General features: G+C 37.7%; 8 protein-coding genes and 1 long non-coding RNA gene across 23 annotated transcripts in view; 6 read left to right on the forward strand and 3 right to left on the reverse strand.

Annotated features, from left to right (window-relative positions):
* Positions 1–13,114: 13,114 nt before the first annotated feature.
* LOC127429612 (gastrula zinc finger protein XlCGF7.1-like) lies at positions 13,115–21,545 on the reverse strand. Of its 5 annotated transcripts, none has more exons than XM_051678742.1 (5): positions 21,342–21,545; positions 20,234–20,536; positions 17,242–17,504; positions 16,914–16,997; positions 13,115–14,299 (listed from the first exon to the last, which is right to left on the reverse strand). In XM_051678742.1, exons 3-5 carry the CDS (start codon positions 17,333–17,335, stop codon positions 13,539–13,541), a joined length of 939 nt encoding a protein of 312 aa, XP_051534702.1. In that variant the 5' UTR covers positions 17,336–17,504; positions 20,234–20,536; positions 21,342–21,545; the 3' UTR covers positions 13,115–13,538. The 5 variants fall into 5 exon arrangements, with proteins under 5 accessions (XP_051534702.1, XP_051534700.1, XP_051534701.1 ...); XM_051678740.1 differs by having other exon boundaries at positions 20,234–21,116; XM_051678741.1 differs by lacking the exon at positions 20,234–20,536.
* Positions 21,546–30,326: 8,781 nt separating this feature from the next.
* On the reverse strand, positions 30,327–47,234 carry LOC127429607 (gastrula zinc finger protein XlCGF8.2DB-like). Of its 2 annotated transcripts, none has more exons than XM_051678730.1 (2): positions 46,985–47,234; positions 30,327–32,211 (listed from the first exon to the last, which is right to left on the reverse strand). In XM_051678730.1, exon 2 carries the CDS (start codon positions 32,204–32,206, stop codon positions 31,133–31,135), a length of 1,074 nt encoding a protein of 357 aa, XP_051534690.1. In that variant the 5' UTR covers positions 32,207–32,211; positions 46,985–47,234; the 3' UTR covers positions 30,327–31,132. The 2 variants fall into 2 exon arrangements, with proteins under 2 accessions (XP_051534690.1, XP_051534689.1); XM_051678729.1 differs by lacking the exon at positions 30,327–32,211 and adding an exon at positions 32,494–38,740.
* A 1,781-nt stretch (positions 47,235–49,015) lies between these two features.
* LOC127429608 (gastrula zinc finger protein XlCGF8.2DB-like) lies at positions 49,016–68,246 on the reverse strand. Of its 4 annotated transcripts, XM_051678733.1 has the most exons (5): positions 68,121–68,217; positions 67,360–67,509; positions 61,534–61,804; positions 60,150–61,274; positions 49,016–54,392 (listed from the first exon to the last, which is right to left on the reverse strand). In XM_051678733.1, exons 4-5 carry the CDS (start codon positions 60,211–60,213, stop codon positions 53,341–53,343), a joined length of 1,116 nt encoding a protein of 371 aa, XP_051534693.1. In that variant the 5' UTR covers positions 60,214–61,274; positions 61,534–61,804; positions 67,360–67,509; positions 68,121–68,217; the 3' UTR covers positions 49,016–53,340. The 4 variants fall into 4 exon arrangements, with proteins under 4 accessions (XP_051534693.1, XP_051534692.1, XP_051534694.1 ...); XM_051678732.1 differs by lacking the exon at positions 67,360–67,509 and having other exon boundaries at positions 68,121–68,246; XM_051678734.1 differs by lacking the exons at positions 60,150–61,274; positions 61,534–61,804; positions 67,360–67,509 and having other exon boundaries at positions 68,121–68,223.
* Positions 68,247–75,547: 7,301 nt separating this feature from the next.
* LOC127429610 (gastrula zinc finger protein XlCGF8.2DB-like) lies at positions 75,548–80,539 on the forward strand. Its single transcript, XM_051678735.1, has 3 exons — positions 75,548–75,650; positions 78,277–78,512; positions 78,679–80,539. The coding sequence occupies exons 2-3, from the start codon at positions 78,440–78,442 to the stop codon at positions 79,755–79,757; spliced, it is 1,152 nt and encodes a 383-aa protein (XP_051534695.1). The 5' UTR covers positions 75,548–75,650; positions 78,277–78,439; the 3' UTR covers positions 79,758–80,539.
* Positions 80,540–83,228: 2,689 nt separating this feature from the next.
* Positions 83,229–89,699, forward strand: LOC127429614 (gastrula zinc finger protein XlCGF8.2DB-like). 4 transcript variants are annotated; one of them, XM_051678747.1, is made up of 4 exons: positions 83,236–83,276; positions 84,569–84,755; positions 85,940–86,185; positions 86,388–89,699. In XM_051678747.1, the coding sequence occupies exons 3-4, from the start codon at positions 86,092–86,094 to the stop codon at positions 87,200–87,202; spliced, it is 909 nt and encodes a 302-aa protein (XP_051534707.1). In that variant the 5' UTR covers positions 83,236–83,276; positions 84,569–84,755; positions 85,940–86,091; the 3' UTR covers positions 87,203–89,699. The 4 variants fall into 4 exon arrangements, with proteins under 4 accessions (XP_051534708.1, XP_051534707.1, XP_051534705.1 ...); XM_051678745.1 differs by lacking the exon at positions 83,236–83,276 and adding an exon at positions 83,389–83,653; XM_051678748.1 differs by lacking the exon at positions 84,569–84,755 and having other exon boundaries at positions 83,229–83,276.
* A 5,467-nt stretch (positions 89,700–95,166) lies between these two features.
* LOC127429618 (uncharacterized) lies at positions 95,167–105,210 on the forward strand. The gene is made up of 3 exons (XR_007895324.1): positions 95,167–95,234; positions 99,554–99,686; positions 103,619–105,210. It is a non-coding gene; the product is annotated as an uncharacterized LOC127429618 (long non-coding RNA).
* A 9,568-nt stretch (positions 105,211–114,778) lies between these two features.
* LOC127429613 (gastrula zinc finger protein XlCGF8.2DB-like) lies at positions 114,779–116,373 on the forward strand. Its single transcript, XM_051678744.1, has one exon. It carries the CDS (start codon positions 114,840–114,842, stop codon positions 115,764–115,766), a length of 927 nt encoding a protein of 308 aa, XP_051534704.1. The 5' UTR covers positions 114,779–114,839; the 3' UTR covers positions 115,767–116,373.
* A 4,209-nt stretch (positions 116,374–120,582) lies between these two features.
* Positions 120,583–129,941, forward strand: LOC127429617 (ragulator complex protein LAMTOR1-like). Its single transcript, XM_051678750.1, has 5 exons — positions 120,583–120,767; positions 125,471–125,616; positions 125,723–125,800; positions 125,891–126,014; positions 126,702–129,941. Exons 1-5 carry the CDS (start codon positions 120,726–120,728, stop codon positions 126,792–126,794), a joined length of 483 nt encoding a protein of 160 aa, XP_051534710.1. The 5' UTR covers positions 120,583–120,725; the 3' UTR covers positions 126,795–129,941.
* A 6,054-nt stretch (positions 129,942–135,995) lies between these two features.
* The window catches only part of LOC127430120 (nuclear mitotic apparatus protein 1-like), a 24,941-nt gene continuing 16,757 nt past the window's right edge, over positions 135,996–144,179 (forward strand). For all 4 annotated transcript variants that reach the window (XM_051679619.1, XM_051679618.1, XM_051679620.1 and 1 more), the window contains exons 1-10: positions 135,996–136,064; positions 136,366–136,415; positions 136,495–136,580; positions 138,072–138,151; positions 141,862–141,947; positions 142,106–142,174; positions 142,304–142,394; positions 142,623–142,770; positions 143,471–143,607; positions 143,701–143,812. In XM_051679619.1, coding sequence (XP_051535579.1) covers positions 136,374–136,415; positions 136,495–136,580; positions 138,072–138,151; positions 141,862–141,947; positions 142,106–142,174; positions 142,304–142,394; positions 142,623–142,770; positions 143,471–143,607; positions 143,701–143,812 — 851 coding nt within the window. In that variant the 5' untranslated portion in view covers positions 135,996–136,064; positions 136,366–136,373. The remainder of the gene's footprint in view (positions 136,065–136,365; positions 136,416–136,494; positions 136,581–138,071; positions 138,152–141,861; positions 141,948–142,105; positions 142,175–142,303; positions 142,395–142,622; positions 142,771–143,470; positions 143,608–143,700; positions 143,813–144,179) is intronic.

Consider the following 144,179-nt stretch of genomic DNA (forward strand, 5'->3'; position numbering starts at 1 on the left):
TTAATCTCATTGCAAGTCATTCCAGTCGTCCATGTGTAACTTTTCAGTAGCTATAATTTATGTTGTCCCCTTTAACCTTCCCCTACACGTAACTTTAGAAATTTACTTCTTAGATTGAAGAAACTCAATATTATAAACTCGATGTGACAGGATTAGGCGATGCTTTTTTCATATGTGCCTGTGGATTTGGTGGGAGGGCAGTGGTATAGTTACTCTCCAGTATGAACTCTCTCATGTGTTTTCAGGGATCTTGAATGTCTGAAGCTTTGGTCACATTGTTTGCACTTGTATGGTTTCTCCCCAGTATGAATTCTCTCATGCAGTTTCAAGTTTGCAGCTTTATAAAAGGCCACACTCAGAGCATACATGAGCTTTCACGCCAGTATGTATTTTCAGATGCGCTTTAAAACAGTCCAGTCATGAATGTCGTGAAACTCTTTCCACAAAAAGAACACAAGTGAGACCTCTTATTTGCATGAACTTACAGATAGATTCTTAGAACTGATGCAGAAGGAAAATTTCCACCACACTGAACACAATTAAAAGGTTTTATCTGAGAGTGAGCGCGTAGATGATCTTTGAAATTCTGTGCCCATTTAAAACTCTTGCCACACTGATGACACATGTAAAGCTTTTCTCCGGTGTGAATTTGCGTGTGGTTCTGAAGAGCCTGTTTATGTGCAAAACTTTTCCCAAACTGGTGACAAGTGTAAGGTTTCTCTCCAGAGTGAATTTTTAGATGATTCTCAAGGCTGTCTTTACATGTGAAACATTTTCCACACAGATGGCAGGTGTTTTTGTCTTCTGTTCTTTGAGTTCTATTTTGTGAAAAATAATTTTTAGTCTGTGAGCAACTAAATGATTTCTCTCCAATTATGAGGTTCCTTTTGTTTCTCCTCCACTTCATTCAGCTCTTCATTTTCTTCTTTCACTTCCATCAGGCCTAAAATGAACATATTAATAAAAAATAAAATCCGTTCAAGATGAACAAATGTTTCAGCAAATCTGTAAAGAAAAAGTTTACAGTTTTATTTTTTCCCACCGTTTTTCAGTGCTGTCTATATTATTCTTGATTTATGGTAGGGTACAACGGGGCTAAAGGCTCCTTTAATTTTATTTTCTCCCAAAACATTAAATAGCATTGCTTGTCACTATACACTACAAAATTTTCCTCTTCCATTACATCATTGCGTGTAATGTCTAAAGATTGATTTTGAGGCAATTTGATCTAATATTTCATATTTTTTTCAATGTTGCAAATTTATGTAGCTAATGAATATCCTGGAAATTATCACATTTATTTTGAGACAAAATACTTACAGTTGAAGTCAGAAATTTACATATACTTAGGTTGAAGTCATTAAAACTCATTTTTTTAACCACTCCACAGATTTCAGATTAGCAAACTATAGTTTTGGCAAGTTGTTTAGGACATCTACTTTGTGCATGGCACATGTAATTCTTCCAGCAATTGTTTACAGACAGACTGTTTCACTTTTAATTGACTATATCACAATTCCAGTGGGTCAGAAGTTTACATACACTAAGTTAACTGTGCCTTTAAGCAGCTTGGAAAATTCCAGAAAATGATGTCAAGCAATTAGCTTCTGATAGGAGGTGTACTGAATTGGAGGTGTACCTGTGGATGTATTTTAAGGCCTACCTTCAAACTCAGTGCCACTTTGCTTGACATCATGGGAAAATCAAAAGAAATCAGCCAAGACCTCAGAAAAAAAATTGTGGACTTCCACAAGTCTGGTTCATCCTTGGGAGCAATTTCCAAATTCCTGAAGGTACCACGTTCATCTGTACAAACAATAGTACGCAAGTATAAATACCATGGGACCACGACGCCATCATACCGCTCAGGAAGTAGACGCATTCTGTCTCCTAGAGATAAACATAGGTTGGTGCGAAAAGTTTAAATCAATCCCAGAACAACAGCAAAGGACCTAGTGAAGATGCTGGAGGAAACAGGTAGACAAGTATCTATATCCACAGTAAAACAAGTCCTATATCGACATAACCTGAAAGGCTGCTCAGCAAGGAAGAAGCCACTGCTCCAAAACTGCCATAAAAAAAAGCCAGACTACAGTTTGCAAGTGCACATGGGGACAAAGATCCTACTTTATGGAGAAATGTCCTCTGGCCTGATGAAACAAAAATGGAACTGTTTGGCCACAATGACCATCGTTATGTTTGGAGGAAAAAGGGTGAGGCTTGTAAGCTGAAGAACACCATCCCAACCGTGAAGCATGGGGGTGGCAGCATCATGTTGTGGGGGTGCTTTGCTGCAGGAGGGACTGGTGCACTTCACAAAATAGATGGCATCATGAGGAAGGAAAATTATGTGGATATATTGAAGCAAAATCTCAAGATATCAGCCATGAAGTTAAAGCTCGGTCACAAATGGGTCTTCCAAATGGACAATGACCCCAAGCATACCTCCAAAGTTGTGGCAAAATGGCTTAAAGACAACAAAGTCAAGGTATTGGAGTGGCCATCACAAAGCCCTGACCTTAATCTGATAGAAAATTTGTGGGCAGAACTGAAAAAGTGTGTGTGAGCAAGGAGGCCAACAATCCTAACTCAGTTACACCATTTCTGTCTGGAGGAATGGGCCAAAATTCCAGCAACTTACCGTTGTATCCTACTGTTACATTTATTGTAGAACAAATTCTGGTTAAACGCCCCATATGAAAACAAAACAAAAAGACAAATAAAAACAAATGACAGATATATAATTAAAAGGAAGACAAATATGCGACAATAAATGCATTCCGATTTTGTTCCCAAAACCATAAAACAGTAAATAATGAAGACCGGAATGGGACACTCGAACAGCCTCTATTAAATTAAGTTCCTGCAGAATTCATCATTACATATAAGCTGAAGTGTTTGTTTACCTTTTTTAGTATTTGTTCTCTCCTCTTTTCCGATAGTTTTTGTGCTCTCATTCAAACGCTCTCTCCACTGTTGTGAACGCAATAAGCTTGTCATCCTCCAGGGGGCGCTGTATGGCTCAGACAGCTGAATTCTCTATTGAACACCATTAAAATCTCAGGATGCTTGGACATTTGTAAAGTATCATTTTTAAATCTATTAATTCCAAGTACTGGCAAATGAACACATTTTTTGGTTTTACAGGTAAACAGGTATGTTTTAATTAACAGCAAGTCTTATTTTAATCTTGTATTGTATAATAATAAAAAAAACGTCACATCTAATAATAAAAATTGCCAATAAAGGCCTTAATTAACAAATAAACGTTAAACCAATTCACATTATATACAGTCAAAAAATATTGTGCTTTGTCCCAGGAGCAATACTCTGTAAAAAAATAAAAAATAAATAAAAAAAATTGCATCATTCTAATGTAAGTTACAAATGAGGATCCACCCCTGGAGTTCGCTAGTTCGAATCCCAGGGCGTGCTGAGTGATTCCAGCCAGGTCTCCTAAGCAACCAAATTGGCCCGGTTGCTAGGGAGGGTAGAGTCACATGGGGTAACCTCCTTGTGGTCGCTATAATGTGGTTCGTTCTCGGTGGGGTGCGTGGTGAGTTGGGCGTGGTTGCCGCGGTGGATGGCGTGAAGCCTCCACACGCGCTATGTCTCCGTGGCAACGCGCTCAACAAGCCACATGATAAGATGTGCGGGTTCGCGGTCTCAGACGCGGAGGCAACTGGGATTCGTCCTCCGCCACCCAGACTGAGGCGAATCACTACGCGACCACGAGGACTTAAAAGCACTTTGGGAATTGGGCATTCCAAATTGGGAGCAAAAAAAAGTCATTTATCTTAGAAAAGCCAACGGTATCTCCAGAATTGCACCGAAAAGAGAAATGAAGAAAACTTTTGTTTAAAGCCTTAAGCCTGGTTTATACTTTAGAAGAAGCTGAACTTTTTTCTCTTGGGTGAACAAATGCACCCTCGGCGAACGAAGCTGGCATTTATACTTAAGCACAGCGTCGTTTTAAAATTAGTTCGTTTAGGGTGATGTCACGTGTTTATTGTACTGTTTCAGCCACAAGTTATGCCAATAATGCAGGTTTTTCTCTCTGTGGATCGCCGCTTTTAGCGATGTGTCGCATCTTTACTTTATTAAACTTGTCACGGCCCCTTTAACTTTTATAAACTCCAATCTTTCTCCACTCTTTTGTCGTGGCCACACTGTCTTTGTAAAGTTTGTGTTGCAAATCATGTAAAAAAATATCGCAAAAGCACAATCTCTGAGAGACGGGCTTCAAAGTTATTCATTTTAACGATAGTAACCTAGGTAACAACTTCTCAGCTGGCATGCGCGATTGTAAATAAAAAACGTCATGTCCAAACCACACCCACAATTCGTTTTAACCAATCATCAATGCTCTTTGACCAACCGAGTTCTTGGGTCAAGAATTTCAGTGACGTGTGTGAACAGGAGAAATATTACCAAACGAACACATTGACAGAACAAAAACTTCACTGCATTTCATCATCATTTGTAGGCGAAATAAGCGAAGCCTGTTCGCCCAGTAAGTATAAATTAGCCTTTAGTGTATTTCATGGGCTCTGTGCTTGTACTCTGACCAATGATAATCAGGTTGAATCTGATCGAATCGAATCTTATGATGTCAGAAAGTGTGATTTTAATGTATTTTAAATTTCATAACAATGTGGTTGAATACAAAGCAAAAATGTTGCATTTATAATTCATTGTTCTCATTCACACTGAAAAGTTGGGCTCGGTGTGGATAGGACTTAAGGCGCCCTCAGTCATTTTTTTAATATGACGTTTTGGATTGACACTAACCTCTAGTAGCATGGATGCAGTATCATTCAAACGCAATCATTTTCGGTTAATAATGATGCCATTGTAGAAATTTACGATTCACAGTCAGCCATGATTAATTTAATCCACAAGTGAAAGTGTCCAATAACAAGGTGGTCACTGAGATGAAGTGACTTCTGCTATTCAGCAGGTCATGTGATCCTAACATGGCAACCCCCATGAGGGGACCCTCTCCATGTAGAATGTGAGTGCTCATGATTTTATACATATGTTTCAAAATGATTATTCATTTCTTTCTCTTTTTCTACTGTGAATTCGCGTGTGGTTGTTAAGAGTGTCTTTACGTGTGAAACTTTTTCCACACTGATGGCACGTGTAAGGTTTCTCTCCGGTGTGGATTCTAATGTGACCACTGAGATGTTCTTGTTGTGTAAAACTTTTTCCACACTGAGGGCATGAGAAAGGCTTCTCTCCAGTGTGAATTCTTAGGTGCGTCCTAAAGCAGTCCTTCCGTGTGAAACTCTTCCCACACTGAGGGCAGGTAAACGGTTTCTCATCAAGGTGAACATTTATGTGGTTCTTAAGGCTGGATTTACGCATGAAACTTTTCCCACACTGGTGACAAGTGTAAGGTTTCTCTCCAGTGTGAATATTTAGGTGATCCTTTAGGCTTTTTTTATGTGTGAAACATTTTCCACACTGAAGGCAGGTGTGTTTGTCCTCTGTTCTTTGAGTTCTATTCTTTTTAGTCTGTGAGCAACTAAGTGATTTTATTTCTCCAATTATGAAATAACAAGGTTGCTGTTGTGTCACCTCCAATTCATTCAGTTCTTGAGTTTCCTCTTTCACTTCCATCAGACCTAAAATGTAAATAGTAAATAACCAAAAATTAGTTCAAGTAAGACAAATGTAAAAGGAAATCTGTCAAGATTTTTTAAACAGTTTTTATCTTATTCGTGTAAGCTATGTGCACACCATAGCTGAATGTGGACACCGATGCTCCTAAAATGACCCGTATGCATACAACAAACCCTGGCATGTTCATCATTTAAACGTATAAAGAATTAAGTTCTTAAAATTGTTATTAGCCATTATTTTTATTTTTAATGCAGAAAGAACACTTTAAAAGAACAAGTGCCAATCTAATAATGTATCAGCAAGTGATGGATAAAGTTTTTTATTTTTTTTATCCCCTTTTCTCCCAATTTAGAATGCCCAATTCTCACTACTTCAGTTGCCTCCGCTTCTGAGACCGTCAATCTGTGTATCTTATCACGTGGCTCGTTGTGCATGACACCGAGGAGACTCACAGCATGTGGAGGCTCATGCTACTCTCCGCGATCCACGCACAACTTACCACACGCCCCATTGAGAGCGAGAACCCCTAATCACGACCATGAGGAGGTTACCTCATGTGACTCTACCCTCCCTAGCAACCGGACCAATTTGGTTGCTTAGGAGACCTGGCTGGAGTCACTCAGCACACCCTGGATTCAAACCCGCGACTCCAGGGGTGGTAGTCAGCGTCAATACTCGCTGAGCTACCCAGACCCCCTTGGTTGAAGTATTTTTAAATAAAGTCATTTGCAGTCATATGGTGGAATTTAATTACCATCGATGCTTAAGAGTGTAATATGACTTAAGGAGCACTATAAAATCGAAGGATAGCAGGAAACACCATTACCAACGTGATCCCATGAGAATTCGTATGTATTCTAACATACAGTTTGGTTCTAGCAAACATACATTTGGTTAAGCTTCCATAGACACGAAACTTGTTGTTTTATGTATTACAGGAATATTCTGGGTTCAATACAAGTTAAGATCAATCGACAGCATTTGTGGCATAACGCTGATTACCACAAATATTTATTTTGACTTGCCCCTCCTTTCCTTTAAAAAAAATAATAATCTGGGTTACAGTGAGGCACTTACAATGGATGTGAATGGGGGCCAATTTTTCAATGTTAAAATACTCACTTTTTCTCTATTATTGCCACAAGGCAAACAATGTGTGTTTTAACATGATTTTAGTGTGATAAAATCACTTACTAACCTTTTCTACATAGTTATAGCCAATTTTGCAACTTTGTTGCCATGACGATATAATGTCAGCAAACCTAAAACCGGAAAAATTGTTACAACTGACAATTTAAACAACTTTACAGATCAAATAATAAATGAGTTTTAACAGAAGAATTAATGTAAGTGTTTTTAAAAATTATTAGCTTCACATTTCTGCCTTTAAACCCTCCAAACATTGGCCCCATTGACTTCCATTGTAAGTGCCTCACTGTAACCTCCATTTTTGCTTGTTTTAAAGAAAAGGAGGGACGAGTTGGAATAATTTTTCGTGGTGATCAACATTATGCCACAAAAGCGGTTTACTGAGCTTAACTTGTATTGAACCCAGAATATTTCTTTAACACCTTTAGAAACGTACTAATTTTTACGTATAACGACTGAATCGATGAATATTGAATTAATGGAATTAATCAGTTTATTTAATTGAGCTTATAATTAACGAGATTGATTAAATGGCAACACATTTAACGTATTTGATGCATTAACCTAATATGATATTAGAATTCTATTAGAATTAGATATTAGAATAATATGTCATTCTGTTCTGTGTAATTTCTGTTGCTCTATTCAACTCGTTTCAAAGACTGTAATGAAATGTTAAAATAAAATAAAAATAGCATTTGATTAATAATTTTTTAAGCATTTAATTTGTATTTTGTTTGCCATGGGACACAAAAGGAGTTTTCAGAATAAATAAATAAGTAAATAAAAACAAAAACTACAAAAGTATGATAAAACAATCACAAAATTAATGCATTTTATTAATTTACTATAAAGTCTTCAGATAGCTCTGTGTGAGGAATAGACCCAAATTCAAGCTTTTTATTCAACAATCTCCATCTCCATCCACCTAATTAAAAAATTGCGCCTCAAGAAGTGTTACGACATGGTTTGTATGGCAGTCATATCGAGTGCTCATTGGCTCTCCGGTGTCTCATGACCAATTGCGGCATGCAATATTCTGTATTGTATTCGTTTTCATGAAATATGACGGCGCCTTCACGAAGTGCATGAGGAGAAGATTTTCAGCTCTTAAAGTCATAGTTCACCCAAAAATGAAAATTCTCATCATTTACTCACCCTCATGCCATCCCAGATGTGTGTGACTTTCTTTCTTCTGCAGAACACAAATTAAGATTTATAGAAGAATATTTCAGCAAGTGAATGGTGACCAGAACTTTGAAGCTCCAAAAATCACATAAAGGAAACACAAAAGTAATCCATAAGACTCCAGTGGTTTAATCCATGTCTTCAGAAGAGATATGATAGGTGTGGGTGAAAAAAAGGTGAAAGTGGAGAATTTATAGTAAAAAAGGACTTAAATATTGATCTGTTTCTCACTCACACCTATTATATCACCTATGAAGATATAGATTAAACCACTGGAGTCTTATGGATTACTTCTATTTTTCCTTTGTGATTTTTTTGGAGCTACAAAGGTCTGGTCACCATTCACTTGCATTGTATGGACCTACAGAGCTGAAATATTCCTCTAAAAATCTTACAATCTAAAGTCATACACATGAAGGTGAGTAAATGATGAGAGAATTTTCATTTTTGGGAGAACTATCCCTTTAATAACTTAAATTCCACTCTTTACCTCACACAAAAGCCCTATTCGGACAGGACTAGTTTTCTATAGAACGTGTGAGTTACAACTGTTATCACCCCACGTCTGTGATTTCATGTACCGATTCAGAAGCGACTAAGACCTCCGTGTTTATTATAGAGGTGGAAGTGTCTGTTTTCTAAATGTGGGTGTTACACATACCCACATACACATATTGGATACATTTTTTTAACTTTTAAACATAAAACTTTATTTAAAATTACATATCATTTTCAAATTAAATTTAAATAATTGTTTAATTTATTGATTTCATTTTAATGTATTAATTATATACGATAAATTACTTAAAAAGTGTTCTAAAATAAACTTCATATGAGTTTATAGAAGTGGCTGCTTATAATAAACCCACTGAAATAAACAAGACTTACCTGTGAATTATATAATTATTTGACTGGAGAAATTAAGGTGAGTATCTTACCTGATGCTGATATTACAGTGGCCAGTTTTAGCTTTAGTTTCCACAAATTGGCTCAATTTGGTTGATTTTACTCTCTTATTTTTTTCGTCGGATGGCAAAAAATCTACATTCATATTGAAAGAGGCATGAAGCAATCGGAAGATTGGTATGCAGAAGTACGATCTTAACGGTAGTTCATGCAGGTCAAAATAAATTAAAAGCGTTGTGCAAACTCAATATCAGCAATCACAGATTTTCGCATTCGGATGGGATAAGATTTTTCAGAGGACCCTTGAGTTAGCCGACAAACAGTAGGTAATTTGCTCTAGACTTTTTACAGAGGTTGTGTGACAAAAACTCAGACTTGTCAGATTCAGACGGGATTAAAATCACAAAGTACATCCGTGAACTGCAAATTTCTTGACATCCTCTTTAGCCAAACAGGGCTAAAGATATTTTATGTCGTCAGGAAACACACTGAATGAAGCACAACATTGTTTGAACTTCTTTTGTACTGAAGTTTGCCATTTTTCAGATTAAATGCTATGTTTAGGTATAGCGGTAGGAGTGGGATTAGTGGCTTTAAAATGTATATACAGCTGTAGTATATTTTAGTATATAGTATACTTGAACAAAAATAATGAACTTTGAACATTAATCTGCTTACATTATTGTTGAAAAGTGGTTATGTATAGGGGTGGGGTTTAGAGATCGAAAATAGCTAGAAAATGGAAAACGTAGAAATATATTTATTTCTAATAAATATATAATTATTTATTTACACAAATACATTCATAATGTATTCGTGGATTGAAATATATTTATAACTGATTCGTAAATATTTTACGTTTCTTAAGCTGCAAATACCTTAAAAAAAAATTATGTTTTAGACGCTGTATTGTACGCTTCAACGTCCACTCAAACACAAATATGTACGTTTAAATGTTCAAATAAAACATATATTAGCAACGTATATTAATGAGATCAGGCTGGCATTACATAAATGTAAGGTAAGAGCAGTTTTTTATTTATTTACTTGCTTGCATTCATGTTTGATTCAGTTTGAGAAATATAAAAATGCCTTTCTGCGCGAGTGAAATGAGCAAAGAACGCTGTAAAATAAGTAAACCTCTGTATATCTTTTAATGCGCATATTTTGCTGTGTGTAATTTAGGAATGTCCTGATACCGACACTGGTATTGGAATCATGCCTGATACCGCTCTCATGTCCTACTTGTACTCGTAAAAATCCTCCCAAAATATGATACCATCTGACGTACGAATGTGATTCCGTAAACGTTCAGTGCACAAATTAAAACCATGTTATGTCATAATGTGCTTATTAAACTGCAAAGGCTGCGATTTAATGGATTAAATGTATAGTTTGCATGTGCTGCGCACTTCAAATGTGAGTGCTTGTGAAAGTGTGGAGCTGGTGTTGTGCTGACATAAAGACACAACGCCTTTTAGAGATCTTTAGCTTTCACACAGAAAGCACCATCATGAGCATCGCACACCTTGTTTGTAGCAGATGACAAAAACCATCCAGTGAGCGGCAGTTCTGTGGACGGAAACACCTTGTTGATGAGAGATGTCAACAGAGAATGGCCAGACTGGTTTGAACTGACAAAGTCTACAGTAACTCAGATAACCACTCTGTACAATTGTGGTGAGAAGAATAGCGTGTCAGAATGCTGTTCTGAGATGCAGGTTGGCGCTGTTTTGGCAACACAATATTAGGCAGGTGGCTTTAATGATGTGGCTGATCGGTGTATAATTTAGCAATACTATAAGTTTGACACTTGACAATGACTACAAAACAAAGCCACAGCATTGGCCGAAAGAATGCATGGATTGATGACACACACACACACACTAGAGATTTGCAACCTGACCCGGGCCTGACGGGTTTCGGGCCGGGTTCGGGTCAGTTTTTCATGTAGGACTTCGGGTTTGTAATTAATGAAAAAATAAACAAGCTTACGGAACTTGATTTGCACAAGCACTCACTCACAGACATGCAGAAAGAAACGAGTAAGGGGCCGTTCACCCTGAATGTGTTTTTGCACGCATCTGTTGTGTTTTCCCATTGTTTAAAAACATGCTGGACGAATGTCTTTGACATTTGCACCAGGTCTTGCTGTTTCTTCAGCGTCTCGCGCAGGACCGGCATATTTTAAATGGCATGTGTGGACCAGCGTGTGTGGAAACATTTAAGCACGTGTGTTACAACTAACACCTCATTAGTTTGTGCCCCTCTCTCCACTACTTGTGCTATCTGAGTTGAAGCAGGGGCGTGTTCAGGATTTTTTGCCTGGGGTGGCAAGAGTTGAGTAAGTGGTGGGATCCAGTAATTTCATCTGACGGGGGATGGGGGGGTATGTTGGCAGAGGAGGAAAGCTGTGTCCTGCCAGATGTCAGACTGCGGGGGAGGGCGGGGGGATGGTGCCGGAAAGTTGTTATGGACCATGCATGACAAGGACAGGTTAAGCCGTTGCGCACCGTCTCCAGGACGCGAGTGGGGTCTGACTTGGTGTGGCAAAGCTCATTTTTAGGGTGGCAGATGCCACCCCGTGCCACCGTTCTGGCCCCCCGCCCCTGGTTGAAGCCTATAATTTTATTTCCTTAAAAAAATCAACTGAACTTTTTAAATCATGCAAATCAAGCACGCAAATGACGAATTTTGAGTTTAAAAATCATGTTAAATCCGACCTGGCAGTTCAAACTAAAGGTATAATCACTTGTGGCTGTTCATATGTTCATAAAATTAACAGATCTTTCACATGTAAGAGATAAAATCAGATTTGGACCACATTCAGCTGCTGTGTGAACGTCTCACATTTACACACATTTTGGTTAAACGCCCTATATGGAAACAAAACAAAAACACTAACACAAAAAATAAATGAAATCTAATACAGTGGGAAATGCAACAATACATGCATAGCTATTTTATTCCCCAAAACCAACAGTGAATAATTAAGATTTGAATGGGACGCTCTAACAACCTATATTTAGTCAATTTAAGCCCCGCTCTGACTGAATTCACCATTAGATGTAGGTTTAAGTGTGTATTTACCTCCTCTCTTCGGATTGTTTTTGCGCTCTCGCTCAAACTGCTGCCGCAAACGCGCTCTCCACTGTCGTGAACACAATGAGGTTGTCATCCTCCAGGGGGCGCTGTATGGCTCAAACAGCTGAATTCCCATTGAGCCACGATAAAATGTCAAGACTTTTGTAAACCATAAAATACAATATTTAAACCCGTTAATTGCAATGACTGTTATCGAGAGTCAAAGCAAGATATTTAACTCTTGTGCGTCAATTTAAAAAAGTTACTCATAGGTCCTTTGAGGACAAAAATGTGCGCGGCAAAAAGCTGCCATAATAATATTATATATTACTATTATTTTCCACTTTCAATTAGTAAATTTTTTAACCAACATCAGTCCTACCAAATATTCATTCATTTTCAGGATTTTAACCCTTTAAATGCCGGTTTGTTTATATAATGCCACTGTTGTTTTTATTAAAAAACAAACAAACAATAAAACACACAAAATGAATTATTTTCCATATACTAAACGCTAAGGGGGGGGGGGGTATTATCATTATCAGTCTGGGATATGTCAGTGATTAGCAACAACACTGATTTTGATGCACTATTATTTTTTTGTGCAGTGTCTGATTTAAAATAAAAAACCGTACACTCAGGACCTTAGAGGACAAAAATGTCAGTGTCAAAAAACTGCCATAATAATATTATATATTAATATTATTTTCCGCTTTCACTGACATAGGAGATTTTTTTAACAAATATCAGTCCTGATTATAACTACCAAATATTCATTCATTTTCTGGATTTTAACCCTTTAAATGCCAGTTTGTTTATATAATGTCACTGTTATTTTTTTTACACACACAAATTTCTCAATACACACATACAAAACACACTCTGACATCCATACCAACACACACATACAATTTTAGCTGCATCATTTGTTCAACTGGCCTGCAGTGCTCTACAATACAGCAAACAGAAAATAGGGGAAAAGCTTGTATTTGCTCCATAGGCTAAACATTAGAAAAATCTGGTGAAAAATATTAAACATTTAAATTTTGATGCCAGGGATCCGTAATGAAAGCGTAATATCATAGAATTCCTGATTTTATGCTTTAATGGCACTGGGATCAAATATTACAGTTTTAATGGGTTTCAATGGGGACATTTTTGTCTTTAAGGTCCTGAGTGTAACTATTTTGTGTACACAGTGTATTATAGATGTATTATAGGAACTGAGGTTGAAATATCAAAATTCCACCAAAAACACACACCTTTGGCAAAATGTATGCTGTTGGTATTAACACAGCCAAATGAACAGCACACAACTGTTCCATAAAAACAACCTTTATTCAATTAATTTTAGCTTGTTTTGTTTTACATGCTTGTTTGCGAAAGGTCTATTAAAATTGAATTTCGAGTTCTAAAAATAGCATTTCACATCAACGCAGTAGCTATAATTTGTTTTAAATAATACTGTAATTTTTCTTACATTTTATGTGGTGAACAAGGTCAAACTACACCACTACCTGTAATTTATGCCAAGTAACTTCTCTAATCGAACAATCCACATCTTTAGTATACCTAAATTTACATTATTCATTTTGACCTTCGCTATATTGACAACGCTTTTTTATATGAACCACTAGATCACTGAATTGGTTGAAGCGCCTTCCACATAGAGGGCACTGGTTCACTTTTTCTCCAGTATGAACTCTCTCATGTCTTTTCAATTGTACTGACTGAGCAAAACTTTTGTCACAGTGTGAGCACTTGTAAGGTTTCTCTCCAGTATGAATTCTTTGGTGGGTTTTCAAGTGGCCAGCTGCAATGAAGCCCTTCCCACATTCACAGCACACATGATCTTTAATACCAGTGTGCGTTTTCTCATGACCTTTCAAAATGCCCTTAGATGAAAAACTCTTTCCACATGAACACATGTATGGTCTAGCATGAACATTCAGGTGTCTTCTTAGAACTGATGCAGAAAGAAATCTTTCACCACACTGATCACAGTGAAAAGGCTTTAGACCAGAGTGAGAGCGTACATGGTTTCTGAAAGTGTTTGCCCATTTAAAACTCTTGCCACACTCCGGGCATGTAAACGGCTTTTCTCCAGTGTGAGTTCTTGTGTGGTTCTTAAGACTTTGTTTACGTGCGAAACTTTTTCTACATTGAGAGCAGGTGAAAGAGTGTTTGTCCTCTGTTGTTTCAGTTCTGTTTTGTGAGAAATTGTTTTCAGTCTGTGCACAATTAAAAAAGGATTTTTCTCCACTTATGAAATGATGCGGCTTCTGATACTGATGTTCCTCCACCACTTCATTCAGTTCTTGTCTTTCCTCTTTCACTTTCATGTCTAAAAAATGAACATATTAAATCATTACAAATCAAATCAGGAGAGAATGTGAAACATGTCAAGTATCAATTTGTGTGGTAATTCTACAGTAAAAAGGTAAATAATTGATGTACAAAGTTATGTCCATTTAGATGCATTGTTCTTCAGTGCATTCAGAAAGTATTCAGACCCCTTAATTGTTTTTATGTTGCAGCCTTTTGCTAAAATGCTTTATTTATTTTTCATATCAATCTACACTCCATACCCCATAATGGCAAAGCAAAAAATAGATTTTTTGATAACTTTGCAAATTTATTAAAAAGAAACTGAAATATCACATTGACATAAGTATTCAGACCCTTTGCTATGACACTTGAAATTTAGCTCAGGTGCATCCCATTTCTCTGGATCATCTTTGAGATGTTTCTACACTTTGATTGGAGTCCACCTGTGGCAAATTCAATTGATTGGACATGATCTGGAAAGGCACACACCTGTCTATATAAGGTCATATAGCTGAAAATGCATATCAGAGCAAAAACTAAGCCATGAAGTTGGTCAGAGACAGGATTCTGTCGAGGCACAGATTTGTGAAAGGCTACATATTTTTTTTGGCTGCATTGAATGTTCCCAAGAACACAGTGGCCTCCATAATTCTTAAATGGAAGAAGTTTGGAACAACAAGGACTCTTCCTAGAGCTTGCCGCCAGGCAAATCTGAGCATTCGAGGGAGAAGGGCCTTGGTAAGAGAGGTGACCAAGAACCCGATTATCACTCTAGTTGAGCTCTAGAGATCATGTAAGTAGAAAAGACACGCAAAACAATCTAAACACCCAACACTAATTAAAAGCTTGTCTGACTAAAAAGGTATTCAGCTGCTTTTTTAAAGAGTCAACAGAATCAATACAACATAAGGACCATGGAAGTGCGTTCCATAGTCTAGGTGCCACTGCTTGAAAGGATCGATCCCCACAGGTTTTAAATCTGGTGTGCGAAACCACCAACAATCTCTGGCCAGATGATCTAAGGCTCCGAGTAGATAAATAAGACTTTAAAAGGTCTGAGGTATCCTGGGGAGCTTGTCCATGCAAAGCCCTGAAAGTTAACACCAAGACTTTGAACTGTATTGTAAAATTTACTGACAACCAATGAAGAGACGACAGAACAGGAGTAATATGTGCTCTTCTATTAGTTCCAGTTAAGAGCCTTGCAGCAGCATTCTGTACAGTCTAAAGATGATCAAGAGCTGTTTTGTTGAGACTAATAAAGAGCATTACAATAATCTAATCGAGAAGAAATAAAAGCATGGATAATCATCTCCAACTCAGCCTTTGACACCAGTCTTCTTAATTTTAAAATATTCCTCAAATGGAAAAAGCAGTTACGAACCAACTTTTTGGAATGACAATCTAAAGACATCGATTTGTCAAACATAACACCTAAGTTTCTGAGACTCGATTTAACAGAGGAGACTAAAGAATCAATTTGCTGTCTAATTAGAGGAATTACACTATCAGGGGCAATGATCAGAGTTTCCGTTTTATCAGTGTTCAACTGGAGGAAGTTGTCTGCTAAATGTGTGGAGATGGGAGAAACTTGCAGGAGGAACCATCACTGCAACACTCCACCGATTTGGGCTGTATGGCAGAGTGGCCAGATGGAAGTGTCTCCTCAGTGCAAGACACAAAAAAGCACCTAAAGGACTCTCAGACTGTGAGAAACAAGATTCTCTGGTCTGATGAAACGAAGATTGCACTGTCTGGCCTCAATTCCAAGAGTCATGGCTGGAGGAAACCAGGCACCGCTCATCACCTGCGCAATACCATCCCAACGGTGAAGCATGGTGGTGGTAGCATCATGCTGTGGGGGTGTTTTTCAGCGGCAGGGACTAGGGGACTGGTCAGGGTTGAAAGAAAGCTGAATGCCGCAAAATACAGAGATATCCTTAATGAAAACCTGGTCTAGGGTGCTCAAGACCTCAGACTGGGCCGAAGGTTCACCTTCCAACAGGACAATGACCCTAAGCACACAGTCAAGACAATGCAAGAGTGGCTTAAGGACAACTCTGTCCTTGAGTGGTGCAGCCAGAGCCTGGAATTGAACCCAATCTCTGGAGAGACCTGAAAATGGCTGACCACCAACGGTCCCCATCCAACCTGACAGAGCTTGAGAGGATCTGCAGAGAAGAATGGCAGAAAATCCCCAAATCCAGGTGTGCAAAGCTTGTCGCATCATACCCAAAAGACTTGAGGCTGTAATCACTGCTAAAGGTGCTTCAACTAAGTACTGAGTTAAGGGTCTGAATACTCATGTCAATGTGATATTTCAGTTTCATCTTTTTAATAAATGTGCAAAGTTATCAAAAATGTGGTTTTTTGCTTTGTTGTTATGGAGTATGGATTGTAGATTGATTTGAAAAAAAAAATAAAATAATTTGAAGCATTTTAGCATAAGGCTGCAACATAAAAAAGGGGTCTGAATACTTTATGAATGCACTGTATGTTGTTTGTATACTGTATTTTCTAACTACAGCTTCAAAATGGTGAACTACATGAAGTTTTGTTACATTAATGTTTGAGTTTATGTGATTAATTATTTTCAGTCAGTGCACAACTAAAACAGGATTTTTCTCCACTTATGAAATGATGCAGCTTCTGATACTGATGTTCCTCCACCACCTCATTCGGTTCTTGGCTTTCCTCTTTCACTTTCATGATGTCTAAAATAAACAAATTCATTGCAAATCAAGAGAGGCAAATGTGAAACAGACATTAAGTATCAATTTGTGAGGTAATTCTAAAAAAGTAAATAACTGATGTACAAAGTTAGTCCATTTAGATGCATTTCTCTATGTTATTTGGATTTTTTTTCTAACTACAGCTTCAAAATCTGTTGAACTGCATGAAGTGTTATTACATGAATGTTCCTCAGCAGTCAATAATGAATCAAGAATGGACACCAACCTATTTGTTCCTCAGTATCTTCATGTTTTATTTGGCATGACTCTGGATAGCTCGTGTCCTCTTTCTCCTCTTTAACGAACTCCATCTTCACCATCTTCAGTTGTTACACCTGGAGTTCTTCCTGCTGGTCTGGAGCACTTCTTCTCTTGTACGATGATGGCAATATTCACAGTATTTATTGGTGAATTGTTGAGGGAGTGGCTTCAATGAAGGTGTGAACTGTGATCGCTGTAAGGTTTGGAGGCCAAAAGAACCACATCTGCCTATATGAAAAATAAATAGTTTACTGAATTAAATTTTTTTATACTAAATAATGCATTTTAATATTCATATATTCTTAAAATGTATTTATAAATTTTTTGGGGGTATAGAATTGTACCCTAAGTATCTATTGTGTACCTTTCCGCTTTTAGGGTACAAATATGAACCCAAAACACCCCAGTGACGGTTTTGTACCTTAAACAGTACCTTTTTTCTTGGTATATATATATATATATATATATATATATATATTTCAACATAATACTCGACTACCTACAAAATAAAAACTTAAATTGATGAAATGTTGATTTACGCTGAAATTATGGAAGAAACAAATTAGGGAGTCTCTAGAAACATCTGAAATTCACCTCCGGTTTGCATCTGAGTTCTTTTGGTGTTTATTTTGTGAAAATAACCATCTGACTACTCAGTTTATCACTTGCCAAACAAATAAATTAATGAGAAAATATTGATTATTCATTTCAAGATATTTCATTAGCTCTCTGTACGTTTCCACTGGCACGGAAAAACTTCACTCAAAGCCACTCAACATGCTAGGCCGCTTTGGGCCGTGTTTGTAATATGCAAAGCTAGTGTGTTTTGTCTCTCATTGTTTTCAGAATACGAGCAATAATATAACCTTATATATCTGCGATTACAGTTGGAAATATGCCAGCTTAGTTTTCGAATGCCCACAATGTACAGTGTTGATTTATTACACTTTTGCTTACCCAGTCAAAGTATTGCCACAATGGATGAGTGCAATCATTGTCTGAAGTCAGAAATGAACATGATGATGTGATTAAAGCACTGAATCCAGCAGAAACTCCAGCATTAAAGACATATTTTAAACACTTATGACAGACGTCACTGCTTTCAGCTCACAGTGATTGGCTGGCGCCTGGTGTTCTTTGTTCCTCATTTGCATAAAGTACAGGAATTTAAACTTTTCCGATGCCCTCGATCGCCCTCAACGCTTTCTATGCACCGCTGTCAATCCCACAATCCACCTCGAGTGCGTCGCACTCGATTTGAAATGAACTGAAAACGCTCACTCATCTTTGCTCAAAACGCACCTGTAACTTCCAAGTCGGGCATTTGTTATTACAACATGGAGTCAAAGTAAATACACAATGGAAGACTGCTAAAGCTTGTTTTTCTATTGTACTGGTAAATAACCATGAGTGAATACACCTGCATCACTTTTACGTTGCGTGGTTTATTAATGCATAGTATGTAACAAATTATTAATTAATTTGCATATAACAAACCATTAAGAATTCACTAGTCTTACATTAGCTGTCTATAAACTCTGTCATTAAAAATATTGAAATAAAACAATACAATTTAAATACTTTTGCAATATCATCGCTTTCATCATCTTCATGTCGACACGTCCCTTCCAACATTGCAACGCGGTAACTCTGATATCATCAAGAATTCAACAAAAGAGTTTTCCATTGGTAAATACAACTTCACTTGGTCATTCATATGCTCAGGACTCGTAATTACGATATTTCAGACACGAAGGCCGCAAGTGAAAAGAAAGGTAGAAAAGATCATTCAAAATACCCAGATGACCGGTCTGATATCACTTAATACATGGAAGTTTACATTTATGAATCTGAAATATTGATCTTTTTTATAGAGATCGCAGATTAATAGGAGAAATGGAAAAGATGACCTAGCCTTGAAATATTGGATTATATTTCCACGGTCAAAGTGAACTAATGGGAGCAAATATTTATTATTAAGAATCCATAGAGGTTATAAGCTATTTATGTTGTAGCAAATAACTGTTTTATGTGATGTCACCATAAAGGTGATCTGTGTTTACTTTGGTCAAGTTTTGGTCAAATTAACTCTCAGTCCTTGTGCATGTGCAAATGAAGTACAGGTGTTTATGCCTTCTTGTGGAGAAACACATTTATATAATGATTGACCAAAACCAGTTAAAATCTGCATTATTTAAAGTGTGTTATTGTATGACTTAAATTTGAGCCAATTCAAATTATTCAGTTGAAATAACAAAATTTAAATAGCAAATCTGTGTTAAGTCTACTTGCATCTAATTCCCTTAACTTAATAGTTAAGTTCATTCTTTATGAAAATCAAGTTTTTGGAGATGCCATAACTCCATTCAATTGAGGGAACGAGTTTACTCAATCAGTTGAGTAGGATGAAATTATTAGGGTTTTTAGTGTGCGGCACTTTGGTTGGGTGTAATCTGATTACAAAGTACTGTAATCGAATTACTTTTTTATTTGTGTAACGCATTACAATTTAAACTCTTGTAACCAGATTACAATTACTGACTTTCAATTAACTACATTTGAGTATAACACTTCAGCTACATATACATCTATTAACGGGATAGTTCACCCAAAAATGAAAATCCTCTCATTATTTACTCACCCTCACGATATCCCAGGTGTGTATGACTTACTTTCTTCTGCAGAACACATTTGAAGAAAAATGGCTTGATTCATGCGTCCTTCACAAAGACGAATCTGCCCGATTCCAGCCTTGCTGAAGCACCCCAATCCTCATCACCGATCCTCCACTTGGTCGTCTAATGGTTAGACGGAGACCCAGAGAGGCCTTCAAGCCACAGTGTCTCGCACCCATTGTGAAATTTGGTGGAGGATTGGTGATGATCTGGGGGTGCTTCAGCAAGGCTGGAATCGGGCAAATTCGTCTTTGTGAAGGACGCATGAATCAAGCCACGTACCAGGTTATCCTGGGAGAAAACTTGCTTCCTTCTGCTCTGACAATGTTCCCCAACTCTGAGGATTGGTTTTTCCAGCAGGATAATGCTCCATGCCACACAGCCAGGTCAATCAAGGTGTGGATGGAGGACCACCGGATCAAGACCCTGTCATGGCCAGCCCAATCTCCAGACCTGAACCCCATTGAAAACCTCTGGAATGTGATCAAGAGGAAGATGGATGGCCACAAGCCATCAAACAAAGCCGAGCTGCTTGAATGTTTGTGCCAGGAGTGGCATAAAGTCACCCAACAGCAATGTGAAAGACTGAAAGAGAGCATGCCAAGATGCATGAAAGCTATATATATATTTGTTTGTGCTTCAGTGACAAGTAGAGGCACAACAACTGTGAACAAGGTGGAAATTTAGACATTACTTTGAATTTATTGAGTGGAAAAACAAATATCTTTCCATGAAAAGAGTTTTATACAGTAACGTAAGTACAGTTATAAGTGTGTTTATTTTTCCATGAAATAGTCAGTAAAACTTTTTTTTTTTTTTAAGATGTCTATCAGATGTTAATTTGATTGCAATGCTTTCCAGATGGACATCTATGTACATGTGCTATCAGGGTTGAAGCTAATGATGGTATTTCCTTTCCTTGAAAAGTAACTGAAAGTAAATCAAGCACGCAAATGACAAATTTTGAGTTAAACTGAATACAAAATAAAAATAAAATCACATTAAATCCGACCTGGCGGTTCACACTAAAGGTATAATCACTTGTGGCTGTTCACATGTTCATAAAATTAACAGATATTTCACATGTGAGAGATAAAATCAGATTTGGACCACATTCAGCTGCTGTGTGAACGTCTCACATTTACACACATTTTGGTTAAACGCCCTATATGGAAACAAACAAAAACACACAATAAATAAATAAATAAATGTAATACAATGTAAGACAAATTGGGACAATATTTGCATAGCTATTTTATTCCCACAAACCATAAAACAGTAAATAATTAAGAGTTAAACGGGAAAATCGAACAACCTCTATTCAATACATTTAAGCCCCACTCTGACTGAATTCATCATTAGATGTAGGTTTAAGTGTGTATTTGTTTACCTTTTGTAGTATTTGTTCTTTCCTCTCTTCGGATTGTTTTTACGCTCTCACTCAAACTGCTGCCGCAAACGCGCTCTCCACTGTCGTAAACACAATGAGCTTGTCATCCTCCAGGGGGCGCTGAATGGCTCAGACGGCTGAATTCTCTTCTTCTCTTCGTTTTTTGGCGGGTTGCAAACAACTTTTAAAGGTGCATATCCCTTCTTCCTCCCCTTCTGTTCCCAATACCCCTTTTAGATCCCACGCCCGTCCTGTTTCTCTTAATTTGTCATGCAAGTTCCTTCTATCAGATTAATATATGGTACAATGCATAATGACATGTTCTACATCTCCACAGTTAGCACACTTATTACTATTTATTTTCCCTTGAACAGCCAACGGCCTATTTAATCCTGTGTGATCTATTCTGAGTCTTGTTATTATTGTTTCCTCTGTTCTGTTCTTTTCTTTATATATCTTTATTTTAACTAATTTTTGAATTTTATAATATCTCCTTCCTTTCAGATCTGCCAAATCTCCATTCCTTTATTCTTAATCAGGGCTTTCCCTTCTCCTTTTCCTAATGTAATTGATACTGAGATTTCCTTTTGTAAAGCTTTTTTTGCAAGCAAGTCAGCACCCTCATTTCCTTTCAGGCACTCAACAAAACTGCACACCAATATCATCTCTATGGATCCTATACAAATTTTGAAATAGTTCTATGATGAGATCTTCTCTGTCACTTTTCCTCGATTGGATGCTTCCCATAACAGCAACTGAATCAGTGCATATAACCACCCTATCCGGTTTAACCTCTTCAACCCATTGTAACCCTATTATGACTGCCACTAATTCTGCTGTATACACTGATAAATAATCGGAAAGTCTTTTAGCTATTTTTATTTTAAATTCAGGGATGTATACACGAATTCCCACACTCCCTTGCTTATTCTTTGACCCATCTGTGTAAATGTTACGGTAGCTGAAATACTTATTTCTTAATATAAACTTACTGAATTACTGAGTGCACCTATAATTATTCACCCAAAAATTAAAACTGTAATTTACTCATTCTCATGCTGTTCCAATATGACATTATGATTTTTCTGCAAACATCCTAACGTCCGTTTCATGTTTATGAGCACAATGAAAGAAGCTTTTATTCATGTGAACTAGCTGCAAAACCTAAAACCTTTCAGTTTTTCAGAAAACTTGGAACATAACACACAAGCCTCATAGACTAACATTGTAATACTTTTGAGTCCTTTTTTAAGCTTTAAAGTGCAGCATTATCCACTGCCATTGTTTTGAAAAGACATGCAGTTATATTAATTAAAATATCAAATATTATAGTTCAGTTGTTTATAGCACTGATCTGGGAGTCAGCTAGTTCTACAGCTGCCCCATTCGCAAAATTGTTGAGTCTGCGATTGAAGAAATTCTATTTAATTATAAATGGTAAAAGATCTGCACAACACAAGATTTCGCTCCTTATGTATTTCTGATATTTTCATGTACAATCAGCATCTGTGGCCTAATGAGGCAAATTAATGACAGTAATGCACCACATTCAAGTAAGAACTCGCACACGCACACATGCAGCTTGACTGATTAATGCAAACAAATTACACAGCAGAAATACTGGTGTGACAAAAATTACATTTTTCCATTTACATATTTTCGTCCACATAGTAAGAGTTGTTGACTAGCTACATTTTGAACAGTACTCTGTCTCTTAGGGTGTGTTCACACTTGGCAGGTTTGGTTCGATTAAAACGAACTCTGGTGCGATCGCTCTGTTAGTGCGGTTCATTTGAACAAGTGTGAATGCTGCCATCCGAACCTTGGTGCGCACCTGAATAGTGGGTTTCGGTCTGCTTCCAAACTAACTCTGGTGCTGTTCGACTGATATATGAATGCAGCATGGACCAAAGACGTTTAAACGGACCAATAACAGGATGTGATGTCACAAGATGCGACCAATCACGTGATTTGATAACATAGAAAGAGCGGTAAGAGAGCTGTACGCAAAACAAAACGAGAAGAGGGCAAACATGGAGCAATGTGGAGGTAAAGTTCCTTATTAACAATTGGTCCGACGAGCATATTTCCAGTATATTGGAAAAACCGCACAAAAATGCATTTCTCGATGCCTTTCAGCTGCTATTATTAATAAAAAATAAAGTTGTTAAAGACATGGATGGAGATATAACAGACTGATATTGTAAATTGCCAAATACTATAAAACAAATAATAATTCATTTAAACCAAGTTACTTCCCATCATGAAAGAAAAACATCCTACAAAACTCAACAGTAACATTTTTATGAACTAACTGTATTATAGACCTTATTCACGCTAGCACCATCTTTGATTTTTAATGGGAATGGCAACAAGGCTGTGAGGGATAAACTTATTCTCTTCAATGGGCTGTACTGCAGTTTAAAGTGTTTTTGGATCATTCCGTGGACAAAACATTGATAAAACATCTGTCCAAGAACCTTCAATATACAAAGAACTCAAGACAACGTGAGTTGTGGAAAATCAGATGTGATCTAGAAGCTTTATACAGCTTTATACAATTCGTGCCATTGAAGAGACTGTAAGTCTGTCCCTCACAGCCTCGTTGTCATTCCCATTAAAAATCAAAAATGGCACTACCGTGAATAATGGATATGGCCATTCTTATATTTTGATGAACAAGGAGAAATTTCACAACTAAAGGTAATTTTAGAGAATTAATCTTTTAGATTATAAACCACTTTTGTGAGAGGCTTGTGCGTCATATACCAAGTCTTCTGAAGGCATGCAATCACGTCTATGATGAACAGTTCATAATTTAAGTCCTTATTCACTTTTAAAGTGATAGTTCACCCAAAAATGAAATGTCTCTCATCATTTACTCACCCTCATGCCATCCCAGATGTGTGACTATCTTTCTTCAGCAGAACACAAATTAAGATTTTAGGTCCATACAATGAAAGTGAATGGTGGGAAGAAATTTGAATCTCCAAAAATCACAAAGGCAGCATAAAAGTAGTCCACAAGACTCCAGTTAAATCCATGTCTTCTGAAGCGATATAAGTGTGGGCAAGAAACCGATCAATATTTCATTTTTGTTACTATAAATCTCAATATATCACATCAAATTACAGGTATTTTATTTTACACAGTAACTAACTACACAGTAATTTTCATTCACAACTGGTTCAGCTTCTAATACACCACTCTTTCAGTCTTTTTTTAGTATTTTCAACAGCTATGAGTAACATTTTTAAATGATCCCTACAGGCTTTGTTTTTTGAACTAATACTGTGATTTCCTAGAATTTTCATTGCATGAACAAAGTCCAACGTCACCACTGCAAATTATTTAGGCAAATTAACTTTAGATGATAATGTGTTTTTTTATAACTACATACAGTATTTGGTTTATCTATTTACTTGAAAGCATTAAACCTGCCAAAGAGCACCTTTGCTCACTGTCACAAGGACAATGTGTTTGTATGAGTGCAAAGACCCCTTAATTTGGTGCAGCTCCTCCTACATGGAGCGCAGTGGTCTGGTTTCTCTCCAGTACTCTTATCAAGTGCTTTTTGTTTTTCCAGTATGAATTCTCTGGTGCCGTTTCAAGCTGTTCAACCATGAAAAACTCCACAAAAAGAACATGAGTAAGGCTTCCAGATCTGATGCAGAAGTAAAACTTTTAATCGCACTTATCACAGTAAAATGACTTTATCCCAGAGTGAGAGCGCAGATGAAGGACGCTGGCCCATTTGAAACTCTCTCTGCAGAGTGAATCCTCATGTGACTATTAAGTTCTCCTTTACTTGTGAAACACTTTCCACACCGAGTGCATGTGAAAGACTTCTCTCCAGTGTGAATCCTTACATGACTTTTAAGGTTTTCTTTTTGTGCAAAACATTTTTCACAATGAGGGCAGGTGAACGGCTTCTCTCCATTGTGATTTCTCATGTGATTATTAAAGTAATCTTTCCACATTGAGGGCAGGTCAGTGAATTTTTGGATGTTGTTCTTCGAGTTATTTTTTGAGAGGAATTGTTTTTAGTCTGTGAGAATTTGTTACTGACATTTCTCCTCTACTTCATTCAGCTCTTTAATTTCCTCTTTCACTTCTTCCATCAGGCCTAAAATGAAAATTTTAAACAAAAAATAAATTATCATGTCTGTCAACCTACATGTTGGTTACACCACATTACTTTGATTTGGTGGGCAGCATATTTTTAGATATTACAGTTTAAAACAATTGTTTCATTACATATTTTTTAAGAAATATTAATAAAACATTATTTGACACTTCACATGCCAAGATGGGTTTTTTTTCCCAAGAGTTTCAGCTTTAAATGAGACTTAGATTTTTTTAAATTCTTATCTCCGAATGGTTAGACCAACGGAGATAATAATTGTAAAAAATCGAACGGTTGCATGGTATGTCTTGACGGGAAAGGAGGAATGTCGTAATGGGAAAGCAAAAACGACAAGCAATCGAAAGGATCCCGTGTCCAGCTGCGGGGGGTGGCAGGGAGATGTCTCTGACCGTTGCCCCACCACCAGGAGATTTTCCGGGATTAATGGGGCGAAACACCCGTAGCTTGACAACTGAAGGCACTGGTGGAGGTGCAGCAGGCAGTAATACCCAGCAGGTTTAGACATCTACTTGTACATCTGTTTAGTATTCTGGGAGATCAGTGAGTACTGTGAATAGCGCAGTTGGAGTACAGAGAAGACTGGAAGACTGTCAGGAAAGACTGAGTGACTGCAGGAAAGTAGAGGTGGGCAGGCTAGTTACCTTGCCACAGGTCCTCATACAGGAGACACCCTAACCAGCTATGAGCACAATACAAGGAAACTGCCCGGTGGTCCTCCGAGAGGTGGGATGGAAGATGGACCAATTAGGCCGGACTCTACGGAGACAACTGGAACGGCCATGGATAATGAGCAAAGGATCCTTAGGAAATGCATTTGTGAGTAGACGAGGGTAACGACTTACAAGGGGCTGCGGATTCATCAAGGAAGGATAAAATGTGGCGGAAACAGCCAGACACAACTGCAGTAGCAGGTCAGACAAGAAGGATTGCAACACAGGAGTGCAAGAGGCTGGAAGAGCTTTTGGCATGGGTCAAGATGAAGACCAAGCCAGCAAAGTTGCGTAGCCTTTTTATTCGTAAGGGAATTAGAAGCAACCAGATTTCGTTTGAGGTGGATGGTGAAAGAATCCTGGTGCTGACAGAGCAGCCCATTCGAAGTTTCTGGAGAGAATACACAGCAGATCTGTCAGATAAACACATGGCAGGGTTGGTTCTGAAGCAGCTGAAAGAGGGCTTGGATAAGATAGACAATTGCCATCTCCCAGGCAAATACAAGGTCTGGTGTTACCAGTTTAAAATGTATCATCACCTGATGTGGCCGCTATAAATGTGTGAGATCACTGGCAGTGGCAAGGATGGACACCAAGGCCAACAGTTACATCAGGAAGTGGCTGGGCTTGCCACGTTGTCTTTCAGATGTAGCATTGTTTGGAAGAAATGCCTTACAACAGCCACTAAAGTCAATCACCCTGGGTTACTAGTAGGAGAAGTCCAGGCTGTTCTTAGATCTAAGGGAATCATCAGACCAGTCTGTGAGAGCTTGTCAAGCCCAGGTCCAAACAGGCCATGCCAGAAAGGAAGAGGAGGTTGTTAATAGGGCGATTTCAAGACTGAAGCAATGGGGGATGGCTCCCAAACTGTGGTCATTAGCCTCCAAAAAAAGAGGAAAGTAATGGTAGTGACAGAATTATCTAGGATGGAAGAGGAAGGGTATATGATTTGAGCAGTCAGCCAGCAGCAGCAAGGGTGCTGGACAGTATGGGAGGGTACATCTAATAAAGTCCTGGGCAAAAACAAAAAAACAAGTGGGCCAAGCCCAAAATGGCAAAACATTAAGCTTTTAATGGTCTCCACAACAAATCATTGGTCAGGAAATTAGCAAGAATTCAAGAAATGCACTCCTGGTGCACTTCTGTGCCACCATTTGCTCATTAACTTTGACAGAGCCAAAGAACCAAAGCAACAAAATGCAAGTACACCTCCAGACATTTGCTAGAAAGTGCTGGTGTTTTATTTAAATACTTCGGGTAACCCAATTGCAAGTATCGATGGTTCTCAAGGCATTGTCTATAGACTCCATGAAGTACAATTTTCTCTGTTACAGATCACTCACCAAAATGTTTTTATGTTTGTCTATTTGTGTTAGTTTAGTCTGATGTAGTAGATTAGCAATAAAGTCTTGTTTGTTTTCAAAGAGACAGTGGTGTATTTTGATAAATAATCTCGTCAACTGATTCTTAAAAGATCTGCGCTCCATACTTGAAAAGTATTTCAACATATTTGTGATATTATTTTCAATGGCCATGAGAACAGTATTACTCTAAAGAGTTAACAAATGCATCATATCAACTCAGCGTGGCCGAGTGATCAGACGTATACCTTAATTCTTTCAATATTCCCTGAATTAATCATAATTCCCTCCTTGAGCTAAATCCCTTACATACAAATTGTGAGCAGATGCTACAATTATCTTTTTAATCTGTATTACTTGGTGAGAACTGAATTAGTTTTGATTGTTACACTGTGCTTGGAGTGTGGGATGTTAAAGAATTCTAAATCGTCTGCCTGTCGGGACATTAAAAAGCATTTACGGCTGCACACGTCTGACACCTCTCATGATAAAGATGGCGGGGGTCCGGTGGGGAATGACAGCGTGCCTCATGATGTAGGTCAAGATATTGCGAACATTTATGCAGCACTAATGAACATCTCGACCAAAATGGAGGGCCTCGTGGAAATATGTAGAGCGACCACATCTTTGGAGGCGAAACTTTCCACCCTGATCACAAGAATAGACAAGGTTGAAAAGCGAATTTAATTTCTGGAAGCGACCGAGAAAGAGCTGCAGACTAGAGGTCTTCACGGGTCCAAAAATTTTTGCTCGAACCCAAAGAGACACGGAAATGTCCTACCCGGACCCAAACTGGACCAGTCTACTATTTGAAAGCTTGGACTCGTACCCATGCAGAACCGAGAAATGCCGGACCTGAATCGGACCCGTCTATTATTTGAAAGCTGTAACCCGGACCCGGCTGGGAGACACAGACCCAATCAACACCGATTTCATAGCTGACTGCTATTAACAAGTTAATTTACAAATTGTGAAAACCAAACTTTGTGTCTTACCTAATGTAATGTTAGTAGCCTTCTCTCCTGTGCCTGGCCGTGACGCATATAATCCATCCTCCTTGCCAAGAAAGTTGGTAAAATACATCCAGGTTTTCTGTGATTCCTCTCTTGCTGATTGAAACAGCATAGCTAATCCACTCATTATTTCAGTTTCAAAAGTCCACTTACTGTTACGGTGACAGATGACAAACGCGACTTCGAATCAGCTTTGCAGTTTTTTTTGTATCTCGTATAAGATAACTTCGATTGTTTGCCCTTTTGAACTATAATAACGATTGCTCATTCATTGCCATGGCTGCTAACATTAATTTGCTATCGTGTGCATTAACTCCGCTCTGCCTCTGACATCACTCAACTCATTGTGGCTCTGCTCTGTTTTTCACCTTATTTCCCGCCCGCACTTTCTCATCCTAATTTTACAATGTTGCAAGTCACAAGACGCACGCACACACACACACACACACACACACACAGCACCATCATCATCCACGCTGTCTGATCAAGGCCAGGTCTTCTCGGATCAACTCGGGTATTACACATAATGTTAAACAGACCCGGCACCCGCAGCAATAGAATGGGACCCGGACACGGCTGACCGTATAAAACATGGATCCGAACCCATACGGGTCCAGGGTCTGGTTTCAGGTCAGGGTGGACCCGTGAAGACCTCTACTGTAGACTAACCCACCGGCCACCAAAACTGATTTGGATCAGGTGTGGGGAAAAATTAGAGGATATGGAAAATCGAAGCAGACGTAATGTTTGCTTTGTTGGAATCCCAGAGGGTATGGAAGGTCAAGATATGGTCAAATTCCTTGATGGGCTCATTCCGAATTTGTTCAACACAGCAGGCCATCATCTGGAAATAGAGAGCGCACACAGAGCTCTCAGTCAGCTTCCCAAAGCGGGTGACAGGCCGATCCATTCTGGCAAGATTGCTGCGTTCGGCAGACAGAGACTTTGATTTATGTGCAGTGACGAATAAAGGCAAGTTCTGCTGGGAGGATTACTACATTATGGTTTTTCCTGATTTCGCCAGAGCAACACGAACAGGTGAGCAGTGAGGTGAAATTTGCTTTGCTTTACCCAGCTAAGCTGAGAACTGTTGCCAAGCATGGACATAAGATTTTCACATGCCCATGAGAAGCTATGGCATTTATTAAATCAATGGAATCAGTGGGTGGCTTTCTCGTGCTGAATCAGCACATTGTGCTGATGCTGTCTGAGAGGGTTTGTTATTCGGTTGTCTCTCTCTCTTTTTTTTTTCTTTCCCTTTATTGCCTTATTGTTGAGTTTATTGGTTCATTTTATGGGTTCAATGTTGTTGTTTACTCTGGCATCTAAATCAATGCGTAACAAATGCAAGAACTGCACATGGCTGTAAAGTTTTCCATGTTGTCGTTCTTGTTGCTGTACGTCTCGCTGTTGAAAAGCTAGAATGCTGACATATTCTACGTGCTACAATGACAGAGTCAACTGGAAAATGTCTACATTACATCCTCATCTGATGTCCTTTCTTCAGCTAATCGGTTACGCATGCTGTCGTGTACTGTATACTTGGACAGAGAGATTAAGACTGTAGCTTGACAAGGCAAAAACCTACAGTAGCTCGATTATAACTACTCATATAAACGTACTCAGTATTTTTTCAGCGCTAAAAATAAGTTCTCACATGGATATGTGTGCCACTGTAAACCAGCTGTAAAGAGTTGTTGACTAGCTAAACTGCCAAACACAAAAGTACTTTTTAGTCTCATTGTGAGCAAGTCTTTTCATTTCTCAATGCATTTTAATGGTCATAATTGATCAAATCAAGCTGTTAAAGGTACAGTTGAAGATATTATAGACTGATTAATGTGTTAAATGCAACCATAGAAAATTACTGTCAGTAATTTAAACCATTGCTAATCCCCAATCTAAAAGAAAAACATCCTATAAAACTCAACAGCAATACATTAATATTCTAAATTAATACTGTGACCACCTATATCAGCCTTTTATATTTACATTGATGCATTTGACAGAGGCTTTTATCCAAAGCGACTTACAGTGCATTGAGGGTATACATTGTTTCAGTTTGTGTGTTTTTTGGGCATCAATCCCACAATCTTGGTGTTGCTAGCGCCATGCTGTACCAGTTGAGCTACAGGAACCCTAGACTCTTAGATGATAGTATGCTTTTGTGAGAAACTTGTGCATCATATGCCGAGTTTTCTGAGGGCATACAATCATACTCCACATCATACAAAAGTAAGATGAACAGTCCATAATTTAAGTCCTTATTCACTCTTAAATTAAAATGAAATCATTAAGTCCATAAACAGCACTGAAATCCAGTGGCAGCTCTGTTGACAACATCAAAGTTCACTGGTTCTGTCGACACAATGATTCTCTATGTACTGAAGTCAGCTGACAGGACATTTATTAAATAATTTCCTTTTGTGCTCCACAGAGGAAAGTAAGTCATTGGGATTTGGAATGACATGAGGATGAGTAAAGGATGACAGAATTTTTAATTTGGGTGAATTATCCCTTTAATCTCATGCTATTTACTGGAACGCGTTGAACGCGAAGATTAACTTTGCTCACTTTTACAATTTTGTGAGTATGATGACTCCTTAATCGGGTGGAACTTTGGAGGACAGTGGGATGGTTTCTCTCTAGTATGAATTCTCTCATGTGATTTCTGGTGTTCTGACAAAGTGAATCTCTTGTCACAATATGAGCACTTGTAAGGTTTCTCTCCAGTATGAATTCTCAGGTGCCTTTTCAAATGGCTGGCTGTAATGAAGCCCTTCCCACAATAAGAGCACACATGATCTTTTACACCAGTATGTATTTTCAGATGAACTTTCCAAGAGCTCAGTCGTAAAAAACTCTTTCCACAAAATGAACACAAGTGAGGCCTTTCATTTGCATGAATTCGAAGGTGTGCTGTTAGCCGTGACCGCAATATGAATCTTTTACCACAGTGATCACAGTTAAATGGCCTTTCATCAAAGTGCCCGCGTAGATGAGTGTCAAGAGACTGTGCACGTGTGAAAACTTTTCCACATTGATGACATGTATTAGACTTCACTCCAGTGTGAACGTTCATGTGACTATTCAGATGTTCTTTTAGTCTGAAACGCCATCCACACTGAGAGCATGTAAAAGGCTTCTCTCCAGTGTGAATTCTTATGTGACTTTTAAGATTTGATTTATGCAAAAAGCTCCTTCCACACTGAGGGCATGTAAAAGGCTTCTCTCCAGTGTGAATTCTTATGTGACTTTTTAGATTTGATTTATGCAAACAACTCTTTCCACACTGAGGGCATGTGTATGGCTTCTCTCCGGTGTGAATTCTCATGTGACTTTTCAGCTGTTCTTTTGCTCTGAAACTCCTTCCACACTGAAGACAGGTGAATGGCTTCTCTTCAGTGTGAATCCCCATGTGTTTCTTAAGGTTTTTAAGTGCTAAACACTTTCCACACTGAGGACAGGTGACAGAGTTTTGGGCTTCTGTTCTTCTAGTTCTCCTTTGTGAGGAATTCTTCGCCATCTGTGAGCAACTAGAAGATTCTTCTTCTTGTATGAAGTTTGAAGATGTCTGATCCTGATGATTCTCCTCCACTTCATTCAGTTCTTGACTTTCCTCTCTCACGTCCATGATCTCTAAAATAAACATTAAATTACCAAATTAAAAATGCACAAATGTGAAATGAAACAAAATGTACATTAATAGCAAAAAGCAGGGGCATATTTAGATGGCCCTGGAGAGCCCTAGAATTTGATTGGCCACCCTAGGTGCCACCACATATTCTAAACTATGAAAAATTCTATCTTTTTCCATATTATATCACACAGATTTCGGTTGTTGCACCTGGAGTTCTTCCTGCTGGTCTGAAGCACTTCTTCTCTTGTAGCATGATGGAAATATTCACAGAATTTATTGGCGGACTGTTGTGGGCATGGCTTCACTGAAGGTGTGTGTTGTTTGAAATTGCTTTTCTATTTATTTTGCCCATAATGGCCCCATTTTTCAGCAGTCATTACTGGAGTCTGCAACTAAACTAATGTCAATAATTAATTATAATAATTTTATTTATCACACATTATACATTTGCAGTGTACACAGTGAAAGTCTTATTTTTCCCCCACATATCCTAGCTAAGCTGGGGTCAGAGTGCAGGGTCAGCCCTGATACAGCATCCCTGGAGCAGATAGGGTCAAGGGCCTTGCTCAAGGGCCCAACAGTGGCATCTTGGTAGTGCTGGGGCTTGAACCCCCAACCTTCTGATCAGTAACCCAGAGCCTTAACTGCTGAGCCACCACTACCCCTAATAATCATTACAACATTATAAATGTCTTTACTGTAATTCACAATCAATTTAAAGCAAGTGATGAATAAAATTGCAATTTTTTGAACAACTTTTGAACGATGCTTTTTAAATGCTGTTTTAAGAGTATTATGTTACTGAAGAGCTTCATCTAAAAATAAAAGTACTTGCAGGCTCTATATGATGACAAAGATCAAATTAATTCAATATAAGTGATATGTTGTTTTAGGTAAAGCGTTACTGAATAATTGATGGTACTTTTGTAAAATACCTTAAATTGTTGTTGTTAAACAGAGGTGGTAACCGATTTTAAAATAGATATAAAGTGGTTATCATTACATATAGTGCTGCAGTTTGCCTAAGACTGTTGATGCCAATGAAATGTGCTCAATGTGGCAATTTACAGATCTTAAATAATGAATGGGGTGAAAACAGGGAATTATATGTGTGAAACAAACTTTTCAGCAGCTCCATTAAAAGTGATGGCCCGGTTATTTCTCTCAAGCTATTGATATTAATGCGGCAAGCATTTCAGGGCAATCAAAAATTTGCTTTTAGAAATAGAGCATTTGGTTAAGCTATATTTAAAACATCTGGTCGATAACCATTATTTCTTTCTTAGACCAAACAACACCACAAGGGAAATACAACTTTATATATACACCAATCAGCCACAACATTAAAACCACCTGCCTAACATCATGTAGGTCCCCCTTGTGCTGCCAAAACAGCTCTGACCTGTCAAGACATGGACTCTGCAAGACCTCTAAATGTGTCCTGTGGCATCTGGTACCAAGACGTTAGTAGCAGATACTTTAAGTCCTGTAAGTTGCGAGGTGGAGCCACCATGGATCGGACTTGTTGGTCCAGCACATCCCATAGATGCTCAATCGGATTGAGATCTGGGGAATTTGGAGACCAAGTCAACACCTTGAACTCTTTATCATGTTCCTTAAACCATTCCTGATCAATTTATGCAGTGTGGCAGGGTGCATTATCCTGCTGAAAGAGGCCACACTGCCATCAGGGAATAACGTTGACATGAAAGAGTGTACGTGGTCTGCAACAATCTTTAGGTAGGTGGTACTTGTCAAAGTAACATCCACATGAATGCCAGGACCCAAAGTTTCCCAGCAGAACATTGCCCAGAGCATCACACTGCCTCCGCCGGCCTGCCTTCTTCCCAAGGTGCATCCTGCTGCCATCTCTTCCCCAGGTAAACAACGCACACGCACCCGGCCGTCCACATGTTCTAAAAACATGATTCATCAGACCAGGCCACCTTCTTCCATTGCTCCATGGTCCAGTTCTGACACTCATGTGCCCATTGCAGGCGCTTTCGGCGGTGGACAGGGGTCAGCATGGGCACTCTGACCGGTCTGCAGCTATGCAGCCCCAAACGCAGCAAGCTGCGATGCACTGTGTGTTCCGACACCTTTCTATCATGGCCAGCATTAAGTTTTTCAGCAATTTGTGTTACAGTAGCTCTTCTGTGGGATCAGACCAGACAGGTTAGCCTTCGCTCCACGCATGCATCAATGAGCCTTGGGTGCCCATGACCCTGTCGCCGATTCAACGGTTGTCCTTCCTTGGACCACTTTTGGTAGCTACTAACGACTTCATACCGGGAACACCCCACAAGATCTGTCATTTTGGAGATGCTCTGACCCAGACGTCTAGCCATCACAATTTGGCCCTTGTCAAAGTCGCTCAGATCCTTTCACTTGCCCATTTTAACTGCTTCCAACACATGAAATTCAAGAACTGACTGTTCACTTGCTGCCTAACATATTCCACCCCTTGACAGGTGAAATTGTAATGATATAATCAATGTTAGTCACTTCACCTGTCAGTGGTTTTAATGTTGTGGCTGATCAGTGTGTGTGTATGTATGTATGTATATATATATATATATATATATATATATATATACACACACACACACACACACACACACACACACAGTTGAAGTCAGAAGTTTACATACACTTAGGTTGACGTCATTAAAACAAAATTTTTTTAACCACTCCACAGATTTCAGATTAGCAAACTATAGTTTTGGCAAGTTGTTTAGGACACCTATTTTGGCCATGATATGAGTAATTCTTCCAGCAATTGTTTACAGACAGATTGTTTAAATTTTAATTGACTATATCACAACTCCAGTGGGTCAGAAGTTTACATACACTAAGTTAACTGTGCCTTTAAGCAGCTTGGAAAATTCTAGAAAATGATGTCAAGCCTTTAGGCAATTAGCTTCAGATAGGCTAATTGGTTAATTAGAGTCAATTGGAGCTGTACCTATGAATGTATTTTAAGGCCTACCTTCAAACTCAGTGCCTCTTTGCTTGACATCATAGGAAAATCAAAAGAAATCAGCCAAGACCTCAGAAAAAAAGAATTGTGGACTTCCACAAGTCTGGTTCATCCTTGGGAGCAATTTCCAAATGCCTGAAGGTACAACGTTCATCTGTACAAACAATAGTACGCAAGTATAAACATCTTGGGACCACACAGCCATTATACCGCTCAGGAAGGAGACGTATTCTGTCTCCTAGAGGTGCGAAAAGTGCAACTCAATCCCAGAACAACAGCAAAGGACCTTGTGAAGATGCTGGAGGAAACAGGTAGACAAGTATCTATATCCACAGTAAAACGAGTCCTATATCGACATAACCTGAAAGGCTGCTCAGCAAGGAAGAAGCCACTGCTCCAAAACTGCTATAAAAAGCCAGACTACAGTTTGCAAATGCACATGGGGACAAAGATCTTACTTTTTGGTCTGATGAAACAAAAATGGAACTTTTTGGCCATAATGATCATAGTTATGTTTGGAGGAAAAAGGGTAAGAACACCATCCCAACCATGAAGCATCATGTTGTGGGGGTGCTTTGCTGCAGGAGGGACTGGTGCACTTCACAAAATAGATGGCATCATGAGGAAGGAACATTATGTGGATATATTCAAGCAAAATCTCAAGACATCAGCGAGGAAGTTAAAGCTCGGTCGCAAATGGGTCTTCCAAATGGACAATGACCCCAAGCATACCTCCAAAGTTGTGGCAAAATGGTTTAAGGACAACAAAGTCAAGGTATTGGAGTGACCATCACAAAGCCCTGACCTCAATCCGAATTTGTGGACAGAACTGAAAAAGCTTGTGTGAGCAAGGAGGCCTACAAACCTGACTCAGTTACACCAGTTCTGTCTGGAGGAATGGGCCAAAATTCCAGAAACTTATTGTGAGAAGCTTGTGGAAGGATACCCAAAATGTTTGACCCAAGTTAAACAATTTAAAGACAATGCTACCAAATACTAACAAAGTGTATGTAAACATCTGACCCACTGGGGATGTGATGAAAGAAATAAAAGCTGAAATAAATCATTCTCTCTACTATTATTCTGGCATTATGTGTGAGTATGTGGCCCAGGATTTTAAATTAAAAAGCATGATCAATTCTTAAAGAAACCCTGAGATTTGGTGAGATTGTTTCTCACAAAAACCGCACACATGGGCCACACTGACTACTTTAATAATACTTTGGGGTTCTTTTTAAGCTTTAAAGTGCAGCACTATACACTGCCTTTGTATTGAAAAGAAATTTTTTTAAAATATCAAATATTCTAGTTCAGTGGTCAGGACACTGATCAGGGAGTCGGCCATTTCTTGGGCTTTCTAAGAATTTCCATTTAATTGTACATTGAAATCCACCAGCACAACCAAGATTTTGCTCCTAATTTATTTCTCATATTTAAATGTACAATCAGCATCTGTGGCCTTATGAGACAAATGAATGACAGTAATGCAGCACGTTCAGCAATTACTCGCACACGTCGCAGCTTGACTGATTAATGCAAACTATTTACACAGCAGAAATGCTAGTGTGACAAAAATGAACATTTTTCCTACACATATTTTCATCCACACTGTAAGAGTTGTTGACTAGCTACATTTCTAAACACAACAGCACTATTTTAGTCTCATTGCAAGCACGTCTTTTAATTTCTCAATGCCTTGTAATGGCTATAATTAATAAAATCAAGCAGTTGATGAACAGAGAGATTTTATAGACTGATTAACGTCTGGCAAATGCCATAGAAAATTAATGCAAGACAGCTCCTAACGCAACTTCTTAGATGATAGCTTGTGCATGAAGTCTTATGAAGGCATACGATCACTTTGAATGATGAACAGTTCATAATTTAAGACCTTTTTCACTCTTAAATCAAAGAAAATCAATGAGTCCATAAACAGCACAGTAATTCAATGGCAGCTCTGTTGATAACATCAAACTTCATTGGTTCTGGCAACATGACGTTAAAGTGAGTCTCAATGTACTGCCATTGTATTGAAGTCAGAAGACAGGACATTCATTTAATTATTTCTTCTTGTGTTCTGCAGAAAGAAAGTAACTGGGAATGACATCAGGGTGAGTAAATGATTTTAGGCTGAATTTTTGCTATTTACTGGAAAGCATCGAACCAGAAGACGAACTTGGCTTTTGTGAGCGTGAAGATTCCCTAATCGGGTGAAACGGATGGTTTCTCTCCAGTATGAACGCTCTCATGTGATTTCCGTTGCTTTGAATAAGCGAATCTCTTGTCACAATGTGAGCACTTGTAAGGTTTCTCTCCAGTATGAATTCTCAGGTGTGCTTTTAATTGGTTGGCTGCAATGAAGCCCTTCCCACACACAAAGCACACATGATCTCTCCCACCAGTATGTATTTTCTGATGATCTTTCCAATAGCTCAGCCATGAAAAACTCTTCCCACAAAATGAACACAAGTGAGGCCTTTCATTGGTATGAACTTTAAGGTGTGCTGTTAGCCGTGACTGCGTTGTGAATGTTTTACCACAGTCATCACAGTTAAATGGCTTTTCACCAGAGTGACTGCGGAGATGACTCGTTAGAGTGGATGCACGTGTGAAACTTTTTCCACACACATGACACGTGTAAGGTTTCTCTCCAGTGTGAATTCGCATGTGACTTTTGAGGTGTTCTTTTAGTGTGAAACTTCTTCCACAGTGAGTGCATGTAAAGGTCTTGTCTCCAGTGTGCAATCTCATGTGAGAATTAAGATATATTTTACTCAGAAAACTCTTTCCACACTGAGTACATGTAAAAGTCTTCTCCTCAGTGTGAAATCTCATGTGAGAATTAAGATGCGTTTTACTCAAAAAACTCTTTCCACACTGAGAGCATGTGTGTAAAGTGTGTATTTTCATCTGCCTATCAGGGTTTCCTTGACGTGCAAAACTCTTTCCACAATGAGATGATGTGAAAGTCTTCTCTCCACTGTGAATTCTCATGTGAGCATTAAGGGTTGCTTTACATATAAAACTCTTTCCACACTTGGAGCATGAAAAAGGCTTCTCTCCATTGTGAATTCTCGTGTGAATATTAAGGCTTTCTTTACGTGTAAAACTCTTTCCACACTGAGAGCATGAAAAAGGCCTCTCTCCAGTGTGAATTCTCATGTGATTATTTAGCGCTTCCTTTGCTCTGAAACTCCTTCCACACTGATGGCAGGTGAACGGCTTCTCTCCAGTGTGAATTCTCATGTGAGCTTTGAAGTGGTCTTTACGTGTAAAACTCTTTCCACACTCAGAGCATGTAAAAGGTTTCTCTCCGGTGTGAATTCTCATGTGTTTCTTAAGGTTGCTTTTAAGTGTGTAACTCTTTCCACACTGAAGGCAAGTGGCAGAGTTTTTGGCTTCTGTTTTTTTAGTTCTCTTTTGTGAGAAATTCTTCTCAGTCTGTGAGCAAGACCCTTGTTCTTGTATAAAGTTAGAAGATTTCTGAACCTGATGTTTCTCCTCCACTTTATTCAGTTCTTGACTTTCCTCTCTCAACTCCATGATTTCTAAAAAAAACATTAAATTACCAAATTACTGTAAATATACACAAATATGAAATGAAACAAAATAAACATGAAAAGCAGAAAGTAACAGATATCAAGTTTCTATTTATATGTGATGCTAAATTGCAAAGTCATTTTCACATTACAGTCATTTAAAACCTGGTTAACAACTGCTACACAAGTTTATGATCTATGTGCATTTATTATGTCAAGTAGCCGTTTGGTTTCTATCATTTAATCATTTTTGATTTGATTAGTTGTTAATGCTTTACCGGAACACCATACTTTATATACTAAATGTTGTTTGTTAAATGAAAAAAGGAAATTATAATCAGTATATTGAGTTCTTTACTTGGCCAGTTGAAGTCGCACAGACTCAAGAGTGTTTGACATATTTACGGCACGTTTATTTTTTTTTATAAATCCTGATGCATTGAATATTGTGTACATACATTTTTAATGCCCATTTTGTGCGTAGACAACGTTTATACATCAGGTCCCTGGTCACAGAAAATCGTGTTACTTTAACAGCATTTCTGCCCAAAAAAATATACGTTGTTTGTTGTACGTATCGCGGCAGTTTCCTGGTGAAATGAAAAGTAGAGGCGCTATAACAACAATGACTTTTATTCACTTTCATACAAATCACGAGTAAAACGGCAGATAAGTTCAAATCACTTTTTACTCTGTTCCTCTCTCAATGCTATCTTATGACGTCAAAAGACTTGAATATGAAATCGCATGACTTCTAAGGCGACACATTTTAATGGTTGCATTACATACTACATTTAGAAGCTTATCAATCGAGTTGTGTGGTAGCTCAACTGATGCAAAGGACCGGGGTACAAGTCCTAAAAAATGTACATCAGAAGATTACAGAGCACGAAAGAAGAGGCAGCAGGTATGCTGGGCAATAACAGGAGGATCCAGGATTTATGTTTATGTATAATAGGTTGTCTTATTCATGTTTTTAGATTAATTAGATTGGCAATGAACTCACCAAGTTGAAATATTAACTCTGCGTTATCCAAACGACACAATTAACACTGGATCATCCGATGTAACAATGTTTTAATCAATTTTGTCCTGTCTGTGTGCAGTGTGGGTATCCATTCAGAATAGGCTTTCTACCGCCACGATCACCGCGTGAATGTGTCATTAGCTGCTCTAACCCACTAAGAGGAGCTATAACCATAGAATTTCTACAGGCCAGAGCTGAATGCCTCAGAGCTCTTTCTCCCAACGTAACAACCATTAAGTTGGAGGCAGTAAGGGCAAGTTAAGCTTGTTTTGCCAACCGCCATAAAAGAGAAGAAAAAGAGGAAGAAAAAGAAACAAGAAGAACAAACACTGATTTGCTGGAAGGACCCAGCCATGTAGACTAGGACTGAAACGATTAGTTGACGTTATCGTCAACGTCGACAGTAAAAAACTTGACGACAAAAATTTTCGGTATCAAATAGTCGTTTGATCTCATTTAACGTAACATGAGAACACATTAAACCCTAATGATGACGCACGAGAGCAGCACTGCAGCTCGTGCCTGACTGAGGAAAGGAAGAATTACACAGCTCACAGTCTACACCTGAACATCTTCAGGTGATATAGATCGCAAAGTATGAGAGAATTATAATGCAAAAATACAAAATAAGTAAATACAGAAGCACTCTCGTTGTGCAATAAGCGGAGCCGGAGCTCTTTAAAGGAAACACCCGGAGTTACATCTTAAATGCAGTTATATTTTATGTGTTATAGCTTTATAAAAGTTCAAATAATTCGGACGTAGATCATGTAAATAACTACAAACTCCGAAACTGGCATTTCTCTGTGCAGTCAGCGCCTCTTCTATGATTTGCGCGAAGTGTTCCGATCTAAGGGGGAGAGATTGAAACTGCACCCGGCTGATGTACACTCTGTTGTGGGGACGCTCATCCCTCGAGCGCACACGCTTAATGCAGCTAGATTATAACATGATGGCTTGCAGCTTATTGAATCATAAGATATGCATCACTGGCAATACGCAGCTTTATTAATAAAAGAGAGTTTGTTAAAAGAGAGTTAAAGATGGATCGAGGTGAACAGAAAGGTGAGAGAGGTAGTCTTCGCCCCATTATGCATGGCAACAAAATACGTTTTTGATTTGTTTTTGTTTGTTTTCCAATATAAATATCTAAAACTCCTTTAAAGCAATGTACATTTTCTTTAGCAGCTATACTGCAGAAGAAAAAATGGTTATCTGAGAATGTTGAATATAATATTAAAAATTCAAATATTTTAAAATATCTAAAAATCCTTTAAAAAAGATGCATTCACCTGAGAAGCAGCAGATAAGATATTTAGACTTGCTTTTAGAGAATAGATCTTGAATAGAAGTATATTTTCTTTACTGCACTCGCAGAAATATAACCAAGTGAAAAAATACACATATACAAAATACACTTATATATATATATATATATATATAAGATGCATTCTCTTAAAGCATGTATCTTTAACAATGTATCTTGTTTTAAGGATTTTTAGACAATTTTAAATGGAAAATGAGACAAAAACACTTGATAACCACAGGATTTTTTGCAGTGAATTTCTTTACTGAATTAAACTTAAAAAGTATTTTTAGTCCCCTTTAATTCCATGAATGTCATTTAGAGGTATTTTTAAAAGGTAATTTTGTCCTCTTTATTGTAAGCACGTTTAATACAACCTTTTAAGTCGGGGAACAAGCTGAATAATCAGTTAAGAGCTAATGATTAATCGTTGCAATAATCGCCCGAATAGTCGAATAATCGTTCTAATAATCGTTAGATTAATCGATTATCAAAATAATCGTTAGTTGCAGCCCTAATGGAGACCATGATAAACACTTTCCTGCAACATTCAGCGGTCATATAGGCTGCATATTTAAACAACTGCGAAGTCAACTGCGAAGACTCAAACCTGTGATTTCTTTTAATGTGCCGATGGGCTAGCCCATATTTTCTATTTTTAAACAGGATTATCAGATGTGAATGAATTGATTTATATGTGAACCATCGTATCATACTGTGTTACATTATTCCGGCAATAAAAATGAAAGAAAGTGAACAGAATCATTCTTCATGGAAGCATCAAATGAAATATTGTAAAATATTTTAATAAGAATCGCAATTTTCCATTACACATATTAGGCTGGAATTGTTGCGATCGCATGTATTGAGACAAATATTATACAAATAATGTGTTTGAGTTTTATGCTCCATGTAATAACCAGAAACGCTATGCAGTTTAATACAGTAGGTTATGATAAAAGGCATGTCACATGTCAGCTGGGTACATTTCACTTCATGTTATGAGATAACGGAGTTCTCTGGTGACAATCGAATGTTTAAGGTGGTCATTAAAGGTGGGCTATTATCTATCCCATGCCCCATGTGAACACAGACAAACGTAATGTGGCGGGGTGTTGTGACACTCCAAAAGATTGAAAGAGACCCAGATGTTTGGAAAAATATAAGTGAACTACCCTCACGCTATTGTTCTGTATTAATGTAATTAAGATGAAATATAAGCTTAGCATGTAATCATGAAAGCCGCCGCACTATGCGACTGTACCACCTATGGTTTTACCTTTTAAAACACAATCGTGGTGACAAATATAAGGTTAATTGTATGAATTATATACAGTATAAAACCAAATGACCAACAATAATCTTAAAAGGACAGAGTCAGAACCAACCACAGAACAAAATGGAATGAAATGCAAATTAAAACCATGCAATGCTGAAATAATGTCTGCATTTGTTTCGAATGTTGAAATTCTCTTCAGCAATATCAAATGTTACTATAAATGATCAAATACCTATTTATTAAAAACAAAAAATAAGATTAGCAAAAGTTCATTGGATCGAATCTAGCTTGAGGGCCGAACACACTACAGCTGACATATCAGTCCATGTGTTTAAATTCAAAGAACGTGACTACCTACTACCATGTCATTTACAGTACAACACGGGTTAAAAGCGTTTTTTTCAATAGGACTAACAAATAAAATTACGAATGTTTACAATGTACTTTCATTTTGATTTTCAGGAGGATAATTAAATAACTAATACCTATGAAGCAACTGTTTTCCTTTATTGAAAAAGGGTGACACTGTAGCATTTTTTTCTGTATACCAATTCATGTCTCTGTACGACTGCCTCGCCATGTTTGTGACCAAAATTCCATATACCAGAGATCTTCTATACAGATATAACAACCTCCGCTTTTTTAACATTGGAGAGAGCGTAGCGTGTTAGTCACTGTTTGCGGATACCATACAAATGAATGAGGAGAGCCGTAAACTGACACCTACAATTTAAGTCAGAATTTTACATACACCTTATCCAAATACATTTAAACTCAGTTTTTCACAATTTCTGATATTTAATCGTAGAAAACATTCCCTGTCTTAGGTCAGTTAGGATCACTACTTTATTTTAAGAATGTGAAATGTCAGAATAATAGTAGAGAGAATGATTTCTTTCAGCTTTTATTTCTTTCATCACATTCCCAGTGGGTCAGAAGTTTACATACACTTTGTTAGTATTTGGTAGCATTGCCTTTAAACTGTTTAACTTGGGTCAAATGTTTTGCGTAGCCTTCCACAAGCTTCTCACAATATGTTTCTGGAATTTTGGCCCATTCCTCCAGACAGAAATGGTGTAACTGAGTCAGGATTGTAGGCCTCCTTGCTCGCACATGCTTGTTCAGTTCTGCCCACAACTTTTTCAATCAGATTGAGGTCAGGGCTTTGTGATGGCCACTCCAATACCTTGACTTTGTTGTCCTTAAGCCATTTTGCCACAACTTTGGAGGTATGCTTGGGGTCATTGTACATTTGGAAAACCAATTTGCGACTGAGCTTTAACCTCCTCGCTGATATCTTGAGATGTTGCTTTAATATGTTCACATCATTTTCCTTCCTCATGATGCCATCTATTTTGTGAAGTGCACCAGTCCCTCCTGCAGCAAAGCACCCCCACAACATGATGCTGCCACCCCCATGCTTCACGGTTGGGATGGTGTTCTTCAGCTTACAAGCCTCACATTTTTCCTCCAAACATAACGATGGTCATTGTGGCCAAACAGTTAAATTTTTGTTTCATCAGACCAGAGGACATTTCTCCAAAAAGTAAGTTCTTTGTCGCCATGTGCAGTTGCAAACTGTAGTCTGGCTTTTTTATGGCGGTTTTGGAGCAGTGGCTTCTTCCTTGTTGAGCAGCCTTTCAGGTTATGCCGATATAGGACTTGTTTTACTGTGGATATAGATACTTGTCTACCTGTTTCCTCCAACATCTTCACAAGGTCCTTTGCTGCTGTTCTGGGACTGATTTGCACTTTTCGCACCTCTAGGAGACAGAATGTGTCTCCTTCCTGAGCGGTATGATGGCTGCATGGTCCCATGGTGTTTATACTGGTGTACTATTGTTTGGACAGATAAATGTGGCACCTTCAGGCATTTGGAAATTGCTCTCAAGGATGAACCAGACTTGTGGAGGTCCACAAATTATTTCTGAGGTCTTGGCTGATTTCTTTTGATTTTTCCATGATGTCAAGCAAAGAAGCACTGAGTTTGAGGGTAGGCCTTAATATACATCCACAGGTACACCTCCAATTGACTCCAATTAGCCTATCAGAAGCTAATTGGCTAATTGCTTAAAGGCTTGACATCATTTTCTGGAATGTTCCAAGTTGCTTAGTGTATGTTAACTTAGTGTATGTAAACTTCTGACCCACTGGAATTATGTTATGTGATATATATTCAATTAAAAGTGAAAAAATCTGTCTGTAAACAATTGTTTGAAAAATTACTCATGTCATGCACAAAGTAGATGTCCTAAACGCTTTGCCAAAACTATGGTTTGCTAATATGAAATATGTGGAATGGTTAAAAAATGTGTATGTAAACTTCTGACTTCAACTGTACCTGTTGCAGGATTTTCCATGTCTTCTCTTTTTAAACAGCAATTTTATTGTAGTAAACTCCACACACAGTTAATTCCAAAAGGACTGTTTAGTGTAAAACATGTTGAAGATTAGTGTACAGGCGGTCAATTCATTAAATGAGCCGTTTCATCACAACAGCAGTTTATTCAGTGTAATGAAGCATCTCCTACATAGACATCCATTAAAAAAAATTACCTCTCGTCTCCTCAGCAGTGTGGCGACCACAGAATATCTATGGGACTGCTACGTTATGCCATTTTAGGCTAAGCTTGTAGTCTCTATGTAAGAAGGGTTCTGCACCTACCTTCAATGTTCTGTGATGTGGGATGGAGCAAAAGCCGGCTAAATGTTTGTTTCTAATTATAAATCACGAAAAGGTGATACTGCAGTTTGAATTTTATCTTTCAAGCGGCACGGCTTCATTTCGCCAAAGTCAAGCAGTGATGAAGGGAGAGAGCAGGGATAAAAAATAAAAAATAAATAAACTTGTAGGTCTTTGCTCATTTATGTATCTGAACACGTGCCAATTATATTTATAACGTCATCGATTCGCATACAATTAAACTGGAAATGCACATAGTACGATGTTATTCTTTAATAACACCTATTAATGTCAATTTTAACACACTGTAATAAATAAAGCACTATAATGTGAACATATAGTTTATATTTAACGTGTATATACTAATGTTAGTCAATAACATATCATAAGATTATGAAACAAAGACTTTATTCACACCACCAGACTACAATGTAAGCGATAGTCTTATACAATAATATGCCTCGGTTGCATTCTGTGCATTCTTCGAGTTTAAAGCAGCTCTTTCACTCATACAGACGGGATCATCACAGAAGTTTTGTAATATTCTGACCAAATCAGAGCAGAAAACAATGCGAACATGTGTAACTTCTGAATGAGAGATATTCACGGTGATGTGCCGTCTAGCGGTCTGGATGGCATTATCCATTATACCACGATAGAACTTAAAAGGGCGCTTTGTTCCTTTGGTTAAATCTTTATTTTTACATGCATGTTGTGGTTGACATTTCCATGGAATTGCCCAACATATGCATAAAGTGAACGTGATATTCTATTAATACAGAACAAACTAGGGTTGTAAAATGTGCGTTTTGTTGGTTTGAACTGCAAAAACAGGAGTGCAAAAATGTTTTAGAAGTAAATAAAAATAATAAATAACCTTTTTTACATCAATCATCATACTATGATATTTAGTTCTTTTTCAGTATATTTTTTTATCTTTTTATCTTCCATTTACCTTCCATTGTGGCACTCAAAGGAAACTTAAAAAAAAATTCCTGTCATGTGCTCAATAGATCCATGTTCAATTGAAATTATTTATTGTTAGAACAGTAAAAAAAAAAAAAAAAAAAACTGTACCTCTGTTAATTTTTAAACAATAATTCCAACGTAAAACAGTGATCCGATGACAAAATAAGGTAAGTTGTAGCAAAATATCAGCTTCAAAATCTTTTATATTTTCCACCAGATGGCGCCATTTTTCTCACGTTTAGCCTATGGAGCAAATACATTCTTTTTCCTATTTTCTGCTTGCTGCAGGCCAATTGAATAAATTATGCAGCCAAAATTGTGTAGGTGTGTTGGTATGTATGTCAGTGTGTTTTGTATGTGTGTATTGAGAAATTTGTGTGTGTGTAAAAAAAACAACAGTGGCATTATATAAACAAACTGGCATTTAAAGGGTTAAAATCCTGAAAATGAATGAATATTTGGTAGTTATGATCAGGACTTATGTTGGTTAAAAAATCAACTTATTGAAAGTGGGAAATATTAATATATAATATTATTATGGCCGTTTTTTGACACGGACATTTTTGTCCTCCAAGGACCTCTGAGTAACTTTTTTTTTTATTGACGCACAAGGGTAAAGTTTACACAATAGATCTCGTTTACACATGATATTAAGATGTATCTCCTGTGATCAGGTCACATGTGGTCAGGTGAGACACATCGCCGTTTACACCTGGTCGCTTAAACGGATCTCCTGTGACCACTTGTGTTCGGATTTCGAGGGGAGAGTCTCTGATTTCATGATGACACACATCCATGGCTTGAGCTGAGGAAGAATGCGTCCCCCTTATTGCAAGAAATACCGAAAACAATCCCCCTTGTGAAACCACCATCCCATTTAGATCAATTGTGCCATGAATTACTTATAATTAATCATGCAAGTACAATATTTAATTATCTATGTTAGCCATCAAACTTACTATTAGTTTGCACACATTTAGTTCACCTACCAGAGATAAGTTGTGTTACAGTTGTAGTCGTCTCGCGTCACTGCTACGGGTCATGCGTCCAGTTGCTTTTTAAGAAAACGAAACACTTTACTTTCCGTTAGTTCCACGCATCCAGCCACTGAACAACATGGTCTACGTTTTAATAATGAAATTTTATGATAATCGTATTTACATTTCTAACGTTAATCGTGTTAGTTACAATGAAAGAAGCGCCTCCCGCTGTTGTTTTGAATGAGCACCTAGCCGGAAATGTTCGCCACAAAGACGTCACTTCCGAATTAAAAGGCAGAGATCTTCTATAATGTTATCACAACCTCCGCGTGTTTCCCATATGAGAGGTACATTGACGTGGAGACAAGAGGCTGTTCTTTTTAAATGGATGTGTATGGAGGAGATGACTCAGTGTGCTAAACAAACTGCTTTTGCGAGGAAACAGACCGCCTTTCAGATAATCTTCAACGTGTTTTATACCCCATTCATTTGCAAGTTATCCACAAACGGTGACTCACTCTCGTAACACGCTTGTTGACCGGTAGTCTCTCCTATGATAGAGCCGCGGAGGCTATCCACGAATTAACGGATCTCTGCATATGAACAGGAAGAGCCGTAAACGGACAACTACCTGTCGTAAAACTTTCCAATGTATCGTCGTAAACTCCACACATAGTTCACTGCAAAATGTTTTTAGTGTTAAAGATTAGCGCACAGGCGGTCAATTCATGAAATGAACAGCTGTTTCCACACAAAAGCAGTTTATTCAGCACTGAAGCATCTCCTCTATAGATATCCATAAAAACGGCCTCGTCTCCTCAGTGTACCAGCCATAGAATGTCTATGGACCGCTGTGTTATGCATTGCTAACATTGTAGGCTTCAATTAGTAGAAGGGCTCTGATAAAAGTCATATTAGTTATTTGTTCAATGTAGAGTGTAACCTTTATTATTCAGCAAAACTGAAAGAATGCATCGTTTTCATTGTGTTTTTAAATAAAATTGTATTGACATGAAGCTGATATAAAATACAGTTAATACTTTAATGTTTAAAACGTGGATTTTCGTCTAGTTTCATAGGACCATGGACTAATACAAACCAAATACACAGCAGGAATGACATGTGTCAGTGCACAGATTCCTCTACAAAATTAAAGGACTTGCTGGCTCTATATCATGATGACAACCTCTTTATTTAATTTAAGTGGCATGTTGTCTTATGTGTAATAACATAAGATATGTTACTGAATAGTGAATAATTTATGGTACTTTTAGTTAAACACTTTATTTTTTTATAATACAAATGGCCTTTTCAGCAGCTCCATTAAAGTGATGGCCATGACAGGTCTTTTGACGTCAATGCCGCAAACATGTCAGAATAATTAGAAGAGGTCTGAAATTATTTGCTGTAAATTAACTGAACATCATTGAGAGCATTTAGGGTACATTTTGGGTTGTATTTGGTATATATGGGCTATATTTCTCCCTAATACCAGTGATAGAAAAAAAAGAAAGGAAAATTTCAACTCAATCTCATATACATATGTGGCACATGATTTTGGCTGCAAACATCTTGAAGTCCATTTTATGTTCACGAGCGCAATGAGAGAAGCTTTTTTTTTCCACAGTGGCTCGCATCTTCACTAGGGAACTTGCATTGTTTAATGCTTGAAAACAACTCAAGCTGCTCTCATGCACTAATTAACCTCAAGATTTTCACTGCAAACCCTAAAAAAAGAAAAAAAAAGTGTTTTTGGAAAACTTGGAATCTGATGCATGAGCCACATAGACTATCTATGTAATACTTTTGAGTCCTTTTTTAAGCTTTAAAGTGCGGCACTATCCACTGCCATTGTTTTGAAAAGACATGCAGTTATATTAATTAAAATATCAAATATTATAGTTCAGTTGTTTATAGCACTGATCTGGAAGTCGGCTATTTCTACGGCTGCCCCATTCGCAAAATTGTTGAGTCTGCGATTGAAGAAATTCTATTTAACTATAAATTGAAAAAGATCTGAACAACACAAGATTTCGCTCCTTATTTATTTCTGATATTTTCATGTACAATCAGCATCTGTGGCCTAATGAGGCAAGTGAATGACAGTAATGCACCACATTCAAATAAGAACTCGCACACGCACACATGCAGCTTGAATGATTAATGCAAACAAATTACATAGCAGAAATACTGGTGTGACAAAAATGAAATTTTTCCATAAACATATATTCAGCCACTCTAAGATTTCTGCACTCTGTATCTTAGGGTGCTTTCACACTGGCAGTTTAGTTCGAAACACAGCACGGTTCGCATGAAAAATTGGTAATGTGAAAGCTGTCATGCGGACCGGGGAGCGCACCGTGGCACCGAACCCGAGACTACCTGTAGGTGGTCTGAGTTCGGTTGCAATGGAACTGTAGCGCGATTCACGTGAATGTGAAAGCAACTCAGACTCAGGTGCGCACTCGTTCAGGAAGTAACCTGCGCATGCGTTTTAGCTGATGACGACATCTGTCTATCTATCTATACACCTTATAAATACTATATATAAATACTATTATAGGTTATAAATATAGGGTATAATAGGAGATGACAGTGGCGATAACTTCACCTTGGACACAAATGTAAGCGTGCCGTGTAAACAAAGATGCAAATTAATTCCTTGCAATCAGCTGTCTCCTCAAAAAATGCCGTTTGCGAGCAGCAGCAAGCCGCCTTCCCCTGGACATCTGATGAGTTACACCATGAAGCGTGCACATACGCTGTTGTCGCTCACTCTCCTGTGCATAATGGACCAAAATAACAAAAAAACAAAAAGTATGAAGAGTCACATTGTGTTCTCCATGCGTGTTTGTGATGACGTAAAATGAACACAAATGGACCGAGGTTCGATAGAATCAAGTGAGTGTGAAACCAGACCAAAGCTGCGGGGGGCACCGGGAACAATCGCACTCGGAATCGGACCACAGCAAACGTGCCCAGTGTGAAAGCCCCCTTAATGTCATTGCAAGCAGGTCTTTTCATTTCTCAATGCCATTCAACAGCTATTATTAATACAAAATTAACTTCACTTTCTCCCACACCCCTGTCACACTGGGAGGGGTGGGGGAACAGGTTTGCTTATCTCCAATGCATGGAAATGTACTCCCCTGTCGTCTCTGTGTGACAAAAACTCCTTTGAACTACATGCAGTTACTATTACCCATCCTGTTAAAATCCATTTTGTAGTTATATAATCGCCCTCCAGGTCAACATGGAAATTTCATGGAGGAGCTGGATGTGTTTCTATCATCCTTCCCTGAGGATGGTAGCCCACTTGTTGTGCTTGGTGACTTCAACATCTCAGGTAGGTTCTTCAGGGTGTCTTGGAGGGGAGTGGTCTAAGTCTCACCAACTAGCTACTGGAGTACCTCAGGGTTCAGTACTTGGGCCCCTCCTCTTCTCCATATACATGTCATCTCTGAGATCTGTCATTCAGGCACATGGTTTTTCCTACCATTGCTGCGCTGATAAAACAAATCTACCTCTCATTCCAGCATTACGATCCTACAGTAGCTGCACATATCTCAGCCTGCCTGGTAGACATCTCATGTTGAATGAAAGAACACCACCTCCAACTCCACCTCGCTAAAACCGAACTTCTTGTGATTCCAGTGAGCCCAGCAGTCCAGTACAATTTCACCATTCAACTAGACATGTCAACGATCACACCATCCAAGACAGCCAGAAATCTTGGGGTTGTGTTCGACGATCAGTTAAACTTCATGGACCACATCGCAAAGACAGCCCAATCGTGCAGATTCGCTCTGTACAACAGCAGGAAAATACGGCCCTTCCTATCTGAGCATGCCACACAACTCCTCGCACAGGTGTTTGTGCTATCCAGGCTGGACTACTGCAATGGTCTTCTGGCAGGCCTTTCTGCATGTACAGTCAAACCTCTGCAATTGATCCAGAATGCAGCAGCGCGATTGGTCTTCAACGAGCCCAAAAGAGCGCATGTCACGCCTCTATTCATCAAACTACACTGGCTGCCAATGGTTGCTCGTGTTAAGTTCAAGGCATTGACGCTTGGTTACAGAACAACCCCTGGCTCTGCACTCCCCTATCTTCACTCCCTACTTCAGGTCTACGTCCCCTACAGAAGTTTGCATTCTGTGGGTAACAGGCGCCTCGTAGTGCCATCTCAAAGAAGCAAAAAACCACTGTTCAGGACTTTCACTTCAACTGTTCCTCGCTGGTGGAATGACCTGTCAAACTCCACCCGAGCAGCTGATTCTCTAACATCCTTCAAAAAGCATCTAAAGACACAACACTTCCGTGAGAACTTGACCGAACCCCTTTAGTGCACTCTCTTCTTTTTTATACATATAAAAATAAAATAAAATAAAACTCTTGTCCTCCTTGCCAGGGGTACTTCTCTAAACAATTTGAAACTTGTATTACAGCACTTGTGTTACTACTGCGTCCTTAGGATCATTTGCTTCTGTTGTTCTCCTCATTTGTGAGTCGCTTTGGATAAAAGCGTCTGCTAAATGAATATATGTAAATGTAAGTTGTTAAAGACATGGATGGAGAAATAACAAACTGATGTTGTCAGCGATGTTGCCAAATACTATAAAACTAATAAAATTAACTTAAACCATGCCACTTCCCATTATGAAAGAAAAACATCCTATAAAATTCAATAGCAACATTTTTATGAACTAATTATACTATTGCCATTCTTAAATTTCCTTTGATGAACAAGGAGAAATTTCACAACTAGAGGTAATTTTAGAGAATTCATATTTTAGATTATAAAACCCTTTTGTGAGAAGCTTGTGCATCATATAGCAAGTCTTCTGACTGCATGTAATCACTTGTATGATGAACAGTTTGTAATTTAAGTCCTTATTCACTTTTAAAGGGATAGTTCACCCAAAAATGGTGCACTCTCATCATTTACTCACCCTCATGCCATCCCAGATGTGTATGACTTTCTTCTGCAGAACACAAATTATGATTTTTTTTTAGAAGAATATCCATGTTGTTTTGTCACATGACTCTTGTGTATCAAAAGTTTAACCCTTTACTGACAGCCCAGAGTCTTCTGAAATGAGATCAGTCAGTTTAAATTAAATTATAGATAGCATATTGTCACTGTCCGATGAAAAAAATCATATCTCCACTTTTGGTAATTTTGACTTTATTACCATAAATGGAATGTGCCGAATGACCTCTTCCTACTGTTTGAATTGTGAATCAAAATGATAAATGAAAAGATGTTTAATCAGGCTATTTGTTTAACAAGTACCTCCATTGGCCTTGAGAAGTTTCCGTCAAAACTGCGTATGTCCCACCATTATGTTTTAAAGAGTGCCAACTAATTTACCTCAGCTGTCCAGCCGAAGTGTAGTGAAGAGATTGTCTACATCGCACTGGCTCTGTTATTTCCCTGACAACCAAAGCCATTCATGCACACACAATGTCAGGTGGCTTTAAAAAGTAGACTATACCAGCCATACATTTCCATCTTTGACAGGCAATTTATGCATTGGACCCGGAAAACGCTAAAAAGATTATATCCAAAATGAAATTCTCTAGCAATCGATAACCTACCAACTGAGTTCTGGGAACATGAACAGTTAGACTTGAGTCTGTAACTGAACACGCGCCACTGGAACCCATGATAAGAAAACCATGTATGTCCACATCTGCTAACAAAAATCCATTTAGTCCAAGTCCAATTAAAATATCGAACAGTACACTAACAGATGTGTAATGACAGAATTCTATTTATGGTTCTAAATGTGACTAATAATGTTATTTTCAATTCAGACTGTTTTTTTCATGCTCTTGAAAAATTAAAACACAATGTCCATGCAGAAGGACACAGGATCACACAAGGTTAAAGTTCTGGCCACCATTCACTTGCATTGTATAGACCTACAGAGTTGAGATATTCTTCTTAAAATCTTCATTTGTGTTCTGCAGAGGAAAGACCATCATACACATCTGGGATGGCATGAGTGTGAGTAAATGATGAGAGAATTTTCATTTTTGGGTGAACTCTCCCTTTAAATCAAATCATTTATAATGTCCATAACAGCACAGAAATCTAACGACAGCTCTGTTGATAACATCAAACTTCATTTTTTCAGGCGACACAACATTGAAGTGAGTTTCTACATATGTACTGCCATTGTATTGAAGTCAGGCGACAGGACATTTATTAAATTATTTCCTTTTGTGCTCTGCAGAAGAAAAGTCACTGGGAATGACATGAGGGTGAGTAAATTATTTTCGGCTGAATTATGCCTTTAATCTTATGCCATTTACTGGAAAGCATTGAACCCGAAGATCAACTTTGCTCACTTTTACAGCTAGCGCGAAGACTCCTTGATCGGGTGAAACTTCGAGGGCTTGTGGGATGGTTTCTCTCCAGTATGAATCCTCTCATGTGCTTTCCGTTGCACTAAATAAGTGAAACTCTGATCACAATGTGAGCACTTGTAAGGTTTCTCTCCAGTATGAATTCTCTCATGTGATTTCATGTCTCCTGACAGAGTGAATCTCTTGTCACAATATGAGCACTTGTAAGGTTTCTCTCCAGTATGAATTCTCAGGTGCCTTTTCAAATGGCTGGCTGTAATGAAGCCCTTCCCACAATAAGAGCACACATGATCTTTTACACCAGTATGTATTTTCTCGTGATCTTTCCAAGAGCTCAGCTGTAAAAAACTCTTTCCACAAAATGAACATGAGTAAGGCTTTTCATTTGCATGAATTCGTAGGTGTGCTGTTAGCCGTGACTGCAATATAAATCTTTTACCACACTGATCACAGTTAAATGGCCTTTCATCAGTGTGCCCGCGTAGATGATTTTTCAGAGACTGTGCACGTGTGAAAATTTTTCCACATTGATGACATGTATTAGACTTCACTCCAGTGTGAACGTTCATGTGACTATTCAGATGTTCTTTTAGTCTGAAACGCCATCCACACTGAGAGCATGTAAAAGGCTTCTCTCCAGTGTGAATTCTTATGTGACTTTTAAGATTTGATTTATGCAAACAACTCTTTCCACACTGAGGGCATGTGTATGGCTTTTCTCCAGTGTGAATTCTCATGTGACTTTTCAGCTGTTCTTTTGATCTGAAACTCCTTCCACACTGAAGACAGGTGAACGGTTTCTCTCCAGTGTGAATTCCCATGTGTTTCTTAAGGTTTTTAAGTGCTAAACTCTTTCCACACTGAGGACAGGTGACAGAGTTTTGGGCTTCTGTTCTTCTAGTTCTCCTTTGTGAGGAATTCTTCGCCGTCTGTGAGCAACTAGAAGATTCTTCTTCTTGTATGAAGTTAGAAGATTTCTGATACTGATGTTTCTCCTCCACTTCATTCAGTTCTTGACTTTCTTCTTTCACTTCCATGATGTCTAAAATAAACAATAAATTGCCAAATTAAAAATAGACAAACGTGACATGAAACAAAATAAACATCAAAAGCAGAAAGCAGGGGCATGTCCAGTTTGGACCACAGGTGCCACCCCAAATTCTAAACTATGATTGGTAATTTCCCAAGTCGGAGGACCAGGTAGAACTTTGTTGTCTCGGGGAAACCGCACACAGTCATGTGAAATTAAATATGGCCTGAACGTGCACTGTAGATCACTCTGCATGTCATATACGTGAAATGGCGACACTGAAGGGCACCCGTGAATTGACCGTGACAAAATCAGGTGAGGGCCCATTTCAGCATAAACAATGGTTCCATTCACTGCAAACACATACAACAACACAACAAGCACTGTGATCAGCCGTCCTGGCAGTGTTTGAAGTAAACAGACCAGTCCTCTTCTATCCCAACTAGACAAAAAGTTTCATGCTGTAATCTTCGGCATATTTCATCATCTTATTCTGGCCAAGAACCACTCATTCAGATATGAAATGTCTGACTGACATGTTAAACCAATCACACTTCACTTTCTAATGCAGCCTGGTCTCATGAACATTTAGTAACCATGGAAAAAAATTATTGCAAAATGGAATTATGTGCCTTATTACAGATTTGGCTGCAATTTCCAGGTGAAATATCCAGCGGAAGGCACAAAAAGCAAGTGAAACGGTGTTGTATTCAGACAAGGTTTTTAAGGTGAATATTAGATGGAGATTTTAATAAGTAAAACATACCTCCCTAATCTTAAACTTTAACCTGAACCTAACCAATAGTGTCCAAAAATAAAGTGAGAAATGAAAAGCACAATTTCAGAAGCAACCACGTCATCTCGTGTTGCTGCAATTACACTCTCATCTCACGTGTCAGCTTGCATGCTTGACTGGTCTCAAACCGCATATATCTAAGTCTCAAGTCCAAACACTCAGCAAGGTGAGCTACCGTGGAAGCTAATCACATTGGAATAATTATGTAAATGTAGGTGAGTCTGTAATACAAGTGTTAAAATGTATCGATTTTCAAATGAAAAAAGTGAGTAAAATGAGAATGAAATGAGTAAATGTGTTTCAATGTCATAACATAGCAATGTGTGTAACAGTGCGAAAAAAAGTGTTTAAGTCATAATTAGCCACTGTAGTCGTGATATGTTTGAAAGTGAATAAAACGCACAGTTGTTGTAGTACCTCTAGTGTTAATTTCACCAGCAAACTACACCGAAACGTAGAATTTGGCACATAAGTCAATTTGCAAAAATGTTGCCAAACTAACCTTCACTTTATGAGTCTAGGGCTACGTCTACATTAATCCAGATACATTTGAAAACGGCGTTTTCGAAACGATCTCCGTCTGTTTTTAAGCGTTTTCCAAAAGTTGCTCATCCACAGTGAAGTCCCATTCACAGTCAACGATTTTGTCACTGGATGCGACAGGAGACCATTAATTTTCAACGTGAGCTGGCGACTTCCGGCAACTCGAGCGACAGCGACTGTTGGCGACAGGATGTGGGCGTGTCAAGAGATGTGACAAAGTTGAGAAAAGTTAAACTTTATGCATATGCAGAGCAATATCGCACAGTGATAACCAATGAGAAAAACAGTCATCCGTCTCCTGTGAGATAATAGAGACGAGTGCAGGAAAGACGGAGTTGTTGTTGTCATCAATTTCACTGTTCTATATCATGTTTCTGTTACTACTTAGATGGATATAATAAAACAGTGATGCGTGGAAAACCATGTCAGAAATTGTCAGCATTCTGAGCGAGTTTGATTGATGCACTGAAAGATCGATCTTTGTGTTGATATTATGCATTGAGTTTTGCTGCAGTTTATAACACTTTCCTGTCCAGAATGCTCATTTTTAGCGGCATGTAAACTGATTTCATATCAAATTGGATAATGTACAAGAAATTGTCGACATTGTGAGTTTAATTCATATATTAATAGATTGTTCATCTTGTTCATGATAGGATAAATTGAGCACAGCTATAGTTTATATAAAAACAATTTCCCTTGCAGTATGTTCATTGTTAGAGGCAAAACAAATGATTCCTTGTCAAATAAGAATTATATGTTTGTTTTACTGGCAATATAACTCATCAGTGATCAGAATTTCTAAACTATGGCCAGTTGTGGAGACAACAAATAGCATTAGAGCAACAACAGTAGGAACGGCCATTAGTGACAAGAAATACAGAGACTAGCGCCATCTAGTGACAAAATCACTGACAATGTGATTTTGGGAACATGTGAAAATGTTTTAATCCCCTTACTGTGCATGCGAAAAGTCGCTGTTGCAGTACGGTCTGAAGCGTAATTGTCCTCGTGTTCCGTCGTCGGACACCAACTCAGAGTACACTTCCCATCATATTTGAAGGAATGTAATGTGAAGATTGTACAAAGTAGCATTTATCTTTAACAATGCTATCAAAGTGAATATCAGGCAAAACAGCGCCGCTGTAACACGGGCTGCCATCTTGATTGTTTTGTTTGAATGGATCACATGACTGTGTCACATGACTACAAATACATAATCGTTTTCAGATATATCCATTTTCCCAGTCCACACTACAACGCGAAGACGGCGTTTTCAAATTTATCCACTTTTTCAAAAAGCTTTGTTTTCGCTGACAAAAACGGCATCTTAATGTGGACTTAGATCCTCCACCTGGTCATCTAATGGTTAGACGGACCTGGTGAGGCCTTCAAGCCACAGTGTCTCGCACCCACTGTGAAATCTGGTGGAAGATCGGTGATGATCTGAGGGTGCTGCAGCAAGGCTGGAATTGGGCAGATTCGTCTTTGTGAAGGATGCATGAATCAAGCCACGTACAAGGTTATCCTGGAAGAAAACTTGCTTCCTTATGCTCTGACAATGTTCCCCAACTCTGAGGATTGTTTTTTCCAGCAGGACAATGCTCCATGCCACACATCCAGGTCAATCAAGGTGTGGATGTAGGACCACTGGATCAAAACCCTGTCATGGCCAGCCCAATCTCCAGACCTGAACCCCATTGAAAACCACTGGAATGTGATCAAGAGGAAGATGGATGGCCACAAGCCATCAAACAAAGCTGAGCTGCTTGAATTTTTGCACCAGGAGTGGCATAAAGTCACCCAACAGCAATGTGAAATATTGGTAGAGAGCATGCCAAGATGCATAAAAGCTGTGATTGAAAATCAGGGTTATTCCACCAAATATTGATTTCTGAACTCTTCCTAAGTTAAAACATTAGTTTTTTGTTTAAAAATGAATATGAACTTGATTTCTTTGCATTATTCGAGTTACACTGCATCTTTTTTTGTTATTTTGACCAATTGTCATTTTCTGCAAATAAATGCTCTCCTTTACAATATTTTTATTTGGAATTTGGGAGAAATGTTGTCAGTACTTTATAGAATAAAATAAATATTTTCATTTTGTTCAAGCACATACCTATAAATAGTACATCCAGAGAAACTGATAATTTTGTAGTGGTCTCTTAATTTTTCCAGAGCTGTATAAATAAAAGAGGGGTGTGAATCGGACGTTTCATCATGATAGGATCTTGAATCGATTCTCTTGGCCTACGATCCAATATTTGCAGATACTTCAAAGTCTGCCACGATACGATTAGATTCAGGGGCCTGCGATCAATATTCCGATATAATGTGCCTATTTTACACAATAAATTACATTTTTTTGCCCTCAAATGCAACCAAAATATATTTGTATTATTTTATTCAGCTCTCTGTATCCACATTGGGACATCCACAACAAAATAAGGTACTTCAGATGTTGAAAAAAAATTACACAGATAAATAATATAAAAAATAAAAACAAAATCACTCGTTTGATGACAGCTAATTTTTCAGTTTAGTCCAATTCAAAGTACTTACACTATGCTGTTCCCCTCTTCCCCACTGCCGTTTGTCGAGAAAGGAATATTGTTGTTCAAAATGTTGTTGAAATGTTACTTCAAATGAATGTGTCTCACATTCAAACATAGAATGTATGAAGGAGTATAGCGCTCGTTGCACATGCGTGAGATGCTCGCACTTTCTCAATAAAGAGCTCTTTTCCACTTCAAAGCCCACACATTATGCACAATCACTTCACAATGGTGAGCGGCGTATTATATAATTTAATGAACTAACCAGATCGCCCTCTGTCCCATTCACGGATACGAGGCAAGCCCTTACGTGCCAAGCCCATTTCTGATTGGGTGCTAAAAATGATCGAACATGGTTATACAATCCATTTGCACGTCGGTTGCCCCATTTCAGCGGCGTTCAGCCTTCCACGATTCCATCCGAAAACACTGGTCTGAATGTCCGCTGGGCGAAAAGCACACTTTTCCCCAGCCAGTAAATTCTCTTTTTGGGAGTCCTTTCTAGGAGTTCATCTCGACTCTGTGAGCATGTGCACGCACCTCATGAATGAGCGTGTACAGACCATTCTTCGGTGTCTGTCTCAGTTCAAACTGGGAAAACATTACCACTGAAGTCATTTCAGAGAATGCTGGATTTTATGGCAGCAGCATCCGCTGTCATACCATTAGGTCTGTTACACATGAGACCTCTCCAGTACTGGCTCAAGCAATGTTCCACATTGCGCCTGCTCTAGCACCATGGACAGCGCTGGCCTCCTACCAACAGGGTGTTATGCTGGGTCAAATTTTCAGAAGAAAAGTGCTGACCACAGATGCATCCAACACAGGTTGGGGCGCGGTGTGTGATGGACGCCCGACTTTTGGCACCTGGACAGTTGCGAAACAGGCGTGGCACGTCAACCGCCTAGAGCTATTGGCTGTCTTTCTAGCTTTGAGAGCTTTTCATTCTGTCATTGTGAATCATCACATCGGTTATGAACACCATTTTACAGGCTAGAGCACAGTCCATGAGACTCCTTTATGCACTGAAATCAAATGTGTTCACTAATTGGTGCTTTTCACATGGCAAAGACCCACTGATCTGCCCAACACCTGAAATTCGTACATTTCTTTAAAAGCGATTGGACGCAGGGCTCACACCGTCAACGCTCAAAGTTTATTTTGCGATTATATCTGCATGTCACGCACCTGAAGCCGGCACCTCTATAGGCAAACATGATAATCATAAAGTTCCTTAGGGCAGCGAGGCAGCTAAACCCCCCTCGTCCGGCTACAGTCCCGACTTGGGACCTAACTTAGTCCTAAATGCGCTCACGGGGCCTCCCTTCAAGCCTCTGGACTATGTTGAATTGTGTGTGCTTTGGCCTCCCCATTCTGATGGTTGATGTGAACATTAACTAAAGCTCCTGACAAGTATCTGCATGATTTTACGCACTGCAGCCACACGATTGGCTGATTAGATAATCGCATGGATGATTGTTGGTGCCTGACGTGCTTGTTTGAGTATTTCTGTAACAGCTGATCTCCTGGGATTTTCACACACAACAGTCTCTAGAATTTACTCAGAATGGTGCCAAAAACAAAACAAAAAAACATTCAGTGAGGGGCAGCTCTGCAGATGGAAATGCCTTGTTGATGAGAGAGGTCAACAGAGAATGGCCAGACTAGTTCAAACTGACAAAGTCTACGGTAACTCAGATAACCACTCTGTACAATTGTGGTGAGAAGAATAGCATCTCAGAATGCTACTCTGTGATGCGGGTTGGCACTCTTTAGGCGGCATGAGGGGGACCTACACAATATTAGGCAGGTGGTTTTAATGTTGTGACTGATCCGTGTATATATATTCTGAGTGTTCCCCTCCTGGCTCACCATGAGGGTCATTCACTTGTGGCATACTCATGTCGGTCGCTGTCCCGCAGGAATGTGGCATCATGTTTCATCTCTGGGAAGGTTATGTCCTGTAGTGTGGTGTGATGGGACTCTGTTCCCCATAGCGTCAACTTAGTGACGCAATGTCAAGTGACACTAAATCGTAAAGGAACGTCTCCATTACATATGTAACCTCTGTTCCCTGAGATGAAGGGAACGAGACATTACATAAGCTGGCCGCACTATGGACTCAGGGTTTTTTGAGGTGAGAGTGATGTGCTCTTTGTCCCTCAGTCAGAAAATTCTGAGGAATGGTGTTTGCTTTCCAGCTTTTATACCGGACAGCTTTGCGCCTAAAAGGGCGGGGCTTAAACACCATAGCCAATCCTGACGTTATTGTAGAAGGGTTTCAACTAGGTTGTGTAGAAGGACACTCCCCATAGCATCAGCTTAGTAATGCAATGTCTCGTTCCCTTCATCTCATGGAACAAAGGTTACATACGTAACCGAGATGCTTTTAGACTACAACCTGAACAGCTCTAGTGACGAAAAAAGGAATATGGAGATTGATGTTTGACGGGTCATTTCATTTATGATTACATGGACAGAAAATGTTGCAATTTTCAAAATGAAATTTGAAATATTTAGAATTTTGCCTCAATATGGTTTGTTATATTTCAAATTGTAATATATTGTCCCATCTCTAAACAAAGTATTCTCGAAATGTAAGCTTTGAGTGTGCGCCTGAAGAAATTCTATTTAAACAGTGAATTCTCATGTGCCTCTTAAGATCTTTTCACACTTAAAACTTTTATCACACTGAGGGCACTTGTATGGTTTCTCCTCAGTGTGAACACTTAGGTGTCTTTTATGCGTGAAACTTTTTCCACATTGAGGGCATGTGAACGGTTTTTATCCAGTGTCAATTCTCATGTGTTCCTCGAGTATATATTTAAATCTGAAGCTCTTTCCACACTGAAGGCAGGTGAAAGAGTTTTTGTCTTCTGTTCTTCGAGTTTTCCTTTGAAAGAAATTCTTCTTGTGTGAAGTTTGAAGACTTCTGATATTGATGTTTCTCCTCCACTTCATTCAGTTCTTGACTTTCCTCTTTCACTTCCATTATGTCTAAAATAAACAATCAAATTAAATATAGACAAACGTGACATGAAATGAAAATAAATATCAATAGCAGAGAGTAACAGGGGTCAAGTTTCTATTTGTATGTGATACTAGATTGTAGATTTGCTTAATCATTATCTGTTTGGTTAAACCTGTGATTTTCTAACTACAGCCACCAAATCTGGTGAACTGTATGAGGTTGTTACATGAATGTTCCTAAGCAATCAATAATGAAAGAAAAATAATTTTTTTAATTAACACCAACCTCTTTGTTCCTCAGTATCTTCATTCTGTTTCAGTTTCATTCTGCATGATTCTGAATAACTCATGTCCTCACTTTTCTCTTAAACAAACTCCATCTTTTCCATTGTATGTGACAAAAATTTCAGTTGTTACACCTGGAGTTCTTCCTGCTGGTCTGAAGCACTTCTCTTGTAGGATGATGGGAATATTCACAGTATTTATTGGTAAATAGTTGCGGGAGTGGCTTCACTGAAAGTGTGAATTTTCATCACTGTTATGGATGACCAAAGGATCTGCCAAAATAAAAAAAAATAGTCAAGTCACTGAAATAATTTGAAATCCTGTTTTATTATAGATTCTCATTTTATTCACACATTTATGAACATGTCTGTGTTTAAAACCCCATTCACAAACATATGGGTGGAGGAAATACCAAAATTTAAAGAAACCAAAAAAACAAAAAAGGCTATAATTGCATGCTATGCTCCTCATTTTTAAGATGCTAAGTTCAAAAAAGGACATAAAAGGCAGCATGAAGGTAATCCATATGACTCAGTTGGTTTAATTCATGTCTTCTGAAGTGATATGATTGCTTTGGGTGACAAACAGACCAAAATTGAAGGCCTTCGTTTACAGCGCTCTGTGCATGCATCAAGTACGTGGAAGTGTTGCTGCATCCCAATTCGCCTTTTTATACTATGCCCCTAAAGTGTGCAATCTTTTTGTGACAGAAAAGTGTCTACTCTATAGAGTTTAGCAAAAAAGGGTTTTGGGACATATTATCACGTCATAAAATTGCATCTTGTAACCAAAAACCCCTCAGTTGCATTGTTACGAGTATCCTGCCACCGTATATCGGCCTGTCAATCATCATATGTTTCCTACCGTATTGGAGAACAAACAGCGAGTCACTGAATATCTGTCGCTGGGTGTTTTGTGTGGAGAGCCGCTAATATTTTGATAGAATCATGCATGTATTTAATGCAAACCAAACTCATCTCTTTTCCTATCGTTATGTCTATACAATGTGTGATGTTCACAATGTGTTGCAGATTAAATATAACAAGGATCACAGTTATATTTGAAGTTCAAATGTGATCTTATAATTCATCGTTCATCATCAACTAAAGTAAAGATCTTCTATTATATACTTAAATGTTATACCAAGTCGGAAAGTCAGAACAAATGAATGACATTGTGCTGGATCACATTATTTCTTTATTTTACCTTTGATGTATTTACCAAATACATCATTACAACTATGGATGCATCGATCCGATACCTGGATCGGTATCGGCTCCGATACTGATGTTTTTAGGCAGATCGGGTATCGGTTCGACGAGCCTTATCCAAATCCGATAGCCTACTGTGTATCATGTTCATTACTGTCAAGCACCAAAACTGATATAAAAGAACCATAAAAACACCATTAAAGTAGTTATGACTCGTGCATTTTATTCAAAGCCACTTCAAGACATGGGATAGCTTTGTGAATCGCAAAAGACTGTGTTTAATAAGTAAATATACAGTATGCACGCACAGCGCCTGCGCATTAGTGAAAGGCGCTGCTCTGTTGACACGCACACATAAGCACAGGCAAGCTGGTGATGCACTCGCGGCTATTTTCAGCCTTCATGCGGTGTGCAATATTTGAGTGCTACTCACGGACAACATCTCTGATGTAGATGCTCAATAGTTCAGTTCACTTATAATATGCATTTAGAACGGCACCAGAGGAGCATTTTACCAAAGTCTAAATAACTTTTTTAATAAACGAATTAAACTACTGTGAACTTGCCTACAAACAAACACAGGACTTCCTGGAGAGTTCAGAAAGTAAAAATAAATCCAGAGGGTTTTAAAGTTGCACGATATATTACAAATGTTGTATTTAAAATTCTTAAAGTCAATAAGAATAATACAAATAATAATAATGTATTATTATTATCATTATTACTGGTTTCTTTTTTTTTCTGAAGACTTAGACTGGAATTACTGTTAATTTTGCTAATACATTATCCAGTAGACTAGTTAACAATGAAGTTTTTCTTAATAAGCTATACATTTATATTGAAATAATGTGTAGGGGTTCTCAATGGGGGCATCAGAGAATGCATAATGGTAAGATCAGGATTATTAATCACTTAGACCTTTTTATGATCACTGTAAATGGAGCTGCTTGATCGTTTGCAATTTAATGAGCTGATCAGCATCTTCATCCATCAGCAAGAACAAAGTAGTTGCTATTCACAGCGTTCAAACAAACTTACGTAACATTTAATATTGTCTTATGTTGTAAAAACATGATGAAGTAGAGATGTGGCGCCGGTCTCATCGCCAAGTTTGTAGTTTTTCACGTTATGACAACTGTAGTTCTGAAGCGAACGGTCAACTCTTCTTCCGTCGAGCAAGAGATTGTGGGCGATATTAGCCGAAAAAGTGTTCACGGATCCACACTTTGGAAATCTACCAAAACAGTAGACCATACGGGCAACTTTGGGACACTCATTTCCAAATACTCTGATTTGGGACACCCTAATTCGTATCTCGGTTACCGTTTAGGGCAGTAGGTTCCGGATTGGGAAGCAGGGCATGTGAATGAGCTTTTCTCATGAAGGCGCCAAGGAGACTACGGATGTCAATATTTAGTCAATGAAAACGTAGATTTTGGTCTGTTTCTCACCCAAAGCACTCTAATGACTTCAGAAGACATGGAATAAACAACTCGAGTCACAGATTACTTTTATGTAGGGCTGGGCGATTTTTTTCGATTAATTTGAATGTACATTTTGACAAAAAAAAAAAAAATAATTAATCGTCGATTCGCGTAAAAATATTTGCAAACGCTATAGTTGTCAATCCACCAAAGGCTGAATAAGGAAGAGAAAAATTTTCATAGCGCTTGGCTTGATGCTGCCCCCAATCTGATCAGCTGCACATGTGTGCTCGCTCTAAATGTACGTAACACATCAACAATATGGAGACTGATATAAAAGACACCTGTAATATTCCCAATATGATTGTACAGTGCTCAACTTCATCATGCATGTATCAGTTGCTGCACAGGTTTTAAAATCAAATGTAAGACTTTTTAAGACCTTTAAGACTTGAACAAATAAAATAATACCGTATGTCCATACCAGACCATATTAAAATTGGTTTATGAACCAATATATCAACACATATGAATTAGAGGTCGACTGATATTGGATTTTGCTGATACAATGTGTCGAAAGAAAGGTAATAATTGATTAATTGGCTGATATTTTTTAATATTAATTTATTGAATGTATTAAGAATGGCAGGTACAGACACAGAGGCAACAAGAAGCAAAAGTCCCAATAATAACCAGAAAAAGGTGAAGATTTGTTGCATACTTGAGACTTAACTATAAACAAGCAAAAATTCAACGGGGACTCTTATTCTGAAATGTCTATGCTCCCAGCTGCTCACAGAAACCGATAAGGGAAATAAAATACACACTCTTACAATCATCTGCAATGTATTACTACAGTATATAAACACTGTAAAGTAAACATTGTCATGTAACAAATATGAGCAGTAATTCACTGATTGTGAACCGCCCTGAAACCGCCGGAAGCGCTCTATCATGAGCTCCCTGCGTGCTCGGAGAACGTGCAACAGTGCCGTGTCTTCACTTTGAAGTGCACAGCGCATACAAACTATATATTTATTTAATTAAAGCACAGCTTTTTGCGGTTTAATAATTACATTAGGCCATTTCGTGATCCCGGTTTTTCCATCCCCAAATTTAAGACAGCTTTAAACAATAATTAAGACTTTTGTTAAACCATTTAAGACTTTTTATGGCCTTAAATTTTAAAAAATTGAATTTAAGACATTTTAAAACTTAAGGACCCACGGAAACCCTGATGTATATGCCTGCTTAATAAGAACTGGCCTCGGCTTCTAGTGCATGTTGATGAATGGTCTCCTTTCTTTTAATACCTATATTAAAGCGTTAGTTACGTGACAGTTCTGGGCACTTAATTTAAAATTTTATGGATAGGCTGTATATGGGAGAATCAAACACTGCTCCTTTGTTTACCATGATGATTTAGATAGATCGCTAATTATTACTTTGTACTGTAATGTGTTTCAAGGGTAGTCTACATCTATGGCCAACATTTGGGAAGCAATCTTTTTGACAAACATTGTGAGTTGAACTGTAATGATAAATCATTTCATTTTGCTGCACTGCTCAGAGTGTTTTCAGAGGACTGAAAATGGTGAATGCAGATTAACAGATTTTTAAATACAGCCTTTTGCTGTTTAGTAATTGGCCACAATTTCAGACTTAATTCAATCAATCATGCAGCCTTAATGGATACCACACCTATGTTTTAGAGGTCAAGCCTGCTGGCTCCAGAGTTTTTTTTTTTTCCCCCACATACATTTTTTCACGTCCGTAAAGCAAGTTCATTTCCCAGGGAAAAAAATTATTTGTCTACTCTGAAAATGTTCTGATGTGTGTGGACTCTATCTGCAGGGGTTTATGATTATACATACAAATGGTTTTATTTACAATGAGTACTTAATAGATAAACTTTATAATTTCTAGATATTGATTTCTAGAAATCTTTCTAGATAGACTTACTGGTTTAGATAAAAAAATAATACCTGCACTGGCTAAGAAGTATTTTGCATTTTTCTTATTTTATACTTTTATTCTGAACATCTGGGTTTATTAGATTTTCATTTATTTTACATTTACACTATGTTGACTACTTCCTGTGTGGTGCACATTTTTGTGCATTTATCTTGCACACCTACAGTGAAAAGAACTTTGATTTCTCTAATCCAGGTTTGCCTCGTACATTTAAAAGTAGAGGTCGACCAATTTTGCAGATAAGATGACTAAGGTGGTGGAAAAGGCAGATAATGATTAATCGGCCGATAGTTTTTAACATTTATTTATAGAATGTTAAAAACATTTTAGTCTTTCGCCATTTTTCTTTGCATGCCCTCGCTTCAATTTAGAACACTTAACTATCTGATCAAAATAAAATATGCAATGAAGCGAGGATAAAAAAAAAATAATATTGGCAATGATGCAAGATTTAGGTCCAGCAAATCTCTACGTGATTGTTAATAACAATAATAATAATAATAATAATAATAAAAACTCTCTGCAACTTTCGGCATATACTTTGCCGATAACCAATATAAAAACAAAAAAAATGTTTTTTTAAATTATCGGCACCAATACATCAGTCTATGTTTACCTTTATTTTAAAAATTTTTTTTTAAAAACTACATTTAATTTTTTTGCCGTATCGCCAAGCCGTACTTTCATGCTGCTTTTAAGTCCTTTTCGGAGCTTGAAGGTTTTGGACCCAATAAACTTAAATTGTATGGACAACAGCACATCACACATTCTTCAAAATATATTTTTTTGTGTTGTGCAATACAAAGGAAGTCATGCTTGTTTGGGGCATCATGAGGGAATGAGAGAATTATCTCTTCAAAGAACACATTTAGGTTTAAAGCTCTTTCACAATATTTGGAGGGAAAAAAAATAAAGATGAAGAAATACCAAAATTAAAAGAAACCAGAAATAAAAAAATGTCTAATGGATTAATAAAAGAATAAACATAGAACAAAATATATTTTGTTCCCAAAAAAACACAAATAGCCATTTGTCTGCACGAAACAATTTCCACATTTTGCGTTTTAACTTCTAACTTTTCATTTAGCGATTGTGTAACTGTGTTTTTAATTTTGTTTTACTTTTACACGAAACATAATTTATCACAGACTAAATAAATGCTGTCAAATGAATAGATTATTTAAAATGCAAAATTAAAAGTTGTCATCATTTACTCACCCTCATGTCAGTCCAAACACTCTTCTATGGAATTCTGAAGGATGTTCCATTTGCTGATTTCAACACAATGGCAGTTGATGAAAGCATTAAAAAGACCCGAAGACTTCATAAAAATAGTCCATGCGGCTTGTGTGTCATATTCCAAGTCTTCTGAAACCATACGATTTTGTGGAAATAACTCTAAATGCACGAAAAGTTATTTTTCGCCATAGCTCATAATTGCGCATTCACGAGCGCATGAGATAAGATTGTTCACAATGCCACGCGCTTAAACTTTGCAAAAGCAAAAACATCACGCGAACAAGCTTCTTTCAACCTGCTCTAGGGCGAAACAGAATTTTGTGATCTGTGAATGTGACCAAGCCTTCACGTATTTGGCTAAACCTAACCATGGACATCTCACAACAAATAACAAGGCAATGTAATTCAATGTAAAATAAATAATGCATAGCAACAAATGTGCTCGTGGGGTATTTCCATCACTTTAGGGAACTTCTATTAAAGATTTGATCCATTTCCATGACTTTTCCAGGCCTAGCCATCACAATTATACATTTCCAAGATATTTCCAGGTTCCTGCTCGTTAAGTAAACCACATCTCTAGCAAATGCACTATCATCACGTGGCTTACAATATGTAATCATCTACATTTAGCAACAGTAAATAACTGCACGTAAACAGCACACACCTATTCAATACAAACAGTCTTTATTCAGTTCAGTTGAGCCTCTGTTATTAGCTGCCTGTTTAAAGCGTTTTACCTGTTGTAGTTTTTGTTCTCTTTCTTCTCATCTGGATTTAATTTAGTTTGCGCTCTCAGAACTCCCTCCAAACTGCCGCTTTGATGCTGCCGCCGCCCGCGACCACATCGGCTTCTTCAGGGGGATTCTAGCGGGTTCCAAACCGTCTGAAAAGGTGCATACCGCCACCTACTGTATTGTAGTGTGAAGAGAATGAGGTCTATGTATATTAAGATATTTTCCTAGTACCTATGTTTAATGCATAACTGCCAGGGTTGGGAGGGTTACTTTTGAAATGCATTCCACTACAGATTACAGAATACATGCTGTAAAATATAATTTGTAACGTATTCCGTTAGATTACTCAAGGTCAGTAACGTATTCGAAATACTTTGGATTACTTCTTCAGCACTGGTAGATTTTTTCACTTGTTTTGACTATAAAAACTCTGCCAGTACAGTAAGACAAAATACACATTAAAAATACATTCTCTGAAAAAACTAAATATCTTATTTAGTGTTGTTTCTAAAACAAGATAAATCAAATTGATCTTGTTTTAAGGAATTTTAGATATTTTTACAGGAAAACAATACAAAAAATTATTATCAAGAATACGATTTTTGCACTAATATCAAAGGTCTTACTATAAAAAAAACAAAAATTATGATCCAACGTGAATTTTCTTGGTAAAAAAAAAAAAATATGATCATGTCTGGTAACATGCATGTAAAATGGCTAGAAATAGCATTTTAGCTTAGTGTAAAGCTGACAATTTGCACAAGGTTTATTTCTATTTCTTCTGCTCCTTACTTACTTCAAACGTACTTCTCTGTCTGCTCGTATGAATGTAACACATCATAAGAAAGTGTTTCACCTCTGTTCAAATGCACTGTGGATCACATAATTTATATGTATAAATGTTTTCCATCTGAAAGGACTAAATACTAAATGAAACAAATGACAATAAAATGCAAATCAAAATACTTTTTGAATGTAACTGTATTATAATTACCAATTGTTTAAATTGTAACTATAGTAGAACACAGTTGGGGCAGTGGTGGCTCAGTGGTTAAGGCTCTGGGTTACTGCTCAGAAGGTTGGGGGTTCAAGCTCCAGTACTGCCAAGATGCCACTGTTGGGCCCTTGACCAGGGCCCTTGACCCTATCTGCTCCAGGGGTGCCATATCATGGCTGACTCTGCACTCTGACCCCAGCTTGGTTGGGATATGTGAAAACAAAAGAATTTCACTGTATATGTGTGATAAATAAATCAAAATTATAATTACTTATATTTAGTATTTTAAATACGTAATCCCGTTACATGTATTCCGTTACTCCACAACACTGTGCATAACTGCATTTATTATTTTACCTGCTTGGTCTGATATTTAAGATAATGCATATTGAGAATTCAACATATGCTTTCGGAATTCCACCCTTTCCCTATAATTCTATCAGGGTGTACTGGGTGGCTCAAAAAGCTGAAACCCCATTGAACTGCAATCAAACCTTAGGACGTTTTTTGTCTCATTAGCAGTGTTGGACAAGCTATTCAAAAAAATGTAGCTAGGTAAGCTACCAACTACTCAACAGAAAATGTGGTTAAGCTAAGCTAAACACTACACTTCAGAAAAAGCTGCTTGTTTTAAAAACTAGCGAAGCTACCGTCTCGCTGCTCAGAAATGTAGTTTAGCTAATAGCTTCACTATTTGTCATGAAGCTATACTGCCCATCACATCTCATTATGTACATTTGTACAGAATAAAGTATAATTTTTATAATCTATTTATTCTAAGGATTGTTATTTAAGAAACTATTTGAAAGCATATCTTAAATTGCAAAAACAACAAAAAAAAAAAATTCATTGCATTACCCAGCCAGCCACCACAAACCACTGTGATTGGTCCACTTTGGCCAGCGCTGAAAAATTTACAAATACTACTTGACATTGGCGTGCACTGGAGAGAGCTCATTATCGTAAATAAATATGTACTTTTTTCTTACTTTTTCTGTACTTTACTTTAGATAATATACCTGTTATTAATAGTAATAATAATAATAATACTTGTTATTCTTATACAATGTTAGGTACATTAAAATATTCTATTTTTCATGTTTAATATGGGTGTTTTTCACATTCACATTTTTTGTGTTTTTGTTTTTACATATAAGATTTATATATATATATATATATATATATATATATATATATATATATATATATATATATATATATATATATATATATATATATATATATATATATATATATATATATATATATATATATTTTTTTTTTTTTTTTTTTTTATTTATTTATTTTTTTTTTTTTTTTTTATGAAAGTCATGACAATTCCCACCACAGTGTCATTTCCACCACATCTGAAATTCTGTATTGTGTCTAATAGCATACTGTCCTGGAAATGACGCTGATGGAAAAGACATGTTTAACATTTTTTAAATAAAATTGCCAACTCCTTTACCTCGCTATGGCTGATTTTATAGCAAACATTTTGTGTATCCTAAATCACAGTTATATAATATTCTTATACTTTTTGCATCATTTGGCAAAATTACAGCTTGGTTGGAAATGACAGCCAATAAATATTCTGCTCATATGTGACATTTCCTATGATTTTTCTTTGTTTTTTCACATATTTCATCTCAAGCATGCTTTTCACTGACACGTTTGTCCTCTTGGTTAACAAGTACACTAACTTTAAAAAAAAAAAAAACTTAATTAGTGGCTTAATTGACAACAACTGCGGGACAGTCTTAATTTTTGAAAAACTGATAGAAATCATTTTCACACAGTAAACATTAAAATGCTTTATGCTTATTTCACTCTTTAAACTATCATTTTAAAAAGGTTATTAACATTTTAATGATGATTTTTTTTATTTCAAGATTGAAAGTCTGGGACATGGGTGAAACAATTATCAAGTATAAACAATTATAAGTATACTCGTAAACAATATGGCAGCTACATTACTTCAGTGTAGAAATAGGTCATTGTCTGAATACATTTACAGTAATAAAAAACACAGTTAAGCTAAAAAGAGTGTGAATTTTTGTAAAGCTTTATACCCCCCATTTTGAATCTTAAGATTATATGTATATATAAAGTGCTCGTATGCCTTAAGAAGCCTAATGTGATGCACAAGTAGCATGGACTATTTGTAAGACAGTTTTGGGTACTTTATTAAGCATTAAAGTGTTTCACTATGTTAGGACATTACATAGTAAATAACTTTCTTTCGTGCTCCACAGAAGAAAGTTATACACGTTTGGAACGACATGAGGGGTGAGTTAATGATGACAGAATTTCCATTTTAGGTAAACTATTGCTTTACTTTAAACGAATAGTTCACCCAAAAATCAAAATTCTCTCATCATTTACTCAACCCCATGCCATCCCAAATGTGTATGACTTTCTTTCTTCTGCAGAACATAAATGATGATTTTTAGAAGAATATTTCAGCTCTGTTGGTCCATTCAATGCAAGTGAATGGGTGCAAAAATTGTGATGCTCCAAAAAGCACATAAAGGCAACATACAAGTAATCCATATGACTCCAGTGTTCTAATCCATATTTTCAGAAGTGATATGATAGGTGTGTGTGAGAAAGATATTGATAATGATTTAACCACTGGAGTCGTATGGATTACTTTATGATGTTTACGTGATTTTTGGAGCTTCAAAATTTTGGCACCCATTCACTTGCATTGTATGGACCAACAGAGCTGAAATATTCTCCTAAAAATCTTTGTTTGTAATCTGCAGAAGAAATAAAGTCATACACATCTGTGATGGCATAAGGGTGAGTAAATGATGAGAGAATTTTCATTTTTGGGTGAACTATCCCTTTAAAGCAATATTCAGGGTTCAATACAAGTTAAGCTCAGTAGACAGCATCTTTGGCATAATGCTGATTACCACAAAAATACATTTCAACTCGCCCCTCCTTTCCTTTAAAAAAAGCAAAAATCAAGGTTACAGTGAGGCACTTACAATGGAAGTCAATGGGCCAATTTTTGGAGGGTTTGAAGGCAGAAATGTGAAGGTTATAATTTTATAAAAACACTTACATTAAGTATTCTGTTAAAACTTGTGTGTTATTTGAGCTGTAAAGTTGTTCAAAGCGTTATTTTTACAGTCGTTTTAAGGTTTGTTGACACGCATATTGTTTAAGTGGCAAGTGGCTATACTTTTGAAACAGTGAGTATTTTAACGTTTACGGATTGGCCCCATTGACTTCTATTGTAAATGCCTCACTGTAACCCAGATTTTTGCTTCTTCTTTTTTTTTTTTTTTTTTTTAAGAAAAGGACAGATGAGATTTATTTTTGTGTTAATCAGCATTATGTCACAAATGCTGTCCATTGAGCTTAACTTATTCCGGTATTGAACCCATTTTTTTTTTATTTATATGACTCTGTAGAGAACTTAATTGTGTGAAGCGCATTCCACATGGGCATCGGTGGTATGGTTTCTCTGTAGTATGCACTCTCTCATGCGATCTCATGTTTCCTAACACTCTGAAGCTCTTATCACAGTGTGAGCATTTGTACGACTTCTCTCCAGGATGAATTCTCTCGTGATTCGTCAAGGGTCTGGGTGAAGTAAAGGCCTTTCCACACTCCAAGCACACATAATCACTGCTGTTTAAAATAGTCCAGCCAGGAAAAACGCTTTTCACAAAATGAACACATGTAAGGCTTCTTATTGACATGAACATTGAGGTGGACTTTAGACGGTATCCTAAAGTAAACTTCTGACCACACTGATCATAGTTAAAAAGCTTTTCCCCAGAGTGTGAGTGCAGATGATAATCAAGTCCTGATTTATTTTTGAAAGTGTTCCCACAGTGATGGCACGTGCTAAGCCTCTCTCCAGTGTGAAGTTTCTTGTGATGCTGAAGACTTCCTTTATTATTAAACTTTTTTCACACTGATTGCAGGTGTACGGCTTCTCTCCAATATGAATGTCAATGTCTACATCATATGTGAAATTGTTTTCACACTGAAGCCACGTGAAATAATATCTGGTCTTTGATCATAGAGGTCTGAGTTTTGAGAAATTCTTATCCATCTGTGAGCAGCTCAAAGTTCCCTCTCCAGTTATGAAATTGTGACGTTTCTGCAGTTGATGTTTCTTCTCGTTCACTCCCAGCAGGTCTAAAATGAACATATTAAATAGTCAAAAATCAATCAAGAGAGTAAACAAGCATGTTGAGATCTTTGATTCAAGAAAGATTAATTCGGTCATTCTCATGTTAATACCATCAAAACTACAGACAACTGCTATAGTATAACGGGCTAGGTATTGATAAAGGTTTCACGATTCGATTTGATTCTGATTAGATATTGATTCATTTGGGTATATTTCAGTTGTAATGTCCCTTTTGCTTACATATGAAAGAAATTCTCTCTCAGCTAATGCATTCTAACTAGGTACATTACAAAAATATTAAATGTAATAATTATATTTTTAGTAAGTTTTTCATCATTTGGGTCACATTTTAGCTTTTTAAAAATGAACAAATTCATGTATTCAATCAATAAATAATATATTATATTTCATATATTATTTTTTGTTACATGTTTATTGTTTAATTGCATAATTTGTACTATTTACAAGTGCTTACATTGATTTGTTGAACACGTGCTAAAAACCGGTACTGTCTCTTTAAGAAAACCAGCATTTCTGTAAAGAGCGTCTGTAAATGAGCGCATGTTAAAGAGAGAGACTCAAATGGGTTTATCTCATAGGTAAAAATAATTTTTAATAAAAAATGACTCTGTGGTCAGCGCTGGAGGATTCTATAGTTATACAGTGGCCTCTAGAGGTGAAATAAAAACAATCACTAACACTTCAAGGGGATTTTCTGTATCTATATCTTTCATCATTGACAATATGCATCCATATTTTTATCCTCACTTTAATGCATATTTTTTTATTATAATTGCAATTATAGAGTCCCTTGTTTGTTTCGGGCTGGTTTAAAATTCCAACGCACCCAATTTTAATTTTATTCTGGTCGTTATTAGGATTTTGATCGCACAAACTGCATTTGGGATTTTCTTTTTATTTTGGACCCTGGCAGCCTTAATGTCTGTACCCGTAGTAGTAAGGAAAGACTAAGACATTTTTTAACATTCTATAAATCGATTTTAAGAACTATCGGCTGATTAATCTGTTATCGGCCTTTTCCACCACCTTAGTCATCGGTATCGGCAAAATCCGCTATCGGTTGACCTTTAGTTTTGATCATGTTTCTATGTCATGTATGTATCCGAAAAGCGCTACAAGACATTTTTGTGTCTTTTTCTTTTGTTTTTCTTTGTAAACATGCATCTGACTGCTGCGCTGCATTTTTTAGATGGCGGTTGAAAACAGGCCTCAATGCACTTGCGTTCGGCTCTATTCGTGGCACGGTGTCTAGCTTTTTTTTAGCACAAGGATGTGTTTGGTGTGAACAGCCCCTTAAGCTTGGTTTATATTTGACACTTCTGCATGAGTGTAAGTGTTGCGGGAGGTTGAAGAGTAATTTTGATTAATTTTCATTAATAAAGCGCCCCTCCCCCCAGTTTATTTTATCTTTGCACGTAGTTCACGTGCAGCGCTTTCATCACATTGGACGAATTTGAGGAAAGGGGCAGGGCTGATGTGCCTGCACTTTTGAAGCAGTGTAAAACTACCACATATGAAATTACCTGTTGCAGCTCCAGTTGTTTGGTTTAGAAAGATATGTTTTTATCAACTACCATTTCTATACTGAATAAAAAGATAGCACAATAGTTTGAATTCACTAAAATATCCTATTACAGTGACACTTTCCAATAAAGTTCTACTCATTAACATTAGTAAATGCATTAGGTACCAAAGCTATTTTTAACAATGAACCTTTATTAATCTTGGTTAATGTTCATTTATAAAAACAGTTGTTCATTGGATGTTCATGTTAGTTCATAAAGCAATAACTCATGTTATTGTTAAAATATACAACTTTTATTTAAAAAAATAAATGTAATATGCTGGAATTATTAAGCAAGACATCAGGTGCTTGCTAGATGCCAACCCCCCCCCCCCCCCCCCCCCCCCCCCACACACACACACACACACACACCCCCGCCACCACCCCACCCCACCCCCTTGGGCAACTACCCATGTCGCCCATGCCAAAATCCTCCACTGGATATAACTAAATGTATATGACTGAAAACGGTATAAATTAAAAAAATAATCAAATCTTTTATTCACAACAGAAACTGTACTTTCGTCCACCATGTTGACTTTTATGGCTCCTCCCAAATCGTAAACTTGGGCATCAAAATAATCATGGAGTTTTCCAATTGTAATTACAAACTGAAGGGGTGTTCATGTGCTGTTTCGTAACTCGCACGTGAAAATAGTATTTTAAGCAAGACCTCTCCTGATTATACACTGAAAGGTAGATCATTGAAATGAAACACTGTCCCTTTAAGAGAAACGTCCACATCAGTTCCGTCTCCTTTTTTCTTTACATTACACTCAGTGCGCCTGGAGGGAGGTAAGTGAGTGCTGCTACTGCTCATTAAATGTTTTTGTCATTTGTGTTTTTATTGCAATAATAAATAAGTGTTTTTTAGAGTTTGCATGAAGTTTGTGTTCGCACATGGAGTGAAACTACACTAAAAAAATCAATGATTTCGATGAGGTGACAGCACATTCCTGTCGATGGTGCCACAACTACTTATTACTTTATGCTTAAGTTTATGATACAGAACAGCGTTACTAATGGCGTCTTGTATTGCTTGGTTCTGTTATGGTGATTGGGGCTTCACCACTCATGTAGTTTGAGTAATGTAGCTCTTCTGTTGTTCTGTGAATTCCTTACAGGTTCATACAGTTGTTATGCTTATTGTTTTAAATGTCAGAGTATCATACAAAAATAATGTAGGCTTAGTACATGCATTTTTGACTTAATTTATTCCCTTTCACGCAGCATTGCAAGTCGACCCGTTTAAACCCTTTCTCGAGAAAACTGAAGAAAAATGAAATTATATTTGTTTGATGTCGGTTCATGTACACATGCGTCAGAAGGTCTCTGGCAGTGTTGTTTTGCATTTAAGAGTCTTTTGTTCCGAACCAGAGCTTTGCAGCATATAAAACTTGCCACGTCACGTGATTTTAGCAAACGAAGCTCCGTGACGTCACACTGTTTTGAGACTCGGTTTGACGCTAGGGGGCGCGTGATCCTACAGTGACCCCTCAGTCAGTGTCAAACGTGACGATTTGCTTATTGTAAATCAGTGATTTTAAATGTTGAGCACTTTTGAGATCTAGTGAGGCACTGAAATGGACATTCTTGTAACCGAAAATTCTGGACAAACTGGGCCAAAAAAACGGAAACCGAAAACAAAGTCTATTTCAAATTAGACTTTGTTTGGAATAATTAAATTCTTAATGTTATTGTTAGGGGTACACCAAAACTACTTTTTCTGTAACTACACATTTCATTATAAAATATGAAGCCAGTTCTATTGGCACATTTTTTCCCCCCACATTGTATGTGGACCTTGAATGTGGAATGGATTCTTTTGTGTTAATTTTAGTTAGTTACTTAAATATTTAGTTATTTAAATATTTATTTAAATATATTTAAATATTAAATAAATAATTAAAATATTATTTTGATAATAATAATAAAGTTATATTATACAATAATACAATTTAAATCGTAATTTCTCAAATTTAAAACCCTCTGGCTTTTATTTTGGCGCAACATTCCAGTAAGAACTTTGAGCTGCACTTAAAGTAGCTTCACGAGCTGTGTGTGCTCATGCTGTGTGTGTGTGTGTGTGTGTGTGTGTGTGTGTGTTAAAGCGGTCGCACACCGGATGAGAAGTACCATGCCACGTCGCGGCTAGGACACGGCACAGGTATTAAACACCGGGCACGTCAATGCGATTCAGGACAGACAGTACACACAAAAGTTACCAAGGTTTTTCCCTTCTTCAAGAATTAACAATGTGAGAATAAATAATCTATGCCCTTTTATGATCTGGGTCGAATTTAACGGAAAATATGCGAGTTGCGCTCTGTGCCATGGCAGAAATTTGAGCAGCCTCTTGAGTCGTAGCTGGGCGCCGCCAACAGATGCAGACTGGTGGCGGTGGTGTGCTTATCGTCATTGAAAACAGTTCTTTCGAATTTTAGAACGCGCCATGTCATCCGCCAGAGAGCAGCTCTCATTCATTGAAGCACACTGCGCATGCAGACTATATATTTAGTTATTAAACGCATCCTCTGCGATTCACAAAACTTCATAGAGCTTCAAGAGACTTCGAATATAATGCACAAGTCAAATGGACTACTTTAATGGTGTTTTTATGCTTCTTTAATGTCATAATGAAGCTTGACAGTAACAGCTATATTACACGTTATCGGAACACTGGAAAACGGTCTTCATTAATGTGCTAATGACTATGTTTACATGGACACCAGAAAACGGCTTATTGTGAGAAAGCAGTAGGGGTGGGCTTTTCTAAGGACGCGTCAGTGTACACATGCATCAGGCGGACGCTTTTGGAGCATCTCACTTTGGTTGCATTGTGTCATTAACATACGGTTTTTGGTCGCATTGTCAAGTTAAACGTAGTTTGATACTTTGAAAAACGCTCCAGCAAGCTGTGTTTGAATGCAAGAACATGTTCTCAACTTGTCATGTCTGCTGTTGGAAAGTGTAGTTTGTTGTCTGTACAGCTGGAGTTTTTATTTTATTTTTATTTATTTATTTATTTATTTCAGTTTGTCCTTTTCTCCCTAATTTGGAATGCCCAATTCCCAATGTGCTTTTAAGTCCTCGTGGTCACGTAGTGATACGCCTCAATCCGGGTGGCGGAGTACGAATCCCAGTTGCCTCCGCGTCTGAGACCGTCATCCCGCGCATCTTATCACGTGGCTTGTTGAGCGTGTTGCCACGGAGACATAGCGCGTGTGGAGGCTTCACGCCATCCACCGCGGCATCCACGCACAACTCACCATGTGCCCCACTGAGAACGAACCACATTATAGCGACCATTTTTTGTCACATGTTTTATTTACAAATGGCACCACATAGGTGTGGAACAAAACTGTATATATAAAATTGAGAAAAACAAAACTGCTTAAAATTAAAAATGTTATTTTGGCAGATCTGGTCTTCTGAAGATCCATACAATTTCCACCTTCACTGAAGCCACTCCCACAAGAATTCCCCAATAAATACTGTGAATATTCCCACTATCCTACAAGAGAAGTGCTTCAGACCAGCAGGAAGAACTCCAGGTGCAACAACTGAAATCTGTGTGATATAATATGGAAAAATTTGAGGACATGAGTGATCCAGAATCGTGCAGAATGAAACATGAAGATATTGAGGAACAAAGAGGTTGGTGTCCATTCTTGATTCATTGTTGACTGCTGAGGAACATTCATGTAACAAAGCTTAATAGCATAATATTAAAATGTAATTCTCTGCTAATAAATAAGAGGTCAGTTTTGTTTTCACATTTGTGCCTCAACTGATTTTTGATTATTACATTTGTTCTATTCAGACATGATGGAATGGCAAGAGGGACATCAAGACGAGAAACATCATTACATCATAACAGGAGACAGCGATTTTAGTTGCTCAGAGACTTTGCATTTCTCACATGAAACAGAAGCTGAAAACTCTTTGATCTGCATTCAGTGTGGAGAGACTTTTGCATGTCAAGACAACCTTGAGATGCATTTAACAATTCACATTAGAGAGAGACCTTACGCGTGCCTTCACTGTGAAAAGAGTTACACATGTAAAGCACATCTCAATAGACACATGAGAATTCACACTGGAAAGACACCTTACACATGTCCTCTGTGTGGAAAGAGCATCACACAAAAAGAAAACCTTAAGATTCACATGAGAGTTCACACCGGAGAGAAGCCTTATATGTGTCTTCAGTGTGGGAAGAGTTTTGCACGTAAAGAAGGCCTTAAGGTTCATATGAGAACTCACACAGAAATCACAGAGAAGGGTTTCATCTGCCCCGAGTGTGGAAAGTGCATCTCAAAAAAAGAAAACCTTAAGATTCACATGAGAATTCACACCGGAGAGAAGCCTTACACATGCCCCCAGTGTGGACAGGGGTTTGTATGTCAAAAAAATCTTAGGAAGCACATGAAGATTCACAGCGGAGAGAAGCCTCACGCATGTCATCTTTGTGAAAAAAGTTTCTCCGAAAAAACAAATCTCAAATATCACATGCGCAGTCACTCTGGTGAAAAGCCATTTAAGTGCGATCAGTGCGGTAAACGTTTTACAACGACATCACGTCTGACAACACACCTGCAAGTTCATACAAATGAGAAGCCGCACTGGTGTTCTGATTGTGGAAAGTTTTTTTCACGATTGGACAATTTGAAAGATCACCAGAAAAGACATGCTGGTGTAAAAGATCATGTGTGCTCTGAGTGTGGGAAGGCCTTTACTTCAGCCAGCCAACTGAATAAGCACAGGAGAATTCATACTGGAGAAAAACCTTACAAGTGCCCACATTGTGAAAAGTGCTTCAGTTGGCCAGAAAACGTGAAAATACATCAGAGAGTGCATAATAGAGAGAAACAATTCCAGCATTCGGTTTCATCAGAATAATCCGAGTCTTTGCACCCATTTAGAAAAAACATTGTCAAATGTTGTCACTAGGGATGCACGGATGTATCGGACACCAATATTTATCGGTCAATTACATTTACATTTATGCATTTGGCAGTCGCTGTTATCCAAAGCGACTTGCAGTGCATTCAAGGTATACATTTGATCAATTTTGTGTGTTCCCTGGCTGGGAATTAAACCCATGATCTTGGTGTTGCTAGCACCATGCTCTGCCAGTTAAGCTACAGGAGACACATTTTTGACCAATTTAAAATCATCGGTCATAAAATGCTGATATGAAAAATCCATTATTTATTTATAATTTATTTTGTGCATTTATTGCTTTGTATACAGTTTACAATAATTTTTTCTATATGTAATATAAATAAATACAGAACAAAAAATATCAGTCCATAATATATCTGCAAGCGGCAATTATCGTGGTCCAAGTAGTTTGGAAAGGTGGAGAAAATGACCATAATTGCCACATTTTAAGGAACAGATCTGTCAGAGGCAATTAAGTAATTTCATTACTTCGCCATTTTGAGTTTTCTTTACATTTTAATTTTTTTTTGCATGTATACCATCTAGAGACCGCATGACAAAAAGTTATCAAATTCATTTCGACTTATAATTTAAAAAAAGAAGCATTGTTATGACCAAGTTAGTGTATATTTCTCAGACATTTCCTTGTCTTTCTGGAAAATGATTATTGTTAACATAAGGTGAAAATAAAGATTCCTATGATCCCTCTTTTGCAATTATGAACTATGACTGGTTGAAAATGTTGTTTTTGAAATGGTGCAGCCCTCATGTGAGGTGGATGAATATTGGTAATTCATTAAAAAAACATTATACCGTTGGGCTTGGGTAGCTCAGCGAGTATTGACGCTGACTACCACCACTGGAGTCACGAGTTCGAATCCAGGGCGTGCTGAGTGACTCTAGCCAGGTCTCCTAAGCAACCAAATTGGCTGGTTGCTAGGGAGGGTAGAGTCACAAGGGGTAACTTCCTCGTGGTCACGATTAGTGGTTCTCACTCTCAATGGGGCGTGTGGTAAGTTGTGCGTGGATTGCGGAGAGTAGCATGAGCCTCCACATGCTGAGAGTCTCCGCGGTGTCATGCACAACGAGTCACGTGATAAGATGTGCGGATTGATGGTCTCAGAAGCGGAGGCAACTGAGATTTGTCCTCCGCCACCCGGATTGAGGTGAGTAACCGCGCCACCACGAGGACCTGCTAAGTAGTGGGAATTTGGCATTCCAAATTGGGAGAAAAGGGATACAATTTTTTTTTAAAAAAACATTATACCTCTATAATACAGTAAAATATAGACTAAATAAAAACTCGAGACTAAACTCGAACTGGCGCCGGAGGCGGGATAAAGAAGAGCCGGAGCACCAGCTCAAGACAGAGAGAGACACACGCAGCTACTGTGTGTGTGTCTCTCTGTTTAAGTTGATTTATGTCATAAGAAAGTTTCATTGACTGCTCAGCGGGTTCAAGCCTCCTCCTTCCCGGGTTTCGGCACCAATGTATTGGGTAAGGATGGGTAAGGAGGAGGCAGGAACCGGCTGAGCAGTCAGTGAAACTTTTAATTACTTAAATCAACTTAGACACACACAGCGGCCGCGTGTGTCTCTCCGTCTCGAACTGGCACCTCCGGCTCATCTTTATCTCCCTCCCGGCTGATTAGAACAATTCAAGGCCAAGCGTGCATCCTCACGGCCCTGCCACACCCTCCTCCTCATCACAATTTTATTAATATATATATATATATATATATATGGGGTTTATGCTTAAAACAAGGGGAATCTATTTGCCAAAGGGGTAAGAAAACGAAACTTGTTTTTGCTATAAATAATTCCTTTTTATTTTTTTTATTTTTTTTTATAAGCATAAATGTTACTATACTACATTTTGTAAGATTTCTCTAAAAACAAGACCAAGTATCTTATGTCATTTTGTTTCTCAAGTAAATTGATCTTGTTTTAAGAATGTTTAGATATTTTTTACTGGAAGACAAGACAAAAATACTTGATAAGAAAATGATTGTGTGTGTGTGTGGGCAGGTTTAAGTGGTTTACGAGGACTTTTCTTAGGTTACAAACTGGTAATTACAAGTGTATTATGCTATAAATGTGGTTTATGAGGAGATTTCTAGTGTCCCCATTATTTAAATTGCTTAAAAACATACTAAACGATGTTTTATTGAAAATGTAAAAATGCAGAAAGTTGTTTGTGAGGGTTAGGTTTAGGGGTAGGGTTAGGGTTAGGGGATAGAATCTATAGTTCATACAGTATAAAAATCATTATGTCTATGGAGAGTCCTCATAATGATAGCCGCACCAACATATGTGTGTGTGTAATTTGAATTTGCAATGGTCTATCATAATATGTCAAATTTGAGTTCTGTTGTGAAGTGTAGAAACAAAATTGGAAAAACGACTTTCCCCCACATCAATCATCCTTATAATTTTATATATATATATATATATATATATATATATATATATATATATATATATATATATATATATATATATATATATATAATCTTCCTTTTATAGATTGTAATTATCTTTCATTGTAGCTCTTAAAATTTCAGCCATGTGTTCTACAGATCTAATTCAAGTTCAATGGAAATTATTTATGGTTTGAACAATACAATACATTTTGTACCTCTTTGTACATTTTTAAAGCATAATTCTTATGCAAAACTGTAATCGGATGACAAACTAAGGTAAGTGGCAAAAATCAGTCTCTGCTTATAGTTTTTTGTTAAAATAAGTATCGTTATCAGACAAGCTTTTTTATCGATGCATCCCTATAGTAGTCACAGTGAGCAAAGTTCATCCTCAAGTCCAATTCTTACAAGTATGTGAGTATAAATTGCTCAAATTACCTGTAGTGTGAAGTTTGTCTTTGTTCATCAAAGGAAATTAAGAGGAGGTCACTATATTAGGACAGAAAACTTTGCTGTTAAATGCAACACTTGTAATGAGGTGATTTTTAGAGACTGAAAGATTGCTGTGGATTTGAAGCTCTTCAAAGAGTGTAACATATATATGCTGTCTAATTTGTTTTTCAATACTCATTAAAGCTGGGATGTGTGCCGGTTCTTGTTTGAATAGATTACATTAATAACATTTATATGTCTTATAAAGTGTCTTGTTGAGTGAAGACTCAAACTACTTTAATTATAGATATTATAAAACAGTTCCGGACCTCAACTCTGATTGGACGAGAGGACGCTCTTTTTAGGCGTTTCTGATTGGGCGAGAGGACGCTCTTTTTTTGGGGGGGCGTTTCTGATTGGGCGAGAGGACGCTCTTTTTTTTTGGGCGTTGCTGATTGGGCGAGAGGACGCTTTCTTTAGGCGTTTCTGATTGGACGCTTCCTTTGGGCGTTTCTGATTGGACGAGAGGACTTTTATGGGCGTTGTCTAAATGACATTTTGCGCCCTTAAAAGGCGCTGCGGGAAGGGGACGCTAGTGGAAGTGTCGTTACAAACGAAGGTAAGAAAATGTTTGTTTGTTTCTTTCTTTCTTACTTTTTTCACAAGAGGAGCTTCCATAAGACTGTTAGCGACGGGTACATTCATAAAGAAATGCGATGCTCCCTTCAGAGTGCCCACATGATCAAGAGTTCAGTCCTTCGGAGTGAGTAGGGTATAGGGATGATCACTTTCGATTGGAATTCGCCCTTTGTTTCATCGCGTTCATGTGTCACTCAAGACTCGAACAAGGAGTCGTTCTCCACCGAAACACTGGAAGTGAACAAGAAACAAATATACGAACTAAACAGCACGAGTTCAAACCAGAGTATGTGAGCTGTGCAGAAAGCGAGTTGTGCTCCATGCTTTTGCTAATCTGGCCAATTTTGGACTGTAAACGTAAGTGATTTAATATTATTTACTTTTACGAGACCTGGTACCTACAGCTGATATACAGAACAACCATCTTACTTGTGTGATTGTGTTATTTCTTACATATAAAACAACTTTTATGTTTTTTTGCTTAAGTTATGGTACAGAAAAGTGTTACCACAGACCTTTTAAAAGTCTCTGACTTTTACAGTGGCGCCATCTTTGATTTTTGACGGGAATGAAAACGAGGCTGTGAGGGATGTACTGTCTCTTTAATGACATGCACTGAATAAAGTTACCAAAAAGCTCCTAGATCACCTATAATTTTCCACAACTCATGTTCTTGGAGTTTTTTTGTCTAATTACAATTTTTTAAATTATATTATTTGATGTGTCGTCAGTGGAACGATCCAAAAACACTTAAAACAACTGTACAACCCATTGTTATTATTATTATTTTTTATTTATTTTTTTGTCATTATTTTTTTAACTGTACATTGTTATTGTGCATTATTCCATGTGTATTTGTATCACATTACCTTGTGTTATATTACCCAGGCATTAATCCAGACATTATAAAAAAGTAGTTGGGTTCGGGAGTCCGTTTGGGATATACTCGTAGCAAAATACCTGTGTGAATACAGTATAAACAGGATGTATATTTATGCAACAGCGCTCTTTACTCATCTCACTCGCATAAAAACACAGATTATATACTCCTTAGAATGCATCAACACAATGGGAAGAACATAATGAAACAGTTATGCCAAATTAGGTAAATATATGCTTTAACAGCATTCAGTATATTAATCTCTAGCACTGACAGCTAGCCTGAGCAGGGTAGGATAAATGTTTGTAGAACAGCAACAGTGCCCTACTGTACAGGGATGAAATTATTTTTCTCTCTCTTGTTTTTTTTTTTTTGTTTTTTTTTTTTTACAGACTCTGTGTGTATAGACCTTTCATCTGAAGTTTGTCTCGCAAAATTGTCACGGATTTGGTGTGAACAGGCCTTTACTGCGGGCCAAACACATCCTGCCCACAGGCCGCCTGTTGAAGAACCCTGCCTTACAGCCTCATTGTCATTCCCGCCAAAAATCAAAGATGGCACTGCTGTGAATTATGAGAGGTGATGTGATGTTTTAACATAAAATCGTAGCATCGTTTGGGGCAGATTTGAGTTTGAACAAGCAAAAATTCAACCAGCGCAGAGATGACTTTCTTCTGTTGAACAAAAACGAAGACTTTTAGAAGAATATCTCAGCTCTGTAGGTCCATACAATGCAAGTGAATGGTGACTAGACCTTTTTAAAGGTCCAAAAAGTATCCATGTATCTCCAGTGGTTAAATCCATTTCCTCAGAAGCGATTATGATATGTATGGGTAAGAAACAGATAAATATTTAAAGGTGCTGTCAGGGATTTTTTTTGTGTGTGAAATGATATGCAGAAAATGTCATTATTACCTGTCAGATCGCACTGAAATAGGCCTAGGTGCCATGAAATATCTTACCTAGGTCATATGTTTAGCCAATCGGAAGACTTTCTGCCAGTCAGTCATTGTGTGCGTTCACAGGGCAGCCTATAAAATGCTCGTGTAAGTGCTGGTAAAGTGTAAGGCTCCCTCAAAGCGCTCCGGGACACTGGCGAAATGCTCATGAAACCGGGAACCCCCCCACCCCATAACAACAGTCTCTAGTGTGTTTGTGTGCATGTGTCTTTGGAGTGCGGGGTTTTGGAAAGAGGGGGCATGGCTAAATCAATGGCTAGTCTTGTGGAAGTTCCAGAACGGCTAAAATCGCTTGCAATACCTTTAAGTTATTTTTTTTACTTTAAATTCTCCTCTCTGCCCAGTAGGTGGCGATATGCATGAAGAATATGAATCACCAAAAACAAAAGAAGAAAGTGAAAGTGGAGATTTATAGTAATAAAAGGACTTAAATATCGATGTGTTTCTTATCCACACCTATCATATCACTTCAGAAGACATTTGTTTCATGTTTGAATGAAACAAAACAGACAATTATTTGTTGGTTAGGGTGAAACAAAATCTGTATTCTTTTAATAGTGTTTATTCATATTATTATTTATTTTAAAATGTATTTATTTTTAACATCTTGCAGTTATTTATTTGCAGTTTCTTTAAAATTAAGCATTTCTTTATCCATATGTTAATGAGGAGGCTTTCATTCAAAATATGTTATTAAATTCATGTAAGAATATAAAATACAGAAAAAATGGTTAAAACTGTGAGAATAAAATTGAGATAATGAACAAAATATTTACATTACAATTGAATTTTTTGTTTTGGCAGATCTGGTTCTTTGGGGCTCCGTCACAGTTCACACCTTCATTGAAGCCACTCCCACAACAATTCACCAATAAATACTGTGAATATTCCCATCATCCTACAAGAGAAGAAGTGCTTCACACCAGCAGGAAGAACTCCAGGTGCAACAACTGAAGATGGTGAAGATGGAGTTTGTTAAAGAGGAGAAAGAGGACATGAGTTATCCAGAGTCATGCCAAATAAAACACGAAGATACTGAGGAACAAATAGGTTGGTGTCCATTCTTGATTCATTATTGACTGCTGAGGAACATTCATGTAACAACTTCACCAGATTTATTGATCATAACCTTTTATTGCAGTTGTTTTCCTGATCAAGAACAGAACATTCTGCTATTAAATCGGTTCGCTTTTATTTTCACATTTGTCCCTCAAGTGAATTGATTTTTTATAATTTAATGTGTTCATTTTAGATCTGATTGAAGTGAAAGAGGAAAGTCAAGAACTGAATGAAGTGGAGGAGAAACATCACAGCTTCAAAATAGGAGAAAATTATTTTAGCTGCTCACAGACAGAAATGAATTCCTTTCAAGAGAGGACTCAAAACACAGAAGCTAAAAACTCTTTCACATGCCATCAATGTGGAAAGAGTTTCACATATAAATCACATCTTAATAGACACATGAAAATTCACACTGGAGAGAAACCTCACACATGTCAGCAGTGTGGAAAGAGTTTCATACATAAATCAAATCTTAATAGACACATGAATATTCACACTGGAGAGAAGTCTCAAACATGCCCTCAGTGTGGAAAGAGTTTTTTACGACTCCAACATTTGAAAGATCATCAGAAAAGACACACTGGTGTAAAAGATCATAAGTGCTTTGAGTGTGAGAAGGCCTTCACCACAGCCAGCCAACTGAAAATGCATAAGAGAATTCATACTGGAGAGAAACCTTACACGTGCCATCAGTGTGGAAAGAGTTCTGCAAGTATAAGTAATCTTAAGAAGCACTTGAGAATTCACAGTGGAGAAATACCTTACACATGCCATCAGTGTGGAAAGAGTTACAGATATAAATCACATCTTAATAGACACATAAGAATTTTCACTCAAAAAAAGAGTTTCTGTGGAAAAAGATTAACTGATAAATCATATTTCAAATATCACATGCGCAGTCACTCTGGTGAAAAGCCATTGAACTGCGATCAGTGCGGTAAACATTTTACGACAACGTCACTTCTAAAAACACACCTGAAAATTCATACAAATGAAAAGCCTTAAAGGGATAGTTCACCCAAAAATGAAAATTCTATCATGATTTACTCACCCTCCTGGCATCCAAGATGTGTATGACTTTCTTTCTTCGGCAGAACACAAATTAAGATTTCTAGAAGAATATCTCAGCTCTGTAGGTCCATACAATGCAAGTGAATGGGTGCCACAATTTTGAAGTTCCAAAATCCATCCAAAAGAGAGCATAAAATTAAATATGACTCCAATGGTTAAATCCATGTGTTCAGACATGATATGATAGGTGTGGGTGAGAAACAGATCAATATGTAAGTCATTTTTTTATCATAAATTCTCCTCCCAAACCAGTAGGGGGCGATATGCATGAAGAATGTCAATCACCAAAAACAGAAGGAGAAAGTGAAGGAAAAGGACTAAAATATTGACCTGTTTCTCACCCACACCTATCATATAGCTTCAGAAAATATTTATTTAACCACCAGAGTCATCTGGTGCACTTTTATGTTCGCCTAATGTTGATTTTGGAGCTTCAAAATTTTGGCACCCATTCACTTGCATTGTATGGACCAACAGAGCTGAAATATTCTTTTAAAAATCTTTGTATTCAGCAGATGAAAGAAAGTCATACACATCTGGGATGGCATGAGGCTTCATTTTTGGTTTAGCTAGCCCTTTAAGACTGATTTATACTTTGTCAAACCTACGACGTAGACTCATAGCTTGCACTTATAGTTCTACGTTGGTTCTGCATTGTCCTGCGAGTACACAACTAAGTGCTAGTATTATTATATTGAGAGGACATACCTTCATTTCTAAAATAACTATACATTTAATAAATAAAGACAAATGCAATTTTTGGATTCAAAAGTATTTATTAAGCCATTGTAGCTTTAAAAACAAGTTCATCAAGGTATGTAGGCCTACTATGCCTAAAAAAAAAAGTCAAAATCCTTTTCATTTGTTACATTAAAATTAGGAAATTTAAATAAATTAAAACTAACCTTTTCCTGCTGTATTTACGCATGTAAAAAGATTCTGAACAATGATTAAAAATGAATGAGTAAAAAACCTGGTTTAGATAAGTGATAAGCCCCCTATGAGTAACCAATACAAACATGCTCAAGTGCAGCCAATCACCTTTCAGATCACATACCTGGCTAATTGGCCCACACCTGACATCAATTGTAGTGGTTTGATTACTTCAGAATAAAACCGGCTGTTCCATGAGGATTTCATTACTAGTATTGCATGGTAATGAATTCAAGAATTCACCATGACTGGAAAAGTGCTTTCAAAAGGGCTCCGGGATAAAATAATGGAAAGGCACAGGTAAGGAGAAGGGTACAAAAGATTTCAAAGGCTTTAACCATCCCTCTAAGTACCGTTCAGAGCATTATTAAGAAGTAGAAAGCGCATGGCACCACCAAAGCCTTTCCTATAGACCGGGCCGTCCCTTCAAACTGGATGACCGTGCCAGGAGGATATTGATCAGGGAAGCTGTCAAGAGGCCAAAGGCAACTTTGAAGAATTTACAAGCCTTTATGGCTGAAATTGATCAGTCTTTGCATGAGACAACAATCTCCCAAGCTTTACACAAAGCTGGCCTGTATCGGGGGCGGGGCCAGAAGGGTGGTCCCCTTAAAATGAGCTGTTCCATCCCAACTCGGACCCCACTTGCATCCTGGAGACAGTGCACAACGGCTTAACTCGTCCGTGTTGCGCATGGTCCATAACAACGTTACGCCTCCTTAGACAAATGCATGTGACAACAATTTCCCAAGCTTTACACAAAGCTGGCCTGTATTGCAGGGTGGCAAGAAAGTTCACCTCATCTGAAAAAATGCCACATTAAGTCTCGTTGGAGGATTCATGGTTAGATGAGACAAAAAATGTAAATTCTTGGACTAAACTCCATGCGACATATTTGGAGAAAACCGAACACTGCGCACTACCCAGAACATACCATGCATACTGTGAAGCATGGTGGTGGCACCATTATGTTATGGGGGTTTGATTAGGTCATGTATAGTATTTCAAATTTAAGATGGTAAGCCTAGCGATACAAATGGTGGGTGTGTATGTGACTGATTCAGCCTATGTCATCAAAATCTCACAACGACCAGGAAGCCAAAGTTGGCAACCCTGCGTAGTACATGCTTGTGTAAATACGGGTTAATCCATGGCATTAAGGTAGAAGCCCACTCGATGGCAGTGTGTAACAGCAAGAGTGATGTTCTGCTGTGTTGTGATGAAACACGGTTCAATGAAAGTCCTTTTTAATAATTACATGCCTACTGTAGACATTCAGTGCACAATTTACCTTTTGAGCAAATGTAGGGGTCTCTACATCTGGGATGGCATGAGGCTGAGTAAATAAGAGAATTGAAATTTTTGGGTGAACTATCCCTTGAAATTGTTTTGAACATTTCAGAATTCTTTTTAGAGACTAAAAGACTGATGTGGTTTAAGCTCTTAAACTTTTACAGTGTGAATAAATGTTAATAGAAATAAAGTCATTTATATCATATCTTTGCGGTCTAATTTTTTTTTCAAAACTCAGTCAAGCTGTGATTTGTATCAGTTCTTGCTTGAATAGGTTACATTAATATAATTTATGTATTATTAGCAAGGCAGCTTGCAAAACAAGTGCCATGCAGGTCACATTTTATATTTTATCAAACTATGTGCAGACTTTAATTTTTTTGAAACCTTTAGTTCCGGTCCTCTAATATGATTGGACGAGAGGATGCTTCACTGGTTGCGCCACTCTGCTTTGTTCAATTTTATTCAATGATTTGTTCAGTGACCGTTTCATTAGACTGCACATTTCGATTAATAGGTGTTGACAAATGAACGTCATTATGTCATGAGTCACCCAATCATTGACTCGACTGATTCAATCAAGTCGTTCAACACCAAAAAAATAGAAGAGAACGATTTATTCCCTCAAAGGATTAATTCAAAAATACTGATTTTATTTTTACGTGTGATTTTACCTAAAATATACGACTACTTTTATATTTTATGATTGCGTTTATGGTACAGAAAAGCGTTACTATTAGTGATGAGAGATGTGACGTTTTAACAAAATCTGCACATAGTTTGTGGCTGATATGAGTTTGAACAAGCAAAAATTCAACCGCTTCAGTGGGTTGTTTTGACATGCGGTTTTAGTCATTCAGTTATTTAACCCTTAAATGCATTGTAATGTTTGGGGAAATACCATACAGTAGCCTACTCTGGTGTTTAGAGACCTATCACAGATATGCCCAGATAGTGTCAACTCTTCGAAACATTTTCAAGCCAATTAGGAAACAATAGAATATATTCTGATATATTTTAATATTTTGTTTTTCATATATCAGAGAGATGAAGCAGCAAATATAGAACAGGATTCATTACTTCCACACTGAAATTTAATGAGACATGACAGTTGTTTAAATTTGTCATTTTTATAGTCATTTTAGGGATTTAGGGTTTGTTGACATTACATCGTCACGGCAACAAAGTTGTAAAATTGTCTATAACTTTACACAGATGCAGTTAGTATGTGATTTTATCAACTAAAATCATGTTAACCCATGTTGTTTATGTGTTGTGACTATACTTTTGAAAAAGTGAGTATTTTAATGTTACGTATTGGCCCCCATTCACTTCTATTGTAAGTGTCTCACTGTAACCCAGATTTGTGCTTTTTTTGAAAGAAAAGGAGGCACAAGCCAAATTTATCTGGTAATCAGCATTATGCCACAAATGCTGTCGATTGAGCTTAACATGTTTTGAACCCGGAATATTCCTTTAAGCTTTCATACTTAACATTCTGCTTTCTAAGGGTACGTTTACACGACAACGATGTACTAAAAATGGAAAAGTTTCACGTACAGACGACAACGTTGTCAAAATGATCCCCATTCACACGGATCCACGGAAACGACTAGAAACGTTGTATCATGCATGCCAGGCCAGTAGTTGCCGATGTCACTTTGTAAAGAAACGCTACGCACCTGCGCACATCAGCATTCTTCCACAGAGCGATGAATACAAACAATGAAGATGGCGACCGCTGATCGTAGTAGTGATGCAGTAAATCTACACTTTGCTGGAGAAGCGTCAATAAACTCAAAGTCTTGAGCAGCACAAACACAGTCCTGTAGTCCGCCACTGTAGTTTTGAATGTCTCGCGCATTGTTTTGAAGTACTTGCGCGCATGCCTATAGACTGAACACGTAATATGCGTGCGCATGACATCATCGTTTTCACAATTTCACGTTTTTGTATGTTTACACGAAGATGATAACGGCATCGTTTTCAAAAACTTGCACTTTGAAACTCGTTTTCAAAAGTTTGCGTTTTCAGGCCCCAAAACGCTGTTGTCATGTAAACGAACAGCCAAAACGCATAGAGTTTTTAGTTGAAAACGTTGTCGTGTAAATGGCCCCTAAATCAGGGTTTGCTTTTCACATTTGTCCCTCATGAATTGATTTTTGATCATTTAAAATGTTCATTTTAGGTCTGTTTGAAAGAACTGAATGATGTGCCGGAGAAACATCTGAACTTTATAACAGGAGGAACATTGTTAGCTGCTAACACACGGAAATGAATTCCTCACAAGAGAGGACTCAAAAAACAGAAGCTGAAAACTCTTTCACCTGCCCTCAATGTGGAAAGAGTTTCACATTTAAATCACATCTTGATAGACACATGAGAATTCACACTGGAGAGAAACCTTACACGTGCTCATATTGTGACGAAAGTTTTGCTCTGTCGGGAGACCTGAAAACACATGGGAAAGTTCATACTGGAGAGAAACCGTACCACTGCTCCTAATGTGGAAGTCTTTGCACACTCATATAAAAAAACATTGTTAAACGGTGTCACAGTGAGCAAAGTTAATCTTGCAGTCCAATAATGCGGGTATGTCAAGTGTGAAGTTCAGAAAAACTCAAAGGTGCAAATTCTCCTAACAGAAAATTATTTTTGTCATACCGAATTTCTACTCTCTAATTTGTTCTCAAAACTCAGTCGAGCTGAGATGAGTGCTAGTTCTTGCTTGAAAAGGGTACATTAATCTTATTTGTGTTTTACACTGTAAAAAATAAATTGACAACTTGAGGCATCTTGCTGCGCAGATTTTTTAAGTTTACTCAAGGAAAATTCTTTGTACCAACTTAAAGGGGTCCATGTCATGAGGAATCACATTTTTCTTTTTTGACATATAAGAGGTCATTGTACTATAAAAACATACTGTAAGTTTCAGAACTCAAAACTTCCTCTCCAGGAAGAGAGCTTTCTCATTAGTATTCTGAAGGATCCCAACATTAGGAATGAGGATTAAACTTTGTGCCTTTAAAGCATTATGATTCAGGCTTTGCAAAGAAACTTATGGAGAAAAGATGGAGCCAACTATATTTGACATGACAGAAATGCCGGTGAGTAACAGTACTACTGTTTCTGTCTGTTTGTAAGGAATCGTATAGTCCGCCATTTAATCGCTAAATAAACCATGACTCCAACGTGAAGCGGCTTACTACACAGTTAATTACCAAAGAAATACATATTTTCTCACAACATATTGATGTGTGATTAAATTATTTTATTATGTAACAAGAATGTGTAGTGTGGCGTGCAACGAAAACTGAGCGTTTCAGACGGGGCTAGAGACAGGGTGGAAAAAGTTTATTTAATACTGTAATATGAGGGGGCTTGGGTAGCTCAGCGAGTATTGACGCTGACGACCACCCCTGGAGTCACGAGTTCGAATCCAGGGTGTGCTGAGTGACTCCAGCCAGGTCTCCTAAGCAACCAAATTGGCCCGGTTGCTAGGGAGGGTAGAGTCACATGGGGTAACCTCGTGGTCGCTATAATGTGGTTCTCGCTCTCAGTGGGTCACATGGTGAGTTGTGCTATGTCTCAGTGCTAACGTGCTCAAAAAGCCACATGATAAGATGCGGAGGCAACTGAGATTCGTCCTCCGCCACCTGGATTGAGACGAGTCACTACGCCACCATGAGGACTTAGAGCGCATTGGGAATTGGGCATTCCAAATTGGGGAGAAAAAAATACTGTAATATGACTTTTTGTATTGCAAAAACCTTTACTTACATTATAAGTGAACTATAAAATAATTATGTCAAAGAAATGCATGACATGACCCCTTTAACAATTTAAAGCTACACTATGTAACTTTTGGCCCTCTAGTGGTTAATAAATAAAACTGCATGTGTCTTACGGAAGAATATTGTTTTGGTAATGACATAAGTTGTTCTTCGGCTCTGCGCGGATGAATGTGGTTCACCGGTGTACACAGGGATACAGGACATCTTATCAAAACGAATGGACAAACAAATAATGAAAGAAAGGAAAAGATGGATATCCGAAACTGAACAGATAAGTGTCATATCTTATGCTGTTGTTTTGACTTATGTTTTGAAATAAATTACATTACAAAAGTTAGGCAACGTTCGTTAACATTAGACAGAATGATTGCTAGTCTGATAAGGTCAAACGTTGTAACGTTTTTATAACTGCAGGATATTCTGGCCAGTTTTATAGATTGTCCTTGTTACTAACCAGTGGTCAACATAATTTCAAGACTCGCTTCCTTGGCAAGTCTAGGACTAAAGGATTTATTTATATAAGTTATTGCCATTATAAAGAAAAATACACACGTGTGCTAGCAAGTGAAAAGTTCTGCAATGATTACAGTATAATTATTGTATTTCACTACACACAAGCACAGACATGTGTGTGTGATTACACAACTACACATAAACCATATCAATAAAATATCTGATGAGTAAGAAAAAAGCCATCTCTGTGTTGCTTTTAAATCCTTTCAGATCTCGGAGTTGTCACCACTTCTGAAAAGCCAAGCCGATGTTGATTCAGGTTTTATTACGGACTCTATCACTTTCCCTTTTTGCTTGTAGACTCTGCTCTGTTCGGGGTTTCTTTGTTTTTATAAAGAGATTCCCCAGAGGTTTGCCGTTTTGAATGATCCATGGTCAATTTTTCTCATTTGTTGTGACAACAAACTTTCAGCTTCAGCTTCTCCCACACCACACACGTGCTACAGTAGCCGGAGCTTATTTTCTCTGTGTGTGGACATGACGTCAACACGCACGGGCGAATGACGTATGTATGCAATTTCCTGTGAAATCAGTCCCGACAGCTCTAAAATATTTAGAATATAATATCATTATTATAGGTTAAAGTGTATTTGGGTAAAGACATGGTTTTTAAGATGGATTTTTGTTGCACTCTCTCTCATTAATAACATTTTGTTATTAAAAAAAAAAATAAAAATTACATAGTGTAGCTTTAAGTTGGACTGTAAAAATTAACATGTAAAATTAGTTCAACTAGTTCAAAATTGCGTTTTGAAGTTTAGCTAACCATAACTTTTGAGTATTTCTGATGTATGAATTAATAAACAGTCTTTGCCGTATAAAAATATGGTGGCTTTGTTTGAGGTTTGAATGACGATGTGAAATTAAAGTTTTTCTAATATCTCCAAAAAAAAAAAAAAAACAAAACAAAAAATCTAAAAAACGGTTGGTAAACATTACGATCAAAGAACATTTCAAATCAGCTATAAAATATGACAAAACTGTTATCATTGTGCTTCTTTACCTCATTACAATACGAAACGCAATTTTCCCGCCTTGTATAGCTAATGCGCATGCGCGTTGTACAGTTGCTCTAAAAGGTGATTTGTCTCTCTTAACTGTAAGGCGGGACTTCCCTTCTACATCCGTTGACCGTTGGGCGTTCTAATTTCTGTGGCCCGTCTCTGCTAAATAGTCTCTCGTGCAATTCATGTTAGAGGACAAAATGTTCAAGTATCTTTCATGAATGCTTACCACAGACCTTATTTTACTCATTAAAAAAAAAAACTGCCATTATAAAAACCCATAGGAAAATCCTGAGGGAATCCATGGTCTGAAAATAGTAATTCTCTTCCGGGTTTTTAGGCAGCTCACTTTCCCTTTAAGAGATTACGTACATTCCTCTTCCTCCTTTCGCTCCCTTTCAGTACAATCAGTACGTTGGCTGAAGAGTGGTAAGTGTCGCTGCAACAAAAAATAATGTAATTTATGTTTTTATTACAATAAGTTGGTGCGTTTTGTAGAGTTTGCATAAAGCTTGTTCGTGTGGTTGATTAATTTGTTTTGGCGTGCACATGAAGGGACGCCAAGAAATCAGTGTTTTCAATGAAGCGAAAACGCATTAGTATCGATACACTATTACAATCGACTTGTAATACAGCTACTATTGTTATTTTATGCTTGAGTTTAGAATACAGAAAAGCTTAGTATTTATGTTGAGAGATGTGACGTTTTAACATGAAACCTGCCCATCGTTTGTCGGTGATTTTGAACGATTTTAAATTAACCAGCTACAGATTAGATAGTTTTGACAAGCGTTTATATATATATATAATAATTAAAAACAATTTTAAAAAAAATTAAAAATCTTTCCGGGTTCAACACAAGTTAAGCTCATTCGACAGCATTTGTGGCATAATGTTGATTAACACAAAAATTACTTGTCCCTCCTTTCATAAATAGATATCATGTGATCATATTTGCTTGTTAATATCAATGAAATGGGCTTAATGTGACAATTTACAGAAGATCTTAGTCATCACCATAATTCACTAACCGACAACAGGGAACTATTGAAATAAAGAAGCAAACAATTTTATGTTTGAATGAAACAAAACAGTTAATTGTTGGTTATGAAGGAATACAATCAGAGATTACTTACCAGAGACAGGTCACATCTATTAAAATGAATGGGAGAAATTGGAACGCATTGGAACGCCCAACGGCAGCCAAAGGTCAACGGATGTAGAAAGGAAGTCCCGCCTTACTGGTAAAAGAGCCAATCACCTTTTAGATTCAGACATCGCCTGTCAATCAACTCGACAGTGTGCATGCGCATTAGCTATAAAGCCGAGAAAATTGTGTTCCCTTACGACTCTGTAAACTTGATATTGCGTTTATTAGCGCATATGGGGAGTGCCTTCATACACAACCTAGTTGAAACCTATCTGCGATAATGGCAACATACTAATACTGACTGTGGTGTTTGGCGCGAAGCTGTGCACCAGCTTTTATAGCGGACAGTCACCATTTTCTCAGAATTTCTTCCCTCAAGACAGCGATCATCTCTTGTCTAGAAGCCCTCTATCCTGTATTTGCATTCCGCAAAAATGCCCCATTCTTCCCCGAAGTTCATAACGAACGGTCTAAGTCCTGGCGCGCACCCTTCTCAGCACGCTCACGCAGTGACGCCATCCTCTCTAATGTGGATCATGGGCAAGAGAACGATTATGCCCAACTACCCGCTGTGGAGGAGGCGGTAGCGGCACACCTCTGCCCAGCGAGTAACAGGACGTGGAAATCACGTCCCATACATCCTTCCAAGCCATGTCGACAAATGTCCGCACTGGCTGGAAAAGCGTACTCCGTGGCAGGACAAGCTGGATCAGCACTCCATGCAATGGCGGTGCTCAAGGTATTTCAAGCCAAGCACCTCAAGCAAATGGACGAGCAAGGCTTTGATCCAGTGACATTCAAAGAGCTCCGCACCGCTACAGACTTCGCGCTGCATGCCAAGAAAGTCACTGTGCAGGCCATCGGCAAGTCCATGGGCAACCTGGTAGTTCTGGATTGACATGTATGGCTGACCCTCACAGAACTTAGTGATAAGGAAAAAGCCACTCTGTTGGATGCTCCAGTGTCTCCAGCTGGCCTCTTTGGTGGCTCTGAATAAGTTTGCTGAGCGTTATGTCGTGACTCAGCAGCAATCACAGGCTATGAAACACTTGATGCCAAAAAAAGAGTACACCACAGCCGGTTCGCCTTCGCTCTGTTTCAAGCCAGACTAAAAGCCCCATACCTGCTGCCACCAAGCCACCGGTGAGGCCAAGCAAGCCGTGGCCCAAACGAAAGCAGCTATATCAGTGCCCACCTTGTGCCGGCGGAACAAACCCCCCCCGTGCAGCAAAAGTGCTCTTGTTGTTAGAAATGAATATTGTTGTTCACAATATTGTTCAAAATGTTGTTTCTGTGTCTTGCACTCAAATAAATGCAAGAAAAAATGCAATAAATGCAAAAAAAGAATACAGCACGAGATGCTCACACATTCTCAATAAAGAGCCCTTTTCCCCTTCAAAACCCACACATTATGCGCAACCGCTTCCCTATGATGAGCGACGCATTATATCATACGGTGAGCAAACCAAATTGCCCTCTGTCCCGTTACGTAGACGCTTGGCAAGCCCTAATGGGTATTTCAGAATGGGTGCAAAAAACGATCAAACATGGTTTTACGATACCATTTGCATGCCGACCACCCCGTTTCGGCGGCATTCTGTCTTCCACGGTTTCGTCTGAAGACGCGCCAGTGTTATGAGCCAAAATACACAATCTCATGAGAACACGATAGAGGTTGTGCCAAATTGTCAAGCCCAAAAAGGGTTTTACAGCTGTTATATTCTTGTCCCAAAGAAAGACGGCGGGCTTCGGCCGATCGGGGATCTGAGACATTTGAATCGTGCACTCACAAAGCGCCCATTCAAAACGATTACACGGAAATGGATCTTATTGCATGTACGCCCACACAATTTGTTTGTGTCGATAGATCTGAAGCATGCGTACTTTCATATCTAAATTGTATGACATCACAGGATGTTTTTGAGATTCGCATTCGAGGGAACAGCATATCACTTCAAAGTCCTGCCCTTCGGACTGTCTCTGGCTCCTCGCACGTTCACAAAGTGCATCGATGCAATTCTCGCCCCTCTGAAACTGAGCGGCGTGCACATCTTGAACTACCTCGACGATTGGCTGTTACTGGCACAATCGGAGGCTCTGTAATGTCTGGTCTGCTTCAACATCTAAACAGCTTGGGCCTCGATGTGAACTGGGCGAAGAGCACACTCTACCCCCAGCCAACAAATCTCCTTTTTGGGAGTCCGCCTCGACTCCACGAGCGGGCGTGCGCATCTCACGAGCGAGCGTGTTCAGGCCATTCTACAGTGTCTGTCTCTGTTCAAACTGGGGAGAACACTTCAACTGAAGCTGTTTCAAAAAGCATTGGAGTTTTTGGTGGCGGCATCCACATGAGACCTCTTCAGTGCTGGCTCAAGCGTCTTGTGCCACAACATGCTTGGCGCCATAAGTGCATGTGCATCACTATATCCCGCCGCTGTATAGCTGCTTCAGCACCTTTTAGCGTTTTACCAGCGAGGCGTCACGCTAGGGCAGATTGTCAGTCGGAAAGTGGTGACTATGGATGCTTCTAACACAGGATGGGGGGCGGTGTGTGATAAACGCCTGACTTTTGGCACCTGGACAGGTGCAAAGAAAGCATGGCACATCAACCGCCTAGAGCTATCGGCTGTATTCCTAGCCTTAAAGGCTTTTCAGTCAGAAATAATGAACTGTCATGTCCTGGTTCGCTCCGACAACATGACAGTTTTGTGGTGTGTGTGTGTGTGTGTATATATTAATATAAACCGCCAAGTAGAATTCATTCACTGCCACTGTTGAGACTGACGCGTCACCACCTCCTATGGAGCGAGCGTCATTTCCTCGCCCTGAGAGTGACATATGTCCCAGGCCGCATGAATTACGGTGCAGACATAACTGAGACGTTTTTTAGCGTACTCTGAGGTAAAGAAGCACAATTTATGATTCCGGTGTTTTTTTACTGCTAATTTGAAATGTCCTTTGATCGTAATCTTGACCAACTGTTTAGGAGATTTCGGTCTTTCCCATTCAAATAGATAGGAACTGAACTCTCATGACTGGAAATAGCCTCCCAAGAGCGTTCCAAAGATGGCAGAAAGCAAGTCAGTCCACTGTCTGCCATCTTTGGCTATTTCGGGAGGCTATTTTAGAGTTGATTGACAGGTGATATCTGTATCTAAAAGGCGATTTAGCTCTTTTACCTGTAAGGCGGGACTTCCTTTCTACATCCATTGACCTTTGGCTGCCATTGGGCATTCCAATTTGTCCCATTCATTTTAATAGAAGTGAACTATCTCTGCTAAATAGTCTCTGCTTTGATACAATCTTTATACTTTTAATATTGTGTGTATTCATTCTATTTATTTTTAAAAGTATATGTTTTTAATTGTTTTACTGTTATTTCCAGTGTTTTTAAAATGTGAGATTTCTTCATGCATTTGTTAATGAGGTGGCTTTCTTTCAAAGTATGTTCTTAAATACATGTAAGAATATAAAATACAGGAATGCATGTAAAGAAATCGTAAAAACATTATATCATTATTTTATCAATAAAACCATTTTTTTTTATAATTGCATAAAATCTTATATAACATAAGAAATGTATTTATTATTTTGTCAGATCTTGTCCTCTGGTGATCTATATCACAGTTCACATACTCTGTATATTCCCATCAAGAGAAGTGTTTCAGACCAGATTCCAGGTGATCCAGAACCATCCAGAATGAAATATGAAGATATTGAGGAACAAAGAGGTTGGTGTTCATTCTTGATACTTCATTATTGACTGCTGAGGAACATTCAAGTAACAAAGTAGTTAAATGCAGTTCAACAGATTTAGTGTCTGTATTTAGAAAATCAAAAGAGCTGTGAAATAACAGACAGTATTGACCTCTCAATGTGACAGCACTGTAAATCTTTGCCGCCATGTTTGTGACCAAAATATATAGTATATATTTAATGTTGTGGCAGAACGACCCACTCCTTCCTCTTGTTATTGTTTCTATGAGGGCCGTCCTTCAGCAAGGCTAACAACGGGAGTGGGCAGGAGAGAGGAGCGGTGCAATTTAATAAGCCTCATTTGGGTAGTGGATAAGGCACACCTGAAATTAATGTAGCCTAATGACCGCTGCCATTAAAACATAGAGCGCGCCTCTCCTCGGGAAGCCGACTTCTATCTCCTTGTGTGCACACTGGCATCCTCGCGGGTAGGGTGCCTGCCCGACACCAGGGACTGGAGTATGCATATGAGCCGCTAAAGAGAATCTGCCGCCCCTGCCGAAAATTCAGTGGGCATAAAAACATTACTTGAAGAAACTTGGACGTTTTGTACAACATAAATTACACAGTCACAACCCAAATGTGAGATTTGAAGCTGCTGTATTTAAAAAAAAAAAAAAAAAAAAAAGTATGTTGCTAGATGGGAATTACAATGGTTTTCTGTTTCATCAGGAATGTACACTATTGCTTGTGGTAGTTGTAGTCCTTATTTAACAACTTGTTAGCAACATATTTTAAAAGCAAACTATATAGCCTGCAACAAAATACTATGTATTTCTAATATACAGAATAAACAGGGTACCCGCGGGTCCTTAAAAAGCTTAAATTTACTCTTAAAATGTAAGGCCATAAGTCTTAAATATCTTAAATTACAAGAAGTCCTAAATTTCGCTTGCTGAGGTCTTAAATTTTGGGGCGTGAATAGAGGAGATGCTTAAGACAGCAGAATCTGCGTGAGTCAAAATCATCTCTCTCTCTCGTGCATTTAGCAGCTGACGCTTGAATTTAATGTGATTATGTGCAGGGAAGTGCATTTTTACTGAACTTACAATGTTACACATGTATAAACCTTCATAAATCCGTTAATCTGAAATGCAAATGGTGTTATTCTGCGTCTCTGTAAGCGTGCGATGCGCTAACACTGTCGCTCCTGCTTCTAATGGACAAAGCTGTCAACGTTGCAATTTGCAAGTGCGCAAGGTTGGAGCGGTCTTTTGACGCCTTTCAAATTGTGGCACTTCCTTATTTTACATCACCTTTGACAAGAATTGTAAAGCTAACAGAACTACTCATCTACAGAGTTACACCTGTTACATCTCATCTCCACCTCTCTAGAGCTCCATCTGACATGTACAGGTATTTTCTATGTCATCTGAATCGATGTAAAAAAATAATAATATACAAAACAATAATAATATAAATATTATAATATACATAATATATAATATATATATTTAATATTTGTATATAATCTGTTTTCAGTATACAACTTAACTAATTATGCAGCACAGTTCTCTTTCATAATTTAATCTGTTAATATTTTCAATACATCTTGTCAACTTTAAGCGGCCATTTTTAAGGTAACTGATGAGTTTTGACTTGAGATATTTCACACAAAAATGAAAACTGTCATCACTTACCTTCATGTTGTTGCAAACCTGTATGATTTATTTCAGTGGAACTCGAAAGGAGATATTAGGGAGTTTCAGTCACTTTTGACACACAAGACTTTTGCACAGTACTGTATGTCTCTATAAACGCTCAAAGAAACATTATATGTCAGGAGGAAATTCAGCAACAGCTAGTATATTCGTCTCCATGTTGTTTTTGACTACATAAAATCTAAGTGTCGTTTGATTGGTTGTGAATAAATTCAGCTTTGGTCAGTGACAAGCAGCAGCAGAACGACTCAACCCTCCCTCGCTTTGGCGTCACCCCGCCTTCTCTTGGATTGATCTTCGGCAAGGCTCACAACAGGAGTGGGCAAGAGAGAGGAGGGCAGCAATTAATAAACCCCAAGCAAGGAAGCCGGTACGCTATTTCCCTCAAGCGGCGAGACTCAGGGAAGCCGCCGTCCCTCATGGCCCAGACCCAGGAGCGGAGTGCATGCAACCGTTTGACCCCGCCCCTTATTCCTTGGCCAGCCCTTCTAACACTCCCCGTCTTTCACATAGCCCCATTTCACCACAAGGACGCCAGTTTCTCCCTTTTGTTTTGGACACTTTCCCCATGGACATGTTATTTTCCCCATTTTGGACTGTTTCTGCTCCGTCCGCCATCTTCACCAAGCTCATCTTCTTCAGCGGATCGCAAACTAAAATAGTGCATTAGTGCCATCTACTGTTAGCTCGAACCAGAGACACTTGGATTGCCTTCTCCTACATAAGTCAGTGGATACATTTGGAATGGCATACTTCCATAATATTCTTACTATTTCTGCCATTATATTTTAGGGATGATGTCAGCTAGTTGTTATCCCAGAGGACTCTTGTATCACCCTGATTTTGCTATAACATCCATCTGACTGTACATTTATCCCACTTATTACACGACTACTAACAAAAAACATAAATAAATGGACATTAAATATTTAATTATGTTGAAATTGTTATGTGAGATGAAACAAATCACTGAACAGCTATATTCCACCTCTGGTCTGCGCCGGAGTTCTGTTGGTGTTTTGTAAATTATCCAGCTTATTTAAAGACTACTTGTCAAATGGACATTAAACATTGATTTAAGTTGAAATTATTATTAATTAGAAAAAATATAAAATTATTAGCTTATATGTAGAGATCGTAGAGTGATACGAGATGTAGAAAAGATGACTCTCAATACCCGGATGACCGATCTGATATCACCTAATCCCTGGATGTGCAGTTGTTATTCAGAAATATCAGACCAATAGATGGAACCATTGATCAATCAGAATAGAGTATTCCAGAGGTCTGTGGAATAAATATCTATAGCGTGTATAAATATCTATGTCCCAAATGATGCACAGTCAATGGGCATGGCCATGAAGTTTCCGTAATTTTGTGCAAGGATTGTGCGAAGTCTAGGCGTAAGTGGGTTAGCGAAATCCCTTATGATAAAATGATGGTAAAGAATTTCACAATTGTAAGGTACTGTCGTCAAAGAAGTTTAGCTAGTTGCCACATTCACCATTAATTTCTCTTGTTTTGTCAGGCCAGTATCGCAACCAGGTAACTCCGTCCCTTCCGCTATGTAGCACAAGCCGCGACTGCGGAGTGCTTGAAGTGTCCACACTCTTTATTTAAAGTACATCATCCATGTACTCATAGTACACTTCGTTGCATTTCAAGTGTGAATATTCTACTCGCACTATACAAAATGGCCTAGAAAGCTGTGATTTGAGATGCACCTGATATATTGAATTAAGAGTAGTATACCATAACTCTGCCATACGCAGATACCTGACAGTTGTGCCTGGCAGCAGGGTACTCAGCCTTACATTTACCTGCAGAGTTCATAATCATGTAAATCTGGATGTAATCCCTTACAAAAATTGAGAGTTCTGGCAAACTTGCAGAAAACTTAATGCAAATTTGCCACAATTTCGCCAATCATCATTTTCATATGCAAACGAGCTTCGCGGCAAACTCTTCGTTGTTCCCAAAGGTTTGCTACAGGTTCACCACTACTGATAAAGGAGCTGCAAACATTTGCGGCGAATTGCAAGCTCATTTGCATGTGAAAATACTGAGTGGGAAATTTGCGGCAAGTTAGTCAGAACTCTAGATTGTTTGTAAGGGATGTGTGGGGTTTTTTTTTTTTTTGTACAAATGCAAATATGACAATGACAAAATTAACCTTTGGTTCAATAAAGAGCACGACATTCTGCTATCGTTCATTGATTTTTGATCATGTAATATGTTCATTTCAGATCTGACCGAAGTGAAAGAGGGACGTCAAGACCTGAATTAAGTGGAGGAGAAACATTATAACGTCATATGAGAAGAAAAACGTTTTAGCTGCTCACAGATGGAAAATAATTTCTCACAGAACAGAACTCAAACAACAAGAGCTAAAAAAACGTTCACCTGCCCTCAGTGTGGAAAAAGTGTCACGCATAAAGGAACCTTTGTAAAACACCTAAGAGTTCATACTGGAGAGAAGCCTTACACATGCCCTCAGTGTGGTAAAAGTTTCCCGCATATAGGAGACCTTAATAGACACCTAAGAGCTCATACTGGAGAGAGGCCTTATACATGTCATCAGTGTGGGAAGAGTTTCATACGTAAAGACACCCTTAATGTACACTTGAGAAGACATTCTTGAGAGGAGCATTTCACATGCCCTCATTGTGGAAAGACATTCTCACATTCATACAGACTCACTTTCCATCTGCGCTGTCACTCTGGTGGAAAGCCATTCTGCTGTGATCAGTGTGGTAAAACATTTATGTCTGCATCAGTGCTAAAAGGCCACCTGAAAGTCCATATGAAATAAAAGCCTTACTTGTGTTCTTTGTGAGGAAAGAGTTTTTTATGGGTGAGCCATTGGAAGGAACACCAGAAAGTACATATTGGTGTGAGAGATCATGTGTGCTCGGAGTGTGGGAAGGCCTATATTAAGGTTTCTCAATTGAAATATCACCAAAGAATACAAACTGAAGAAAAACCTTACAAGTGCTCACATTGTGACACAAGATTTATTAAGTTATGGCAATTGAGAAAACATGAGAGAGTGCATACTGGAGAGAAAAAGTGTTGGCGGAGTGAGTAAAGAATTTCAGTTGTGTTGTGGCTTGGCCGGGTGTAAAGGCCCCGGCATTCTCACAGCGAAGTGCTTCTTTGCTCAGAGCGAAAATAAGTTCTGAACAGCTGAGCAACGACATAATGCTCGTGAACATTTAGACACTGGCCACATTGCTGGGGGTGGCGTTTAGAGGATCATTTAAACATGAGGACGCAATAAGACTACATGCAAAACCTTGACTAATGTGACATTAAAATGTGTTATTAATAACTTCATGCCTCATTCTATGAGTACAATTCACACAAGATCAGTCAAAGAAGCTGTTTTAACCATTTGATGATGATTTAAAGTAATATGCCCTAGATAATGTGTAATTTGTCATGTTTACATCCTGCATTTGTGGAGTTAATGCACTAACATGCAATGCACAGCAATGTTGACAGATCTTGACTGACTGACGAATGTTAACGCAATCAGTGGTTGGCCTCAAAGTAGGTGTAGCTCCAGGTCGAGGACCAATGGCAGTAAGAAGGTGTTTAGCAGCCAATATGAAGTTTTCCTTAAAGTTTGCACTGGCTAGCTATTATGAATCATTCAACTCAAAAACACCTTTGTTTTGGCTAGATTTAGTTTGAAATGACGTAACACCCCTTTGTTCTTCAATTTCATATGAAGTATGGTGGCATGTAAATGTAATGTAGTAACCCCCCCCCCCAAGAAACTTCTGATGCCCCCACCTGGACTGACGGCAAAACTGTCATTGTTGCCCCCCCACCCCCCCCCCCCAAAATAAAAGTGCCCCACCAAAGATCACATCCTAGGACCTGCCCTGTGTAGTGGTGAAGTTTGTCCATTTAGTGGAAAGTCACAGTATCAGCTCAGAAAATATTGTGTATATAAGTTTTGTAGTCACACTTTTCCCTTAAGTTGTTGAGTAGACTAAGTGTGCCCGCACAAAACTGCCAAACGTTTTCTCAGTGGTTTTTAGAGCATTGCCGAATGTGATTGTTCTTAGTGGTTCCTTATTAACACATGTCAAAAGAGCCCAGCCTTTTATCATTCTGAAGCTTTCACGTGACTGAGCCTTTGGATTAGCCACACCCCCTCATTCCAAAACCCCGCCCTCCAAGAAAATTGAGACCAAAACCGAGCAAAAATGCAGCATTGTTTGTTACTGTGGCTGTCAAATTTAACAGTGGCACAATAGCGCCCTCAACTGACACACATTGAAGCGGATCATCGAGGCTATGATTCACAAATACAACACTATGAGAGTGAGCAAAATGATTGACAGGTGAAAAGCATCAATTGTGCCCTTCAAGTGGACTCTGTGGGGAAAAATCTAAATTACGAGTTCCGAGCACATGAATGACCCAGCGAAGTCGGAAGTTCAAGTGGGAAACTCGGAATTGTAGATGATACCCGAGTTGCCGAAATGGGAAGAGTCCTAAACTTTCAACATGGTGGAGGAGATTACAGTTTCTGTCATGAATGGCCGGTTTTGTTCATTTTTCAAAATACAGCTAATTGTTAGCGCTTGCCATTTTGGTCAAATTCATTTATGTATATCAGCAACCATTCTATCCATTTTGTAAATTTTTATACCCTGTAAATAGCTTGTATTTGACAAATTCCATTATCGCCAGCAAGCTAACTGAGTAATATGTATTATGGTGTCAAAATAAAAGTTCCTCAAGAAATATGAATGAATGAACCTGGTGTCATCTATGTTTCCAGTTCTTCCCGACAACAAAGCACGTGAACACGACGTACTCGTAATTACCACTTCAGAAGTTGGATAGCACGTGAAGGCAGTAAATATCCGCTGACACATTTTTGTTTGCTGTTTACAAAGTCTACAGCTGTCACAGAGATATCTCAGGACACTTATTTCATTTTTTTGCATAATTTTCCATGAAAAAATTGCTAACAGCACCTTTAAATCTAAATGATATTCTGGTTTTTAGACTCTTCATTGTAAGTCTATGGGATTTTTCCCACCCATTTTTCATTTCATGGCACATGTGCAAGCAATGTGACATTAAAAACACATTAAACATCAAAACTTAGCAAGCACCTCTTATTAAATTAATTGTGTGTGATAGCATTGGACAATGAATGCGTCTGTCTATTGTATTTCCATCCATGTCTTTAACAATTACATTTATATTAATCATCACTGATGAAATGTTTTGCAATGTAATGAGAATAACTCACCTATTTGATTAAGAGCTCTATTTTTGGAGTCGTGGGTATTTTCGTGAATTTTCATGCTAGCGCAAAGTGCAAGTGAGCATTAGTGGGAGTATTTACGCTATCTGTGGGTGTGTTGTGTGTTAATGAAGTGGCGCAAAGCACAATTAGCTGTTTTCCTTGAGAAATATGTCATTTCGCCAAGACGTCTGAGAACCACGTCTACTCTGGTTGCAAAGTCTAAACTCTATTCCTGCATTTGCAGATTGACGATTCCACCAGCAGGTGGTCAGTTCACATTAGAGGTGGTGCAGGGTGTAAAATGTTTGAGACTTCTCTAAACAGTTACAACAGCGTTAAAAAGTTTGGTACACTGTGTATAAATGCATGATAGATGTTAAGATGAGAGGGTCATTTGGATTCAATATATTGTGAATGTTTTATTGGTGCCAGATTGACAAAATCAATAAAGCCTTACCAAAATACTATGTACAACCCCAATTCCAAAAAAGTTGGGACAGTGTGAAAAATGACAATAAAAACAAAAAGGAGTGATTTGTAAATTTACTTTATACTGTTTTTGTTTAAATACAACATACTTCATGTTTTACCTAATCAACTGTATTCCTTTTGAAAGATACACGTTATTTCTGAAATGAATGCTTGCAACACATTCCAAAAAAGTTGAGATGGGCAATTTAGGACTAATAACAATCTGTTGAAATAACAAAGTGGAATGAAACAGGTGATGTTAACCGGTGGAGGCAATTGTGTTATAGTATATAAGGAGCATCCAAAAAAGCCTAGTCCTTCATGAGCAAGGATGAGTCAAGGCTCGCCAATTTGCCAACAGATTCGTTGGCAAATAATACAGCACTTTCAGAACAATGTTCATCAAAGACATATTGGTTGGATTTTGGGCATTATAGTTAAAAGGTTCAAGGAATCTGGTAAAATCTCAGTGCATAAAGTTCAAGGCCAAAAACAACTTCTAAATGTGTGTGATCTCTGTCCCTCAGACATCAGTGTCTTAAAAACTGTCATTAGTCTGTAATGATATCATGACATGGACTCAGGAATAATTCAGTAAACCTGTGTCAGTCAACACTGTTTGCCACTGTATCCACAGATGCAAGACTTTACTATGCAAAGCAGAAGCCATACATCAACACTGTCCAGAAGCGCTGCTGACTTCTCTGGGCTCGGTCTCAATTGAGATGGAAAGCAGAACAGTGGAATCGTGATTTGTTGTCGGACGAGACCACATTTCAAAACATTTTTGGAAAAAACAGCTGTCATGTTATTCGGGCCAAAGAGGAAAAGGACCATCCAAGCTGTTATCAGCGTCAGGTCTAAAAGCCAGTGTCTGTATGGGCCAGGGGTGTGTCAGTGCCCATGGCATGGGTAACTCACACATCTGTGAGGGCACCATTCATGCAGAAAGATATGTTCAAATTTTGGAGCAATATATGCTGCCATCCAGACGTCATCTTTTCCAGGGACGTCCCTGCATTTTCCAGCAGGACAATGCCAAATCACATACTGCCCGAAAAACAAGTGCATGGCTGCGTAAGCGGAGAGTGCGGGCACTAGATTGGCTTGCCTGCAGTCCTGACCATCTCCAGTTGAGAATGTGTGGTGCATTATGAAGCGCAAAAAATGGCCCTGTACAATTATGCAGCTGAAGACCTGCATAATGGATGAATGGGGGGAAATTCCACTTTTTAAACTTAACAAACTTGTTTCTTCAGTGCCCAAATGCTTAATAAGTGTTATTAGAAGAAATGGTGATGTTTCACTGTTGTAAACACTCGACTGTCCCAGCTTTTTTGGGGTGTGTTGTAATCATCTGATTTGAAATGTGTGTATATTTTCAAAAAATCAAATTCAGAAGGTAAAACATAATTTAATGTTTTGTTGTAGTGCTTTCGATACATCACAGGGTGAATAGAATTTACAAATCACTCCTTTTTTGTTTTTATTGTCATTTTTCATACTGTCCCAACTTTTTTGGAATAAGGGTTGTATTTATAACACCAATACGGATTCAATACAAGTTAAGCTCAGTCGACATTTGTGGCGTAATCTTGATTACCAGAAAATGTATTTCGACTTGTCAAAAATCGAGGTTACAGTGAGGCAATTTTTGGAGGGTTTAAAGGCAGAAATGTGAAGCTTATAATTTGTATAAAAGCACATACATTAATTCTTCTAAAACTTGTGTATTATTTGAGCTGTAATGTTGTATAAATTGTTATTTTTACAGTTGTCCTAGGGTTTTAGGATTTACCATGTTATGTCGTCATGGCAACAAAGTTGTAAAATTGGCCATTACATAGAAAAGGTTAGTTAGTGATTTTATCACACTAAAATCATGTTAACATGCATATTGCATATGTCTTGTGGCTATACTTTTGAAACAGTGAGTATTTAAACGTTTACAGATTGGCCCCATTGACTTCCTTTGCAAGTACTTCACTGTAACACAGATTTTGGCTTTTTTTTTTTTTTTTAAAGAAAAGGAGGTAATCAGCATTGAGTGTAACTTGTATTGTACCCAGAAAATCCCTTTAAGGTCACTTAATATATGCAGGATAAATTCAGACGTCCCTGATTTTTCTGAAAGGTAGATCACTGAAATTAATCGCTTTCCCTTTAAGAGATCTGTACATTCCTGTTCCATCCTCTCAAGGAGCTCTTAAAGAACATCCTGCTCCCGCCTTTTTTTAAAAAAAAAATTTTTATACTCACTGTGGCAGGAAAGAAGTGAGTATACCCCCCCCCCCCCCCGCCCCCCAATAATCAAAACAAGCAAATACAAGCAACCCCCCCCCCTCCCCCCCAATATTTATACCATGATCAAAGGAAACATGTAAATGCTTCACGCTGCTTTACATTAGTCTTAAAGTGTTTTACACATGGGAAATATTAACCTGATAGCACACACACATCACCCAGACATATTTGTGTATGTGCAATACATCTATATGTCAATAATTACGTCTCAGATGTCAATAAGACATTCAGCAGATGTCTTTGAGATGTTTATGATTTAGAATTTTTGTAAATCTGATCTTTTTAAGATGTTTAGCAGATGTTAATAAGATTGTGATACTTTCCAGATGAAAAGATCTAAAACAGACATCCCAGAGATGTGATCAAGCCAGCCAATCAAAATTTACCCCCTCATCTCTGATTGGCTAAAATTCTGGCACATTGTAACGCTGTGACCCTGTTGAGCAAGCAAGCAGTCAAAGCCACGAGCGCCGCAGATTGAGTATGAGGAGAGAGTGAGTGAGATCTTGCACACGCAAAAAACAATGGAGTTACATACATTTCAGAATTCTGTGCAAATTCACATACAAATAATCTTTTTCAGTCGCAAAATTCATTTTTTTTTTTGACTCAAAATGAATTAATCTTTGCAAGAAGAGACATTGCTTTACAAAACTGTGTTCACATGTGTGCAAAATACCTTTTTGTGCGCTCAAAATATGCGCTCAGAATTTTGGCACTAATTTAACTCCATAATATGTCTACGGCGGAGATGCATGAGTACGCCAAATAAACTGCTTTTGTGAGAAATCAGCTAATCAATTAATGAACTGAGCCTGTCCGCTAATCTTCAACATGTTTTACACTAAAGAGTCATTTTGGAGTGAACGCTGTGTGAAGTTTACTACAGTTAAATTGCTCTTTTTTTAATCCTTGTGTTGTGTTTGTTTTGTGCTAACGCATTTTGTGTTCCCGGTCAAAAATGACCGGCCCACTAAGATTGTTTATAAATCTCTCATAATGCATATATTATCACAAGATTTAGCATTTGATCTTTTTTGAACCTTCTTTTTTTATTTTATTTTTTTACATATTTAAAAAAATATATATTTTAATTGATAGAAGGATTAATTGAACTGAGCTTATACCGGGCCTGTGGTGGGCACTCCCTGCAGATTAAAAAAATAATAATAATTACGTAATAAATTAATAACCACTTGCTTGAGCTGAACAAAATAGGTGTCATTTTAAAGCTTAGAATCTGGACTTTACAATGCATATAGCTGATCCTACCAATTCTTAAATAATGCTTTTTAATTTGCTGACAAATTAGTACTGTTTCATTCTCATCATTTGCAAATTTGTTATCACAAGAACTATATTCAGAGTTGGTGAAACCATAAAAAGATAAGATAGCCATGTGTTTTATATATATATATATATATATATATATATATATATATATAGGGCTGGGTATTGATACAGATTTCCCAATTCAATTCGATTCCGATTCACAAGCTTTCAATTCAATTCGGATTTTGATTCGATTCAATTCAATATCGATTCATATGGGTTTATTTCAGTTATATGTCCCTTTTACTTAATTATAAAAGAAATTATCTCCCAGCTAATGCTGTTAATTATTCAGGGGACATTTTAACTAGGTACATTAGGAAAATATTAATTTTACTAATTATATTTTATTACTTATTCATCATTTTGGTCACATTTTTGGCTTTTTAAAAATTAAAAAAATAAATGTATTCAATCAATAAATATGATATTATATTGATTTTGTTTTTATTTGTTACATATTTATTGTTAAATTTCATAAATTGTACTATTTACAAGTATTTACATTGATTTGTTGAACACGTGCTTAATCCGGTACTGTCTCTTTAACAAAAAACGTCATTTCTGTAAAGAGCGTCTGTGAATGAGCGTATGTTAACGAGAGAGACTCAAATGGCTTTATCTCATCTCTGCTATGCATGATTAGAATTAAATGTTTTTTTGTAGTTGTTTTTGATCAACAACTGACTGTAAAGAACAGAAAGGGTATTAAAGAGACATTATTCAATGAAAATGGTCACATGGATCTCGTCTTTGGACACACATTACACGGAACAACTTTTACTCTCAACACGCTGTGAAAGATTCTCGCTGCTGAACACTTCACGACTAAACTACACAATCACTGGTGGGTGAAATGTGGTGGGGGACATTTACCAGCCAGTTGCCAAATATATTCACTTTAGTCACATAGTGCAAAATTTGGTTGCAAATGCGAGTGATTTCCTCTCGTTGTAGTGGAGGGTTGCGCATGATCGATCTTGGGATTTAAGAATCGATATTGAGATCATTCAAATAAAGATCACGATTAATTGGAAAAACTATATTTTTACCCACCCCTAAATATATATCGTTGGAAAGGTCTCAAATCAGTAAAATGCATTGAGCTAATTGTTTTTCACTCAGAGAACTGCAATGAGTATTAGTGTATGAAATTCTCACTTACACACAAATATAATAAACAGAAGTGTCTTTTTGTCACATTTTTTCTTATTATGTCCCGAAGTATACATATAACATAGGCAATGATGTATCATAACTTACAGCAGCTATCCCAATTCAAACGAGCCCAAACGCAACATAATATGATAAGTAGATCTTGAAATATTCCTCAAAGAGTGTACATGGGACATCAGACAGAGGGGCTTTTCTGTGAGGAGTTTGCATGTTCTCCCATTGTTCGTTTGGGTTTCCTCCGGGTGCTCTGGTTTCCCCCACAGTCCAAAGACACGCAGTTCAGGTAAATTGGAGACTCTAAATTGCCCTTAGGTGAGAGTGTGAGTGTGAATGTGTATGTCTGTGTGTGTTGCCCTGTGATGGACTGGCCACCTGTCCAGGGTGTTCCTCTGCCTTCGGCCCAGAGACAGCTGGGAGAGGCTCCAGCACTACCCCACGACCCTGCTTAGGAAAAGCGGCTTAGAAAATGAATGAATGAAAATGATGAGTGTACATGGAAAGAAGATGCAAAAAAGGGCACTCAACACATGATGTGAACACTTAAAGACCCTGCGAAGTCAAAATGAAAGCACCAAATACTCACAACAGAAACTTTATTATGCCACCACAAATATTTGTGACAAAATACCCAACAACACAGTTTTAAAGCGTCACAAGGGAAAATAGAAGAATATAAAACAAATACTCATGGTTGTTGGTTAATTTATTTACTTGGAGCGGTATCCTTACGATACCAGAAGCAAATCAATGGCTGTAATCATTCTGGAAAAAAAAAACACACACAATCTATAAATTGTTGTGAAAAATGAACCGTTATAGTATAAGCCTAACTTTGTTTAATGCAATTACCTTTGCGAAAACATAGTTTAGATGCATTGTAATTTTCAGTGTCGCTTTAACACAACACAGGAAACTCATGAATATTCATGTATGCTTTGCCCAGTGCAACTGAACATTTCAGAACAATGGCTAGAAAGACACAGTCAAATCATGACGTCAAACTGTACTAGAGGAACTTTGTCCAATCAAAGGCGTTCTAGAACGAGAAGGCACCCGCCCCATTAATCTGCGCTGATTTCTTCGCAGGGCACTTAAAAGAGAGCACAGTCCATGCTGTGGGGTCTTTCCAAACAGAATGTCCAATAATAATCACTGTAGAAGTGAGTTGTGACTGACTGTTATCACCTTTCAGTCCCCTGAAGCCCTCAGAATGGAGGGTAATTGTCTTTGAAGGGAATCGGGCATAGGGACTATCTCTTCTGATTGGACGCGATGAAAGTGTCTGAAGTTTTTATTTAATGCAGTCATTTTTCAGAGGTTTCTTGGGATGTACATCACGAGTACGTTTTCTTTGCTCTTTCTATTTAGTGTAGTGTGATTCAAAACATTGCTATGTTGTAAGGTTTTATTCGCTTGTTCCTGATTCATCTTCATGAGTTGCACAACAGCTCCTGCCTCGTCATTAGTGAAGTCGGCGATGCGCTGTTTTTGTTTGTAACAGGGTCAGTTTGATAATTTTTCAAACCTCGTCAGTCAGTAGCAGATTTAGGTATGGGCGACATGTGCCATTGCCCAGGGCGGCATCTTGCAGGGGGCGGCACGAGGCACCCACGCATACACCCGTCAGCAACTTTGGGGGCATGTTGAAGCGGGTTTCACCCAGGGCGCCATACCAGCTAGAACCGCCACTGCTCGTCAGGGTAAAAGCGGCCAAACTAGTTTGAGATCGCTCAGTTTCTGTACAGTTTCACTGTCCAACAGCAGCACGGTGGACAAAGGAATGTGTGTGTGTCTGTATGACTGCCCTTATTGGCTATATTAAAAAAATGGCACAAGCCGTTCAACAGGTCCCGTCCCAAATTCATGTTTCAGGAGGAAATATGTCAACAGTTTAAAGTAAGCTGTGCTTTTCAAGGAACTTCACGGGGACTTTAATATTTCTGTATTTTGTAGTCTAATCCATTCATTTCCAGTGGCCGGTCATTTTTGACCGGGAACACAACAAGTGTAACAAAGTGAAATAAAACCATTAAATGTAATGAAAATGTTCACATATGGTATCTGAAAACACACAAAAAAATTGGACCAAAGACAAGGAACTTTATTCAATAAGCTATAAGCCATTTTTTCATGGAAAGGTTTGCAAAAAAACTTTCCTAGTCCCTGGAAGATATTAATAAAATAAGTGTTGTGAGATATCTCACTGGTCTCTGTGACAGCTCTAGACTCTTCAAACAACAAACAAATATGTGTCCGCGGGCCACGGTCACTGACGCTTTCTACCTATCAATCATTTTGCGCATTCTTATTAGAGGTACAGCACATTATTGAGGCTTTTTGCCATTTTTATGCCATGTTGTTCATAACAGTTGTCAGTTGAGGGTGCTATTTTGCTGCTGTTGTTTTTAACAACCATTTCTGCTCTAAAGAAAGCTTATATGGGGTCTTTGGAGTGCGGGTCTTTGAAAGAGGGGGTGTGGCTAATTCAATGGCTCAGTCTGGTGGAAGTAGACCGGCTAAAATTGCTTACAGCACCTTTAAGTATAATAAACAATTCGCTAAAAAATAGTCGTCCAGGAACACAACATAACAGTTAAAAGAAGTCAAGAAGGATTTTGCGACAGGTAGGTGTCGGTTTACAGCTCTCCCCAAACGGCAGTGTCGGGGCCATTATATGATTGGCTTAGAAGACTCACGTGATCAAAGTTGACAGCCATGCTCTCTCCTATTGTAAAGCCGTGGAGGTTAACATCTCAGTAAAAAAGAATATCTGACACAAAGGATGTAAATAGCATGAGAGTGACAGAATTAGCCGTTGGTATATCAAAAATCACAGAGACTTAACCTGAACATTTTTCTTTTAAATAAGGGCTTACTTTTATTTTCACATTGATTTTTGAATATGTAATATGTTCATTATAGATCTGATGGAAGTGAAAGACGGACGTCAAGACCTGAATTACCTGAAAGACCTGGAGGAGAAACATCATAACGTCAGAACAGAAGAAAACTTCTCCCAGATGGAAAATAATTTCTCACAAAACAGAGCTCAAAGAGCAAAGGCTAAAAAGTCTTTCACCTGCCCTCATTGTGGAAAAAGTTTCATGCAAAAAGGAGGCTTTGAAAGACACCTAAGAATTCATACTGGAGAGAAGCCTCACACATGTCATCAGTGTGGACAGACTTTTGCACGTAAAGACAGCCTAAGTATACACGTAAGAATGCACACTGGAGAGGGGCCTCTCAAATGCCATCAGTGTGGAAAGAGTTTCACGTGTAAAGAGAGTCTTAATAAACACTTAAAAATACATTCTGGAGAGGAGCGTTTCACATGCCCTCAGTGTGGAAAGAGATTTGCACGTTCATACAGTCTCACTTTCCATCTGCGCTGTCACTCTGGTGACAAGCCATTCAGCTGTGATCAGTGTGGTAAAACATTTGTTTCTGCTTCAGTTCTAAAAGACCACCTGAAAGTTCATACAAAAGAAAAGCCTTACTTGTGTTCTTTGTGTGGAAAGAGTTTTTCATGGCGGAGCAATTTTAAAGTGCACCAGAAAGCACATACTGGTGTGAAAGATCATGTGTGCTCTGAGTGTGGGAAGAGATTCACTAGATCCACACAACTGAAATACCACCAAAGAGTTCATACTGGAGAGAAACCTTACAAGTGCTCACATTGTGACAAGTGCTTCACTGAGTTACAATACCTGAAAGCACATGAGAGAGGGCATACTGGAGAGAAACCATTTCACTGCCGTCTATGTGGGAGGAGTTTTACCCGATCAAATTCTTTACTCACTCATGTGAAAAATAGTTGTCCAAAGATGACAGTGTGACCACAGTTCATTAGGTTTAACAAGTAAAAAGTGTGAGATTCTGATTAAGTCACAACCGTCTAGTGCATGGATTTTCAAAGTGGAAAAAGATACGTTTGACGGAATAGTGAAGAAGTGTTTGATTTGGGAAGCACCTGCAGTATTAGCTCTAAAAATTTTGTGTATTTAAGTTTTGTAGTGATGCTTTTCCTTTAAGTTGGGGATTAGACAAATTGAGTGGAGTAAATTTACCCAGTTTTGTACATTTTTCTTTTGAAAAATAACTTTTAGCTTTTACGTTTTCAGAGCTGTTTTTAGCGTGTTGCTGCATGATTGCGAAGGTGTTCTGGGTGGTTACTCCCAGTAATTTAAAAGAGCCCATCCTTAAAGGAATAGTTCACCCAAAAATAATTCTCTCATCATTTATGCCATCTCAAACTCGTTTGACTTTCTATTTTTCTGCGGAACACAAATAAGGATTTTTTTGATTGGTATTTGATATGTGTTTGTCAATAAAATGCAAGTCAAACTTTTTTTTGGGGGGTGTGGTGGGGGGATTTTCTCCCATTTATCTCCCAATCTGGAATGCCCAATTCCCAATGTGCTTTTTAAGTCCTTGTGGTCATGTAGTGACTCGCCTCAGTCTGGGTGGTGGAGGACGACGTGGCTTGTTGAGCGCGTTGCCACGGAAACATAGCATATGTGGAGGCTTCATGCCATCCACCGCAGCATCCATGCTCAACTCACCACACGCCCCACCGAGAACAAACCACATTATAGCGATCACGAGGAGTTTACCCCATGTGACTCTACCCTCCCTAGCAACCGGGCCAATTTGGTTGCTTAGGAGACCTGGCTGGAGTCACTCAGCACACCCTGGGATTTGAACTAGTGAACTAGCGAACTCCAGGGGTGGTAGCCAGCGTCACGATCGTGATTTGATGCTCGATTACACTTCCTTGTGCTTGACTGATGCACAGAGCACATGTGCAGCTCTCTGACCATGCATCAAGCATGAGGAAGTGTAATCGAGATTACGCCATGGAGACAGCAATGTTAAGATTTATAGTGAAAAAGCGTTTACATTTTGGTCTGTTCTCACCCAAAACCAATCATGGATGTGTCCATCCATGTCTTGAACAATTAAAGTTTTAATGAACTATTCATCGCTGTTGAAATGTGTTGCATAAACAACTGACATACTTTTCGAGATTAAGAGACTAAAAGGAGTGTTATGGTGTTGGAAACTTAACTAGTCAGCCTAGTAAATTAAAATGATACCATGCATTGTGTAGTGTTTAAGGGGGGACGCTATGACTAACATTACATTGCAATAAATAATCTATATAAAATATATAGAGGAGACAGGGGCTTATTGTCACACTTTTATTCCTGTAAATATTTCTGTTGTTATCGCTTATGAAACAATTCATTTAACGGACACTGACCCTTTCTGCCCCATAGCATGGTAATGAATGAGCCTTCTCTAGATGCTTAAAGCAGCATTAAACAAATTTAAGTTTAAAGGTTCTTTAGGCCTTATGTAGTTTGAATAGTTTGTAATTTGTAATTTCATTTTCTGGTGAACTACTGTATTTCAGTATTCTGTATGATAACAAATAAAGTAAGGGAAGTTTCATTTAAAAGCAAAAGCATGTCTAAAAAGGTTTAAAATAGACAGAGGCAGCTCTTTCTGCATTACTTATCTCTTAGGACTGTCCATTTACAATGTATATAGACTTTTTGATAGATGTTTTTTTTTTATTTATTTTTTTTTTAATAGCCTACAATAACTGGCTTGTCTGTGGACTTTGCCTATTGTTTAAGGATGTACATTCTGGTGACTTTAAGAGAAGCATTTTTACATTCTCTTGAGTACTGGCAAACAAAAGGATACATTTGCAGGTTTTGCAATGCTATAAATGATGGTAGGTAATCTCAAATATGCACTTTATCCAGCGCTCTTTTGGTTCCCTTTGTTTGCAGTGCTGGGTAGATTATTTCTGAATTGTAATCTGGTACGTATTACAATATGCATGACTAAAATTGTAGTCAGTATAATGTAATAACTTGGATTACATTTTAAAGTAATCTAATCTGATTGCTTTTGGATTACTTCTGACCTAATTCTTGTTTATTTGATGCCACATGCATTTGAGGAGGATAAGCTTGTACCATTTTGACCCAGTGTTGCTTGAATGATTAAAGACAACTTAATTAAAAAAGGCACATGTTCTTTCAACGTTACAAAAAACTGTCTCAAAGTTGTCAAAAAAAAACTAAAGTGCATGTGCATTTTGAAGCTGAGTACAAAAGCAACATTCGAAAACACTCGAAGACTTATTGAATGTATATCTGCTGTAAACTGATTTAGAATGAAAAACTTATATATATATATATATATATATATATATATATATATAAAAGAAGAATTAGAAGGATCAATAAATTATGTAAATAAATATATTATTAATTTACTACCTTTGCATGATTAATTTTTCATCATGTAATCTATAAAAAAGTAACTATAATCTCATTATGAATGTTTTAAAATGTTATTTAATCTAATTACAAGTACTTGATTTTCGTATTTTTTTTTTTTTTTTACTATTTTACAGAGCGATCGCTCCAACTGATTCAATCCGTGATTGAGCTAAATGAGAACTGATTCGCGAACCGATTCAACCAATTCATTGAAGGGAACCGACTCAAAAGTGTGATTTATTCACGGATCGGGCATCACTAGTTCTGATTTCAAACAGCTGCCGGAAATAGAGAAAACACAACTCGAATAGTGATATTGTTAGGGTTAACGAAAATGTTTCTCTGTGCTTTGTAGCCATGTCAATCAATACAAAGTAATTTTAGCAAGTCAGTTCACTCGGTTCCCATCTTTGGAAAGCTCCCAGGTAGCTATTTTGTATGTAAACAAAGCGGCATACAAGTGCAGCTCCCATCTTCTTGAATGGGGAAAGACCGAAATCTGTAAAACAGTTAGTCCTGATTACGATCAAAGAACATATTTCAAATCAGCAGTACAAATATCACATAAACTGTGCTTCTTTCTCTTATATTGCGCTAAAAATCTACATTTTCCAGGCTTGTATAGCTAATGCGCATGCGCGTTCTCGAGTTGATTGACAGGCGATGTCTGTATCTGAAAGGTGATTTGCTCTTTTAACTGTAAGGCGGGACTTCTTTTCTACTTCCGTTGACCGTTGGGCGTTCCAATTTCTCCCATTCATTTAAACAGAAGTGGCCCGTCTCTTGACAAAAAGCAAAAGAAATATAACTCATAGTTAACAAGAGATCTTTCTATTCGAGGGAGAATTCTATTGAGTAAGACAGAAGGTCTCTCGAGAGCAGCATACCTTTTCTCCTCACTTAGTGCCCCAAAGGATATATGCTCACAAATGGATAAAATACTCTTTCATTTCATCTGGAGAAGCAAACTTCATAAAATTAAAATCAAGCATATTCAATAGCATCCTATATTATTTTTTTGAAAAACATGGGGGATTAATTTTTTTGTTGCAGTGTCCTTATATAACTGGTAAACTTCCTATTGCTTTGGCCAACTATCACAAACAAGCATTACTGTTCTGGTCACTGTTGTACAAACACAATTGTTCTCCTAGCAGGTGTTTTATATGGAAAAATGGTCATACAATCGGCACAACATATTAATTGTAAACCAGTTTATTGACAAGAATGGGCAATTATTCACAAACCCTAATTTTATTTCAGAATATGTTTTTTATTTTTTATTTTTTTGTAAATGAAAATATTAACCAAGTAATTAGGGCTATCCCCAATGGCATAATAATCTTAACCAAATTCTCAAATGTAGATATTAATAATATAACCTTACAAAATCCTCAACTTTTTGTAAATGGTCTCTCCTTTTTTGATAAACGTTTTAATAACAATTTTATAAGAAATTCCTTTAATGTCGGATCCAGTCCTTCATGTAAATCAAAATGGCTTAAACCTCATTGTATATCTTGGCACAGCATTTGGACATTACTATATAATTATGTTATTTCTAATAAAGTAAAATAAATCATTTACAAAATTATTCATTGATGTTATCCTGTAAATGCAGCCATTAGTAAATATATTCATACTGTTTGTTATAAATGTACTTTTTGTGACAAATAATTTGAAGATATTGAACATTTATTTTTTTATTGCCCTTTTTCTATTTCTTTTTGGACTGATTTTAAAATAGACACGACAAAAAAATTAATCAAAACTTTAGAACCTTATGACATTTTACTTTGTTTTCAAAACCCATATTTGTCTGAAAATCAAAATTACATTATTAATCTTTTAATTATTTTAATTTTTTGTTTTGTATTCATAAGACAAAAATAACTCAAAAGAAACCCTCATATATTACCTTTTGTAATACTGATCTCACAATATACTTTGAAACCCTTTCAAACATGAGATCACAATATATATATATATATATATATATATATATATATATATATATATATATATATATATATATATATTTTTTTTTTTTTTTTTTTTTTTATTTATTTTTTTTAAAGCTTTTCAAATTCATGTAAATGCCCTAATATTATATAGCACTTTTTATCCAAGTATTTTTTATTATATATATATATATATATATAATGTTATTCTCTGTTTCACATACTCTGAACTGTACCACAATGCCTTATATTTGCCTTGTACTTTTGCATTGTACTTGTCTGTAATTGAGCTAAATAAATAAATAAATAAATAAATAATAAAGTGGCCCGTCTCTGCTAAACAATCTCTGATATAAGAAAAGAAAGGCAGTCAGGGGAAGCTGCGAGGAGACGGAAGTCACGTGACCGCTGTCATGTGACGGTTCGTGCGTTTGCAGCGAAGATTTTCATAGTTAAAAGACAAACAAAAGCAAAAACTGCAGTTTTGAGACTGAAAACCCCACGAAGAGTAGACTGAACCTGCTGGAAGGATATCATGGGGTGTTGTTACAGCAGCGAGAGCGACACGACGGATGAGGTAGAGAGAGATTTCATCAAAATACATCAAGTACAGTCACAATGCAGCTGAATGTGGAGTTTGTTGTTGTTCTTGCAGTCAGATTTACACACAACACTCACATTCACACATATAATGACCCGCTCTTGTGTGTAATTCTCACTGCAGCAACGGGCCCAATATTGCGTTTGCTTCACAACTACAACAAACTCGCTTTAATAACTCATTTCGCCTTTAAACCCTCATTGTAATTAGAACTGTTCGTGTCATCGTGATTAAACATGGGGGATGTCGTGATTTGTGTGTGTGTGTGTGAGAGTGTGTGTGAGAGTGTGTGTGTGAGAGCGAGAGAGAGAGAGAGAGAGAGTGTGTGTGAGTTTGAGTGTGTGTGTGTGTGAGAGAGAGAGAGAGAGAGAGAGAGAGAGAGAGAGAGAGTGTGTGTGTGTGTGAGAGTGTGTGTGAGAGAGAGTGTGTGAGAGCGAGTGAGAGAGTGTGTGTGTGTGAGAGAGAGTGTGTGTGTGTGAGAGAGAGAGAGTGTGTGTGTGTGTGTGAGAGAGAGAGAGAGAGAGAGAGAGTGTGTGTGTGAGTTTGAGTGTGTGTGTGAGTTTGAGTGTGTGAGAGTGTGTGTGTGTGTGTGAGAGCGAGTGAGAGAGTGTGTGTGTGTGTGTGAGTGTGTGAGAGAGAGAGTGTGTGTGAGTGTGTGAGAGAGAGAGTGTGTGTGAGTGTGTGAGAGAGAGAGTGTGAGTGTGTGTGAGTGTGAGTGTGTGAGAGAGAGAGTGTGTGAGTGTGTGTGAGTGTGAGTGTGTGAGAGAGAGAGTGTGTGTGTGTGTGTGTGTGTGTGTGTGTGTGTGTGTGTGTGAGAGAGAGAGAGAGAGAGAGAGTGAGAGTGTGTGTGTCATGGGAAACCTGTGAACATAAAAGAATTGCAAAATGGTGATTTCCAGGCTCTTTAAAGTAATGTCACTGAATAAAAAAGGAAAAGAAGTAATGGAATGTTCTATAATGAATAGACAATGGGTTCTAAAAGTCTGAGACCACATTGAAAATCTGAGATTCAATGTCATTCGTCCAACCTGGAATTAAACAAGGTTTTAAAATTGAGGAAATGGAAAAACAAAAGTTATGATGTGAAATGAATATATATATATACAGGTGCATCTCAATAAATTAGAATGTCGTGGAAAAGTTCATTTATTTCAGTAATTCAACTCAAATTGTGAAACTCGTGTATTAAATAAATTCAATGCACACAGACTGAAGTAGTTTAAGTCTTTGGTTCTTTTAATTGTGATGATTTTGGCTCACATTTAACAAAAACCCACCAATTCACTATCTCAAAAAATTAGAATACATCATAAGACCAATAAAAAAAACATTTTTAGTGAATTGTTGGCCTTCTGGAAAGCATGTTCATTTACTGTATATGTACTCAATACTTGGTAGGGGCTCCTTTTACTTTAATTACTGCCTCAATTCGGCATGGCATGGAGGTGATCAGTTTGTGGCACTGCTGAGGTGGTATGGAAGCCCAGGTTTCTTTGACAGTGGCCTTCAGCTCATCTGCATTTTTTGGTCTCTTGTTTCTCATTTTCCTCTTGACAATACCCCATAGATTCTCTATGGGGTTCAGGTCTGGTTAGTTTACTGGCCAGTCAAGCACACCTACACCTTGGTCATTTAACCAACTTTTGGTGCTTTTGGCAGTGTGGGCAGGTGCCAAATCCTGCTGGATAATGAAATCAGCATCTTTAAAAAGCTGGTCAGCAGAAGGAAGCATAAAGTGCTCCAAAATTTCTTGGTAAATGGGTGCAGTGACTTTGGTTTTCAAAAAACACAATGGACCAACACCAGCAGATGACATTGCACCCCAAATCATCACAGACTGTGGAAACTTAACACTGGACTTCAAGCAACTTGGGCTATGAGCTTCTCCACCCTTCCTCCAGACTCTAGGACCTTGGTTTCCAAATGAAATACAAAACTTGCTCTCATCTGAAAAGAGGACTTTGGACCACTGGACAACAGTCCAGTTCTTCTTCTCCTTAGCCCAGGTAAGACGCCTCTGACGTTGTCTGTGGTTCAGGAGTGGTTTAACAAGAGGAATATGACAACTGTAGCCAAATTCCTTGACACGTCTGTGTGTGGTGGCTCTTGATGCCTTGACCCCAGCCTCAGTCCATTCCTTGTGAAGTTCACCCAAATTCTTGAATCGATTTTGCTTGACAATCATAAGGCTGCGGTTCTCTCGGTTGGTTGTGCATCTTTTTCTTCCACACTTTTTCCTTCCACTCAACTTTCTGTTACATGCTTGGATACAGCACTCTGTGAACAGCCAGCTTCTTTGGCAATTAATGTTTGTGGTTACCCTCCTTGTGAAGGGTGTCAATGATTGTCTTTTGGACAACTGTCAGATCAGCAGTCTTCCCCATGATTGTGTAGCCTAGTGAACCAAACTGAGAGACCATTTTGAAGGCTCAGGAAACCTTTGCAGGTGTTTTGAGTTGATTAGCTGATTGGCATGTCACCATATTCTAATTTTTTGAGATAGTGAATTGGTGGGTTTTTGTTAAATGTGAGCCAAAATCATCACAATTAAAAGAACCAAAGACTTAAACTACTTCAGTCTGTGTGCACTGAATTTATTAAATACACGAGTTTCACAATTTGAGTTGAATTACTGAAATAAATGAACTTTTCCACGACATTCTAATTTATTGAGATGCACCTGTATATCTCAAGCTTTTGACACTTAGGACAATTGAGGGACTTGTACACAACTATTACACAAGGTGCAAACATCCATTGATGCTCAAGAAGACAACACACTACAATATGCATACTGTAATCTATGTAATTATCTGTGATGTAGATTCTGAAGAACAGTACTAAATAAAAAAATCCTTTATATTTGTATAAATTATGAAAGGGGTGTGAACATTTGAGACAACAGGGGAATGCAAACTTATCTTCTCATCTATATATACTGTATATTAAACCTCGACTAATGGGTTATCAGCTGTCTTCCTTTTCTTTGGCTTTCTATCTTGTTTCTGAACAGCAATCTAAATCAAGCAATTCTGTGATTTGGCGACTACAAACAGCTATTTGGCTCCTTAATGTTTCAGTTTAGGAGCAATGGCTCCCGAGTCATTTTTTTAGTCTAGAGCCCTGTATAAATCTCCACTTTCACTTCCACATTCTTCTTCCTTTGTTTTTGGCGATTCACATTCTTCATGCATATCGCCACCTACTGGTTGGGGCTGGGCAATGTTGGAGATTTATAGTAAAAAGAAAAAAGGGACATCAGCATTGATCTGTTTCTCACCCACACCTATCATATCACTTCTGCAAATATGGATTTAACCACTGGAGTTGTATGGATTACTTTTATGCAGCCTTTATGAGATTTTTGGAGCTAAAGTTCTGGTCACCATTCACTTGCATTGTATGGACCTACAGAGCTGAGATATTCTTCTTAAAAATCTTCATTTGAGTTCAGCAGAAGAAAAAGTCATACACATCAGAGATGGCAGGAGGGTTTGATACATTTATGAGGGAATTTTCATTTTTAGGTTAACTATCCACTTAAAGCAAAACAGAGATATACCAGATACTAAGACAATCTAAAATCATATGCCATTAATGTGATTGAATTGTGATGACATTTTGCATTATATGAGAAAAAAAAAAAGCAAAATAGAATAATTTTCACATGGACTGTTTAGTTTTTCTAGTTATTCTCTGCGCTGAAATATATATTGGCCTGAAATGTCTTTAAAACATTGTGCATCATGAATGACTGAAAACTCATTGAAATGTGTTGGTCAAAACGACCTGGAGCTCCACCTATTTTTATGCCGACAGCTAATTACCGTTCAGTCAGTTAAGATCAGTCAACATGAACACACCGGCGTGCAGAGTTATTAGTGAGCTGGTATAAATTTACCGACATCTGTGTACGATCGTACACATAGACACATTTTCCAAGAACATGTCATGCAATTTTTTTTATTAGTCTACAAAAGGAATAAAATCTACTGAAATACTCTTAAGTGCCCATTCACTCTTTTGTTTGATTTGGTGCTTCACTCATGTGCCGTCTGCAGCTGAACCCATTCACACATTTGCCCAATGTAAGATATGCCTATCATCATTCTTTTGTCTGTATTCTACCCATTAACACTCTTTTATACACCCATCTTTGCAGTAGTATTAGTGTCATCATATATTACGCATTAGCGTCATGAATTCAGAATGTAAACATGACAAATTACACATTATCTACGGCATATATCACTTAAAATCATCCGAGTAGTTAGTTTTTTTTTACTGTTGTTTGAATTCTACTCAAAGAATGAGGCACGAAGTCATTGATAACACATTTTAATGTCATATTAGTTGATGTTTTACATGTAGTCTTGAGCGTCCTCATTTAAATGCTCCCCCAGTGGCGTTTCCTGTGTCTGAATGTTTGCAAACAGTATGCCGTTGCTTCGCTGTTTCAAACTACTTTTTGGCTCTGAGCGAAGAAGCGCTTCGCCATGAGTATATGTGCCTTTAGTGCGAGGATGCAATTTCAAGTTGACTTACTGTAAGTAACTTGAGCAAGGGCACTTGCAGAACTCGACCTAGCAACTTTATAGTTACCAGCCCAACATTTTTAACCACTATACCACACCACCCATAATGTTTCTAACCTGGCTCTGCTTGACCCTTCTGTGCAGAACACCGATGAGTGGAAGCCACTGATTCCAGACCCAAAACTAGAAAGAAAACCCCTCAATGGCAGTGAGCGAAGCGCTGACAGCCTGCCGTCCAACCGTACAGACGAGCAGGCCCTGCTTACGGTCATTCTGCAGCGGACAGCCTTGTATGACAAACATGTTTGCTTTCTCTGCATAAACTCCCATTTATTCATTGTTTGTAATTAAGCCTGTCAGTTGATTTAAAACTCACATGTTCTGTTTCTCTATTAGGAACATAATCGACGTGTCAGCTGTTGATTCGCAAGGCATGGAACAACATGAATACATGGACAGAGCCAGACAGTATAGGTGTGTGTTACGGTACTGAAAGGGGTAGTTCAGTGTTGTACAGCACAAAGCTAGCTATGTTGAGCAGAATCATGTGTGTTTGTATTACAGTACGAAGCTGGAAGTTCTGAGCAGAACACTCACTCAGAAGAAGCCGGTTCCTCTTCCATCACTGACAAGCCAACCTCACCAGGTGCTCGCCGCTGACCTGGTGCCCTACGCAGATGTACAACAGGTCAGACACCGATCCACCCACCCATCCATCCATCCATCCATCCATCATTTGAATTGCTCCGCTCAATTGGCCCATTTGAATAGTCCATCAATGTGTGTATGAGATTTTTCAGATATTTGATTGTCCACTGTATGAAAACCATAAGTACGATAAGCTACGAAAGACATAGCACACTATTCCAGAACAGTCTGAAGGTCTGTGCCGAGTTTGATGGATGTAGCTCGAAAGCTCTTGGTGGAGTGTTAGAAATTTTGGTCTTGGTTTAGGGATTTTGAAAAAACCCTAACAAAGTTATCATGAACTAACAATGAAAGATATATTTTACAGCATTTCTTAGATATAGATAGATGATAGAAAATGACAGCTTGATTGGAAATGATGCCCAATAAAAAATATTCTGCTCACAAGTGATATCTCCCTTCATGTCATCTCAAGCATGCTCTTCACTGGCACTTTTGTTGACTTGGTTAACAAGTACACTAACTTTCGAAAAAAACTTTATTAGGGGCAAAATTGTTTGGTGTGGTGGAAGTGACGCCACAACGGTGGAACAGTTGTAATTTATGAAAAATGTATTGAAATCATTTTCACACAATAAATATTGAAAAGGTAATGGATTTTACTAACTAATATGGCCTACATGCCATTTTCAGTGTTTTGTTTGACTGTGTTTTCTATCCTCCACAGGTCTCAAAGATCGCTGCATATGCCTACAGCGCCATCTCACAAATCAAAGTAGATGCAAAAGAAGAGTTGGTGGTGCAGTTTGCTATACCATGATTCAAAAGACGAACCCACTTTATCACACATCCTCGATCTCTATTTTTCTCTCTAGCCCATTTCTCCACCATTCTTTCTCCATACTTTTCCCTTCCTGAATCCAATAGAAATTCAGATACTGATGGATTCGTTCACTGAATGTCCTGCAGATATATATATATTTAATCTAGACCACAACTCCATGTGTAAGTCTGTTAGGACGGTCACCCTAGACACCCTCAGGTACCCACAGCACAGAGCAGAGGGTAAAACTGTTTAACATAACATGTAATGGACTACTCATGCTAGGATGAATTACTGTACAATTGATAATTGATGTGAGGTGTTAGGCCACATTTGGTAGTAGTTCTTCAGGGTTGTTCACACATCAACCAAACACACAACAAATACCACAAATATATAAAAGTCAACGGTGGTGTCAAGCTGCCACGATTGCTTTGGTGATTCGTGTAAGCCACTGTTGGCTTTTGAATGTCTTGATTGGTCGGAGGTTGTCAAACCAGGTTTTTGCATTTGTACAGGCTTTGGTTCCACAATGCATTGAACACAATCACACATACTGTACTCCCAGCTTCAGTTGTGGAATCCTTCTCATAATGGCCAGAAACTATCCTAAGGTTAAATCTAGATTTGCACAGTTTTTGCTGGATGGTATTGTAGAGTGTAAATACAACACAGAGGGTTTTGGTTCAGCACTGTCCTGCATGCAAAAAGTGTTTTTCTTAAAGGAATATTTTGGGTTTGCTTCAAGTAAAGCTCAGTTAGAAACATTTGTGTCATAATGTTGATTTCCAGAAAAAATTATTTTGACTCGTCCCTCTTTTGTTTTTGTTTTTTCAAAGCAAAAATCGCAGTTACAGAAAGGCACTCACAAGGGAAGTGAATGAGGCCAGTCCATAAACAATAAAACACGTGTAATGTTTACATCTTTTGCTATAGTTTTGAAACAGCTTGTATTTTAGTGTTTATGGACTGGCCCTATTCACTTCCATTGTAAGTGCCTCACTGGAACCGCTTTTTGAATAAACGTGGGGCGAGTAAAACATTTCTGTGGAAATCAACATGATGCCACAAATGCTGTTGAGTGAGCTTAACTTGTATTGAACCCGGAATATTCCTTTAATCAATATTTTACTCTTGTTTTTTCAGTAAAAAAAACAAAAAACAATTTAAACATTCTTAAAACAAGATATATTTACTTTAAATGAGCAAAATTGCATTAAATATTTCTGTTTGCAAAAAGAAGTTCGATTTTTTTTTTTACGCCATTAGCAAATAGTTTTGTTTATGTTTTAAGCATACATCTAACAAAGTTTTGTTCGAATTATGCTTAAAACATGAAATAATAATAATAAAAATTGCCCTTGGAGTAAGCTCAAAACTTAATTCAAGTCTTATTGTCTTCAATAATTTTCCCTGAAGTAAACTGATCTTGCTTTTAGGATGCTTTTGATTATTTAAATTTTTTTTACTGGAAAACAATGTGAAAAAAGTGATTAAGAAAATCACTTCAGCGCATTCTCTTGTTGGTTTCTGGAATCACTGTGGTTAAGTGTTTATTATTCCGAATTCAGTTCTAAAATGTTATGCACTGTGGATCTAGATTGGGTTCTGGATTAATATGAGCAAAATACAGAAATAATACTTCTGTCTCACCAGACTAAAATGCACATATTGTCATATTAACACTTTTAACGTTTTCATATTCATAACGTTTGAATATTTCAGCCTCATACCAACAGTGAATTAATCTACACGTGTAGAACTTTGTTGTCTGTGCACGATTTGCTCAGTTCTAGATCTTATTAAATTGTCAAAGTGACTCTAGACTGGTTTAGATTTGAGTCTATCGCTTACCAACAGCTACTCGATTGTCTAGAAATTCAGAGCTGGAAGCAGCTCAGGAGATCTTCTGCAATTTTAGACATTAATAATTTTTTTCCCTGTTGCTGTTTGAGAAATTGGCACTCTTGCAAAATGCACATTTGTAACAGTGGGCAGGTGACAAACCCCACTAATCTAATGTTTAAACATAAGTGCACGAGACTGCCTGGAAATATCAGAAATTCTGACGGTCATGAGATTCAGGATATAAAACCCTATGATCTAGAGTAGCTCTGTTATTGCATTTAAAGGGACAGTTCAACCAAAAATAAAATTATGTCATGATTTACTCACGCTTATGTTGTTCCAAACCCATACACGTTTTTTTCCTGACAGAATGTTTTTTTTTTTTTAGGTGAACTATTCCAGTAACAGGAGAAAAAGGGTTATCTTTTTGTGCACTTTTCCTATAAACCTGTTCAAATCAGACATGCAGTCATATCAGACACAATGGATATGGTTACATGTCAGAGTTTCTTAAAGGGACAGAGCAATTTGGCCTGCCTTATGAATAAACATCCTGTAAAATCGTGTTTTGGTGAGGTGTGGTGGGATGGGAATTTGCTGGTTTGTAAATGATGTTCTTTGTGTCAATGCCTTTAATGTACAGAGTGTAAAATGAATCGAGATGAACGATTAATACCATGTGTGTAGCAGGAAGTAAACAGCTCTACAGCGTTATGTCTTAGTCATAAGGCTTTGCGATCAGTAGCTTGTTTTTGTTGAAGCAAACAAGGACACTTTTACCCTGCCTGTTCCACTTTTAACCAAATAAAACAATTGAAAAGATCAAGCAAATATTATTTCTTCAGCATTCTCCATTAAATATAATTATTATTATTATTTTTGCTTTGCTTTGTGCCGAAAACGATGAACGCACCAGTGAAATCAAATGACTGCCGTTCTTTCCTGACAGAGTCTGAGATGCCACAGAAAATGTTTGTAACTATTTATTTTAGTTTTTATGTATTTATGCAAGCTCACAGACAGTGTGGTATAAAAACTGGCTTTACAGATCATCGCAAGGCACTTATTCTTTGAGGTTTTTAAAGGGATAAAGTGCACTGTAATACTCAGTACTCACTTTGTTTTCTGTTGCAGTGTGCTAATAGTATTGTTTCAGTTTTTGTTTGTTACCTTAATGTGGAATACTACCTGATTTACAGAGATGATTTTCTTAGGCTAGAACCAAAAACAGTTAATCTCAATATTGTTAATACTGTTTTGTTGAATGAAATTGTGTATTAAAGACTTTAAAAATGACAGTGCAAAGAGTTGTTTGTTTTTTTCCAATTCTCTATTGCTTAAGATGTTTCACCCCTCATCAGAGTGGCTTCATCAGCTACTAATTAAACCACAACTTGGCAAAACATCTTATGCAACAGAAAAACACTGTAACTGACTAGAATAATTCGCCCTCATGCCGTCTCAGATGTGTATGATGTTCTTCTGCTGAACACAAATGAAGATTTTAAGAAGAATATCTCAGCTCTGTAGGTCCATACAATGCAAATGAAACTTTGAAGCTCCAAACAGCACATAAAGGCAGCATAACCGTAATCCATAGGATTACACTGTCCAGTGGTTTAATCCATGTCTTCAGAATCGATATGAGAGGTGTGGCTGAGAAACATCAATGTTTAAGTCCTTTTTTAACTATACGTTCTCTTCCCTGTCCAGTAGGTGGCGATGTGCACAAAGAATGTAAATTGCCAAAAACAAAAGAAGAATGTGAAAGTGGAGATTTATAGTAAAAAAAGGACTTAAATATTGACCTGTTTCTCACCCAAACCTACACTGTTATATCACTTCTAGAGACATAGATCCACTGGAGTTGTATGGATTACTTTTATGCTGCTTTTATGTGCTTTTTGAGCTTCAAAGTTGTGGCCACCATTCACTTACATTTGTATGGACCTACAGAGCTGAGATATTCTTCTAAAAATCTTCATTTGTGTTCTGCAGAAGTAAGTCATGCATCTGGGATGGCATGAGGGTGAGTAAATAATGAGATAATTTTCATCTTTGGGTGAACTTCACTGTGTACGCCACATTCATTCATACTCCTGTTCACACTGACAAAGATTAAATTGCAGCAGGTCACTGAGTCTGTGTTGTTGGTTGCAAGGAAGAGTTCCTACTCGACCACTATTACTGTATCCAACTGTATGAGGCAGGGAATCACTTTCTACACTGCTGTTGGTAGTCGCCGCATCACATTGCAAAGCGTTGTCAGTGTGAACGCCCCTTGAGGGGTCAGATAAGCAAGACTCAGTCCACTTTGCTGTGACTCGTGAATTTGCGTTGGTTTCTGCCTCTTTGCCAAATGGAAGCCAATCCCCATTTCTGTTTGGTAACAGCACTGAAATCACAGTTGTGATTTCTGATTTGTTAGTGAATCGTTCTTTTCAATGAATTAGTTGAAATGGTTCACCAATCGGTCTAAATGATTAATTAGCAAATCGGTCTGAATCAAAATGATTTTTAAAAATCTATCCATTATCAGAAACGCTTGGAAAAGTCATGGAAATGTATTGGTCAAAAAGGATGGGAACCCTGCACAGAAAAAATAAAGCTTTGAATTGACATGATTTAATCATGCACATCGGTTGCATATGAATCAATTACGTTACATCAACATATTTTTTCCTCTTGGTTTAGCTCATTAATTCTTTGTCAGAAAACATAATTTGCTCATGTAATTTCAATTTAGTGGAATAAAGTTATTTTTAAATATTGACCCAAATAAGCAGCCTCAAAGTGGTTTCATGTGTCCCTAACATGATTCATTTCTTCAGTTTTATATATTATTTGTCATATTACTGATTTGTTATAAGATTATGTAAGTTAGCTATCTTTTAGCAAGCAATAACATACATTAGCATGCTAAAAACTATGTAGTAATTGCTCCTTGAGTAAAGCACCATTTAGCATATTGTTCATGTACCCGTCCTCAAACTAAGCAAAAGCTCCACTCTTCACCACAAAGGAACCCCTGCGTCACAGAATCTAAATCCCAAAATAACAACATGAAACACTGTTAATTCTCCCCCTTTTCTCATCTTGCTCAAAATGCATAAAACACTTCATGTAAAGCATGCTGGGAACTCCAAATCCCCCTTGCCCATGTGGTTGAACATACTTGACTGATTCACATTCACCCTACATAATGTCATCTAGTAGAGGGCACAATTTAAAGAATTAAATAAATCGAAAGCAAAGAAAACAAGTTTAGAAGATAAACACAATTTTGCTGTGTAGATCACAAATAATAGGATTTAGTAAATGCAGACAACCTGCATTTTTTTCCTTCAGTGTGTATAATAATACATATCAAAAACTTATTTTAGATCTCGTCTGAAGATTCAGTGTCTATGGTTTTACTCAATGGAAGCAAATGTCATGGGTTTGCTTCCCATGAAACACATACCACTGATAAATGTAAACATTGAATGCACTTTGAGTTGCTTAAACAGTTGCTTAAACAGTTACAGTAACAATGGTATGGGCTTACTATTTAAAATAAATACATATTTAAAAATTCATTTAACTTTGAAATTATGGAAGAATAATGGTACAATGCTGTCAAATGTAGTGCCTCTAAACTGAACTCAAGTTTAAGACATTTCCTTGTAAATGTCAGTGTAAATCACCCAACTACACTCCCTTTTGCTGATTTGATAAGTGAGGTGGAGGTTGGTTTAGACTCTGGGACTCAAAGTGACTGTGGTCATGTGTATCGGAACTATATGAGATTACTGTTGCTATGCACAGGAGAGAAGAGGTTTGTAACAGGATCCTGAGTGCAGTTTCAGCACCTGTTGTGTCAGGAATGCAACCAGTACATGACACAGTGGAAAATCACAGAGGTCTGATATGGCAGGCCATGTTCATTCCATTCGATGCAAAGCTTTTTCCCAGTTTACTGAGGGGCTTTAAAGGGTTCTTTTAGCCAAAAATGAAAAATCATTCTAAACCCATGCGACTTTCTTCTGTGAAACACCCCAGATGCTCACACTGATCATTTCTATTAGTGATAGGCCGATTTATCAATATTTGTCAATTTTTAGATTATCGGCATCGGCCGATAACTGTCTTCGCTTGGCTGATTAAAGTAATAGTTCACCCAAAAATTACAATTCTCTCATCATTTACTCACTCTCATGCCATCCCAGATGTGCATGACTTTCTTTTTTCTGCTGAACACAAATGAAGATTTTTAGAAGAATATTTCAGCTCTGTAGGTCCATATAATACAAACGAATGGTGACCAGAACTCTGAAGCTCCAAAAAGCACATAAAGGCAGCATAAATGTTAAATCAATGTCTTTAGAAGTGATCCAGTCGGTTTTGGGTGAAACAATGAAAGCATGACGAGGGAATGTCAAACTCTAATAATGCAGCAAAATAAGTATCATAAAAATAATCCATGCAATTTGTGAGTAATATTCCAAGTATTCTGAAGTCTGAATTAGCTTTGTGTGAGGACATTTTTTTTTTTCAGTTTGATGAATCAATGGTTCTTGCTTGTCATGTGACCAATCGCGATGCAGCAAATTTGAATATGCTGATGCACAAATGAGATTTAAGAGCAACATTTTAGGAGATTATCAGTGAATAAATACTTAAAGGTGAAATGCGCAATTTTTAAGCTATTGAAATCATTTCTCCTCACACAGTTTAATATGCAGTGACTTCTATAGGCAAGCCATTCACTTAAATTAAAGTTATCATGTGGCTCTAGAAGAACACTGGTCATTTGGACGGCTTTTATGGTGCTTTTTTTTTGGTTGATTTTTGGAGCTTGACAGGTAACAATAACTGTTATATTGTTGAAAATGTCTCCTTTTGTGTTCCACAGAAATAAAGAAAGTCATGCAAGTTCTGCTGTGGAAGTTCTGCTCTGAGTTACGCTTCATTGCACGAGCGCCAGCATTGGGCTCAACAGAGAGAGTGTCTAAGAAAGAGTGATGGAGAGAATGAGAGAATATTCCTTAGAGGAAGAACAACACACTTTATTTAATATTTGTGCAAGTGTGAACAAATACATTTTATCGAGGGGAATCTGACATAAACGGGAACAAACACTCAATGTGGATTAAAGGGATATTCCAAGTTCAATACAAGTGAAACTCAATCAACAGCATTTGTGGCATTATGTTGATTACCACAAAAATAATTATGGCTAGTCATTTGTTTATATAAATATATATATATATGGTTACAGTAAGGGACTTACAATGGAAGCCAATGAGGCCAGTCCATAAATGCTAAAATGCACATCGTTTCAAAAGTATAGCAACAAGAAGTAAACATTTTATGAATTAACATTAGATGTCGACTGTTAGTGGAGTTTGCCGATATCAATAACTAAGGTGGTGGAAAATTCTGATAACCGATTAATCGGCCAATAGTTTTTTTTAATCTATTTATTGAAGGTTAAAAAAATGTCTTAGTCATTCCTCACTATGACAGGCACTGACATAGAGGCTAATAGAGTCTAAAATGAATAAAATCCCAGATACAGTTTATTGCTCAACCAAAATCCCAGTGATAATCAGAAAAAAATGAAGATTTGGTGCATTATGCAGGACTTTTAACTATAAACAAGCCCAAAACACACTTACTTTTTTTGGGACTCCTAATTTGAAATCACGGAGACTTGGCTCCATTACAATGCTCTATATTCATATATCCAAATTAAATTTTTATTGCCTGTATATTCACCAGAAACGATGTATGTGCTGACGGAGCATGTTTCCATATAGTAGCATTTTTCTTTGCATGCCCTCGCTTCGATTTAAAACACTTAATTATCTTATCAAAATAATAAAATATGCATTGAAATGAGGACAACATTTTTTATTAATATTGTGAATGATTAAAGACTATAGAACTGTAGAACGCTTCAAAGGAGGTAAAAAATATTGTCAACTATCGATGTTGATTTTTGGCAATAACCATTAGTCCCAATAAAAACAACTATCGGCACCAATTAATCGGTAAAAACTATTTATCGTTCTAACTCTAGTTAACGTGAATTTAGTGTAGAAAAAAATGGCCTATTAACCTTATCTGTGTAAAATGATATTCTGATTGGAGATTACGGAGTTTGTTGCCATGAAAACAAAGTTGTAATTTTGAATATAGCTTTACAAAGATATGGTTAGTTAGTGATTTTCTCACACTAAAATCATGTTAACAGAACGTTAGGTTAATTTACATCTTTAGGTAATAATTTTGAAAAACATTTGTATCTTAGCATTTATGGATTGGCCCCTTTCACTTTCATTATAAGCACCTTACTGTAACCGCGATTTTAAAATAAACGAGAGACGAGTCAAATTCATTTTTGTGGAAATCACCATTATGCCACAAATGCTGTCGATTGAGTTTAACTTGTACTGAACCCGGAACATTCCTTTAAAGACAACATAAAATCAAAATGGATTTACTTTCCTAATAAATATCCCTGGATTTATTGTTCTAAAGACAACAACATTTTTATTAAAAATGTAATAACTTTCTCCACCTCTGAAACAACTTTTATTTTCCACTGATGTCACCAAGACCGTGTGGGCGGGGAAATAATATTAACCAATAATATCACAGCCTATCATGTTTATACCTCCCCTACAAGCCCTGCCACATCCAGTCAAATATTGGTTGGCAAATCAAGTCATGCCCTAAATTATTTCTTGCTGAATATTCTGTATAATTCAAAAATATGTTACGGATGTCAGATGCATTGATATTAGTGTAACTGTCACCTCAGTCACCACTCACGTTCAGGTCTGAAACAACATGAGGCCGAGAAAGTAATAACTGAAAATTAATTTTTGGCTAAACAGTCTCTTTCAGGACTGAACGTATGATATGCTACTTCATATGTGAAAAAGTTTCAAACAGACATATAAAAAGTTATTTTTTGTATTGTAAAAGCAGACTTGAAAACAAACTTCAACACAGTTAGCGCCCAATAGCACAGCACTGCATTCTGGGACTTGTATTTCATTAGTTTTTCTGTCGATTTTCTTTTTTCTGTCTTAAATGCACTTCCTTTGTCTCGTTTATAATTTAGTATGACTATAAGTAATGTCCTTTTTCATCTCAAAAGCAATGACTACGAAATATATGCCTTTATGCCTTTAAATTTTTAAAACGTTGTTGAGTCCTTTGAAACATTTCCTGGAAGGGCGTTGCGGGAAGCGGCATATTTCCATTGGTTATATTAATTTGAAAACAGCCAATAAGGAGAAGGTAAATAAACGGACGTCATCGTGTAACGGACCAATGGGCGTTTGGATCCAGCTAGTGGTCTGAGTTTGAATCTGGAAACGGCGAGTGATTCGATGCGTCTGCACTTCATCCCGCGGTGAAATCAGGGTAAAAAATGTTTTCGCTTATATTAATATTTTCTAAAATGTATATTTAGTTTTATATGCTATTTAATGAGGGTATTATTTCTGCCTTGGTGTCATGTTGTTGAAATTTTGGCAGAGCGTTGCAGAGTAACAAAGCGAAACAGACTTACTGGTTAAACACCATTGTACTTTTTTGTATATTTTTGTATTACAGAGCACGTCTAATGTTTTGGGTACGTTTAAAATACGTTTGTATGCAATATTAAAATGGTTTACTAAAGTAGCCTTGTTTGTTTATTCTCTTAATTATTTTGTGCTTTTAGGGTCCAACATGAAGTTAAGTGGTGCCAAGGCGGGAGCGCTTTTGATATGGGTAAGTCATATTTATTATATTTAATGTAATGACACTGTAATGTTGTAAGAGATGTTTTTAGTGACTGGTGTCTAAACAGATCAACAGCGTGTGTCCAGAGGAGCCTGTTGGACAGTTTACCCATTTGAAGGATGGGCATCAACTCCTGAGGATTTGCTACAAACTGTGAGTTGTGATTTTTGATGCTTTTGGATGAATACTTTTGGGGCTTGGGATAACTTTAAAATATATCTCTCCTTTTGATGACATATTTAAAAGTGTGTGTGTTTTTTTTTTTTTTTAATCAGAGGAACCATCATTTTGGCCAAATGGTCATTGCAGCCAAGTAGATTGAAAATGCAAGAAGTAAAATACAGTTGCATTGCATTTTTTCCACACAGTTACATATAACAAGAGTTCTATCTAATCATTTTATTTAGAAATGCACCAATATAATGGATTGTTTTTAGAATTTTATTTTTAATACTTTTTTTATGATTCTATTTAGTTTTTCTGAATTGTGTAGCACTTTGCGTCAACTTCTGTTGCTTTTAAATGTGCTACATTAATAAACCTTAACTTGACTATATATATTTTTACTGAAACATGTTTTTTGATATGACAAATGTCTCATGGAGACCTCCGTAAACATTTTTGAGTGATGATCAGCATTTTTAATCTATCAGAAATTAATCAAAATTCCCAGCCAAATTATTTTCCCGCTGAAGTACTTTGTGTTCGGTGTTAAAATACTTTCTTATATCCCATCTTAATATGCAGAGACTATCAGTTAGCCATTCATAGATTAATTTTCTCGAAAACTGTAAACACTGTGTCTCTGTGGTGCTATAAAAATTCATGTGTTTGTTTTGAGTGACCCGCGTAGACCTGCCACAACAACATTGCTCAGCCAGTGGTGTGATTTGGGGCGGGGCTATCTCTTAGTCAAGGGTGGGGGGTGGGGGTCAGAAAGCTGTTTTGAAAACATTGTTTATTTTTGCAATTGCATTCGGTGACGCTAGTGTCACAAAAATGACATACTTCAGCTTTAAAACATCTATAGTAAGGGGCCTGGGTAGCTCAGTGTGTATTGACACTGACTAGCTAGGGAGGGTAGAGTCACATGGGGTAGAGTCACTCCTCGTGGTCGCGATTAGTGGTTCTCGATCTCAATGGGGCGTGTGGTGAGTTGTGCGTGGATCGCGGAGAGTAGCATGAGCCTCCACGTGCTGTGAGTCTCCGCGGTGTCATGCACAACGAGTCACGTGGTAAGATGCGCGGATTGACTGTCTCAGAAGCGGAGGCGACTGAGACTTGTCCTCCGCCATCCGGATTGAGGTGAGTAACCGCGCCACCACAAGGACCTACTAAGTAGTGGGAATTGGGCATTCCAAATTGGGAGAAAAAGGGGATTAAAAAAAACATCTGTAGTAATGTTACCATACTGAAAGTGAGTCCTGAAACTTGTCTAATGACATGACATTTAGTAAACTTAATGGCCAAATAAAGTGCATTAAGATCGTCGCAAATATTCACAGTGTTGCTTAACTTTATATTGTCAGTAAAATTTTTCGAATATAGTGTGAATTTTTCATGTATCACCCAGCTCTTGGTGCTATAGAAATGCCTAAACAACTAACACTAACGTCTTGTATTTTCACAAATGTGTCATTCCAGACAGGGTAAAGTGCCTGATGGGGAATTGAAGACTTTATCTCTTTACAACAAAGTGGAAATCATCTTCAGCATATTGCACTGTGAGTTGTTTCTTATTGTTTAAAACAAGGTGGATGTACACAATCTGTAGTTGTACACATATAGCTTCATGTATGTGTTCTGCATACAGCAGGGCTCGTAAATTGGCCCGCCCAATCTGGCTTTTGGTAAAATTGTGTCGCAGTCTGAAACACCATGCACTCTTAGCACAGAACTCAGCGGTGAGTTTAACAACGCTTATTGGTGCGTGCAACAGCATTCAGCTGTCGCAAGTTCTCCGGACCGGAGCGTGTGTGTTTAAGCTTTTTTGGCTATATAGTTCAGTTACACTGCTTTGCAAATCATGGACCCGCACGTGTATGTGAGCATTGATTGTGTTTTATTCAGCAAGTGTTTATTTAAATTGCTTGGCTGTGGAGTGCAGTCAAATCTACAGATGTAAAAAATTATCTCCACAGTTGTTACAAAAGTGATGTCAGCTCATATAGCACATCTTAGTCAACAAAAGATAAATCGATATTGAAAACTGAATCTTCAAAGAAGAGCCATAGAAAAGTTTAGCTTTTATTCTCCCTGCGTACATGCATCCTGACTGTATTTTGTTCTATATACAGCTGAGAGTCAGCATTCACAATCCCAAACATCATCATCATCAGGTTGTTCTCTGTTTGCCAATCATAATCTCCTGCGTGCAAATTCATGATATTTGCAGGACGAATTTTCCCTCATGAATGGGAGGAAAAGAGAAACAGGAGGAACACACATTTTCTTTTTTTCCCAAAATAAAATTTATCAAAATGTATTTTTGTGCAGAATGACACTACCACATTAGATGACCATTTTTTCTGATGTTGGTTGATATTTTGTGAACAATAACCATACAGTGTTAACGTGATTATTATGTTTTAGATAATCAAAAACTTTTTGTTAGTTGAGAGTGTGAAAACACTTTTTTATTATCCTCCTGAGACCCAAGTGTGACTGCTGTGTGCATTTTCCATTTCCCTTTTTGTAACTAGTAGCACCTAGGGATGTAACGGTGTCAAGGTTTCACAATATACCTCGGTTTTAAAACAGACGGTTATCATACCGTTGAAATCTTCTCATTGACGGTATTGCACAAATATAAGACATTGTATTTTTTCAGAACTTTTCTAAAATCCAAATCAGTTTAATTTAGAGACATTTACACAACATCATATAAACTTGGTGAGATAAGATAAAGCTTTAAATTGCGCCTTCCTCATGTTACATTCGACAGTCACTCAATTTTAAAGGTGACATGCAGGTGTCGCAAGCGCAGCACATCAGAAGTGCAGCATGAGCGCATCAAACAGACATGTCCGAGCCTGAACCTTTATTTCTGCCGCCAAAGCGGTAACAAATGCAGCAAATCAATTTAAGCACTCGTTCATCACTACGGAGTGCCAACTGTTTGGTAATTTGCCTAAGTGCAGTGCAACAGTAGGCCAACAATGTGTTTTATACTACTAATATTTTTTATTTGTAATACAGCACTAAATAGGGTTTACAAAGTGCATTACTTTTGGTGTGCAGGAAATTGACAGTGAAACTGTGGCAGAAAATAGACAGTATTGGACAAAATGCCAATAAATAAACTGCAAATAAATATTTGATTTTTCATCAAATTATTGGTTTCCATGATTGTTGGTTGAGACATTTAGACATTACAGTTGATTTTCTGTAAAGCTGAATAAATAATTCAGATTCAAAGTAATGGCCAGCATCATCAAATCACTGCCAACCATGTTAAAATAAAATGTAGCATTATAACTTCTGAATCTAAGTTTTGATTATCATTGTCCCATGTCTGCCAAATCATCTGCAGCCTGAAACGGAACTTTTGGTCGAATTTTAGGACTGAATGCACTTTGATGTATAGGAAAGCTATAGGATGCTCCTTTGCTCCCTATTTAGTGAATGACTTAACCTCCAGTGTGCTGTCTGTCTGCACTGGTCTCAGAACAGTTCTAAATGCACCTTATTTTCATCCTAACTCCATATAAAGCCTCTGAAAGCAACATTTTTCAGCTTTTGGATGAATACATTTATTCTCAATTTGTAAATGCACATTAAATATACACTGGAGGCCAAAAGTTTGGAATAATGTACAGATTTTGCTGTTTTGGAAGGAAATTGGTACTTTAATTCACTAAAGTGGCATTCAACTGATCACAAAGTATAGTCAGGACATTACTGATGTAAAAAACAGCACCATCACTATTTGAAAAAAGTCATTTTTGATCAAGTCTAGACAGCAGCCATCACTCCAACACCTTATCCTTGAGTAATCATGCTAAATTGCTAATTTGGTGCTAGAAAATCACTTGCCATTATATCAAACACAGCTGAAAGCTATTTGGTTCATTAAATGAAGCTTAACATTGTCTTTGTGTTTGTTTTTGAGTTGCCACAGTATGCAATAGACTGGCATGTCTTAAGGTCAATATTAGATCAAAAATGGCAAAAAAGAAACAGCTTTCTCTAGAAACTCATCAGTCAATCATTGTTTTGAGGAATGAAGGCTATACAATGCTTGAAATGGCCAAAAAACCGAAGATTTCATACAAAGGTGTACACTACAGTCTTCAAAGACAAATGACAACTGTCTCTAACAAGGACAGAAAGAGATGTGGAAGACCAGATGTACAACTAAACAAGAGGATAAGTACATCAGAGTCTCTAGTTTGAGAAATAGACGCCTCACATGTCCTCAGCTGACAGCTTCATTGAATTCTACCCGCTCAACACCAGTTTCATGTACAACAGTAAAGAGAAGACTCAGGGGTGCAGGCCCTATGGGAAGAATTGCAAAGAAAAAGCCACTTTTGAAACAGAAAAACAAAAAGAAAAGGTTCGAGTGGGCAAAGAAACACAGACATTGGACAACAGATAATTGGAAAAGAGTGTTATGGATTTTAACCCCATTGAGCTTTTGTGGGATCAGCTAGACTGTAAGGTGCGTGAGAAGTGCCCGACAAGACAGCCACATCTATGGCAAGTGCTACAGGAAGTGTGGGGTGAAATGTCACCTGAATATCTGGACAAACTGACAGCTAGAATAACAAGGATCTGCAAAGCTGTCATTGCTGCACATGGAGGATTTTTTGATGAGAACTCTTTGAAGTAGTTTAAGAAGTTCTGAATTTTTTTTTCAAATTGTAATAGTAATTTAACAAAATGTATATTAAAATGAAGCGAAATTGAGTTTTCATCTGGATAATCTGGCCCCTGCAAGAAAGTAGTTGAAGAGTAGATATGCCTCGCACAAGCTTCCTGTTTCAATCAGGGTTTGCGTTAACCGAAAATTCTCCATTTACAGATTTTTTTTAAAGATTGACGGAAAATTTCAAATGCTGTCCGTCATTTTGACAGATAAAAAAATAAGGACCATTTTTACCTAGAGCATCAGTTTTGACTTCACTGTCTCTCACAGACACACTGCTGCTGTGTGTGTGTGTGTGTGTGTGTGTGTGCGCCCTGTTTATTGCCAGTTATTAAGATGCGTATTAATAGGCGTCATAACCATTAACACCTGGTAGTATGCGTCTCTTTTGACCAGTTGTGTTCGGATTTTGGGGTGTGGTCTGAATAATTGGCTACATATATCAGTCATTGATATATGCGATGGTCCCACACAAACATTTAGAAAAAAGATAAGTGAGATTTCGAAACCGTTACATATAACCTGTATGTATTACCTCACATATAACGTCTCTCATCTGTGTAGATGACTTTCACCTCACCACAAGACAGAGCTCCCTCATCCTACAGAAAATCGATCAAGAAGTTGATCTGGAGCTTCAGCTTGCCAAGGTATGTTTTTGCTCATATCGGTTCTTTACTGTAAATGACTTTTACTGTAATCTACATGAATAATCAATGATATTTTTCTTTATTAGCTTAGCTATTCTTTTAATGATGTGCAGGTGAAATGTTGTGTATTTATTTGTGTGCTTAATGTGTGCACACAGGTGGCAATTCTGCTTTGTTACTGCAGCTTTAAAAAGAACAACCTGCAACCTTTGAGCGCAAATGCACAGGTGAGTCTTTTACTGATAACCAACAGTCTATCACTTACTTTCCATAGCTCCATATCGAGTGCTACCTCAAATGTTGAATTTTGTGTGGATCATTTTGAAAATGTCTCTCTCTCTTTCTTTTTATGTCAGTCGGTGATTGCATCCATGTTTCATTTAGTAAAAGATGATGCAGATGGTCTATCATTAGACGAAGGGCTAGATCAGTTTCTAACCCAAGACTGTAAGTATCCACGTTACTAGATATTTTAACTATACTGTCCCTTAATCCCTTTTTTGCACCGCCGTTGACGTCTTTATGTGAAATATATATATATATATATATATATAAAGATGTCGCAAAGATGATGACACTTGTTTGAGCATCCTGACACAGTAAGATTTGGGTAAACAAATTAATTTATTCTTTGCTGGTCTATTACCATCTCTCTCTGTCTCTCTTGCTCTGTAGCTGTCATGAACTCCTCCACATCCAGCACTGAGAGCAGTGGCTGCTCTTCATTCTATACTGATGATGAGTCTCCGATTTTTGGTCGGTTCCAACGTCCTCCTAGAGTTAAATTTCAAGAGCTTTGCAAAGTGGCCTTCAGCTCTGACGGGTAGGTGTTCCAAGGCTATGGTGAAGGAGAAGAATGCTGGTTGATTAGAATAATCCTAAATATAAAATGAATAAGCTTTTTCAGAAACTTGTATCTTTGTATAGTTTGTCAATAAAGCTGTCAAGCAAGGTTATGCTTATTGACAATGCAGTCCATGTAGCCAGTCGTAGTTTTTTTTTTTTTTTTTCCCTCAAAGTGTAAACATTGTGGCTATTTGGTGCTGTAAAAATATTGCTCTGGTTGTTTGAGCGTCTAAACCAGACACAGCACTAACTGATGGCATGCTTTCATGGCAAGACTTCACTGTTTGCTTGACCAGTGGTGTATGGGAGGAGTCCTCTGGAAACATGTTTGAAAATGGTCATTATTTTTGCAGTTCTGTTTAGCTGAACAGAATTAATTAGATGGGACCTGCAAAAAATGTGCGAGAAGTTGCTTTACAGCTTCTCCTAACCAAATGCGGCCATCAGCGGTGTCGCACACCAAGTTGGTCATTTGATTTCCATTTTCAGTGCTTAGTGCTGGGTTGCTCACTCACAGTTGGTCCGATGTCTTGCTCCACCTAGTACATTAAGCATCAAATATGCTCTGATTTGTCATCTGCAACATTTCAGTTGGGCTGGGAATATTACTTGACACTGGAAACTTGTAATGTTGCACCTAGAACACCAAAACACTCTTGTACATCCATGATTTTCAGCTCTCCAGTACAAGACATCATGAGCACACCGCATTTTCAGTTAAAAAAGCTCCGGAAGGAACTGGCACATGAGGGTGACGTGAGAGACGAGCTAGAAATAGAACTAGCAAATCAGATCGCCATCATCTCAGAGAAAGGTATTTCGGATATACACACCCATCACCTCTGATATTGCAGTTTATTTTCTTACACAGTGAGGTTCTTTGATTTTTCTTTTTTTCCGCACACAGAGGGCTTGATCTCCCAGTTGCAGCACAGGGTGGAGCGTCTGCTGCGGGAGCAGGGAGAGTTAGAGAAAGATCATAAAGCTGAACTCCTGGAGCTCCAAGAGAAGAATGAGAGGTGAGGTGCAATGAGACTAATGCTGCCTTCATGTGCTATCGGAATTATCCTACTTCCCAATTCTGAAGTGGTAATTACGAGTACGTCATATTCATGTGCTTTGTTGTCGGAAAGAACAGGAAACATGGACGACGCCAGGTTCATTCATACATATTTCATGAGGAACTTTTATTTTGACACCATTATATCCCTCAGTTAGCTTGCTGATGATAATGGAATTTTGGTAAAATAAAAGCTATTTACACAGTGTAAAAATGTACAACATGCATAGAATGGTTGCTGATATACATAAATGAATTTGACCAAAACGGCAAGAGCTAACAATTAACTGTATTTAGAAAAATGAACAAAACCTGTCATTCACTCC

The sequence above is a fragment of the Myxocyprinus asiaticus genome, chromosome 39 (assembly GCF_019703515.2).
Source record: "Myxocyprinus asiaticus isolate MX2 ecotype Aquarium Trade chromosome 39, UBuf_Myxa_2, whole genome shotgun sequence".
NCBI lineage: Eukaryota > Metazoa > Chordata > Actinopteri > Cypriniformes > Catostomidae > Myxocyprinus > Myxocyprinus asiaticus.

What these genes read in the sequence shown, in the direction of transcription:
- LOC127429613 (XM_051678744.1), top strand. Translation starts at nt 114,840, where the DNA reads ATGTTCATTATAGATCTGATGGAAGTGAAAGACGGACGTCAAGACCTG.
- LOC127429607 (XM_051678729.1), bottom strand. Translation starts at nt 38,735, where the DNA reads ATGGAGTTGAGAGAGGAAAGTCAAGAACTGAATAAAGTGGAGGAGAAA.
- LOC127429617 (XM_051678750.1), top strand. Translation starts at nt 120,726, where the DNA reads ATGGGGTGTTGTTACAGCAGCGAGAGCGACACGACGGATGAG. An exon ending in ATTCTGCAGCGGACAGCCTT is followed by an intron (nt 125,617 to 125,722) that starts GTATGACAAACA and finishes TTTCTCTATTAG; the next exon opens with GAACATAATCGACGTGTCAG. An exon ending in GACAGAGCCAGACAGTATAG is followed by an intron (nt 125,801 to 125,890) that starts GTGTGTGTTACG and finishes TTTGTATTACAG; the next exon opens with TACGAAGCTGGAAGTTCTGA.
- LOC127429612 (XM_051678741.1), bottom strand. Translation starts at nt 17,335, where the DNA reads ATGGTGAAGATGGAGTTCGTTAAAGAGGAGAAAGAGGACACGAGCTAT. An exon ending in AGATACTGAGGAACAAATAG is followed by an intron (nt 16,998 to 17,241) that starts GTTGGTGTCCAT and finishes TGTTTATTTTAG; the next exon opens with ACATCATGAAAGTGAAAGAG. An exon ending in GAAGCTGCATCATTTCATAA is followed by an intron (nt 14,300 to 16,913) that starts GTGGAGAAAAAT and finishes TTCATTTTTTAG; the next exon opens with ACATGAAAGTGAAAGAGGAA.
- LOC127429614 (XM_051678748.1), top strand. Translation starts at nt 86,092, where the DNA reads ATGGTGAAGATGGAGTTTGTTAAAGAGGAGAAAGAGGACATGAGTTAT. An exon ending in AGATACTGAGGAACAAATAG is followed by an intron (nt 86,186 to 86,387) that starts GTTGGTGTCCAT and finishes TGTTCATTTTAG; the next exon opens with ATCTGATTGAAGTGAAAGAG.
- LOC127429608 (XM_051678731.1), bottom strand. Translation starts at nt 56,814, where the DNA reads ATGCTACTTTGTACAATCTTCACATTACATTCCTTCAAATATGATGGG. An exon ending in AGCGACTTTTCGCATGCACA is followed by an intron (nt 54,393 to 56,678) that starts GTAAGGGGATTA and finishes TGTTTATTTTAG; the next exon opens with ACATCATGGAAGTGAAAGAA.
- LOC127429610 (XM_051678735.1), top strand. Translation starts at nt 78,440, where the DNA reads ATGGAAAAATTTGAGGACATGAGTGATCCAGAATCGTGCAGAATGAAA. An exon ending in AGATATTGAGGAACAAAGAG is followed by an intron (nt 78,513 to 78,678) that starts GTTGGTGTCCAT and finishes TGTTCTATTCAG; the next exon opens with ACATGATGGAATGGCAAGAG.